Below are 144,179 nucleotides of genomic sequence, written 5' to 3' on the forward strand. Positions count from 1 at the left end.
ATTTGACCATATCACTTCCCTTCTCAATAAACTCCATTTTGAACAATCTGGTCTTTAACAACTTCATATTGATTCATTTCATATCTATGCTGCAAATACTTCTATATGTACTTATTATGTGCTCTCTCATCAGAATGGAAACTCCTTGCAAGGAAGGAATGCTTGGTTCTTGGCATATAGCAGGTGCACACAAATAATTCTTTCTTTCCTTCCTTCCTTCCTTCCTTCCTTCCTTCCTTCCTTCCTTCCTTCCTTCCTTCCTTCCTTCCTTCCTTCCTTCCTTCCTTTCTTTCTTTCTTTCTTTCTTTCTTTCTTTCTTTCTTTCTTTCTTTCTTTCTTTCTTTCTTTCTTTCTTTCTTTCTTTCTTTCTTTCTTTCTTTCTTTCTTTCTTTCTCCTATCATAATACCCAGCACAGAAAAGACGCTTAATAGCTGCTTTCTTATATATCTTTTTTTTTGGGGGGGGGAGTGGCAATTGGGGTTAAGTGACTTGCTCAGGGTCATATAGCTAGTAAGTCTGAGGCTGGATTTGAACTCAGATCCTCCTGACTCCGGGGTCAGTGCTCTATCCACTGCACCACGTAGCTGCACTAATAAGTGATTTTTTTCTTGCTTTATTGCTTCAATACTCATTCCACTTCATCTCTCTGAGGCATCTGATACTATTGATCACCTGTTCCTTCCTGAAAATTCTCTGCATTCTTCTGGTTCTCCCCTTCGTTATAAGTTTTCTCTCTTTTGATGGCTCCTCTTTCCCTTCCTATGCCCTAAATAGAAATTCATGGAAATCATGTCCTTGTCCCCCTTCTATATTCTCTCATTTGGTGATTCCATCTACTTGACATCTTCACCTTTTTCTTCTATGTGTTTGTTTGTTTTGTTGAGGCAATTGGGGTTAAGTGACTTGCCCAGGGTCACACAGCTAGTAGGTTTCAAGTATCTGATGCTGGATTTGAACTCAGGTCCTCCTGAATCCAGGGTCAGTGCTCTATCCACTGCGCCGTCTAGCTGCCCCTTTTTCTTCTATGTGAATGATTCCCACCTCTCCATTTTTAGTCCTGCCCTCACTCTAAATTCCAAACCCTCACTTCTAACTATCTTATCATATTCTGCTTTGTGTCATACTTATCTAGATTCCCCTAGTAGATTGTAAGGTCATTCATTGAGTGTAAAGAGAATGCTATTTTTCATCTTTATTTCCCTACCTCCTAGAACAGTATATTCCATATAAAAGGCAGTTAACAAATGTTGAATTTGTTGAATTTCAGTCATCCCAGGCTCCTTAATTTTCCTTAGGATCTACATTCATTTAGTCCATCAATCAACAAGCATTTATTAAGCATCCATTAAGAGTCAGGCACTGTCCTAGCTCTGGGGGTCCAAAGACAACAATAAAACACTGGTTGTTTTCAAGGAGTTCTGGTTCCATGAGGAGTCATTGCAAAGTAATTTCAAGACAATTACTTTGTTCCATGTTGTATCTTTGCTCTTTTCACCATCATTTGTGCTTTAAGCATGCTAGAAAGTGTTTAAAAGGCAATAGAGAAAAAAATGGCATGGGAATCAATTCCGAAAATGCTACCCATTACTACCACAGTGATTTGGGCCCTCATTACTTTTTTCTTTTTTTTTGTTGTTTTTTTGAAGATTTTGTTTTTAGATGGGGCAATGAGGGTTAAGTGACTTGCCCAGGGTCACACAGCTAGTAAGTGTCAAGTGTCTAAGGCTGGATTTGAACTCAGGTCCTCCTGAATTCAAGGCCGGTGCTTTATCCACTGCACCACCTAGCTGCCCCTGCCCTCATTACTTCTTACCTAGACTATTACAGTGGTTTCTTTACCAGTCTTCTTATTCCAGATTCTCTTCCTCTCCAAGCTATCTTACATATACTAAGCAGATTGATCTTCTTAATACATATCATATCATATCATATCATATCAGCCCTGTCAAAAACTTTTTTTATTTTAGTGAGGCAATTGGGGTTAAGTGACTTGCCCAGGGTCACACAGCTAGTTAAGTATTAAGTATCTGAGGCCAGATTTGAACTCAGGTACTCCTGACTCCAGGGCCGGTGCTCTATCCACTGCGCCATCTAGCTGCCCCCTGTCAAAAACTTTTAATGTCATGACTTTGTATTTCTTGCCTTCTCAAGGTGTGGGAGAGGAGTGGAAGGAGGGAAAGAATTTGCAACTGAAAATAAAAATTTTGTCTCAAGTCAAATTGCCCCCACTCTGTTTCAGGCCTTCATCACCTTTCTCAGACCATTGAAATATCCTTCTAACTGCCCTTCCTGTCTCAAACCTCTCTCTTCTTTGGTCAATTGGTTAGAGAGCTATCAAAGTGATTTTTCCAAAGTGCGGATCTGACCACATCATCCCACTACTCAATAAACTCCATTGGCTCCCTTATACCAATGGGATCAAATAGAAAGACCTTTTTTTCCTGGCATTTAAAGCTCTTCACAATCTTATTCCTTCCTACCTTTCTATACTGATTGAGCTATACTCCCCTCCACACATTCTAGAATATAGGTGTGTCGGCCTACTTGCACATAATTCATTCATTTCTTTGCCTTGGCATTGGCTGCTGCCCATGCCTAGAATGACTTTCCTCCTCAACTCAGCTTCTTGAAGTCTTTGGATTCTTTGTAAGTATTCTATTTCCTCTTCTGTTAATCTGGGCAATTTATATATATATATATATATATATATATATACATATACATACACACACACACACACATATATATATATGTGTATATGTATATGTATATATCCTCCATTTCACTTAGATTGTAGCTTTATTGGCATATAATTGTGCAAAATAGCTCCTAATAATTGCTTCAATTTCCTCTTCATTGATGGCCAATTTATCCTTTTCATTTTTGATACTGGTCATTCGGTTTTCATTTTTCTTTTCTTTTCTTTAAATCAAACTAACCAATGGTTTATTTATTTTATTTTCTTTAGTTTCACAAAACCAGCTCCTAGTTTCTTTGGCTTCTTTCAAGACTCAGGTCAGATTCTTCCTTGGAGTCCCTTTCCAGTCCCCCCATTTGCTACAAATTTTCCTCAAAGGTTAATTTCCATGAACTCTGCATGTATCTTGTCTATAGCTATTTATGTTGTTTTACCCAGTCGAATATTTGCTCCTTGAGTTCAAGAACTGTTTTTGCTTTTATTTTTTAATTTTTTTTATATACTCAGCACTTAAATTGCCTGGCACATAGTAAGCACTTAAATGTTTGTTCATGGATTGGATAAAATACATACTCCTTAGCTTGCCATTTAAGTCCCCTGCATGATGATCTGTCCTCTATCTTTTTAGACTTTTTCCACTATTCTTCACAAACTCAGTTCTTTGGCCAAACTGAACTATTTTCCACACTCTGACCAAGTCTTTGCTTTCACACCTTCTTGCTTTTGTTCACACAATTTCCCCTACCCCCACCCCCAAGCGCTTACCATTTATAAATCTGATTGCTAACCTGGCCTTTTAAAACCTAGATAAATCCATTCGGTATCTCCTCTATCCTCTACTGGTAATTTATGAAAGTATATAACCTCAGCTATAAATCAAGATGGTGGATTTTTAATATTTTTTTTAAAATATGAAAAATTCTAGACTGTTCACTATTCATAGCTCAAAAAAAAAACCCTCTGAGGATTTAGATTTCATGATTCTATTTATCCCACAAAGTGGCAGTTGATACAGTGAAATAAAGACTTGTTTAGGAATTGGGAGCTATTGCAATACTGGGTCTCCAACCAACTAACTGTGTAACCTTGAGCAACTTATTTTACTATTCTGTGCCTCTGATTCCTCACCTGTAGCATAAAGAGTCTGGACTAGATGATACGGTCTGTTACAACTCTTAAATTCTATAATTCTAAATAAAGCCTAAATGGAAAAAAAAAAGTTTGATTGCAATTTGGATTCAATTATGGAAAGAAGTGACCCATCCTCGCTAGGATTTTCCTGTGAGCTGCATCCAAGAGGACCTTAAGGGTCCTTGCAAATGATTTGCACATAATTTACATGGGCCCAAACATCTCTGTTTTGTTCTCAGACAATTTCCGAGTGGAAATAATTACTGCCCCTTGTTTCTTCTTGACCTTCTGCCTCTCGTTTTCTTCACACCTCCTCACCATCACTGACTCATGTGCCCCACATCAGAAGTATCCAGCAGAGATGGAGGAGACACATATAATTCAGGAAAGAAGAACTAGAGATGGTCACAGTAGTATAGGGCAGGGGGAGGGGGTAAAGGGATGGGGGATGGGGAGAAAAAACCACTGATGCTGGATTCAGTAGGATTCAAATGGCATGACTTTAAAGTCTGCCTCTGATGCTTACTACCATGGGGAAGTCATGACTTCCTTGGGCCTCAGTTTCTCTATCTGTCAAATTAAGGGTTTGGACTAGATGCACTCAGAGGTCCTCCAGCTCTCAATCTATGATAAACAGAGATCGTGCTTGGGCCATTGTTTTGCAGGACACCAATTCCAGTGAGAGAATACCACCCTGCAAGAACTGCTCATTAGAGGTGAAAAAGTATTCTTTGTTTTGGCTAAGTAGGACCAATGAAGCAACAAGTCAGGAGATAGACATTAGCCTCAGGAAGCCACAATTGCCAGGCCAGTGAGTAGAAAGAATACATCAGGAGCTGTGGAAGCCTCCTCTACTGGAGAGTACAACTTGTTTGGGTTCTTAGAGAAGCAGCAGTGGATCAAAGTGTGACATAATCTCCTTCTTGGAAGGGGCTGGCTGGACTGTGTGCCATTTTCGGAAAGTGAGGGTGACACATGAAAAATGACAGTGCTCGGAAAAAGTTATGTAAAAACCTCCTAAACCCCTTCTGTGAATTCTCTCCAAGGCAGAGTAAGAGGGTAGGAAAGCCCAGGCATTAGTCTGTGGGTTCTTGCTAATCCAGATGTGAAAAGAATCGTATCTATGCAGTGCTCCATAGCAACTTCATCTGATCCCTCTGGGACTGTACAATGCAATGCAATCTTAGATTCCATCTGTGGTTTAGGGGAAGAAAGTTACTCCTTGTACCAAGCCGAGAGACCAGGGAAGAACAATAATGCAGAGACTGTGAGATGTTGGCCGTAATGTAAGATACTGAAAAATCCTTACTAGGCAATTGAGAAAAAAATGCATGGAAAACAGTTCTCAATATGCTAGAGAAGTTGGATGGAAAAAAAAATCTCAGGAAAATGCTGGGAGTTTTGTAGGAGCATGAGAAAATAAAGACTTGGTTATATAGCTATCTTGAGAATAGTCATTGTAACTGCATTTAAGCCTTCCAAAATCAGATTATTATTTCATCACAAAATCATCAAAATTGCGGAGCTGGAAGAATAATGAGAGTCCTATCATCTAGTTTGCCCCTGAAGCTGAGGCCCAAAGAGGGAAACTAACATTCTAAAGGTCACATAGTCTTATTGTAGACCAGAAGTATCAAACTCACACCTGGGAATCTCCAGAGTGCATCCTGAACCAGATTAAAATGTGATTAGATGGGGCAGCTAGGTGGCACGGTGGATAAAGCACCAGCCCTGGATTCAGGAGAACCTGAGTTCAAATCTGGCCTCAGACACTTAACACTTACTAGCAGTGTGACCCTGGGCAAGTCACTTAACCCCAATTGCCTCACCAGAAAAAATGTGATTAGAAAATGTTTAACAAAATAAACATGCAATATAGATAATGTTAATTTGTGGTTTTCTAAGTCAATGTGCAGTCCACAGAGTCTCCTGCCTACTATTACAATGCTAAAATTGAATTAGTGAATGAATTAATCACTAAGAGTTAAAATGTATTCACAAAGAAAGAACAGCATAGTATATTGGAAAGAATGTGTGATATAGAGTCAGAGAACCTGATTTTTAAGTGCCAGATCTGTTACTATCTCTGTGACCTTGGGAAAGTCATCGTCATTTAAGCTTTCTGGGCTTCAGTTTTATGTATAAAATAAGGTGGTCAAACTAGATTTCCATTTCAACTCTAAATTTTATAACTCATGCCTATACTGATTTCTTTTTAAAAATAAGATCATTAAATCACTAGATCAAGAAAATTATATATGTATTATAAATACATGTATTTCATGTTATATATAATTTTCTTGATATATACTATGTAATCAATGTAGTATTAATTATAATAATTAAACTACACAATTATAAGTAATATAATATATCACATAATATAATAATGTATAATACAACATTGTATGTAACAAAAATACATTTCTTGATATATATGTCAGTTCTGCATATATGTAGAGGTAATTTTCTTGATCTACTGACTTAATATATATGCATACATGTGTATCTATATACACATAAACACACATATACATATATATGCATATACACACATATATATGAACACACATATCAATAAACATCTGTGTGTGTGTGTGTGTGTGTGTGTGTGTGTGTGTGTGTGTGTGTGTGTGTGTGTGTATACTGATAAGTAGTTAGGTGGCTCAGTGCATGGAGTGCTGGGCCTGGAGTAAGGAAGACCTGAGTTAAAATGTGATCTCAGGCACATATTAGCTCTGCAACCCTGGCCAAGTCACTTAACCCCTGTCTGACTTAGTTTCTCTATCTGTGAAATAGGGACAATAATACCTGCTTCTCATATAAAATTTGTAAAGCAGTTTGCAAGCCTTAAAACACTATAAATGCTCATTATTATTAATAAAATAATAGGATATTATGTTATGAAATGTGAATCCCTCTGTGACATTTCTAACAAATGAACAATAAGCATTTGTGTCTGCTCTTCTGGATTTTGTATTCTTAAGTTCCATGGCCACTTGTTTCTGTAGAATACTGTGTACTGAACAGCTACAGTTCAAAAGTGGTCAAGCTTAATATAGAGCATTTAGCTTACACAATAAAAGAATTCAGATGACACTGACCATTTTGAGTTAATCTTAGCCCTGCCAATTAATAATTTGATTATTATCATTAAATAAAATATTAATAACCTGAGTATAGGTGATAGAAAAGAAAATTAAGTGTAATTGCTCAAGTACCATAAGCAATTAATGAAAGACCAATTAAAGCATAAAAGAATCCAAACTAACTCTTATACCTTTACATAACGATTTAGTTGGTTCCACAATCACTGCTGAAGAAAATCGATCTGTTCCATTTTGCATCAATGTATTATCCTTTTTATAATTTCCTTTAGAAATGCTCTCAAGCTAATCTGGGTTGAATTTCACAGTAAACTTGATGCTTATTCAAGGCTACCTGTTCAAGTGGAAAAAAACCAAAACACCTCTATTTGGAATTAGGTACTCCAGTTTCAAATTCTGCCTGTGACATTACCTGCGTAAACCATAGGCAAGGCATTTTACCTCCATCAACCTGAGTTTACTCATTTATAAAATGGTATTAAAATAATTGTACCTTATTGTTGTTCAGTCATTCTCAGTCATGTATGACTCTTAACCCTATTTGTTGTTATTGTTGTTGTTGTTTTGTAAAGATACTGTAGTGGTTTGCCATTTCCTTCTCCACCTAATTTTACAGATGAGGAAACTGAGGCAAACAGGGCGAAGTGACTTGCCTAGGGTCACACAGCTAAATGTCTGAGGCCAGATTTGAACTCAGGAAGATTAGTCTTCCTGACTCTAGGTCTGACACTCTATCCACTGTGCCACCTAGCTGCCTTTCAGCTCCATTCACAAAATGGTAATAATCATACTTGTATGTTAAACTAGGGATATGATAGAGGAAATGCATTTTAATACTTGAAGCCTTATATAAATGAGTTAATTATAAGATAGGGCAGTTCCGTGGCACAGTGAATAGAGTACCAGGCCTAGAGTCATCATCTTCATGTGTTCAAATCTTCCCTCAGATACTTACTAGCTGTGTGATCCTGAGCAAGTCATTTTTTGGTTTGTTTGTTTTATTTCCTCTCAGCTCTGCTCACTTCACTATACATCGATGTTCATTAGTCTTTCAAGGTTTTTCGGGGATCATCTTGTTTGTCATTTCCTGTAGCACAAGACCATTTCACTATAATCATATAACACAGCTTTTTTCATCATTCCTCAATTGATGGACATTCCCTTGATTCTCAATTCTTAGCCTCCACCAAGAGTTGCTATAAATATTTTTTGTACAATTTTTCCCCCTTTTCTCTTTTTCATGATTATAATTATTAACTGTTTTCCTTCTATCCTATTCCCTTCCCCATGATATTTATTCTATTATCTATCTTCTTTCATCCTATCACTCTTCAAACAGAATTTGCTTCTGTCTGTCCCCTCCCCCATTCTGCCCTTCCTTCTTTTGCCCCCTCTCTCTTTATCCCCTTCCCCTCCTATTTTCTTGCAGGGTTAGAGAGATTACTCCACCCAATTGAGTGTGTACATTATTCCCTCCTTGAGCTAATTCTAATGAGATTGAGGTCTTTGAGCCAATTTAGATGAGTGTTAGGCTCATTTACTGCCCTGATTAAATAGATTACTCCACCCAGTTGGGTGTGTCTGTTAGTCCCTCCTCCAGGCAGCTCTGATGAGTTTAAGATCTTTGAGCCTTTTCTGATGAGTGTAAAATTCATTTACTGCCCTGCTCCTCTTCCATCTCTTCCCCCACTCCATAAGCCTTTTCCTGTTTCTTTCATGTAGGATTTCACCTCTGCCCTTCCCTCTCCCCCAGTGAATTCCCTTCACCCTTCAATTTAACCCTAAAGATGTTATCATCTAGCTAAGTGACACAGCGGACAAATCATCACCCCTGGACCCAGCCAAAATCTGGCCTCAGACACAAGACAGTCACCCACTGTATGACCCCAGGTATGTCCCCCAGCTCCAATTTTTTTATGGTTCTCTAGGGTCTTGTATTTGAGAGTCAAATTTGCCATTCAGTTCAGGTCTTTTCATCACAAATATCTGAAAGTCTTTTTCATTAAAGTCCCATTTTTTCCACTGAAAGATAATGCTGAGTTTTGCTGGGTAGGTGATTCTTGGTTGTAATCCCATTTCCTTTGCCCTTTGGAATATCATATTCCATGCCCTCCAGTCCTTTAATGTAGAAGCTGCTAGATCTTGTGCTATCCTGACTGGGGCTCCACAGTACTTGAATTCTTTCTTTTTGGCAGCTTGCAATATTTTCTCCTTGACCTGAGAGCTCTGGAATTTGGCTATAATATTCCTAGGAGTTTTCTTTTTGGGATCTCTTTACGGAGGTGATCGGTACATTCTTTCAATTTCTATTTTAGCTTCTTCTTCTAGAATTTCAGGGCAATTTTCCCTGAGAATATCTTGGAAGATGGTGTCTAAGCTCTTTCCTTGATCATGGTTTTCAGGTAGACCAATAATTTTCAAATTATCTCTCCTGGACCTATTTTCCAGGTCAGCAGTTTTTCCCAGAAGATATTTCACATTGCCCTCTATTTTTTTATTCATTTGGATTTGCTTCATTGTGTCTTGGTTTCTCATAAAGTCAGTGGCTTCCATTTGTTCAATCCTAATTCTTAGGCAATTATTTTCATCAGAGAGCTTTTGTACCTCCTTTTCCATTTGACTTTTCAAGCTGTTGACTTATTTCTCATGTCTTTCCTGCATCATCCTCATTTCTCTTTCCATTTTTTCCTCTACCTCTCTAACTTTATCTTCAAAGTCCTTTTTGAGCACCTCTATGGCCTGAGACCAATTCATATTTTTTTTGGAAGCTTTAGATATAGGGGTCCTGATGTTGACATCTTCCTCTGAGGGTGCCCCTTGGTCTTCCTTGTTACTGAAGAAACCTTTCTCTGTCAGCTCATCTTGCCTTTCTTTTACTTGACTTTTAGCTCCTTAAAGTAGGGCACTGTTTCCAGGCTGCAGTATCCCAAGCTTAAGAAGTCCCAGGTGGTATGATTTAAGGAGAATCAGGTTCTTCCCTTGCCCGACCTGTTTCCTGGTCCTAGATGACCCCAGACCAACTTGCCAATCAACCAGCTTTGTGTGTTGTGGTTGTTAGCTCCGACAAGCCTGTGCCCCTCCCTGACCTGGGCCACTGCTACTCAAGCTTACCTCCTGGTTCTTAGCAGGGGTGTAAAATCCAAGTTCTGCCTTAGCACCAGCATAGACCCCTGTAGTCTCCCTCCTGCCCAGGGCTCAGCCCACTCACCAGACTGTGAGCTTAGTTCCAGAGGACACTGGTGCTTCAGCTGATTCAGAGGATCTGGGGTCTGCTTCTTTGGTGAGGACTTCCTGAAACTGGATCTGCGTCAGGGTGACTGTGGGGTTGGGCCTGACTCCTGTATCAGCACAGCAGCTCCCTCCTTCTGACCTTCCAAGCCATTCTTGGTTAGAAGATGATTTCAGCACATTCTTCTGTGAGTTTTGCTGCTCCAGGCATTTTCCTATGGTGTTATTTGGATATTTTATGGAGCAATTGTGTCATGAGTTCAGGAGCTCACTCCTGGGCAAATCATTTTTACCTTGTTTGCCTCAGTTTCCAGATCTGTAAAATGGGCTGGAGAAGAAAATGGTAAATTTCTTCAGTATTTCTGCCAAGAAAATCCCAAAGTGGGTCATGAAGAGTCAGATGCAAATGAAAAGTGACTGAACAACAACAAAAAATTATATTATAGTGGGCACTTAAAAAATATCTGTCCAGTGGATGAATACTGTTGGTCATGACAGCTGGTGTGACAGAGTGTGGATAACTGAACATATTATGACCTGCTTTTTAAAAAAGAAATTCCAAATATATTCCCTACTGAAATATAGGAAGGATACCATGATCTGGAAGGAATGTAAGCTCTCAGAAGAACAGTGGTTTCCCTCGACCTTAATATTCTCACTACTTGGTTCTTTTTTACCCCCTTGTCTTCTCTTACCTTTCTCAATGATTTTAGATGGCCTGGGTTTGATTCTGCTGTTTCTGCTGGTAAAGAGGGTAGGAGATGAGACCATATGCACACAAACTCTTGGCCTCCAACCACTCTACATGTAGTTAATTAAGTACATGCTGCATTCATCTTCTATGAAAGACTAGCTCTTTGAGTTAAAGACAGGAATGTAGGGTCATAGGATGAACACTGACCTTGAAGTCAAGGAAAAAAAAAAACCTATTAATGCTCCACCATTTGCTACATGTAAGCTTGGGCAGATCACTTGAATTCTCTGAACCTTGGCTTCCAAACCGATAAAACGATGCTTGAACTAGCTACCAAACAAAGCTGTTGTGAGGAAAGTGCCTTAAAAACTATTAAGGGCCACAGAAATGTGAGCTCATTCTTACTGGAATGAAGACATATTTTGTGTTCTTTCTCAACATCCATCATTTTCAACAAACAATCAGAGGGACAATGTGCAATGGAAAAGTCTTCTATATACCTCAACTCATTAATGTCTAGAGGTTTAAGATGGGAGGCCATGGCTGATATTAGATTTGGAAGAAAGCAGCAACTAAACCAAAGAGTATACCATGGGTATTACAGCCTGTTCCAACTAGCAGGCATGTTGTCATGTCTGGACCATCTGTAGTCCATTGATGGCTCTCTGTGTGAGATCCAGGCCATAAGTAATGCAATAGTCTAGACAGGAGGTGACAAACATGTTGACCTTTTGGACAAGATTGATCTTTTTAAATTTTTTTTATTTTTTGCAAGAGGCATTTCTAGCTTTCAGTTCTAGATGGGAGTCCAGGGACAAAGAACTGGCCTCATAATTTCATCATCTGTGAATATAACCCGCTTTGTATGTCTACTCCACCCAAGCCAGGATGTTAAAGAGTATTATTAGCATCATGTGATTTTTGAGCTGGATGAGATTTTAGAAATCATCCAGCCCAGTGGCTTTATTTTACAGATGAGGAAAATGAGGCCCAGTGAGTTCAAAGGCATTGGTGAGCAGCAGTTGATATTCAATCGCTGATCTTTGGACTTCAAATACTGTTTTCTTTTCATTATGCCATGTAGCTCATTGGGTGGGGAGATGTATACCTTGAGAGTTATGGTGATGAATCATAGACTTAGACTCGAAAGGGAGCTCAGAAACCGTATAGTCCAACCTATTCATTTTTATTTTTTTTGCAGGGCTATGGGGGTTAAGTGACTTGCCCAGGGTCACACAGCTGGTAAGTGTCAAGTGTCTGAGGCCAGATTTGAACTCAGGTCCTCCTGAATCCAGGGCTGGTGCTTTATCCACTGTGCCACCTAGCTGCCCAAACTATTCATTTTTAAGATGAGAAAACCAAGGCCTAGGGAGGGTAAGTGAATTGCCCGAAGTTATAAGGGACTAAATGGTAGAGGTAGGATGTTCTCTTTCAGGTTTGTGCCCATAGGTGGGTCACAGGACCAAAAACCCAGAGCTGGAAAAAAACTTAGAGATCATTTGATCAAATACCTTCATTTTACAAATGAAGAAACAAAAGCCTATAAAAGTGAGGTGACTTGCTCAAGTTAGTAAGGGGCAGTGACAGAATTTGAATCTATATTCTCTCATTTCAAATTTAAATATTCTTTCCATGGATTTTTGTAGAAGGTATGATTACCAAGGGATATTTTAGGAAACCAAGTTCAATTTGACTCAATGAATATCCCCTTCCAGGAGGAAGAGATGATAACTCAAGATGCCAGAGAGATTCTGTTTCAGGCATTTTTTTCTCCCTGGGTGTACAAATTTATTAGAGCAGCTAGGTGGTGAGGTGTATAAAGGGCAGAGCCTGGACTCAGAAAGACTCATCTTCCTGAGTTCAAATCTGGCCATAGCCACTTATTAGCAATGTGACACTGAACAAGTCACTTAACCCTGTTTGCTTCAGTTTCCTCTTCTGTAAAATGAGCTGGAGAAAGAAATGTCAAACCACTCCAGTATCTTTCCCAAGAAAACCTCAAGAAGGGTCATAAAGAGTCGGATACAACTGAAAATGATTAAACAACAGAATAAATGATTTATTGGTATAAGGAACTCTTGCTGTAGAAGTTCCTTCTACCAGTGCATATTGGTGACTGTCTGTAACTTAGTCTTAGAGAGTTGACAGAGACACTGAGGGGTTAGATAACTTGCCCATAGTCACACTGTGAGTATATTTCAGAGGCATGTCTTAAAGCTAGGTCTCCTTGCTTCCAAGACTTGCCTTCTCAGATATTAAAATGATATGATCTAGCTTCTCTTTAGGTTTTAAAATAATTTTATGCATGTCAAAAGATGAATTTTTATCTTAGTTTAATCTGATGTGAGGCAGTCAGTGATTTTGTTCCCAAAAGGGAACAGGATCTGCTTAGTTTTAAGAGAAAATGGAGGACATTTAAGATAATCTTAGGCATAGGAGCAACAGGTAAACATCTTAACTCCATTCAAAGATAATACACAGGATCAAGTATCCCTGTTTGGTGGCTGCTAGAGGCAGGAGAGAAACTAAATTGAGTAACTGGTTTTAAGACACCTTTGAGGACACTAAATATAGCTTCAGGTTCAGCAGCATTTTTTTTTCTTCTGAATTTCCTTGTTGAGATTTTAAAAAATCTATAAAAGCACATAAAGAAGACATTATGTGTTTCCTTATACACTCAAGCCCAAAGCATTTGAAATGGTTTTTTTTTCATTTTGCATCAATTTGTCAATGTGCTGTTGACATGTTTCCTAAGTCACAACTTTCAAATCCAGAACTTATATGATATATGAAGCACATACATATATATATGCTACACCATTTTGAAACCAACCCCAATCATTTCTTTTTTTTCTTTCTTTTCTTTTAAGGTGCAAACATTGGTTTGTCTTTTGTTCTAGCATTGCTTAATAAGAACAAGAGGAAAAAAACCCAAGAAAAAACTCTTACAAATCAGGTATTTGGCTCTTTGGTTTCCATATCAGGGTTCAGTCTTCCTTGGCTGAGTTACAGAACTTGGGGGTTAGCATCACACTGTCATAGTCAAATTCTTTATCAAGTAAGAATATCTGAACTTCATCCACAGGTATCTCCTTCAAGTGCCTGAATTCGGGTTGTTCTTTTGACCAGGTCTTTGGTTTCAGGTGAGAATGATGCTCAAGAGAAGGAATACAGCCTGAAAGAGAGGAACATAAGTCCTCTTCTACCTTTCCTGGAAGCAGCAGCAGCAGCTCCGGGTTCAACTTATGGTCAGTTTCTTCATCCGTGTCAAAATCTTCCAAATCTAGGAAATTATCTACCTTCACCTTTTTTTTTCCTGATTTAGGTTACCTTGAATGGAAATTACAATTTTCTGGTCTTCATCGATGACAATTTCCTCTTCCTCTTGAGGTTGTGGTATAGGATGGAGAGAAAGGTACTCATTCCTGATATTCTGACCACAGGGAAACACTAGAGTGGGCAAAAATGTTTCCTGAAGCCTCTGTTTCAGGTGTTTGGCTCTTAGTTACCTCATGATATTTTGAAAGATGAGTGGAGGGCAAGATACATTTAACTAGCAGCTGGTGCCCAGACTGCTTGTAACAAAGGTAAGCTGCTCAGCAAAGACCACAGACCTTTCTTTAAGGGCAAAACCCATTTGTTAAGTCAGTGATTCAGAAAAAATCTAAAGATCTGTATATGTTGTTCTTTCACTTCTTAGCCTGAGAATCAGGACAAAAAGACACTTCTGTGATGTCTGGGCTTTAAGAAAGGGTTTAAAAATCATTTGTTCAGTGGTGGAGCCAAGATGGTGGAGGAAAGGCAGTAAGCTCTCAAACTCATGACACAATCGCTCCAAAAAACATCCAAATAATGCCAAAGGACAATGCCTGAAGCAGCAAAACCCACAGAAGAATGTGCTGAAATCATCTTCTAACCAAGAACAGCTTGAAAGATCAGAAGAAGGGAGCTGCTGTGCTGATACAGGAGTCTAGCCTGGGGGGCCTCCTTCTCTGGTGAGGCCTTCCTGGGACTGGATCTGTGTTGTGCTGGAGAAACTTACCCCCAAGCCTCTGAATCAGCTGCAGCACCAGTGTCGTCTGGAACTAAGCTCACAGTCTGGTGAGAGGGCTGAGTCCTTAGCAAAGGGGAGACTACAGGGGTCTACGCTGGTGCTGAGGCAGCCTAACACTTATCAGAATTGGCTCCAAGACCTCAATCTCAGCAGAATTGGCTCAAGGAGGGAATGACAGACACACTCAAGTGGGTGGAATAATCTCTCTAACCCTGCAGGAAAATAGGAGGGGAAGGGGATAAAGAGAGAGGGGCAAAAGAAGGAAGGGCAGATTGGGGGAGGGGACAGACAGAAGCAAATCCCTTTTGAAGAGGGATAGGATGAAAGAAGATGGATAATAGAATAAATATGATGGGGAAGGGAATAGGATGGAATGGAAACAGTTAACAATAGTAATCATGAAAAAGAGAAAAGGGGGAAATTGTACAAAAAAAATATTTATTGCAACTCTTTGTGGTGGCTAATAATTGAGAATCAAGGGAATGTCCATCAGTTGAGGAATGACTGAAGAAGCTGTGCTATATGATTGTGGTGGAATGGTACTGTGCTAAAGGAAATGACAAACAGGATAATCCCAGAAAAACCTGGAAAGACACATGAACATCGATGTATAGTGAAGTGAGCAGAGCTGGGAGGACATTGTGCATAGGGACAGCAGTATTGTTCAATGAGCAATTGTGAATGACTTAATTACTCTTAGCAATGCAATGATCCAAGACAATCTCAAGGGACTAATGATGAAGCTTACTATTCACCCCCAAAGAAAGAACTGATAAAAAGAGCACTTGTGGATTGTACATATATAGCTTGGTTGCTGTCTTGTGGAGGGGAGAGGAAAGGGAGGGAGGGAGAAAAATTTGGAACTCTAAATCTTATGAAAATGACTGTTGAAAACTTCCCTCATATGTAACTGGGAAAAAAAATAAAATGAATGTTTGTTCCAGAAAAAAAGAAAGAAGAGTGAAAGTGTTCAAAAATTCTTCATATGTCTGCTCGTTACAATTAATAAACCGATCTAGGGCTTGTTCAATTAATTGGTCTTCATCCACGATCCCCAATCTCAACAACCGAACAGATATATCTACTTGAGTAGCTTCTTCCTCTTTTTTGGTTCTTTTTGGTAGTTTCAGCCACTGTTTTTAGGCGCCCCCAACTCCTCTTGAGCAGAGAGAAGCCCAGGCTTCCTTCTCTCTGAGAGCAGGTAGAGGCCAGTGCTGCCAGTTAGAAATGACCCTCAAGTCATTTCTTAAAGGAAAAATGTTGTCATAGACTTTCACTTTTAATAAATGGTGATGAGAATTTTAAAGCCCACACAAAAGTTCTATTCACTGTGTCATGTCATGACTCTAGTTCTCAAGGACTGCACTCTGTTTGGTTCAGCCATGTTGAAAAGGCTACCTAGAGACAGACTTGAGTCTGATATCTCAAGACTGAGTATTGTAACGATTGGAATGACGCCACCTGCTGGAGACTTACTGTAGAAGAGTTCCGCCCATGAAGCGAAGGTCTTTGAGGGCAAGACCAGGAGTCTTTTCTTTGGCATCAGGAAGTGACGTTGGGTAGTGGGAGGAAGAAGGAAGAGACTAGCGCTCTGTCTGACTCTTTTTCCTGAGGACACTGGTGGAGAGCGGGGCTAGAAATGTGCTCTCCCTTTAATAGATAGATGAATGTAGGCCTTTCTCTCTCTCTTTACCAAATTCTTATTCTCCTTAATAAATACTAAAAGTCTAACTCTTGCTAAAGCTTATAATTTATTGGCGACCACTCATTAGATATTTTAGACAGTTTAGCTAGAATTTTAGCCCTTAACAGTATGCAGCAGACTGACCATTGCTCTATCAATCCTTTGCTCATTGCAAGCCATAAAACAGAAACATATACAAAATGACCCTCAGTCCTTCTGTGGCTGCCTTCTGCTGTCATAGAGAGAGTGGCTGAAAAGGGGCAAGTGTTACTAAGAATGACAGTTTTTATGTCATCTATGTACATTAACTTGTATTATTGGAGTCAGAAGACAATGGTTTAAATCTTGCCTTTGATGCTTCCTCTATTTGTGACCTTGGGGAAATCACTTAACATTTCTAGTATTCAACTTCTTCATTGTAAAATGAAGGGTTTGGTGTAGATCAGGGATTCTTAACCTGGGGTCTGTGAACTCAGTTTTAAAATTATTTTGATAACTGTATTTTCATATAATTGGTTTCTTTCATAATCCTATGTATTTTACTCTATGTATTTAAACATATTCTGAGAAGAAGTCTATAGGAGTCACCAGTCTGCCAAGGGGTCTGTGACAAATGGTGATGGTTTGATACATAGTGGAACATAGTAGAATCTTCTCAGAATAACTTGATACAAGAGAAGATCTTCTCAAGGGAAGTATGATTTTATATATATATATATATATATATATATTAAACAGTAGACAATATTATCTAGTGAATTACATCAAACCAAAGAGGAGAAAAGTAAGTTTTTCATATATATATATGTTTTTATATCAGTTTGAGCTGGCTCTCTCTGGTGTCCTAGAGAAAGTAGGTAAGAAGTTAACTCTATTCTCTACTGTGCTTGCTTAATATACTTAGTAATATTAATTTATCCTCCCCTGTCTAAAATCTCCACCCCATTGTTTTTTTTTTTTTCACTGAGGCAATTAGGGTTAAGTGACTTGCCCAGGGTCACACAGCTAGTAAGTGTTAAGTGTCTGAGGCCGGATTTGAACTCAGGTACTCCTGACTCCAGGGCCGGTGCTCTATCCGCTGCGCCATCTAGCTGCCCTCCACCCCATTTTTGATCATGTGTCGCATGAAGGTGTAAGTGTATGGAAAGGGTAACCTATCAAGGAGGATTTAGCTAGAACTCTTCCGGGAGGATTGTGAACCCATGCTGGCTCAAGGGAGGGACTAATTGTGGCAAGATATAGGATAAATATAAGGTGCTTGCTTTTAGCACTTGCATTCACTTACTGCTTTTGTTTCTGTGAGTGCCCATTCTCATGAGAATGCGATAAAGGCTTTTTGTTCTATGAAAACTGCCTCTGAAAGAACTTATTTTGAGGTGATCTGCACCTGTTTCTCACAGGTCCATGACAGAAAAAAGCTTTAGAATCACTAGACTAGATGACTTTTGAGGGCCTTGTCCATTGTAGCTTTTGACCCCATAATCCTTGGTACTCTAAGTGCAATATTTTTGTCCAGTTACAAAGGGGAGACTTACAATTGAAGAAAGTAAATAATATTAATATTGATTTTTCATAATATAAATGAAATCTTGAGATATAAAGACATTGTAGCTAAGTGGAAGAGAGGTTCACAGGTTCCCCTTATTAGAAAATAAATAACATTTATATATCATTGTAAGGTTCACAAAGAGCATTACATATATTTACTCATTTCTACCTTGCAACAACCCTGTGGATTAGGTGCTGTTACTAGGAAGGAAGGAAGGAATCAATCATTTGTTAATTGCTTATTCTATGCCAGGCACTGTGCTAAGCTCTGAGAGGGGAATAAAGGGAGCCACAAGATGGAGGCTTCATGAAAAACCCACCAATGGGAGAAAGAGACAGATGGGACAAATGGATATTTCATGTTGAGGATGCCACCAGGGTAGTTGTATGTTCTAGGGTGAGGAGACCCTAGGTACTGAGGGAAGTTTCAAGATGAGGACATGACTTAGAGGTACAGAAGCCAACAACAGGGCTAGGGGGGAGGGGAGAGGAATAAAGGCCCTTCTGGGCCTCTATTCAAAATGGAGGTTCCAGAAGGAAGTCACTAATGAATGAAGGGGGCAAATTTTACAGGCAAGGAAACTGAGAGTCAGAGAAATAAAGTTAATTGTTCACATTCACCAGTGCCAGTGGAGCTACCACTTAATGGTCTCAACCTAGTCCTTGAAGAAAAGGAAGTGGCATTAATGAAAATAAAGATGTTGGGAAGAGTATCTAGACAAGACAATTATAAAAAGAGAAGGCCCATGCTGCAAACAACACAATTTAAAAGGAATTGAAGGAGCCTATTGTTGAGAAATCTGAAAGGCTAGGATGATATGAAAATATTGGGAAAATTATGGGTGCTATTACAACTGAAAAAAGGCAATTGAGAGGACATCAATAAGTATTGACCCATATGCCTATTTTCTCCTCTCTACAAAATCTTTGAGAATGATCTACACAAGTATCTAGGGTATATTTTATAAATATAATAAAGGAACAGTCTTTGGCAACAATATTATCTAATAGATGGCTTCTTCATAGTGATCCAATTGACTGAAGGGTGGGGAGAATATAAGATGTGCTTATTGTTTATTGACTATAAAAAAGCACTTGTTTAGTAAGGGAAAAAATTTAGACTTATAGGTTGTAATCTGATGAGGTATCTCTCATGAATGTATTAAAATAATGAAAGGTTCCTCAATGTTTGTAACAACAGAGATACTTTTATTGAATATTGTGATTGTTAATTACAAGTATGGTATTAAGGATAGCAGCATATGCTTATCATTGTTATGGATTTTATCCAAGCGGAAGTGTGATTCCACATCGAATAAGGGTTCTTTACATTATTTGTGTGTATGTGTCATGCCTTTTTGGCTGTTTGGTGAAGCCTATTGACCCCTTCCCTGAATAATATTTTTAGATTCATAAAATAAATAAATATAATTAGAAAGAGAATTAATGATATTAAAGTATAGTTATCAAAAAATTTCTTTTTTTTTTTTTTTGGCTGGGGCAATGAGGATTAAGTGACTTGCCCAGGGTCACACAGCTAGTAAGTGTCAAGTGTCTGAGGCCAGATTTGAACTCAGGTCCTCCTGAATCCAGGACTGGTTCTTTATCCACTGCACCACCTAGCTGCCCCCAAAATATTTCTTTAAAAATGGAGTTTATGGACTCTAGGTTAAGAACTCTCATTGATCCTACTGGTGAAATTTTCCAGGGGCTCCTTTCCTCCCACCCAGAGGACATTAAACTTAAATGAAATTTTCATTGATGGAAATGAGCTTGGCCTAATAAATAAGAAAATATCTAAATGGATGAAGAATGTTTATTGTCTAGAATAAAATATGTAACTGAATAGAAAGAACACTGAACTGATCTATCATTACAATATGTCTTGAATAGATTCTTCAGATGGACAAAGAGTTGGCCCCAGATTTGAAAAGAGAAGTTCAGATTGTATTTGGGGAATTGTCCAGTATAATATTTCAAGTAGTAGCTCATTGGAATATACATTTGGGTAGGTTATATTGTATCTTGAGAGGTAGCATGGAATGGTGGATAGACAGCTATAATAATAATAATAATAATTATGATAATAATGATAGCAACAATAATGATAGGCCGCTAGATGGTGCAGTAGATAAAGTGCTGGGCATGGAGTCAAAAAGACCTGAGTTTAAATCCAGCCTTAGGCATTTACTAGTTGTGTGATCTTGGTCAAATCACTTAGCCTCTGTTTGTTTCAACTTCTTCAACTGTAAAATGGAGATGATAAAGAATCTACCTCACAGGATTATCGTGAGGATAAGATAATATTTGTAATGTGTTTAGCATAGTGCTTGATACATATTGGGTATTATATAAATACTAATACTATAATTATTGCTATTTTAATTGATGACCTCACACCTGAAACAAACAAAAAACTATCTTTTTTAGCATTAACATTCCTACAATGATGACATTTGATTGCAAAATATGGAATACCACAATCTTTAAAGAATCAAATTAAAGTTAAATGGAGAGGCATATTGTAGAGTGTAGCTTAGTGTTAATGCTGGAGTCCTAGTCAGGAATATCTGGGTTCTAATTCTGCCTCTGATATTTATTTGCTGTATGGCCATCAGTGAATCATTTGACTTCTCTGTGACTCAGTTTCCTCATGAAATGAGAATTAAAGTACTTTGCTTCATAGAGTTGCTGTGAGGCTTAAATGAGATAATATATCTAATATGCTTTGCAAACTTTAAAGTGCAATATATGTTTTTATTATTGTTGTTACTGTAAATGTTGCTATGGTGGGCATAAATAGGAAGTAGCACATTTCCTTCAACACTTTATGTTGAATAAATGGCATATGGGTACCCAGATGGCATAGTGGATAGAGCCTGGAGTCAGAAAGACATCTTTCTGGGTTCAAATCAGACACTTAGTAGCTGTGTGAGCCTGGGCAAGTCATATAACCCTGTTTGCCTCAGTGTCTTCATCTGTAAAATGAGCTGGAGAAGGACATGGCAAACTAGTCTAGTATCTTTGCCAAGAAACTCCCAAATGGTATCACAAAGAGTCAGATACGACTGAAACAACCAAATAACAAAATGGCATAAAGGGCATCATCCAAGAGATGTGTGTTTGGTCTGGTTATGTAGTGAAGGGTAGCCTTTATGCTTCACTGGTACCAATATGATGTTGTAAGTCCTAGTAGTTTGAAATTTTGCATTGGCATAAGGTATCATTGAATCAATTTGATTCTATTTCATTAAATCAGGCAAATATTTATTAAGCACCTACTATGTTCAGAGCACTGGGGATATAAAAATGAAAAATGACATATTCCTGGACCTCAAGGAGGTTTAATATAATAAGGGGGATAAAATGAGTAAAAAATATGTCCAATGCAAGATAAAATAAGAATCAGGACAGGGTTCTAGGAAGATTTAGGAAGGAGAGATTACTTTCACAGGGAAGGTTCCACTGGAGAAAGAAAGGAAGGAAGGAAGGGAGGAAGGAAGGAAGGAAGGAAGGAAGGAAGGAAGGAAGGAAGGAAGGAAGGAAGGAAGGAAGGAAGGAGGAATGAATCATCCATTTTTTGTTCAGAGACATCCAGGGAGGTGGAGAATGGGGGACGTGAAGGTTGGGGAGGGATCTCACAATTCCCTGTGATCACCAATTTTCCTTTTGGTTGACTTTCATTTTTCCATGAAAAATGTGCCCAGGGTCACACAGCTAGTAAGTGTTAAGTGTCTGAGGCTGGATTTGAACTCAGGTCTTCCTGAATCCAGGGCCAGTACTCTATCCACTGGGTCACCTAGCTGCCCCCCTAATTTGTGTATTTTCTAAAAGCACAGTGTCTAGAAGGAAAAATAGGAGGGTCTAGAACCTAGCAAAACTGAGTATAAGATCTGTGTGTGCTTCTTCATTTCTAGGTGACAGGGGTAGGATGGTTGAATGATGCTAACTACTCCTTCAGAATGATCCCTATAAAATGATTTCACAGAATTTTGGGGGTTTTTTGCAAGGAAAATCAGGGTTAAGTGACTTGCTCAGGGTCACACAGCTAGTAAGTGTCAAGTGTCTGAGGTCCTCCTGAATCCAGGGCCAGTGCTTTATCCACTGTGCCACCTAGTTGCCCCCTATTTCACAGAATTTTAAAAGTCAGCCTCTGGTAAAATGACACTTGGGATTTGGCTAAGGTCTAGTTTCTTAAAAAAAAGTAAAATAAAATCTGATAATAAGAAGCCAATGAGAACTGACCAGATATGGGGTCCTACTGTAAAATAAGGGCCTTGGGCTGGATGGCCTTAGAAGATCCTTCTAACTTTAATTCTATGACCTGATGATTATCCTATTCCTTTCCCCTTGGTAGAATGATGCTTATTTAAAGAAACAGAAACTTTCACCGAAATGGTTTGATACTGATATGAATACCCCCCTTCATCTTTAATGGTCTGATGGTGCATGTTTAATAGCTAATCAGAATATGACATTCAATAAATTAATTTGGAAGAGATTTGCACATGGACGGTCTATGGATCTGAGTCTTAGATTCACTAGGTGAGGTGTAATCTGCTCAGACATTTCAAGGGGAAAAAACCCAAACCCAACAGCTTATAAATGAAGTGTCCCAGATAGGAAACACCATGGTGACAGACAGATGGAGCTGATCACAGAACAGTAGTTTAATGAGGTGACAGCACATGATCTCCATGTTCTTTACTGCCACGTGAAGGGCTTGTCCCAAACATTTGTCCATGGTTATGCTTATAGCATAACTCGGTTCTGGCTCAGTGACAGCTCTGTCCTTGGCTTACAGTATTACCAGTGATCTTATGTGAAGCAGAGCTGTCCCGTGTCTGGGTTGGGGTTTTCCTGTAAATCTGGGTTATGTCTAAGCAATAATAGTTTTGCCTGACGGTGTTGGTACACTGGGAAATAGGTTTGATAACAATGCTTAGATAGATCTAAAGATAACTTTTTAGATATGGTTCCTAACCATTTTTGAACATGAACGTGATGTAAATTGGACACAGTAACCTGATTTTAAGAAAGTACTCATTGAGCCTAACAAGCATTTTGCAGTCATTGAAACAGCTCTGGTTGGAAATGGAGCTGAGAGTGGGGGTAGCTCTAAGATGGTGAGTAACAGGAAGTACTATGAACTTCCCTCCATTCCTAACTGCTCCAAAGAGATCAAGAGCAGGTTCTAGATCAAATCCTGGTTGGGAAGTCCAAGAAAAAAAGTCAGGAGTCTTTTTTTTTTTTTTTTTTGGTGAGGTAATTGGGGTTAAGTGACTTGCCCGGGGTCACACAGCTAGTAAGTTTTAATTGTCTGAGGCCAGATTTGAACTCAGGTACTCCTGAATCCAGGGCCAGTGCTTTATCCACTGCACCACCTAGCTGCCCCATGAGTCATTTTTTCCAGACTATGTTGGCATAGTGAGACAGTGAAATCTGCAGACACTGGGGTGGGGTTTGTCCAAAAGAGCCCTGCATGGAACATTTCAGCACAGGAAAAGTCTGTGTACCAGTCAGTCAATCACTAGATATTTTTTAAACACCTTCTTAACTATGCATGAAACATTATGCTCAAGCACTGGGATACAAAGAAAGGTAAAAGACATTCCCTGCCCTCCAGGAGCTCAAGTCTAAATGGGGAGACAACAAGCAAACAATTCTCTACCAATTATCTACATGGGGAATAAAGTGGCTATAAACAACAGAGAGAAGTCATTAGGATTAAGATGGATGAGGAAAGGATTCCAGTAGAAGGGGAATTTTTAACAGGGACTTTAACAGGGAAACCAGAAGGTGGAAAGAAGGAGAGAGAGAATTCCAGGAATGGAGGACAGGGTTGGGAGATGGAGTGTCTTGCTCAAGGAACAGCAAGAAGGCCAGTGTTTGAAGACTGGATTGAAGAATTAGTATAGACTGGAAAGTGGAGGTGGGTTATAAAGGGTTTTGAATGCTAAACAGAGGATTTTATATTTTATCTTGAAAGTAATAGGGGGCCACTGAAATTGAGTGTGTGTGTGTGCGTGTGTGTGTGCACATGCATGTGCACACATGGAAGTATGTATGTGTACATGTGTGAGACCCCTGGCTTCTTGCTCTGGCACTAGGAGCAAGAAAGTTCCCACATCTAACACTGGGAGACTAAACTATAGGGAGCAGTAATAGTTATCAGCTGGCAGTTCTGTCATTTACTCCCTAGCTCTAGGTCACAGGTCCAGGATAGACTGAGGAGGGAATCTACAACTAAGGATGACATTGTAAGGTGAGGAGTGGTGGCAGGTCCTTTCCCATGTACCAAGCAAAAAGCAAATTCAAAGGAAAGCAAGCAGCATCTATGTGGCTCTGACCCTAGGAATGGAGAGGGATCTCAGTTCTAGCTTCCAGGAGAATCTGATTCCTGTGGGGGAATAATTGGGGCAGGAATCCCAGACCAAAGGGAAGCTTATAGTTCTGGCACTGAACCAGCAGAACTTTCCAGCTGACTGATATTGGCTGAGTCGAGCAACAATATCTTGGGACTTTAAATGGGGCAAGCCCATAGGCGTATTGCTCAGATCCAAACCCAAGTAAGGAACTTAGAGAGCTCAAACTATGGTGCGCAGCAATTAAACTTTTCCTTGGGTCAGACCACACCGGGAGCCCTGAAAGCTTGCAGATCCCTCACACAAGCCATTCCTGAGATCCTGGAATTACACAACACTCAATATCCCAAGAAAGCAGCAGCAAGATTAGCCCATCCAGGACCTGCAGAAGTGTGCAGAGCCCTGTCTGAACAAGTTCATAGTCAGAAAGTATCCTGGGAAAATGAGAAAATAATAATAAAAAATGAATGCCATAACAAAAGCCATACTAAGAGACTCAGAAACATCTATGTTGCTTCAAATAAAAACATAGTTTGGGTACAAATTCAACTAGAATTCCTGGAAGAGATAAAACAAGAGTTTAAAAAAAAGGTTAAACTTGTTTTGTCAATGAGATGAGACTGCTAGAAGAAAAAATTGGAAAACATATGAGATATGGGAAAAATTGGAAATTAATTTTAGCAGGTTTAGCAGGAATTAGCAGGTTGTCACAAGGGTATGAAACCTTGCCCAAGCAACAAACTACCTGAAAATGAGAATACACTGAAAAGAAGTGAATGATTCCATAAGCCAATGAGAAATACTAAAACAAAGTCGAATGACCTAAAAAACTGAAGAAAATGCAAGGTAGCTCAGAGATACCTTACACTTTTTTTTTTTTTTTGGTGGTGGTGGGGGCAGATAGGGTCAATGTGAAAATTTGTTTTTCTTGACTGTGTAAGTTTGTAACAGGAGTTTTGTTTTTCTTAGCTTCTCAATTTGAGGAGGGGAGAAAGAGAAAGCACATTTTTGCTGATAGAAAAATATTAAAAAAGGGAAATTAACTCTAACCAACATCTTGTTGTTAGGTATAGGTTACCTAATAGAGTCAAGGTATTCCTCTATTTGTTTTAGATTTATTGGATTTTTGTTTGCTCGCCTGTTTTTGTATTCTTCTTTTTATTACCAGGATATTTACATGGAAAAATGTTTTCCAGTAAGTAGAGAGGATGCAAATATATATCTTACATTTGTTGCTTTGAAGAACCTACTTGATTTATTTGCCAATAATGAAACTTTTTACAGTCAGGGCTCAATTGAAGGGGAATGATATATTGTTCAAGAATTTCCCTCAAATTGATCAGGCCACTGAGATTTTATTTTTATTTGTTCTGACAAAAGTCACTATAATCCAATCTCCCTAAGCCTTCAGTTCAGCACTTGGGAAAGTAAGTCTCTCAACAAGGGTCTTTGATATTGCCCAGTCCCCTTACAGAGGTCTCAGAGGCACATTTATGAGCTAATGGGCTGAGTGGTCCTGACAGAGACCTATAGGATAAGCCAAGCTAAGTCTCAAGATTTCAAAATCTCTAAAAGGGCATCTTGCAACATCCTCATCCCGGTGCAAGTAAAGGAAGCAGTGCACTCGCCCTTCAATCTTTGTATCTCTAAGAAACGTAAGCTTATCTAAAAGATACCGGAAAAAACCCCAGAGTTTTCATTGGGATTTGGAAGTCTGCATTTTAGTCAACGTTGGGGGTACTGGAGTTTTTGGCAAGGAACTGTGTTGAATTCTTTCAGCCTGGTCGCCTGCTTTGTGTCATCAAGACAGAGTCCAAGAGTTCAGAAACACAAATAATGTTCTGTTTTTATTTTTTTCTTCCTCTTTATAGCACATTCTCTGCATCATGTCAGAAGGTGCTTGTTTACATAGTGATGTAAATTGCTATCAAATGAGGTAATGCACTGTAAAGTGTGGCAAATAAAAGTCAAAAAAATGTTTGCATTCCAGGGTGAAGTTTAGATGAGTCCAGACTTCAGGCAGCTCAAACAAAATATTTCCATTTTTATGGACCTTGGAAGTAGGGATGAATGAACTGGTTCCAGAATCAATTAATCCTTTAAAAAAACCACTCTTCAGATCAAATCAAATTGAACTTCACTCATAGTATAATCATTGAATATTAGAACTGGAAGGGAACTTGGAAATAATATATTCTCCCCATATTTGAATGAGAGATCCTTGAGAGTAGGGGCTGTTTTAATTAAAAAAAAATTATCTCCAGTGCTTATAGCACATAGTAAACACTTAATAAATGCCTTTATGTTAATTATTTTTCTCATCTAATACATCTAACCCTTTCATTTTTTCAGATGAAAGAATTGGGGCCCGGAGAGTAAAAATGTCTTTGGATCTGTCCAAGGCCTCACACTGAATATATTGGATATATTTTGTGACTTTAAAAAGTTCAAGAGACATAGTTTCTGGATAATTAATAATTTTATTAATTATGACTAGCCTATAATGAATAAAATGGTCATTTGACTCTCTTTCATAAACTAAAGTGAATCATGGAAGCTGATCACCCTTATATACCCTTGGAAAAACAGGTGTTTCTGATAGGTGGAAATAAACTCTTACTGGTTAACAATTAATGAGAGAAGGAATATTATGAGAAGTGGACCTATTCTAATGAGGAATTGGGAAATATAACTTTGATTATGTCACTCTTAGTCCTTTTTACCCAGATCACCCCCTAGCTTCAATCAATCTAGACAAAGTGATCTGGGGGTGGGGCACCCAATCCAAGCCTGTCTGAACAGAACACAAGGGGCCAGAATTAACCTAGATTTGATTCTCTTTGTAAAGTTTTCTAGTTGGGTGGGGTAAGAATTCCATCTATATAAGTAGATTTTGGAGCAAGGTCAGAAATCTCCTTGAGAGGCTAAACATTGAATGAAGAAATAGAAAGGAAAAATCTTCATCTCTATTAATAATTGGTTGTTAATGTGAGAGAAATAATCATTTCTCTCATTTTTCTTGATACCACATTACCTTTTCTGCTTTTCTTGGGGTTTGGAAATTTTATTTTTACATTTTCAAGCCCTGAACAAATCTGCCTTAGATTTTCATTTCCACCTTGGTTCCACATATCTCTGGCTAATGCCACCCGGATCAATGAGATCTTGCATCTTTCTATGGGCATACAGTTTGAATCATTGTCATTTGAATAGGTAATGATGATGTAGTGATTATATTCATGATGATGGTCTTCATATACAGAGCTAATGTTACTGACCCTCCATATATGCCTCAGAACATTTTCTAAGAGCAGAGACAGGCTTATATCCCTCTTATCTATATTGCTTATTGTGTCCCCCTTGTTAACAAAATGGTTCACAGAGTCATGCTAGCAGGAACTGAGTCTAATGGGGAAATACAACCCGAGATGATGGCTGCATTAGGGATATGCAATAACCTAGGGAGATAATGGATCATGGGGTTTCCAACCAGTCCTGATGGATGGGCTGTTCTGTTGTGTTAAAATTGTGCCTTGGTGCCCCCATCACATTATGGACCTTTCTTTCTAGTTGTTTGTTGAGAGCATTCCACATGACAGAAATAATTAGGAAGCAGCTCCAAGAAGCCTTCCAGCACCTCCTCCAGTCTCCTAATTATGTGTCATCTTCTCATTTGGGTATCATCCTTTCACTCATTCAGCATCCAGTACTCCTTGGTTCTTTCCGTCTTCTCTGAAAAAACAAAACAAAACAAAACAAAAAACCAACTGTCTCAGTACAGGATCTGATAAACTTATTCACATCAGCAATAGAGGAAAATGTTACTTCTCCCAAAGTCTCTTTTTGAATGAATATCTATATTTATATGTGTGTATGCATATACACACATATATACCCAGATAACTTTTATTTTTTACTTTTATTTTATTTTTATTTCTGAATATATCCCTTACCCTACCCAGTGAACCACTCTTTGTAACAAGGAATATAAAAAATAGACAAAGAGCAGTTTAATAAAACTAACCAATAAATCAAATGAATCTGACAATATAGACAATATTCCATACCCATAGTTCTTTGCCTCTGCAAAGAAAAGGAAGGGTATTTTTCAATTCTTCTTAACTCCTTTACCTATGACTGCATTTTGATTGGTGAGCTTTCACCTTGTTTAGTGCTAGTCTCCGGGGTACTTTCTGACCTTCTCATTGCTATGCTGCCTAGAGCTCCAGCTTCCTCATCCTCTTCTACTAGAAACTCTAGTGATATGTGTTGTCTTTCCATGTTAGAATGTAAGCTCCTTGGGTGCAAGTAGTGTCTTACTATCTTGTTTTTGTGTCCTCAACACTTAACATAGTGCTTGTAACATAGTAAGTTCTTAAAACAGTAAATGTTTTTCTTTCATTCATTCATTCATTTATTCATTCATTCATTCATTCTTTTCCAGGATGAAATTTCTTTGTCATTATAATTTCACAGCCTTCAGTGTTTATAAATTCTTTGTTTATAAATTCCATTTACATTGTTTTATTTGGATAATTTCATTAAGAAAAAACCCCAAACAATCCACAGGTCTTAAGCTAATGCAATGAAATGCTAATCATGAGATTTCAGATATTTGGTGGTGGTGGTAGGTCTTCTGGGTTCTCTTGATATCATACTATGTAGGTACGTGGTCACCAGCTCCCCTCTGCTTAAGGCCATCCCGGGAAAGAGGATTACTCAAAATCCCTTGGGTGAGACATTAAAGAGGTTTTTAAACCATGTAATGATGTCTGGAATGCTCCAGTTGAGACTAGATCGCTTTTTGGACACTAAGTTTATATGATTATATCTAAGTCATCCAAACCATGGGAAGATCCTTCTCTTTCTTCCTTAGGAAGTAAAGATAGTTCTTTCTCCCTCTTATTCTTCCTACTTTCCCCTCCTCTATTCCCTATTCTAGGAAACAGTGAATAAATTTGCCAGACATGATTTTCTGTGAACCAAGATTCCAGGTTTCTTGAGGGATATACAATTTATGACTGCCTGGGCAGGAGGATGTGGGGGTGTAGTTTGGGGCATCAGGTCAGGCCAGGATGTGTAACAAAAAAAAGAACATACAATGGATTTAGCAGCAATTCATTCAGTCTTCCTTCCATGAATAAAAGGATAGGCATTTTTGTCATTTCTAAACAGCGCGCGCGCGCGCGCACTGGTGGCACTTGGACTCAGAATTCCATTTGCTAAAGGGAACTCCTGGTGTGGAAACTTGCTCCCACATGCAGAATGGCTTGGAGCACTCACTGAGAAGTTGTGACTTACTTATGGTTACATGGCTAGCATGTGTCAGAAGAAGATGCTAACCCAAGTCTTCCTGACTTAGGGTTGACATTCTATCCACCAGGCTACATTGTCTCCATTGGGTGCTATTCTAAGTAATAGGCTTCTAGATTTCCTTGTCATTGATTATAAAATATAAAATATCTAGATTTTCTCACACATTTCACAGAGGAACATGATTACTAAGCCTATAATCATGCCTCTGTAGAGTTTCCCCTAATTTTTTTTTTAAAAAGAGTAGTTTAAGAGAAGTAGAAATAGGGGGTTAGATGTTATGGGCATAAAATCAGCCACTTGAGCTTTGAACTTACATCAGAAAGCTACTCCCTAGGGCAGGAGCTGTAACTGCTGCCTGAAATCTTGCTTCAACCTTCACGTTCTGTCCCTAGTAAAAATCACTATCATCTTATCACCCCCATATTTATCTGCCAATCTTTCCAGCAAATGATTTATTCTGACCTAGCATTACTATTATTACAACCAACAGCTTCACATTCTGGAAGAAAAAAAAGGGTAAAACTTTTGTAAAAACAGAGGTCCAGAGAAATTGAAGGAATTCCAGGTTCAGTTACTTGCATTTTCTTCAAGAACTGAAAGTAAGGAACCAGCAAAGGAGAGAAACCTGAAGAATTATAGTCAGGATTCCCTCTGTGGAGGACATCTGTACCAACTTCAAAAATGAGCCTACCCTGTGAATTATAGGTAGCTTCTTTATCTCCCCTAAGTAGATAGAACAGTAATAATAGAAGACTTCATTTACTCACATGAAATGAGATATGGAAAGAAGAGTTTTTGGCTGGCATTAGTAGAAAGAATAGCCTCTTTTGGGGGCTTGATTCCTCATATTTTCAGCTGCTGGGCTTGATATTTCTACCTGAAAATCTTCCCATCTCAGATTCAACATGCCCCAAATTAGACTTATTGTAGATCTATAGCTAGAAGGGACCTTTACAGCCACTGTTGAATATTAAAATATAGTTTTTACATCTGCCTGTCTCCTACAACAGATCAGAGAAATAATATTTAATCTCTCCTACAGAATTAATAAAACAGATCAGAGAAGTTATAATATCTCCTACAAAACCAGATCAGAGAACATACCTGTCCTTGTACGAAACAGTGTGGAGACCAATTTTTAATTGGGGAGTGCTAGCTAAGCGGCTCACCGCAATATTGGGGCAAGGAAGGAGATTGGCAGCCTTCCTCAAAACAGAACAAGATTTATTTTAACAAGAATGAACTTTAAAAAACACAAATAGGATCAGTAGGATCAAGGGAAAGGAAATAAAATGGGGAAAGGGGAAATTATAATACCTGAAAAAACACCCCAGGAATCAGCTGAAAATACGCAGCAGAATGCCTGTCGCTTTCCAGCTTCCACCTGGAATGCCCAATTCTCCTCCCCCAAACCTAGAAACATCCCCACACAGTCCCAGGCAATGGGATGGCCGCTCTGACAGTCACATGACTGCCCTCACTAGGCTTCCATTCATCATAATTTTGCCAGGCCCATGTAGGCTTCGGCGAGTGGTGATGACGTGAGGTGCCAGAGCCCTGGCAATGACTACCACCAGTGGGTAGAGCATCGTGTGGTTTGCTGAGCCCCAGGCCAGTGCGCGCCAAGGCATAAAAACCTCAAATAACAATTAATTCTTTACATCAGATCAGAGACAGACAGAAAAAAACATAATATCAATTTAATATTTTGTCCCAAGAAGAAGGATGTCCCTCCTAAGAGAGAAGGTCAAAGTTCCCCTTCTTTCTAAGACTTTTTAAGGTTTCTTGCTCACTGGTTACAGGGTGATGTCGGTTTTATTATCATGAAACAAATTAACCTAAAGCGAATACTGTAACAGACAGCTTAAAGACACAGGAAGGGTGTACTAAGGACAAGGATGTCTAGATATTTGCTCTATTTACTCTTTGGGGGAAAGAAGATAGTGAATGGGGACTCATTAGTCCCCCCCCCCCCCCCCGCCTTAGTTGAAGTTTAGTCAAGAGGGGCATTTTCCGGGCAGCTAGGTGGCGGAGTGGATAGAGCACTGACCCTGGAGTCAGGAGGACCTGAGTTCAAACGTGGCCTCAGACACTTGACACTTACTAGCTGTGTGACCCTGGGCAAGTCACTTAACCCTCATTGCCCTGCAAAAAAAAAGGGGGGGAGCATTTTGATTTGTTTACTCTCTTGGGGAGAGAAGTTAGTAAATAGGGACTTATCTGATAGCCGTCTGGGTTCAGCCTGAAGCTTTAGTGAAAGGGCATTTTCCAGGGTCTCATAAAATCCATTTGGATAGTAAGGTACCAGCGCAGCTAGGTGCCGCAGTGGATAAAGCACCAGCCCTGCATTCAGGAGTACCTGAGTTCAAATCCGGCTTCAGACACTTGACACTTACTAGCTGTGTGACCCTGGGCAAGTCAATTAACCCCCATAGCCCCACCAAAAAAAAAAATCATAGTTAGATAGTAAGGTACCTCCATCAAATCCAGGTGATCCATATATTCATATTAACACCATTTAATCAAACCCTTTGGTTTTACAGATGAGGAACTGAGATCTAGTTAAGTTTAAGTGACTTGCTAGAGGTCAGGTAGGCAGTAAGTGACAGAAGCAGGAGGCTCTGAATTCAGGTCCTCTGACTCCAGAGGTTGCACTCATTCCATCCTCCCCCTCCCCCCCCCCAAACCCACCTAGTTCCTCTTCTTCCTGACTCCCCATTTCTTTTCATTGTACCTCTATCCAACCAGGCTCCAATCTCAGAAGCATCTTTGATTTTTTTTTCATCTTCCTCACTCTCCATATTCACTTTGTCACAAAATGTAATTGATTCTCCCCCTGCAAAATCTCTCAAATTCACCTCCTTCTTTTCATTCCCACAGCCACAACCCCAGTTCAAGCATTTATCACCTCTCACCTGGATCACTACAATAGCCTACTAACTTATCTTCCTGACTTAAGTCTCTCCCTCTTTTAAACCATCTAACAAAGCTGCAAGATTAATTTCCTGATGACACAGGTCTGATCATACCACTCTTCTCAAAATCCTTGAAGGGATTATACTTATTGCTTATGGAATGAAATTCACCTGTCAAGTTCAAGGCTCCACATGATCTGCCCACAGCTTACCTTCCTAGCCATTGTATCATTACTCTTTTACAAGTTCCTTGTATTTCAGCTAAGCTGGACTGTTAGTTAATTGCTAAACACTCCTCTGAGTTTCTTTACTTCTCTGCCTTTGCTTATGTGATTCTCTTTGCCTGGAATATTATCATGCCTATCTCTGAATACTATGCTCGGAGGACAAGATCAAATGCCATCTTCTTCAGGCAGGAAGACAATTTAGGAGGCTATTGCAATAGTACATGTGAGAGGTGATAAGGACCTGAATTAGTGTAATGATGGTAGAAATAAAAAGAATTCTCAGGGCACTTGATTTACTGAATCAGCAAAGTTAATCAATACATTTTAGAAAGTATTTCAATAAATGCTAATACAAATACAAATATTTTCACCTAACCCTTAAACAGAAAATTCAACTATGGTATTCCACCATGACCTTTATCCTATACATTTTGATTAATTTAGATTTATAATATTATGTCCATATAATTAATTATAATTATATGCCAATCCCAATTGTTCTTTTTTCTCACCTCTTTGGACTCACTACTATAGATTCACATTTTTTGATTCTTCTAATTATTTTTGTTGTGCAGGCCATAATTATGCCATTTTTAACATTTAAATTCTTTCAAGATTGTGATTTTTCCTTGGACCAGCTTTGTGTGGTACCATACTATGTTGGATATCCACAGGGTATTGTTTCATTAGGTTTTAGTTCAATTTCTTTTGTCTTACAATATTCATTTAGAGATAATTGTAGTGACTTAGATGTCTTGGTAGCCATTTTCCCTTTCATTTTAATATCTTCCCTGTTGATTTATGTTTGTGCTCCTGGTTTTTCTCATAAAGTCACTAGCTTCCATTTGTTCAATCCTAATTCTTAGGCAATTATTTTCTTCTGAGAGCTTTTTTATCTCCTTTTCCATTTGGCTTTTCAAGCTGTTGACTTTTTTCTCATGACTCTCCTGCATTGCTCTCGTTTCTCTTTCCATTCTTTCCTCCACCTCTCTAAATCTTCCTTCTACTTCTATCTCTCTTACTTTCTCTTCAAAGTCCCTTTTGAAAGCTTCCATGGCCTAAGACCAATTCATATTTTTCTTAGAAGCTTTGGATGTAGGGGCCCTGAGGTTACTATCCTCTTGTGAGAGTGCACCTTGATCTTCCTTGCCGCTAAAGAAACTTTTGACAATTCTCAATTTTCTTTGCTTGCTCATCTTGCTGTCTTTTATTTGACTTTTAACTCCCTCTTACAGTGGGGCCCTACTTCCAAGCTACACTGTCCCAAGCTTCAGAGGGTCCCAGGTGTTTCAGTTTGAGGGAGGGCAGGGTTTTTTCTTGCCTGGCCTGTTCTCTGGTCCTAAGATAACCTCAAGCCAACTTGCTAATTAACCAGCCAGTAGAACTATGGTGCTGTGGTTCTTAGCATTGATGAGCCTGTGCCCCTCCCCCACCTGTGCCTCCTGCTGCTCAGGATTTCTTCCTGGTTCCCTGCTAGGGTGGAATACCTGAATTCCTCCTTAGGTGCTGAAGACATCCCTGTATTTCCCCCCTGCCAGCCAGCTTAGTTCCAGAAGATGCTGGTGCTATAGCTGATTTGGATGCTCAGGGGTAAGTTCCTGTTGCACAGCGTGTCTAGGGTCTGTGTCAGTGTGATATGGGGTTGGACTCTGCTTGCAGCCCAGTAAGGCCCCCTTTAATCTGGAAAATAATCTCTGACTGTCTTTTTGTTTGTTTTTTTGTTTTGTTTTTTTGTTTTTGAGAGGCAATTGGGGTTAAGTGACTTGCCCAGGGTCACACAGCTAGTAAGTGTCAAATGTCTGAGGCCGAATTTGAACTCAGGTACTCCTGACTCCAGGGCCGGTGCTCTATCCACTGCACCATCTAGCTGCCCCTCAGCCTATCTTTTTGTGTTTGTGTTCCAGGTTTTTAACTGAGTTTTTTTTTTCCTTCTGAGATTTTTGGTGTTTTAACCTTTCCCCCTCATATTCCTCTATTTATCATTTTTTTGACTCCTTTCCCTTTGATGACACATGCTCTAGAGGCTGTACCTTAAGGCTATCTTACCCTCTGCCACCCCTCAGTTCACTTTTTACTGGCCTCAGTCATTATTTTAAGTGACTTCTGTTGGAATTCAATTGGCCCTAATCAGGTGGCAGTGCTCTTTCCTTGTACAACTCCACACACATACACGCTGACACCATCATCTAGTTCCCTCTGTTCTTTAGTTCTCTGGGTAAGTGCTGTTATTCCAGACAAAGCATGTCCTGTCTTCCTAAATCTCTCCCTCTTCCAAAAGTGTGTAGGAAGAGCTAAGATCTGATGTTGAGACAGAATGAAGGAATGAAGCAAGAACATGATGTTTCAAAAGAGTCTTGCAGCAGCATCAGGGAAATTCCAAAGTGGACCTCAGAGCACAATCAGTGAGGTCGGTTGTGAACCTTGGGGAGTAGTGGGGATGCTTTTGAGTAGAGTCGATTAGGGATTTACATTCTCTGCTGTTAATTTATAAGCATGTTACCTTGTTAGGCATCTTGGTGTCTTGGCCTAAGGAGACAATTGTAATTCTTATTCCTCTGGTGCATAATTCCCTTTCTAGGGAAGTTTTTGAGAGTAAGGGAGGACTAGGAAAATGCTAGTCCTCCACATTATTGGACATATAACATCTATAATTGTATCCAATCCAATTTAGCAAGCATTGTTAAACAGCCTACTATATTCAAGGCACTGTGATGGTATTAGAAGTACAAAGAAGGGTCAGGGTGGCACAGTGGATTAAAAGCACCTGCCCTGGATTCAGGAGGACCTAAATTCAAATCCGGCCTCAGACACTTGACACTTACTAGCTGTGTGACTCTGGGCAAGTCACTTAACACTCATTGCCCCACAAAACATAACAAAACAAAACAAATTCAGAAGTACAAAGAAAAGGGGCAGCTAGATGGTGCAGTGGTTAAAGCACTGGCCCTGGATTCAGGAGTACCTGAGTTCAAATCTGGTCTCAGACACTTGACACTTACTAGCTGTGTGACTCTGGGCAAGTCACTTAACACTCATTGCCCCACAAAACATAACAAAACAAAACAAATTCAGAAGTACAAAGAAAAGGGGCAGCTAGATGGTGCAGTGGTTCAGGAGGACCTGAGTTCAAATCTGGCCTCAGACACTTGACACTTACTAGCTGTGTGACCCTAGGCAAGTCACTTAACCCCCATTGCCTGCCAAAAAAAAAAAAAAAAAGACGTACAAAGAAAAACATGTTGCTGCTCTGAAAAAATTTAGGATTTTCTTAGGGCAGGCAACATGTAAACAGCTAAGTATATATATGACTAAATAAAGAAGGAGAAAGCATGAACGATTTATGGAAATCAAGATAAGTTTTTTTAGGAGGTGGCCCTAGAGCTAAACCCTAAGAAGCCAGGATTCCCATGTCACTTACTTTGTACTTTCCTTATTATTCTAATCATGTTGCGTCTTGTTTTTTAACTACTTGTATACATGTATAATTTCCCCTATCAGATAATAAGCTGTTTGAGTGTGGCTACTGATTTATTTTTAAACTTAAGAAGGGTTTTAGAGTGGCAACAGATCATAGATCCATTAATAATCACAACTAACATTTATATAACAAATTTAAGGTTTATGAAAGACATTATCTCCTTGTATCCCCATAATAACCCAGTGACATAAATGCTATTGTTAACTACATTTTATAATTAAGGAAACTGAGGCTGAGAGGTTAAATTACTTGTCCAGAGTCACTCTATCTGTCTAGTTCTATCTTACATGCACTCTGTATTTAAGGCAAACAACCAAGTTTTGTCCTTTTGAAACATTCCTTCTGCTTTCATTCCCTTGTTCATATTGTTCTTTCCTCCCTGGTATGTCTTGCTCCTCTCTTTTCACCTCCTAAACATCCATACATACTTTAAAAGCCAATTCAGGGGGCAGCTAGGTGGTGCAGTGGATAAAGCACCGGCCCTGGATTCAGGAGTACCTGAGTTCAAATCCGGCCTCAGACACTTGACACTCACTAGCTGTGTGGCCTTGGGCAAGTCACTTGCCCCCCACTGTCCCACAAAAAACAACAACAACAAAACAAAAAACAATTCAAATATGAACACCTTTGTGAAGCCATTACTTATTTCCTATCAATAATGAGCTTCTTCCTCAGACCTTGAACTTTGTCTTCTGCCTTTCTCCTGTTCTTGAGAGGTAGCATGGAGAAGAAGGGCAGTGAGTTGTCACAGGGGAGCCAGGTGGTACAGTGCATAGAGTGCTGGGCCTGGAGTCAGGAAGATTCATCTTCCAGAATTCAAATATGGCCTCAGAAAAGCTATGTGATCCTGGACAAGTCTCTTAAGCCTATTTGCCTCACTTTTCTCATCTGTAAAATGAGCTGGAGAAGGAAATGACAAACCACTCTAGTATCTTTGCCAAGAAAACCCCAAATGGGGTCATGAAGAGTTAGCCATGACTGAAATGACTCAATAATAACAACAAAGCATGGAGAATTGGATGTTAGTCTGGCCTTGGACTCTGGAAGGAATTAGCAGGGAGGTTCGGCTATAGCTGCAAAGTTTAACATATGGAGGAAGTGAACCATTGTGGTCAGCATGTTTATTATCAATCAGTCAATCACTCAATCAATGAGGATTTATTAAGTACCTAATATGCTTCAAGCACTGTACTGTTTGATACATAAAGACAACATATGAAACAATCTCCATTTACAAGGATCTTACTCTGAGATGGCATTGTGTTGCTGGTTCAGGGTATGGCCATGACAAGTCTAAAGTCACCATTGGTTAAGGGGAGAGTTGGCAGGTACTGTAAGAAGCCTGTCTGTGATTGACCCTTCCTTGACTATGGGAATTGTTTCTGATTGTTGGCATTCCATATATACCACTGGTAGGTTAATTCTGGTAGCTCTGGTTGAGATGCAGTGACTACAAAATTAGTGGTTCACAGATGGACCTGTTAAGCTGATTGATTTGTCAGATATCTAAATTTGATTTATAAGTTTTTGTAACTTCTTCTATCTATTCACAGACTGTAATAGCCAGAAATGTGGGTGATAGGGAAATCAAACCTACTGTAAATCATGCTCAGTGGATATGGGATCCCTAAAGCATGTGAGTATTCTTTATGGTCATATGGATAATGGTGGGATACAAAGGATGTCCTCTTGAAATGGTACCTCCAGGTCTCAAATGAAGTTTCTGTGAGTACCTCCTTCTCTCTCTATTGTTCTTTTATGCGCTAAAAATGTGGGAGAAGCATATCTCTGACTGGAATTTGGAGTCAATGTGGTTTCTAAGAGGATAATAAATCCCTACATTAAGATTGGATGAGGGTGTATGCCCTGGGGAGTTCGATATAAATAGAAGGCACAAAAAATTTGCCAAATCTAATGGATTTTTCTCAGTCTTCATATGTTTTGATATTTATGTAGTCTTTGACATCATTACTATCTTCTCCCAGATAGTCTCTTGTTAGAAGTAATGAGAGGGAAAAAGCTATGGATCCAGACCATTGTTTTCAGGAATAATCAGGGTGCCTCACCCACGATTGGGAAGTGCCATTGTGGCATTGTTCTCTCTTGGTTTTTCTCTTACCTATTTGACCACTTCTCAGTCTCCCTTACTGGATTTTTACACAGATCACACCCACTAACTGTTGGTGTCTCCCAAGGTTCTGTTCTGGGCCTTCTGCTCTTTTCTCTTCACACTACCATGCTTGGAGATCTCATCAGTTTAAAAGGATTCAATTATGTAGCTGATTTCCAGACCTATATATCCAACCCTAATCTCTCTCCTGAGCTTCAGTCTTGCAGCACCTTTTGGATATCACAAACTGGTTGTCATGTAGACATCTTAAACTTGACATTTCTAAACCTCATTATCTTTTCTTCCTAAACCCACACCTCTTCAAAATTTCCCTATTGCTGTGGAGGCCAGCACCATTTTCCTAGTCACCTAGACTCAACAATCTCATTGTCATTCTCTATTCCTCTCTTGCACTCACTCGCTTCACATATCCAATCTGTTGTCAAGTCCTGTTGTTTCTTCCCTCACAACATCTCTTGTGTATATTCCCTTCTCTCTACTCACATGGCCACAATTTTCATACAGTCACTCATATCCTGATGCCTGGGAATATTGTCCTAGTTTGGTCTCTGGACCTTGTCTCCTCATATCTTTTACTTTGATGATAAAATATTTTCCCTTAAGCATAGGTCTAACTCTGCCATTTCCCTTCTCAATAAACTTTAGTAGAACCCTATTCCCCCCAGGATTAAATTAAAAAGTTGTCTAGGCCTTTCAGAACCTGAGCCTTTCCTGTCTTTCCAAACTTCTTACACATTACTTCTTTCCATGTACTTTACAATTCAGCGACACTGGAGTTCTTCATACTGGATGTCCCATAGTCATCCCTTTTCACTGGCTGTTCCCCATGCCTGGAATGCTCTCTCTTCTCATTTTCACCTCCTGCCTTCTCTGTCTTCCTTTAGGACTCAGTTTAAATCCTACCTTCTTAAATTCTACCTCCTGAAGCCTTTTCTCAGTCCCTTCCACAGACAGCATGTTGTGTCTAAGGTTGCCTTCCATTTATACTATAGTATCTTGTATGTACAATTTCCCCCCATAATGTATCTCAAGAATGTAACTTCCTAAAGGGCAGGGATCATATTTTGACTTTCATCTTATCCTTAGTTCTTAGTACATAGTAAGAACTTTTTTTTTAAAATGGGGCAATGAAGGTTAAGTGACTTGCCCAGGTTCACACAGCTAGTGTTGAGTGTCTGAGGCTGGATTTGAACCCAGGTCCTCCTGAATTCAGGGCCAGTGCTTTATCCATTGCACCACCTAGCTGCCCTCATAGTAAGTGCTTAATAAATGCTTGTTGACTGACTGTTCATCCAATTCTATATTTTACTTCCTTGTAGCTTAGTCAGAGAGGGCACATTGTTATCAAGATCAATTTTCTAGTTTTCATTCCTATATGAGCCAATTTGCTTCAGGGATAAAAATACCCCAAAACTCATTCCATTGTTAAAGATTTATATATCTCTAAGTTCAGATAGCTGTTTTTACCAGTTCACATTCTTAGTTGCCAGTGGTTCTGGGAAAGAAACTCCATATAGTATCATCACTATTGGAAGAGTAATTCAAAGGCATCAGTTACTGACAGTGGGTCATTGGTGCCCTATTCATATATATAAATCTACAATCATGGTTAATTTTTAATATAATTGAAATATTGATTACTTAAGACTGGAATAGTTATAAATTCTTCCTCCTTGCCCTAGAAAGAAATTTCAAAAAGGACCTTCTTATCCTTTATTTGCTCTAAAACTTCCCACAAAAACCCAGACTGCTAGGAAACAGGCAGTGTTAAGTAGTATAACAGAATCTAGATGGGCTGTCAGAGGACCTTGGGTTAAATTCTGACTCCATTTTGCAACCTGTATGACCTTGGGCAAGTAATTTAATCTCTTTAGCCCTTGCCTCAGTGGACAGCTAGGTGGTGCAGTGGATAGAGTGCTGGGCCTGGAGTCAGGAAGACCTGAGTTCAAATCTGGCCTCAGACACTAGCTATGTGACCCACCAAGTCCTTTAACCTTGTTTGCCTCAATTTCCTCATCTGTAAAAGTGAGCTGGAGAAGAAAATGGCAAACCACTTCAGTATCTTTGCCCCAAGAAAGTCCCAAATGTGATCAAGAAGAGTCAGGCATGACTCAAATGACTGAACAACAACAGGACTCTCCTCATCTGAAAAAACCAGGAGTTCTTAACCTGAAGTCCATGGAAAGAATCTATACATTTGTATAAGAAAAGATAACTACGTGTTTATTTTTATTAACTTTTGATTTCCTTTGTTAGCCTATGTATTTGATCTTAGGCTCTTAGAACATTATTTTGAGAAGGGGTTCATTGGCTTCAACAGATTGCTAAAGGAATCCTTGACAAAAAAAAAAAGAAAAGAAAAGAAAAGAAAGAAGAAAGGTTAAGAACTTCTGGACTAAATAACCTCTAATGCAGAGAGGTATCAAACAGTTCCAAATGCTGCCCAAACCAGATTAAAATCTAATTGGGAAATATTTAACAAAATAAAAAAGTAATAAAACATAGATAATATTACATTTTCAGACTGTCAATTTGTTGCCCCCAAGGATCCCTATGTATAGCATACTGTCCTCCATTTCTATTTGAATTTGATACCACTTTTCTAAGGTTCTTTCAATCTCATGAACAGTGGATTTCTTTTTAATTTTCCCTGCTCCCTTTCCTCAACTCACAAACTGTATGAGCTGCTTGGGTGGTATTTTGTCCTATGGCTCAAACCTTTCCCATGCTTGAATAAATGAAAATTAGCTCCTATGCTGCCAACTTAGCCATTTTCAGAGAAGTGTTAACTGACTGTAACAACAATGAATGTTTCTTCAAAGTACTCTGCATTTTTGTCACAGGTTTATCTTGGGGGGAAAACCATGTCTTACCTTCCCATTCTTTCAAAGGGCTTCTTGCTGGGTGGGGGTGATTTGTTATTTTTTCCTTGGGACTAGAAGAATGGGGAACTTGGGACTGCCCGAAGAATGGGGCTAAGTAATTTCCAAAAGCCAGAGAAGCAGATGTTAGCAGGGAGTTAAAACTGCTAAGAGGGTCCTAGACTACATTCATAAAAATATAGCATCCAGATTAAGGGAAGTAATAGTTCCACTGTGTCTTGCTCTGGTTAGATCACATCTGGAGTATTATTGTGTTTGGTGATGGGAACCACATTTTATGTTATTGGCAAGCTAGAGTGCCTTTAAAGAAGCGCAACCAGGATGGTGAAGGGTCTGGATACCATATCATATGAGGAACAGATGAAACAGCTGGAGATGTTTAGTGTGAATAAGAGAAAATAAAGGGGTAATAGGATGGCTGTCTTCAAGAAGAAAAAGGGTTGTCTGAAAACGGGAGAACACTTGTTTTTAATAAACGTTTCTCTAATGTAATTAAATTCTGTACTGCTGCCTATGTAGAATTGGGAGCAACAGGCTATGGGGAGAACTTGCTATCAGAGTTGTCTAACAATAGTATGAACTATACGGAGAAGTATCAAGTTTCCCATCATTGAAAGTATTCAAGTAGAGGCTGTGTAAACCATCTTTTGGGGTAAGACCAAAGTCATTGTTTTGTTAGATGGTAGATTGGACATGGGCAGCAAGGTAGTGCAGTCTGGAGAGAGCCAGGTGTGGAGTCGGAAAGACCTGAGTTCAAATACAGTCTCAGACACTTAATAGCTGTGCAACCACAGGCAAGTCACTTAACCCTTTGTGCCTCAGTTTCCTCATCTGTAAAATGAGCTGGAGAAGGAAACAGCAAATCACCCCAGTAACTTTGCCAAGGAAACCCCAAATAGAGTCATGGAGAGTCAGACATGACTGAAATGACTGAACAACAAAAGATTAGACACTGGGTATTGTCATTCTCTGAAGTGCAGATTCTTAGAGTGACCTTATAACTAAAGTCACACATCTAGAGATGGAAGGTTACTCAGATGTCATCTATTCCACTCCCCTCCATTTACAGCTGAGGATGCTAAAGCTCAAGAAGGTTAAATCCAGGAGTATGCCGAGAAATGCTTCATAACCGCTCTTTAGAATGTATGCGTGACACACTTTTAAGTTTAATCTGCTTTCTTAATATTTTCTCCATCACTTTTGTAAGTCTAGACAATCAGCAAAGCCATAAATCAAGCCCTGATTTCTGTGGTATATATACTCACACTGAAAATTTCACAATCCTACACAGCTGGCTCCAGCATACCCTTGCTCCGCACACAGTTGGCCACAGTCACTCAGATAGCATAGGAGGTAGGAACTGAAATCGGGACCAGTAACCCTTCTCTGTACCATGCTGCCTGTGCTTAGAGTTATTCAATTTAACTAATATTTATTCAGCACCTACTTTGTGCTAAGCCCTGAACTGGACTGGAGATGCAAAGATGTAGAAGACACAGGTCTTGCTCTTCTTGCAAGAATCACTCAGGAATGAGAGAGAGGGAGAACTACTATACAAATTACTATGATAAAAGGGGAAATGGGCAGTTAGGCAGCACAGTGGATAGAGTACCAGGCCTGGAGTCAGGAAGACCAGAATTAAAATCTGGCCTCAGACATTTACTACCTGTATGACCTTGGGCAAGTCACTTAACCCTGTTTGCCTCAGTTTCCTCATTTGTAAAATGAGCTAGAGAAGGAAATGGCAAGCCACTCCAGTATCTTTGCTAAAAAAACTCCAAATGGGGTCATAAAGAATTGGACATTACTGAAATGATTCAACAACAACAACAACAAAAAAGGGAAAATGAGATGAGTGAGATGAAGAACTCTGGGTGAAATAGTACAGGAGATTTAAAGGGAAAGTTTCAGATAAAAGGGAGTACATGAGCTGGACATTGAAGGAAGGATCTCCAATAAATGGAAATTGGGGTAGGGGAAGTATATTCTAAGCATGGAGAGAGACATGAGGAAAGACATGAAATTGGAAGAATGCAAGAAGAGAATAATGAACCCAGAGTAGTTGAGTTTGGCTGGGATGGAGAATAATGAGAAGAATGATTGGTTTTCTCCTCCAGGGTCAGTGTATGGTTACATAATTTCCTTCCTAACTCCGAGACTAGTTCTCTATCCATTACTCCAAGCTGCCTGGCAGATAGGTGCTTACTAAATGCTTTATTGAAAACAATATCAGATACTCAATGTTTCTTGAATTCCATCAAATTGATTGAATTGACTTCAGCTGTGGCTCATTGGGAAGGAAACTCCCGGAATCGGCAGCTACACCTCTCCTTTGTAATGTTGTTCTGGGGTACTCTTTGAATAGAGGAAGGGCTGGCTGCTTTGTCATTTGCCTCTTAGGATGGTGGAGGTAGCAGCTGAAGGCAGATTTGGGATCAAAGTGGGAAGCCAGATTTTTAAACCAACAGTGGATTATGCTGACAACCTCATTGAATCATATGCCAACTCAATGATTCATTGACCTGTTCAAACCCCAGGTCAGCTGTCAGTCAGTTAGCAAGCACGGTATTAAGTGCTTACTATATTCCAGGCACTGCGTTAAGTACTGGTTGTACAAGCAAAGGCAAAACCAGCTTCTGTCATCAAGGAGTTGGTGTTCTAATGATGCAGATATGCAAATAACTAGGTACAAAAGCCATGCGCTTTTGTAAATGGAAGGTAATCTCAGAGGGAAGGGGGGTGGTGGAGAGATGGAAGAAGCCTCTCCAAAAGGTGAGATTTGAGCTAAGTTGTGAACAATGTCTGGGAAGATAGTCCAGGCATGGGGAATAGCTATGGCAAAGTCAAGGAGTAGGCATATGGAATGTCACATGTGAGAAACAGCAAATAGATGAGTATCTCTAGATCACAGAGGATTTGGAGGGGAGTAAAGTATGAGGAAATTGGAAAGGTAGGAAGGGTCAGGTTGGGAAGAGCTTTAAAGGCCAAACACAGTCTTCTGCTCTAATGGTCCCCAGAACATTAGAGGCCAACCTAACTATGGGAAGCAACGGTATTAGCCCTTAATCAGAATGGAGCCTTGGGAGAGAGGAAATTACAGTGACATCTGAAGTATAAGGAAACCAGTGGCCCACACAATTTCTTTTAGTGTCTGAATTAAAGGGTGATATCAAGTCCAGCATATGGAGAAGGGAAATAGGAGGCCCTACAAAAAAACCCAAACCACAATTTTTTTGGAGGCTACACTAACATGTGGATTAGAGAATGTCAATGTGAACTGGAACAGACTCCAAGAATGACTGGGCACAGCTTTTACTTAAATTATTTTGCAATCAGCTGTTCTTTTTTTAAATAGCCAGAAGAAAGCAACCACCCCACTTCAGGTTTTCAAAGCACCAGGGAGATACTAGGGAGTTTACTATCCTTTTCTCCTATTCCTGTCAACTTCAAGTTTTCTGTTCATCTTCTTTTGCTTTGAGGACTCCCGTCATATTCTTCTTTCCCTTAAAGGCAAATAAAAAGAGTTTCATTCAATTAGAACAGAATTCTGCTCTGATACTGTTATCCAAGGATGGGGACAAAAATTTAGTTATAAATTTTTAAGATAGGAGAGAGAGAGACAGAGACATAGAGACAGAGAAAGATAGAGACAGAGACAGAGTGACAGAAACAGACAGGGATAGACAGACAGAGAGGAGAGAGAGACAGATAGAGGGAGACAGAGACACAGAATTGCAGCATATCTGAGGGATGTAAGCATACCCACATTAGAATGAGTGGGCTAGCTTTCTAGCAAGGTTTTTCTTAGATTTTAAAAACAAAATCTATATTGCTTTTACTCTTATTTCTGAAATATTTTGTGATTAGGTAGGCCATGAATAAAATGTTAAAGTAAAATGTTTAAGTTTGATTTTAGCACAAGACTAGGGCTTTTACAATGGGTGTATTTACTTTAAAAGGTATAATTACAAATATACACCCTTATTCCTCCTGACACATGAGAGGTATGATACCCTTCCTGCCTGCTCCACCTCAGTTTCCTGGGGAGGAGAAGGAGCTTAGGCTCATAGTTAAGTCTAGTTACCATAGAGCACAGTCCCAGTTTCAAGTCTAAAACCCCCTTCAGGCTGGAGTCCCAGGCACTGTGGCTTCCATGCCTGGATGTCTGGCACCACTGCCCCATATAATCCTGGCTTCAAAGTCACCATAGCTCAAACTCTTGGTCTCATGGGGTTCTCTGGGGATCATCTCTGCACCTGAAACTGAGGAGGACAAACAACACAGAATAGAAACAAACATTACACGATCCATTTCTTGGCACTGAGGTAAAAGAGAGGAAGCAGGGAAAGATTTTCCTTCCCATTCACAGGCTTAATTCATGTTGTCATTGTTGGGTGCAGTAGATAAGAGCTGGTGCAGAGAGCCTAGAAAATCTAGGCTTAAACTCTGCCTCTGATGCATAGAGGCTGCATGACCTTGACCAAGTCATAGCTTCTTAGCACCCTCAGGAAACTTGCTAGATTATAGAGCAGTTGTGGATCTATATCAATAGAGGAAATTTCCTCAACAGGAACTCTCTGTACAGGTGAAACAACAGTTCCCTCTTCCCTTCCCCAAATATCACAGAGAAAGAACTGAAAACACCCTCAAAGGCCACATGCTCTAAAACTTATCCTTTCCTTTAAAAACCCAATAATTAATTATTATTTTTTTTTTTGCGGGGCAATGGGGGTTAAGTGACTTGCCCAGGGTCACACAGCTAGTAAGTATCAAGTGTCTGAGGCTGGATTTGAACTCAGGTACTCCTGAATCCAGGGCCGGTGCTTTATCCACTGCGCCACCTAGCTGCCCCCTTAATTTTTAATTTATGGAATAAAACAAGCATTTCCATAACATAGTACAATAAAAAAGATGATTGCCCATGAAACTGCAAATTTATTATGCACAACTTGCTATTCTTTTCAAATATACAACAAAATTTCTTGTTTCCCCCCTTTTTTTTTCCTTCCCCCCACCCTAGAGAGGGCTACCATCGGATACAAATAGGCATATTCATGTAAAATTATTCTATACATATTTCTACTAATCAGTTCTTTTTCTTGATCCAGATAGCATCTTTCTTCATATGTCCTTTAGAGTTAAGTATTTATAATAGACAAAATAATTTATTCCCAGTCATTCTTAACACAATATTGCTGTTATTGTATACAAGGTTCTCTTGGTTCTGCTCCTTTTACTCTTCATTATTTCGTGCAAATCTTTTTATGTTTTTCTAAGATCAATGAGCTCATCATTTATTATAGCACAGTAGTATTCCATCACTATCATATACTATAACTTATTCAGCCATTTTCTAATTAATGGGCATCCTTGCAATTTCCAGTACTTTGCCACCATGATGAGAGCTGCTATAAACATTTTAGAACATAAAGGTTCTCTTCCCTTTTCCCTAATCATCTTTGGAAAAGACCAAGTAGTGGTATTGCTGAGTCAAAGGGTATAAGTAGGTTAATAACTCTTTGGGCACAATTCCACCAGTAATGAATTAGTCTTCCAATTTTTCCATATCCTTTTCTTTCACCAATGAGGGAACTGTTGATCATAGAAGTTAAGTGACTTGCCCAGGGCCACGCAGGTAGTAAACTTTAAAGTTGGGATTAGAATCTAGGTTCTCTAACTCCAGAGCTTCATTATCCAATGGTTGACCACTGTGGAATAAAGTTTTCTCAGCAATGGCAACTCATAAAGACCACATTGGTGGATGGGTCATGATCTGTGTGGGGGAAGGAGTAGCCACATGGATAGAATCTCAAATCCTTAATATGCTAAATCAGTAATTTCATATTTGAATATATTGATGGTTCTATTATCTCATAGATGGGGGTCCTTCCTTGAATAATGCAGATTACAATCCAGGTTATAGCCTTTCAAGACCTCCATGACTTCATAGAAAATCAGAATGGGAAGGGACCCCATCTAGTCCAACTATCTTACTTTCTAGACAGGGAAACTAAAGTCCAGAGACATGATTTAACCAAGGATACACAGCTGGTTAATATGTTTTCCTTTTCTCTTATCTCACCCCCAATTCCATTCCACACTACTCCATTCAATTAAATGAATAAATGTCATATATTAGGTGCCATGCTAGCTAGCAAAAATACAAAGATAAAAATGAACACTATCCTTTCCTTCAAGGAACTTAGAGTCAATAGAAATAGAATGAGTAAAAACAGTCAATAGGAACAGTTAGCAGAATCGTCAGTAGAAACAGAGATGAGTAAATTCATGATATATACCAAATAAATATGAAGTAATTTGGATGTGACAGGGAGAAGAGAAGTAATAGCTGGATAAATCAGGAAAGTCCTGTTGTGGGAGGTGGCCCTGGAGCTAGTCCTAGAAAGGAGTTAGAGTCTCCAAGAAGCAGACGTCAGGAGGAAGAGAGAGCATTCCAGGCAGAGGAGAAAGTCTCAGTAAAGACTCAGAGAGGAGATGGAATGTTTTGTACAAGGAACACCAAGAAGGTCAATTTGGTTGGAAGATAGAGGGGGTAAGGGTGAAAAATATATAATGGGCTTGGAAATAGAGGTTGGAGCCAGATTGTGAAGGACTTGAATTCCCAAAAGACACATTTCTATTTTTTTCCCAGAGGATATAGGGAGCCATTGAAGATTCTTGTGAACTATAATTAGGTTAATCTTGTTTCTGGAAAAGGGCATGGCATTATTCACTTAGCATCATTGTGTTATCCCACATCATTGTGTTATTCCATATTAAAATACCCTTCCTTGGCTATGACTCATCTGTCTGTATATGGTCTCTCCCGTTATTAGAGTTAAGCTTCTTGGAGTAGAGACTCTTGACCTTAGTAAAGTGTTTAGCATTTAATAATTATTTAATAAACGCTATTTCATTCATTCATTTATTCATTTAAAGTCTTTGAAATTCTGGCTAGAAAATGTATAATACTGACCTTAAAGTTAGTGTAATAATGCAGATACCAAATTGAGTGTATGGATGAACACAGTCCTCAACATAAAGCAGAGAAAGTTGTTTGTAGAGTCATGAACTCCCTTCTAATTCATAAAAAAATTCACATCTCTGAGAAGTCAAATAGGGTTCAAGATGCTAAGATAATCAATCATACACATATGAAGAGAGGGGAAAAGGCAAAGGGAAAAGATGCCTGCTATGTGCCAGGACCCCCGCTGATCTATTTACAAATATCTCATTTTCTCCTTACAACATCTCTGTGAGTTAGTTAGATGGTATTATTATCTCTATTTTACAGTTGAGGAAACTGAGGCAGAGATTAAATGACTTTACCCAGGTTCACAAAGTTAGTAAGTGTCTGAGGGCAAATTTGAACTCGGGTCTTCCTGATTCCAGGTCCAGCCCTCCATCCATGGTACTGTCAGTCACTTCATGAGTTTAAAATTTTGAAGGATTAAATCCGGCCTCAGGCAGTTGACACTCACTAGCTGTGTGACCCTGCACAAGTGACTTAACCCTCCATCCCCCATACACACACACACACACACACACAACAACAACAACAACTGAAGGATTGATGTAAGAATGTGCTAATGTTGAGATTGTACTTTATACTCTACATACTAACATCAGAAATTTTATCATCCAAGAACAGAGAGAAACTAAGTTGAATGGTGGAAAAACAGAAAAGTCTTTATATTAGAACACATAACTTTATGGATTTCAATTGCTGTTGAGGGCACCACCATCCTTTCAGTCCCAGGTTTACAACCTCAGTCATCTTCAGCTCCTTCCTCCCTCTCCATCCCACATCCAATCAGTTGCTGAATCACACCAGTTTTATTGCTATCACCTCTCTCATGACTGTCCCTTTCTCTCTGCTCATGTAGCCATCATCCTTGACACCTCTCACCTGCACCACTGCAATCGTCTCCTAATTGATCTCCCTGTCTCCCTTCTCTCCCTTCTCTGATCCATTCTCCGTATAGCAGCCAAAATAATTTCCCTAAAGCACAGCTCTGACCATGTCACCAGATGGCTTGGGAAATTCTAGTCACTCCTTATTACCTCTAGGATCAATCTGTCAAAAAGAATTTATTAATCCCTTACTAAGTGCCAGGCATAATGCTAAGTGCTGGCTATACAAATACACATTCCTCCATTTGACATTTAAAGCTCTTCTCAAATAAGCTTTTCTAGAATAATTGTAAGCTACTCTCCTTTAGGCCCTCTAGGGTTCAGCCAAACTGGCTTTCTTGCTATTCCCCACACATGATATTCCAGCTCACATCTGTACCATGGCAAAAAAAAAAAAATCCACGACAGCTGTTTTGTATTCTCATAAATAGGTAGAGGAGGATTCCTTTCATTCCATTAACACAAGATATCTGGCTCTATCCTCATAGAGTTTCTTGGAGGCCTCCTCATTCTTCATCACCACCCATAGTCTGCCAACCTTAGGGTTTCAGCTGGAATGACTGGGGTAGGATATATTACAAACATTGTTTTCCCACTATCTTTAGTATCACCATATATAGAGTTCTAGCCATTCTTAGTCGGAATTGCCCTTAGAACTCTTTTCAGCCATGGGTTGACACCTAAGGGGAAATATGGGTATCCAAAAATGTCTTAGTGCAGTTTTAAGTTATTAGAGCTGAGAACTTCACTAAGACTTTTGAGACACCCTGCATATCTCTCCTGTACCTTAGCAATTTTATACGGAGTTCTGGGATTTGTTAGTTTCATGATCAGGGATGAGACTGCTACTTTAAAAGCCAATCTCAGCTCCATAGAGCTTGAGATTGATTGCTGCTGAGACAAGTTATGATCCAGTGAGTACAAGATCTGATGAAGTAGGCCTTATCACATTCAAGCATAGGTCCTGGGTGACTCCAGCTTCAATTTCCCTGATCTCTCTCTTTGCATGTTATTTTTTGACAGTTCTCTTTTAAAAATCCCTCTAAAGCTGTGAGACATGGCAGGAACTATGAAAATGGAGGCGATATTGGAATTTAGGGAGTTTCAATTTAAGAAAGGCATCAAGGCATTATGGGTAGTGAGCACGGGGGTAAGGTATTGGCATAGTATTCAATACAGAGACAGGGCTAGGGAATGGACATGTGCTTCTATTGATAAAGTGAATTCTTGGAGGAGGAACAACCTCCTACCAACATAGGTTGGCACTTCTATAACTTATGGTCTTAGAGAGTTGCCTAGAACCCTAAGAGGCAGGATTTGAGATCAGGTGTCCTTGCTTCTGAGAACAGTTCACTGACTACCACGCCATGGTGCCTCTCATAATACAATGTCATGTACCCCATTTAAAACCCAACGAATAACTACTTGGTACTTATTTCTTGGCTTTATCTTCAAAGTCCTTTTTGCACACCTCTATGGCCTGAGACCAATTCATATTTTTTTGGGAAGCTTTGAATGTAGGAGCCCTGATGTTGCTATCTTCTTCTGATGGCGCACCTCAATTTTCCTTGTCACTAAAGAAACTTTCTATGGACCTCACCTTTCTCTGTCTGCTAATCTTACCTGTCTTTTACTTGACTTTTAGCTCCTTAAAGTGGGGTACTTTTTCCAGCCTGCACTGTCCCAAGCTTCATGGGATCCCAGGTTGTATGCTTTAAGGAGGGGCAGGTTCTTCACTTGCTTGGTCTATAGATAACCCCAGGCTAACTTGCTAATTAACCAGACAGAAAAACTTTATGTGCTGTGGTTGTTAGCTCAGACAAACCTGTGCCCCACCCCCACCTGGGACACTGCTACTCAAGCCTACTTCCTGGTTCCCAGCAGGGGTGAAAAACCCAAGTTCTGCCTCAGCACTAGCAGAGACCCCTGTAATCTCCCCCTGGACAACCGCTCAGCCCTCTCACCAGACCATGAGCTTAGTTCCAGATGACACTGGTGCTGCAGCTGATTCAGAGGCTCTGGGGGTCTCTTTCTCTAATGAGGCCTTCCTGGGACTGGATCTGTGTCAGGGTGACTGTGGGGTTGGACTCCACTACTGCCTCGGCACAGCAACTCCCTCCTGCCTACCTTCTAAGCTGTCTTTGGTTGGAAAATTATCTCAGCACATTCTTCTGTGGGTTTTGCTGCTCCAAGAATTGTTCTATGGTATTATTTGGAGGTTTTTTGGAGCAATCGTGTCATGAGTTTGAGAGCTCACTGCCTTTCCTCTGCCATCTTGGCTCTGCCCCGGAATTCTGTTGGTACTTATTTCTTGGTAGCTTGGCTTAGCATATGGAGGACCCAGCCTTACAGGACTGAGGTTCAAGTAAACCTACAATGCATATTGTCTGAGTGACTCTGGACAAGTCACAACATCTTGGAGTCCCAGGAAACTCTCTAAGACAGTAAATGGTAGGGGGCAGCTAGGTGGCGCAGTGGATAAAGCACCAGCCTTGGATTCAGGAATACCTTAGTTCAAATCTGGCCTCAGACACTTGACATTTACTAGCTGTGTGACCCTGGGCAAGTCACTTAACCCCCATTGCCCTGAAAAAAAAAACTCAGTTGACAGTAAATGGTAGAACAAAAGTTAATTTGCATGGATGGAGGGAGTTTCTTTATTGAGAAATCTTTGTAGGCAACTAAGTGGTTCAGTGGATGGAATGCTGGGCTTGGAGTCAACAAGACCTGAATTCACATCTGGTCTCAGACACTCAGTAGCTGTAGGATCCTGGGCAGGTCATTCAGCCTCTGTTTGCCTGTTTCCTCAATTGTAAGATGAGGATAATGACAGCACCTACCTCACAAGGTTGTTGTGAATATCAAATGAGATGATATTTCTAAAGTGCTTAGCACAGTGCCTGGCACACAGTAGGCATCATAATAAATACTCATTCCTTTCCCTTAAATACCAATGAAATGTCGGATCTGGTCCAAAAAAAAGTCAGATGTGTTTTTATTCTCATCATATTCTCTTCCCTTCTCCTTTCCCACTTCTATCACTCTGAATTTATTTTCATTGACTTCAGACCCCACGTGCTCTGTCTCTATCAGTTGAAGAATTTTCTAAAACTGATAAAATGAACAAGTCTGGACTGCAGAAGAAAAATGCATGAACCAAAGTCCTGCTCTAATGCTGAATCATGGGCTAGAGGTGACTAATTCTGGGTTATCAAAGGCATTGCCAGAGGAATGAGAGACCTAGCAGGTCCTGTCAAGTTATCAAGACTTCACATAAGGGCCAGGCGTGTTTGTGTCTGAGAATCTTTTCATTAATCGGATCCTGGATTTAGACCTAGCAAGGACCTTCAGAATCATCTAACCGATTCTCTCATTTTACAGATGAGAAAAAAAAAAACCCTGACATCCAGAGTTTAAGTAATTTTCTCCAGACCACAAGTCAATATGTATCAAAGATAGAATTCAAACTCAGGTCTTCTGATTCCTGGCTGTGCTTTTGCATTGCACTCACTTTGTTGTTTTCTAACTGCAGAGAGGCTTGGTTGAGTGATGTTTTTTTTCCCCATGGAAAGGCATACAAATTTTCTATTAAAATATAGTGTCAATTCCACCAGTGGAAGCACTCATGCCTATGTAATCATGGATCCTTAGTCTATTCATTAAGTTGGCCTTACGTCTGCTATATCATTTTACGTTGGGGCAGAATTGTGGTCAGGGAACCTATTGCCCCTGTGTACATAAGGTCAGACACCACAGGTATTACCTCCTCCCTTCCTTCTGGTAACTTTATCTCTTTTGCAATCTGTTGTTGTTCAGTCATTTCAAATGTATTCTACTCTTTGTGACTCCATTTGGGGTTTTCTTTTTTCTTTCTTTCTTTCTTTTTTTTTTTGCTGAGGCAATTGGGGTTAAGTGGCTTGTCCAAGGTCACACAACTAGTAAGTGTCAAGTTTCTGAGGCTGGATTTGAACTCAGGTCCTCCTAAATCCAGGGCCAGTGCTCTATCCACTGTGCCACCTAGCTGCCCCCATTTGGGGTTTTCTTGGCAAAGACACTGGAGTGGTTTTCCATTTACTTCTCCAGCTCATTTTACAAATGAGGAAACTGAGGCAAACAGGGTTAAGTGGCTTGCCCGGAGTAACATAGGTAGTCTGAGACCATAACTGAACTCAGAAAGATGTCTTCCTGACTCTAGGATCAGCAGTCTATCCACTGTGCCATCTGGCTGTTCCTTTTGCAATCTAGACATCCCTTGTTGGAAGTGAGCATCATCATTTTTAACATCTCACGAACTTGGAAGACAATTCCTGTGCTTGCACTGATTTAACCTACAAACAGCACGCCTTGTCTTGTCAAATCCTTTCTCTTGATCCAGGCTTAGAAGGCATCCTAACCATTTCCCCAGATGTGAACATTCTATTATTCTTTTTCCCAGCATTGAGAGGTCTAAAATCTTCTTGTCTCTTATTGCTCAATTTGGACGGCTGTGATTCATTCTGCCAGTCATACCTTTAGCACAGACTGTGCAATCAAATTCCCATAAATTATGGTAAAGGCATCCAATTCCTGATATCTTTCCTATCACCTTAAGCAAGGGAACAGATAACTAAACCACTTCTGTTTTTCTCAACTGTAGCCAGAACCTCTGCCAAAGGCTTACTTAAAGGCTACAATGAATACAATTCCTTTGTTTCAGCAACTTGCTCTTTCCTTAGGGGTTTTATTATATTTTCCACCTTTCTGGCAATGACTTTGGCTTCTAAATCCTCATTTTCCCATTAATGCCATAGCATTTCACAGGGAACACAGAGATCTTTACTCCCCTGCCTCTCATATCGTCTTGTATTATTAAGTTTTATTCATGCATTTTGTTTTTTACATCACCTTCATTTTCTGATATTCTCCCCCAACAAACCCTCCCTGATAACTAGGGAAAAATAGTTAAGTATAACTGACCACATCTGCCAGCATATATCACAGTCTGTATCTGTAGTCTTCTATCTAGAGGCAGGAAGTATTCTCACTTTCACTTCATCTATATTCCTCTCATTTGTTCTCCAGTTTGTGACATTTGTGGAACCTCATTCATCCTGTCACAATTGATTTCTCTTCGGTACAAAGCTTGGATCCTTTTGTTGCTGTTGTTGTTGTTGTTTTTTGGAGAGGGGGTTGTTTCTCTTTTGCTGCTGCCTTTATCTTTTTTCCTGTCTCATAGTGGTCAAGTTATTAAAAGGGGAGTTCAATTATTAGTATTTTTGGTCTCTTTTTCTTCAAGTTCAATAACTACAAGATGCAGTGGATAGAGGAAAGGGCCTAAAATCAGGAGATCAAATCCAGCCTCATTTACTAGCTGTGTGATGATTGGCAAGTCACTTATCCCTGTTTGCCTCAGTTTCCTCATCTGTGAAATGAGCTGGAGAAGGAAATGGAAAACCACTCTAGTATCTTTGCCAAGAAAACCCCAAATAGGGTCATGAGGAGTTGGACATGATGGAACAACCACATTTCTATTTGAATTTGACACCGCTAGTCTAGATGACCTTTAAGGTCCCTTCCAACTCCAGATCTTATAATGTTATGATTTATGTCTCTTCTTCACAAAATTTCCTACCCTTTTCAATGTTAATAGTTAGCCTGTAGGGCAGCTAGGTGGTGCAGTGGATAGAGCACTGGCCCTGGAGTCAAGAGGACCTGATTCAAATCTCACCTCAGATATTTACTAGCTGTGTGACTCTGGGCAAGTCACATAACCCCAATTGCCTTAAACATCCAGGGCCCTCTCCAGTCATCCTGATGTATATCTTACCATTGGATTCAGATGACTGGTAGAGAGAGTGAGGTTAGTGACCTTGCACAGCCCTCCCTCACTTAAATGCAATTCAGTGCAAGTCATGATATCACCCCAATGTCATGGTCCTCTTCAAGAACAAAGGACAAGCAACAAGATATTGGATGGTGATTACCTGACTGCTTTTCTGTTGCCTCCTATTCTTTTATCTGTCTATCATCTATCTATCTATCTATCTATCTATCTATCTATCTATCTATCTATCTATCTATCTATCTATCCATCCATCCATCCATCCACTTATTTATTTGCCTGCTAACTCATCCATTCATTCCTTCCTCCATCCATCCATCCATCCATCCATCCATCCATCCATCCATCCATCCATCCATCCATCCATCCATCCATCCATCCATTCATCCATCCATCCATCCATCCATCCATCTATTCATTCATTCATTTATATATATTTTTTCACAAGTCATGAGCATTTATTTTCTCTTTCCCCTGGGTCACTCTCTCCTTCCCCTTTCCTCCATTGTATTTGATTTTCTAATATAAGAGGTTCAGCATAGCATAGTGCAAAGTCCTGAACTTTAGGTCAGAAGGTCTGGGTTCATGTCCTGTTGCTTAGTAACTCTATGTCTGAGCAAATTACTAAATCTCTTAAATTTTCTCAATTGTAAACTAGGGAAGGAATGAAAAAGCATTTATTAAGAAATTGTGTGACAAATACTGTGCTAATTGCTGGGGAAACAAATATGAAGACAATCAGTTCCTACCCTCGAGGAGCTTACATTCTAATGAAGGAAGCAATATGGTGGCTGGTTGGTCGACTGTTGCCCTTCCTTCTAGAAGAGGACAAAAATGACATCACTATGTTGGAGTCAAGGTGCAATGTTTCCCACTGTGGTTGATCAGACCCATATGAGCTCAGAAGATTCTATCACTCGTGGAGCACAAATAGTCCGAATGAACATTTGGGGTGGAGATGTCTCTAAATCTGCACATCTCATGTTTCTTTTGAGCTACTGCAATCCTGTTTTGCTCATAGAACACCAGGCCTTCTTTGAGGCAGGTGCACCATAGTGGGAGGTCCTTTGCCAGTGTCTCCCATGTCTCACAATCCACTCCAAAGTTCTTCAGAGAGACCTCGAAGGTGTCTTTGCATCTCTTCTGAGCCCTGTGTGAGCACTTGTCTCATATGAGTTCTCTGTGGTCAGCCCATTGGAGTTATACTCTGCAGTAGAGTTTGAATGCTTGGCAGTTTAGCTCTAGAAAGGACCTCAGTGTCCAGTACCTTGTCTTTCTAGGTGATCTTCAGAATATTCCTAAGACAATTCAAAAACATTGTACTGAGAAGGTAAGTGATCTTAACCACAGCATTCAAAATTTTTCCATTTGTTGTAATTGATAGTTCCAAACATAGACGGCATGCTGCTGGCTGGTGGAGAATCTTTGATTTTTTGGCACTAATTGTTAGGCCAAATTAGCACAAGCAGCAGAGAATCAATCCATATTTTGTTGCATCTCAGCCTCAGAGGCTGCATTGATTGTACAATCATCTGTGAACAAAAAAGTCATGCAACAACTCTCCACTTTAGTCTTGGCGTATAGCCTTTTAAAGTTAAATAATTAAGCAACTGTGTGATAGCTAACCTTGATGCTATTTTTGTCCTTGTTGAAGGTATCTTACAACATTGCTGAAAACATGCTAAAAAGTGTGGGAGCAAGCACACAGCCTTACTTCACTCCATTGGTGACTTGGAAAGTTCAAGAGTGTTGTTCATTATTCAGAACCTGTGCAAGGATGCTGCCAAGAAATTGACATCCAATAATGATGAACTTCTCCAGGCAATCAACTGTGATATAATTATCCACAAGCCCTCATAACTGACAGTATCAAAGGCCTTGCTCAGATTGATGAATGCTGTGTACAGACCTCTGTTCTACTTTCAACATTTCTCCTGGAGTTGTTGGTAGCAAACACCATATTGACTGTCCCTCAGCCCTTTCAAAGCCACATGGACTCTCAGGTAGATAACTGTCTTCTAGTTGAAGGATCACTCTATTAAGGAGGATTCTAGCAAAAATCTTGCCAGCAATGACTGAAAGTGTTCAGCCTCTCTCTTCAGCATCATGTCCTTATCACTAATCAACGTGGCTCCATCGGCACTGAGTAATTGAGATGCATCATAGGTCTTTGGCCCATAAATAGCCTTCAAGGCACCATAAAAGTGCTTTGGATTGTCACTATCAGTGTAAAACTGAATTTCATCTGCCTTCTTACCAAGAAGCCAAGACTCCTACATCTCTCTACACTTTTTTGCACTTTTATTTTTTATTGAATTAAATGCTGCCTTCTTAGAAATGGATGAATGCTACTGGTATACCCTGTAGAGTTCTTGTTTTTTGTTTATCAGCTTTTGAACTTCCTGTTCATTTTCAGCAAACTTATCTTGATGTTTGTGAGTGTTCTGGTCCAAATGAGTAAATTCAGTGCTGTACACCAAAGCTCTAAAAGCTGCCCTCTCCTTTTCTGCTCTTCTGTTGCCAGTGGTTTGTTGGCTCAGCTTTCTCTCTAAATTAGCAACACATTTTGGAGAAGCACTCTAATCTGTCAAGTCTTCTGGTAGTCATATTGCCTTGGGGTGACGGCTTTGGTTGAATGTGAATATTTAGCTTGGAGAGAATAAGTCTATGATCTGTCCAGCACTCTGTGCCGCACCACTCTTGTCACTCTTCCATCCTGTCTCTCTCTTCTCCTTATAATCACATAGTCTATTAAATGCCAATGTTTGCTTCAAGGGTGTATCCATGAAGTGTTATTGTTAGTGGTTAGGCAGAAGTTAGTGTTGGTGATGAGAAGGTTAGGAGATGCACAAGTCTTCAGCATGAAGTGACTGTTGCTGTTGCTGTTTTGGACTCCAGTCCTTTCAAGAGCTCCCTGCCATTTCTGGTAATCTGTCCCTATCCTCAAATTAAAATCACCCATAATTATAAGCTTGTCCTCTTTCAGCACATTGATGAGGAAGGTCTCCAGGTCTTCATAAGATTTTTCTTGGACTTTATCAGAGTTTGCCAAGGTGGGAGCAAATGATGGTGGTTTGACATTTTCCTACAAGGGGCAATTGCATTATCATTGGATGCAGTGGATGACTTTGGCATCTTCAATGTCTGATCAAGCTCCAAGCCTTCACAGTACCTGCTTCAGCCACCTTCATGGTTTGAACAAATTGTTCTCATGTGTGCATTCCACCAGGAAAAATCTTCATTCACATGCTTGGGGTAGATACCCCCAACTCACCAAAGGGTTTGAGACCCCCTGGTTACCCTCAACCTGGTTTAACCCATCTGCCAAATTGGGTTATCAGCGTGTGCCTGACGTGCATCTTACAGCTCCTTGGAGCCATAGGTAAGAGTTGGGTGAATCAGGTGAACACCAAAGGTTGAAAACCACTTGAAAAAGGGTTTAGCAGCCCTCACAATAGAGGTGCCAGTCCTCTTGAACACACCCTACAACCCAGGAAGCAATATACAAAAAGAAATATAGTAGGGAAGGGATACTTTGGTTCAGAAAATTATGGGGATGGTTGAGGGTAGGCTTAAGGGAATAGATTGACACAATTCATCAAGGAAAAATGACAACAAATTTGATGATGATTTAAGAAATGCAGGGGGAAAAGGGAAAGAGATAATGAGGTCTCAGGACATAAATGCCTCTAGGACAAATTCCTTGTGTGAGTGCTGAGATTATCAGCAAGTAGTTTCTGGAGAGAGTGGCTGGAAATGAAGGAGAATACTAAAACTTACACTTCTCATTGTTGTTCATTTGTTTCAGTGGTGTCTGACTCTCTGTGACCCCATATGGGGTTTTCTTGGCAGAGATACTGGACGGGTTTGCCATTTCCTTCTCCAGCTTATTTTACAGATAAGGAAATCGAAACAAACAGGATTAAGTGACTTGCTCAGGATCACATAGCTAGTAAGTATCTGGAGGACAGATGAATTCAGGGAGATGAGTCTTGCTGACTCCAGGCCTGGCACTCTATCCACTGTCCTGACTGAATTTAGATTACAATTTTTTAAAGGTATCTCTAAGGTGCAATTTTGGGACTATTCCAATCCAAATGTCCACTGTTTATTTCATATTGTTGAGAAAGAAGAGGAAATTAAAAAAAAACTACAACCACAACCACAACCACCCTTTAAAAGTATAGGACAAAAATATATGCCTCTGTTCATGCCCATATAATCAGCCTTTTCATGACATGGAGGTGCCCATGGAGCTTATGCCAGTGAAGTGCAAGCTCTGGTGGATGCTAGAAATCTAGAAAGGCATTGAGAGTAGGAGCCCAGCCATGGACTCTGTGTGTTGTCCAAAGAACAGTATAGTTCAATTTGTACTTGCCATCAAAAGGTGGATCACTGGATAACAATTTGTTTTAGTCATTGGCTCACTCATTTATCAAAACAACAACAACAACAAGAAAACATTAAGCATTAAACAGTAAGAGTCTTATCTAGTTCCAGGAGGACCTAGATAGTTTGGAGAGGATATAGTCCTCCTTGCCCTCCTGAAACTGATGTTCTAGTAGTGGAATAAAGAGAAAATAACTCAAATAACTTTAATACTCAGTGTTCTATGATAAATATACTAGAGAAGTATAAGACAAAGTGTTACATGGAGGTCCAAGAAGGGAAGTCAGGGTGATCATAATAATAGCTAGCATTTATAAAGTGCTTACTATGTGCCAGACACTTTGCTAAGAACTTTACAATCATTTCATTTGATCCTCACAACAATGCTGGGAGGTAGGTGTTATTATTACCCCCAATTTACAGATGAGAAAACTGAGGCAAACAGAGATCAAATAACTTTGCCCAAGGGCCCACAGCTTGTAAGTGTTGGAGAATCGATTCTAACTCAGGTCATCTTGACATCCCATTGTACCACTTAGCTGCTTCCAGGATAGAGGAGAAAGCCACATGAAGATACCCTATGAAGAGATAAAAGGGTTCTGATTCACATTAGTAGATGTACCTCTCAGTTATGCAGTCATAGGTATTTTATGTTCCAAACACTGTGCTAAGTACTAGGAGTACAAACACAAGCAAGCAGGATAATCTGTGGCCTCAAGGAGATTATATTTTAATGAGAGCAGACAACATATAAAAGAGAGTTGTGGAGAGGAGGGAGTGGGGAAAATCTCTGTGGCAGCATGTTGTAGAGATGCCTTGGAAGTGATATAGAGGTCTGGTTCTGGACAAGATTTGGTGAAAACTCACTTGTTAGAGGCAGGGGAGCATGGGGAAGAATCCAAGGTTGCTGTGGAGTTGGGCAAGGGGAGGAAGATGAGAAGGATAGTCAGAGAGGAGGCAGCACAATAAAACAGATGCTGAAAAATTGTGTGTAAACCCACTTCCATACCTAATAAGGCAAAACTTCACATTTCCACATCACTTTCATTTCTGAATGAATTCTTCCTCCCTCTCCTACTTAGAAGGCGAGTCCTTGTAACAAGAATTAAAATGAATCCTTTGTATTCATTGTTTCTTATGGAACAATAACATTCCATTCCCTTAATTCCCTAATGTTTTATCCAGTTGAAATTTGGTTAAAATAAGCATTCAAGGCATCCTTTAAAGGGAAAAGAAATGACAAAAGGACAACTTATAGTTGAGATTCATTGAGAATGGAAGGGAAAGTGCCTCTCTAACTGGCCTGTATATGAATCTTGGGGCTTTCCATTTTAGAACCAGTTAGTAGAGTCACCTTCCTCTACTCTACCATTCCTCTTTCTTCCCTGTCAATCTAACAATCTGACTGTTCCTTTGAGAGATACTTCCTATCTGCCTGGTCTTTGAAGAACCAGGAGTCATGCAGGGCCCATGACCATCACCCTTATTTCTCAAACATGAGAGATAGGTCTGGGACCAGGTAAGTCAAGGGGATTACATTTTATGGGATCAGACAACCCACAATTCCTGGCACTCAGTGCAAGATAGATCTGACAACTGCTGACCTGTCATTCTAGTTGTTCTGCTATATCAACTGATGTATAATAACTTTTCCCACCATAATTTTCCCTAAGAGGAGAATTCTTCCTTACATAATCACCCATGTGATTTCCATACTCCATCAACTTTAGTAGCTTCCTATTACTGCTATGATCAATCACAAATGCCACTATTTGACTTTTAAACATCGAGGTAACCTGGCCCCAGCCTATCTTCTCAGGCTTTTTGGACATTACTCACCCTTCTGCCCTCTGACTTCCCCTCTGTCTTCTAAAACAGAATCAATCTCCCACCTCCATGTCTTTGCACTGCCTATCCACATGTCTGAAATGTAGACCTTCTTTACTTATGTCTCATAGAGTTCCTCTCTTCCTTGAAAACTTTGTCTCCAAACCATTTTCTACCCGAAACCGTTCCTGATCCCCAGACTACTTGTGCCCCCTCTCCCAAACTACCTTTTTATTTAACTACTTTCTATATTTTTATATTTAGTCATCTCTTTTTATTAGAATACAAGATCCTTGAGAGCAGAAATTGTTTCATTCTTTGTACTCATTCACCCAGTGCCCAGGACAGTGTCTAGCCTATAGTAGGTACTTAATAAATACTTCTTGTTTGATCATTGAATATGATGCCTCTTCAGATGAGATAATTGTGTATTCCAAAGAACCTATACTTTAGTATCACAAAATTTACTTTTAGAATTCCTTGTCTAGACTGCCTTCTACCTGTCATTAAGATTTTTAAGAATAACAAATTACTTACAAATCATTACTTTTTTGACTGTGAACTAAAACATCAAATAAAATGGATAGCAATAGAAGATTGCCCATGAAACTACAGTTCTCCATTATACAGGGTAGGCCCAAAGTCACAAAGTGATCTGATGTTTTAATAACTTTAAAAAATTATTATTTTTTATTTTTTGCCATTTATGAGATTTGATTTTTCATACATAATGTAAATTCATTTCCTATATATACTGTATATAATGCTATGGTATTGTAAATAAAAAACAAAAAATAAGGGAGTTATTAAATAAATATTCATGACTTTTGGCCCACCCTATATATAGCTGGCTTTTCTTTTCTTTTTTTTTTTTTTTGTGGAGCAATGAGGGTTAAGTGACTTGCCCTGGCTCACACAGTTAGTAGGTGTCAAATGTCTGAGGCCGGATTTGAACTCAGGTCCTCCTGAATCCAGGGCCAGTGGTCTATCCACTGCACCACCTAGCTGCCCCCTAGGCTTTTATTTTAAATTTATAATGAATTCAATGTGTAAGTTTCAAAGCTGTCCTGCTTTTCCACGATTCTTTCCAGTCTTCCTTCCAGTCTTTTCTGTGCAGTTAAAAAAATAAGGTGCTTGAATCTGTCATTAAGATTTAAAGGGCAAAGTCAAAGCACAAAAAGTCCAGCCTGCTGAGAAATCCAAATTTGTGTTCTAAAGAGGCTTATTAATTTGCTGTGTTTATGAACTGAGACCTAATCTATGTTCTGTAGCCCCTTATATTTTCTTCTCAAGTGAAGAAAAACACATGCCATTACTCTTGGATCACCTGAGGCATCACTAGAAGCTCAGATAATTACCTTTAATGGGGAGTATGTGGAATTCTCAGTAGCGAGTCTCCCACCTCTTAATGCAGGGCCAGGCAGGTTAACAAGGCGGGGTGACTTTTGGAGAAAGGAGGACATATAAGTCATTTTAATTGGAGGCTTCACCTTCATTTCCTGATCAGCTGCCAAGGAAATTTCTACAAGAGACTCAAGACAAATAGATGAGTTGAAGAATATTTTGAATCCCATGGAGAAGAGCTGGGTTATCCCATTAGCTATCTAAGGTGGGTGGTGGGGGTTAAAGATACGCTTTAAAAACAAAACCCCAAATCTCATGATTTTGTGTAGTATTATTTGTACTTTAATGAGGAGGATGGATTGGGTGCCTTATGAATCAGTGACAATCTTTTTCTCTGTAACCTGTGGTTCAGGGAACCCCTAAGGATTCTGGGCTCAACAAACTCTGTCTAATCCTAGAGTCCTGATCCCAATAGTGTCAGTTTCTCCTCTGTCATGTAATGTTACTCTAGTTAAAACTTTGAAATGAAACTAACGTACAGCTCCTTTTTAAGTTTCTCCAGAGGTGGCTAACAGGGTTTCCAACAACCACAGAGGTAATCAGTGTATAGAAAGGGGTGAAGGAAGAAGGGTTCTTACCTGGGAAGTCAGAAGTTCCAGTTGTTACTAAATAATTCACCACGTGACTTTGAAGAAATAATTTCACCTTTGTGGGATATAGTTGACTTCCACTGGCAAACTAGGGGATTTGACCAAAATTCTTTTCAGTTTTAAAATTCTTTGAGTCTGTCTGTAAGTTTTTTTTTGGGGGGTGGCAATGAGGATTAAGTGACTTGCCCAGGGTTACACAGCTAGTAAGTAAGTGTCAAGTGTCGGAGGTCGGATTTGAACTCAGGTACTCCTGAATCCAGGGCCAGTGCTTTATCCACTGCGCCACCTAGCTGCCCCCACCACTGCAACATCTCTTGAAAATGTCCCTTTCTCTCCTCTGCCACTGCCACCACTCTAATGTGGCTCTCACCCCTCACCCTTAGACTTAATGTTATAGCTTGCTGGTGGGTCTGCCTACCTCCTGTCTCTCCCCATTCCAAGCTACCCTCCACTGAAGCCACTAAAGGGATTTTGCTAAAATTCTGGTCTGACTGTGTAGCTCCCTATTCACTGCATCTTCCTATTGCCTGCAGGAGTAAATGCAAAATGCTATTTGGCATTCAATGCCTTTCATAACTTAACCCCCTCCTGCATTTCCAGTCTTCTTACAGGTTATTCTCTGACTCTTAGATCCAGTGATGCTGGTCTCTTGGCTGTTCCACAAGCAAGACTCTATATCTCTTAGCTTGGAGCTTTTTCTTTGGCTATTCCCCATGCCTCCTCTGCCCTGACTACTGACTCCCTAGCTTACTCTAAGTCCCAGCTGAAATCCCTTCTATTAATGGAAGCCTTTCCCAAATCCTTTTAATTCTAGTGCCTTCCCTCCATTAATCTGTATATAATTGCTTGTTATATGTGTATTTGTGTATCTTCATATCTATTAGATTGTAAGTTCACTGAGGCCAGAGACTGTCCTTTTGCCTCTCCTGGTTGTTTGTTTTAATCCTCAGAGCTTGGCACAATGTCTGGTGTTTAATAAATGATGATTGATTGATGTACTCTAACCACAGGTGTTTACTCTATGTATGCATTTTATGTGTAATTCCTATGAATGTTCACTGTCCCAACAGACGGTGTGTGTATTTGTGGGAGAGTGCACTCTACATTTATGGGGGGAAATATTCTAGTGCCTATTTTCTTGTTCTTTGAACTAATTGTGCCCTCCAACTGTTTAGAGAAAATGTAAACCCATCCGTAGGGTCTTATGAGCTCTGGTATTGAGCAGATGTGGATCTATAGAGTGCCTTCAATTCGTAGTTATTAGAGGTGGGAGTGGAGACTGCTCTCATGAAAAATGAGTAAGCTAGCCAGGTGACCCAAGACTAGGATAAATTCAAATGAAAAAAAAAAGGGAATATTTCCCCCCAGGATTGCATGATATGGTACAAATATGCAGACTTTCTAACATGCTACATTTTGAATTTCAGAGAACAATTTTGATTTCCAAATTAACTGTACCTTTTTCTTAACCAGAAAACTGAGCCAGCTGTGTTAAATTAGACATTGGATTACCATCCAATGAGGACATGGAAAAATAAATAAAAAGTAATACAAAGTAATTTTAAGAGGCAGAGAATGCTAACAATTACTGGAATCAGGAAAGATGAGGAGGAGGTGGCACCTAAGCTGTGAATTTAAGGAAGCTGGGAATTCTAAAGGTCAAAGGTAAGGAGGGAGTGCATTCCAGACATGGCAGACCACCAAAAAAAAAAGCCTACTTCTATGCCCTTTCAAGGCACAGAGAGATCAACATAAATGGAAAACTTGGCTATATTTTGAATTAATTACCATAGAGTAAATTATTTTATTGTTTGCAGAGATGAAAAGGTATATGAACACATAATAATGTGTAAGTTACTCTTCTGGCCTGTGCATAATTGTTAGAGATGTGGGTTTCCCTCCTTAATGCTTAAGGGGGAAACAGCTCACTATCCTGGGGAGATGAGAGAATTTTATCAAATACCAAAAATAACTTTCTGTGTGTTTTGCTATTGGGTTATGTGCCATTTGTTTTTCTGGCAAACGCAAAAGTGAGTGGCAAACCCGTTGACCTTGGGTAGACATGTGCAGGCTCCAATGTCCAAGTACTGGATCTGAGTTAAACATTTGTTACATGCTTGTGTTAGCACCAAATATTTAGTTTTCAATTTTTTCATCTTCTGGAATGTTGGAAATTGCATTTGGCATTTTCAGCTTTCCTGGGGTCTGAAACATAAACGGCTTCTTCCTCAAAATAGCATAGTTCTTCCTAATCAAGTTGGAATCTTCCAAGTCACATAGTCTCTCTATAGCCAGACCCTGTTTTTCTGGACTAGGGATATATTTGCGCAGGCCCAGAGATTGGAAGTAGACTATGATATTAATTTCCAGGCTTCATTCTTTGGCAGTAAGGCAAAGAGTAGTTTGAAGGTATGAGATCCTTTAGGGTCCTTTGGAAAGTCTACCAGGGACAGGGCAGAGGGTTGTTCTGGAGAGAGCATTGTTCTCTACTAGGATTTTCCCAAGACCCAATTTTAAGGATACTAAAAAAGTGGGAAGGTCTGGGGTGCTTTTCCACAAGATATGCATGTAAATTAGAATACATTAGAAATTGGGCTCATGATTTCATTGGTATAGGGAACTACCAGAGGGAACTCCTATTAATTCAAAGGTTGCCCCTTTCTCAGAATCATAGAGTTATAATGAATTGCCCAGGGTGCTGGCAAGTTAAGTGACTTGCCACACAGTCAGCATAGTCAATAGTCAGCAAATGTTTATTAAGTTCCTAATATGTGCTAGGCACTGTGCTAAGCACTGAGTATACAAGAAAGACAGTTCCTGCCTTCAAGGGGAAGAGAATGCATAAAAGGAAGAGAGGAGAGAGAATTGGCCTGGGGAGGTGGGCAGGAATAGTGGAGAAGTCAGAGACATCTCAAAGTAGTGCAGCCAGGTGAGAAATGAGGATATGTTTTGAGCTGAATTCCCTCCTTATATGGAAGTTTTGGAGGTCATGGCTCCATCCTCCAATCACAGGGACAAAGTGGTTTGAACCCAAGTCTTCACTTAAAAAGCAACACTCTATTAACAACTGTCACTCTGCCTTTCAGCATATTTGACATCATAGTACTTCATTCATTATAGCAGGGTAGTAACTTTCCTTTTCTAGGTTTTCTTCCTTCTCTTCACTTATTATATTGTTATTATTATTATTATTATTATTATTATTATTAAATTACCTCAAGTACCTCACTTAAGAGGACTATGACAGTCAGGCAAAGAAACAATGTCGGGGTGGCCAGGTGGCACAGTGGATAGAGCACCGGTCCTGGATTCAGGAGTACCTGATTTCAAATCCGGCCTCAGAAACTCAACACTTACCAGCTGTGTGACCCTGGGCAAGTCACTTAATCCCCATTGCCCTGCAGAAAAACAAAACAAAACCCTAAAAAATAACAACAACAAAAAAGAAACAATGTCACAATGAAACAATTTCTCTTCTTTTGTGTTTGTTTTATGTTTTTGTATTTGTAATAAAATTATCCATAATAACAAATGGATGACAAAGCATATATGAAGTGTGTGCTACATGCTAGGCACTGGGAATACAAACAGAAAAAAACTGGGTAGTCTCTTATCCCAAGGAGCTCACACAGGGACAGACCACAGGTAGATGAAAGTTCAGCTTTGGGATGAAATCCTAGGGCTTTGGAGATGAGGCAGATGACCCTATGCTAAATGCTTTACATACATTCTCTCATTTGATCCCACAACAGTTCTGTGAGGTAAGTGCTATTTTTATTTTCATTTTACAGTTTGAGGAAATTGAGACAGATAGAGGTCAAGTGACTTGCCTAGTAAATGTTTGAGGTTGGATTTGAACTCAGGTCCTTCTGACTCCAGGACCAGTGTTCTTTCTCCACTGTCCCACCAAAAGACCTCTGCCAGACTGCCTGTCATCCCTCAGTTTTGCATGTGATTGACCCATTTTTCTTTGATTTTCTTTTCCCCCCTACACATTATAGGTTGTTGTTGTTTGTCCTTCATTCTCAAAGAGGACCGTGTGTTCAGGGTGATGTCATGAATTGCACTGAATTGGATTTAAGTGAGAGAGGGCTGTGCACCAGTCTCTTTCAGAGCCATCTGGGTCCAGTGGCAAGATATACATCAGGATGATTGGAAATGGCCCTTGCTGTTGAAGGCAATTGGGGTTAAGTGACTCACGCAGCTAGTAAATGTCTGAGATAAGATTTGAACTCAGATCCTTCTGACTCCAGGGCCAAGTGCTTTATCTACTGTACTACCTAGCTGCCCCCATATTGTAGAATCATAGAGTTGGAAGGGACATAGAGGTCACTTATTTAAACCCTCTCATTTTATGGATGAGGATAATAGAAGTAGGTTAAGTATAGGGGTATGCTAGTAAATATTAATAATTGGCTTTTCAAAAATGCATGCCTGCTATATTTAAAAGTCTAATTTGCATTATTAACATTTTTCTTTGTCACTTTACTAAGTCTAGACAACAACAACAAAAAACAAATCAAACTCTGATTTGTGGTTTGGTGATTTTCAAGATGTAAATGTTTACACTGAAAATTTAACAATTGTCTCTGAGTCAGTTCTAGCTGGTTCCAACACACCCCAAGTTAAGTCACTTGCCCAAGGTCACATAGGTTATAAAAGGCAAAACTGAGATTTAAATCTAGATTCTCCATCTCCAAGTCCATATCTCCTTCCATGGACTCATGTAATCACAGGGGGAATTTGAGACAAGTATGAGATGTGACTAGAATGCAATGAGATCTGGTGCTCTAGCTTTTTACTTTGTTATTTTGACAAATGGCCAGTGGGAGATGAATGAAGGACATTCTCTTCCATGTTTCTATTTCACAGCCTGGAAGACAATTCCCTCCATACACATTTTAACAGTGTCTTCCTTACATAATCTACCTGGAACACTCAGCACCACCAATTAATGTGTACATTCCTGAGCCACTTTGTACATGAATCATCTCCTGAAGGCCTTTCACTGGTAGAGGACCCTTAAATGATGGGGTTTGCTCCTTGAGACTGGTGGGGGGCAGAAAAAGGTGGTTTAGTCCTTACTCCAACACTCTATAGACCTTTGGCCCCCAACAAATCTGAACTTTATTCATGTATCAAATGGGTACAATAATATTTAGAGAACTCACATCACAAGATTGTTGTAAAGAAAGTGCCTAGTAAGCCCCCAAACACTATGTAAATATAAATTATTATTATAGAAGGGCAGCTAGATGGAAGACATTTTTATGATTTCAAATCTGGCTTCAGACACCATATTGTGTGACCCTGGACAAGTCACTTAACCCAGTTTACCTCAATTTCCTCATCTGTAAAATGAGCTGGAGAAAGAAATGGCAAACCAGTATTTTGGTGAAGAAACCCCCAAATGGGGTCACACAGAGACAGACATGGTGGAAAAATGAATGAACAACAATTATTATAAAATACTCACTTCCAATCTAATCAGTACAATCCAATATAAAAGCATTTATCAAGTACTTACTATGTGTACTCTTCTGGCTTCTGGGGATAGATATAAAGAGAAATAGAAAAAAAATAACTATGGCCCTCAAGGAACTTACATTCTGTTTGAGGTATATAGCATATAAATACATGTTCATTAAAGTTTAGTTGCCTGGGTCTTTTCCTGCCATATTATTTTCTGATTGCTTTCTCTGCCTCTCATCTCTGTGCTTTATCTAGCAGGAGAATGAGAAGTAAATGGTGACCCTGTCAGTGTTTACTGGAGAATGGACTGTGGAATGAGTGGTAGATAAAACAGTGAACAGTCCTGCCCAGGGACTGTCTATTCAATGACTGTTTCCTCTTAAGTATTAAAGTGTCTTTTTCTTGGGAAAAGAGTCATAGAAAGCTGAAGGAGTTAGGTTTCTCTTCTGTATTCAAGTTGCTGAAATGTGTTTCTGTGGAAGGCAATTGTTTTTTTGTTTTTTGGCAGGGCAATGGGGGTTAAGTGCCCAGGGTCACACAGCTAGTAAGTGTCAAGTGTCTGAGGCCAGATTTGAACTCAGGTACTCCTGAATCCAGGGATGGCGCTTTATCCACTGGGGAAGGCAATTGTGTCCAGACATTGCTTTTCTTTTCCTGACTCGGCTCTTACTAGACTCACCCTTGTGTTTTGGACTTGGCTTCTCATGCCTGACATGTTTCACAGTCAACCAGTGAGTCTTTGGGTGGTATGGAGCACACCCCCAACCTCCTTGGCTCTTGGGGTGGTGAACCATGGTTTCTACCTCTATGAGTACCCAAGCACCACCTTGCTATTTTTTCATAAGACATTGTTTAAAAACAAATGTCAAAGTTTTGGGGTTTTAAGGCATGTTTATTTCATTCAAAACAGAACTGAATCCTTAATAGAGATAGAAAACTAATTAATTCTAGCAATAATACTACTAGATTTCTATTGGAAGAAATCGGAAATAGATATTTTAGATGGTGAACCTGGTTATTGAGGAACATATTTATATAGTATGTCTATATTGGACGAATGCTGCTCTGGATCATAGTATCATAGAATCAGGTCTGGAAGGGACCTTCCAGTTTGTTTTGTCCAACCTCCTAACATTTCAGATGAAGAAATTGATGCCCAGAGAGGGCAAGTGACTTGTCTGATAAGCCAGACTCTACAAATAGTAGAGTTAGGAATCTTACTCAAAGTCCTTTCTCAAAATCCAGTATTCATGGTTCTGTCTCCTGAATATGGTAGGAAAATATGTAGCTTATTGTATATATTATTAGGTATTTTACATTTTAAGTTGAAATATGAGGACAGTGAGAATCACATGGAAGTCAGTCAATTATTAAACATTTATTAAGTGCCTACTATGTGCCAGGAAGTGTGCTAAGTGCTGGGAATAAAAAAAAGAGGAAGTGACAGCAGAGTGTGTACCAGAGGAGACAGTGCCCGGCAAGAGATGGAGCAAGCGACTGGGAGACACGGTTTTGTTACCAACTAGCAATGTCACCATAGGTAAGTCACATATACTTCACCATGTGTAAACTGAGTCTCAATATACTTCTGTGCATCCTAAGATGTTGGTGGTAATTGAATGAAATAATCAGTGTGAAAGCACTTTTGAAAGCAACAGGCATTATATAAATGTTAATGATGATCACAATAGTGGTGATTGGACTTGAAGGCAGGAAGGGAAAAAGGGAGAAGAGTGAATGAAGCAACAGATACTTTCAAGGGCATATTGATGAATGTGGCATGTATGTAACTTATCATTGCTCATTCCTGTTTGTCTGTGTGTCTATCATCTATCTCTCTTTTTTCCTCTTTTTCTTTCTCTTCCCTTCATTTCTTTCTTTTTTCTCCTTCCTTCCTTCCTTCCTTCCTTCCTTCCTTCCTTCCTTCCTTCCTTCCTTCCTTCCTTCCTTCCTTCCTTCCATCCTTCCTTCTCTCCTTTGGACTCTAATTGAGCACAGCATTATAATAGGATAATTCTTTCCATTGGACCAGGGAAATTTGTCATTTTGTTTGTTGCCAGTTCAATCTTGCCCCCAATAAAATGCTTTTTAAAGATAATATTTTATTTGTTCTCTAATTACATGTAAAAATAATTTTTAACATCCATTTTTAAAAATTTTGAGTTCCAAATTATCTTCCTCCCTCTTCTCCCTTATTCCTCCCTGAGATGTTAAGCAATCTGATATAGGTTATCCATACACACATATGTAATCATGAAAAACATATTTCCATATTAGTCATTTTGTGGAAGAAAATTCAGACAAAAAAAAACCCACAAAGAAAGTAAAAAATAGCATGCTTCAGTTTGCATTCAGACTCCATCAGCTCTTTCTCTGGAGGTGGATGGCATTTTTCATCATGAGCCCTTTGGGGTTGTCTTAGATCATTGTGTTGCTGAGAAGAGATAAGTCATTCACACTTGATCATTATGCGATATTTCTGTACAATGTTCTACTGGTTTTGTTCACTTCATCTGGAAGGTAAGAAGGTCCCAGGAGAGGGACATCATGGTACCTGGACCCTGGGCTATGGTGAGGGAGTGAAGCAGCTGGGGTACTGACAGTGGGTTGGGTGGGACCTATGCTCCTGGGAAGAGCCCTTGTGTCTCTTGGGCTATGAGTATCTTGACCTCGACCAATAATAGCAGTTATGAAAATGCTCTTTTCTCCTCTCCCCTAATACCCATAGTCAGATATTCTCTCCCAGACTTGTCTTCGCTTTCCTTGCAGGAACACTGACCCACAGAGAAAGAAGCAGCACTCTATTCCCACCCCTGAAAGCAGGGGTACCTCCTCAAACCTTGGTTACTCTGCCTTACTTATGGCTCATCTCTAATCATCCCAAGTGGCGTCACCAAGATGGATTATCATTCAAACTGCTGCTAGTGACTCAGAGGCCAGCCACTGGATTTAGAGGTTCAAGAGATCATCTAGTCTCATCAATTCTCCTCCTATTTAGATGAAGAAACTAAGGCTCAAAGAAGGAAAATTACTTTTCTAAAGTCACAAAGCTAGTTAATAGCAGAGTTGGGAGTCAAACTCAGATTTCCTCCAAAGTTAGTATTTTTTCTAACATACCAACCCTAGGCTTGAAATCAGAAGACCTGGGCTTAAATCTTGACGCTTCCACATATTAATTGTGTCATTTAATCTACTTAAGCCTCAGTTTCCTCATCTGTAAATTATCTCCTTCATGATGTTGTTTTGAGGATACAATAAGACATGAGTCCCCAACCTTTTTACCCCTGGCTTTCAATTAAACTTTAACATAATGTCTATTTAGCCTGAAAGGAAATAAATTCTAGAGTTTACAACATACATGCATTTAAGAAATAAAGAGATTAATTAATGTCAGTAGGGTACTATTGTAATTTACCAAAAATTCCCCCTTGACAGGCTTTTCATATTCCCTCAAGCTAGATACCCTTGAAATAAAGTTTGTAAAGTGTTCTAAAATAGTGAAGTATTGTGTGAATAAAACATTATTAAAACAAAATGTGTTTAAATTTATTTTAAAAACAAAGAAGCCATATTACACTTTTCTTTTGATGGAATTTTGTACTATCAAAAATAAAGCAATGAGTGGCTTCATGATATAGGGAAAAGATCATAGAGTTTGGTGTTGAATGGCTTTTACTGAAATCCTGTCTTACCCATTACTATATTGGCAAGTTATTCAACCTCCCCAGATTGCAGTTTCTTTATGTGGGGACTAGGTGATTTCTATGATTCCTTCTAGCTTTAAGACTAAGATTTCATGATTCCACTGACTGCCAGCCCTAAAATATTGGTCCTCTCCTAGAAGATTTTTCAAACCAATTCTAATTGGAGACTAATAGTTAAATGATCTTCTGGGAATAGAGGGAAGATGTCCAGTCATCTTTCCCTGGGGTATTCTTTCCCCAAGGCCCACTGGAGTGGATGGTGGCCCTATCATAGTAGCAGTAGGAATATGTTCTTTATAGATTTTATAGGACCAGACAGACCCATAGAGGAATTACATGGTGAAGCAACAGAAAGAATGTCATTAGAGAAATGAATGATGGGGGCGGGGATCAGAAGGTCAAGTGGTGAGAGTGAGGGATAACTTATGGATACCCACATGCTCCATTGGTATCCACACAATGTCAGGAGAATGAGAGGAAGGCCTTTAGTAATTTGGATAAACTCTCTTTGGAAATTGCCCTGGAGTGTGAGGACAGGACTTGCACAGGGTGTGCAGGTATGTCTGTGCTCTGATTTGCATCACTGGAGGGTATAGCCATATTGATGAGATCACAGATCCACTGGAGAGCTGCATCCAGAGGACTGTTCTCTTTAGGTCTCTAAAATGAGGTCTGAAGACCTCAGAGGGGCAGTGTTAAATTTATTTTCTTTTTACTTAGAGGAGTTCATAACTGAAAAAAATAGAGTCCATTGACCCAGATATCCCAGCTAGAACTATGGATCATCTGAAGCTCCTGACCAACCCCTGCCCTCAACCACTTTCTCTCTGGAATCGGCTATGACTTTTTGAAGAGCTCCTTTTTGTCTTCATGCTGTTGACTAAACTCAACTTTCTATAGTTTGAGGAGTGAAGGGAGATAAATAGGAGATAGCAACACAAATATTAACTATGTTGCTTCCCCAAGGCCTCTTCTGCCCTTATGGGCAGCCTGAGAGATTCTTGCTCTAGGCTTGCATCTGGGCTAATAGCGTCTCCACCCCTGCCCAGGAAGATCATTGTGGGCAGAGGTACCCTGCAAAAGGTCATGTAAGGATAGTGCATGTGTCCTTACAAGCTCTTTCTCCACCTCTGTCATTTCCCACTCCTCCTTTCAAGATAATTGGACTCATTAATTCATAATGTTCACTAAAAGCATTCTCATACCTAGCCATCAAAAAGCAAGTTAGCTTCCTTATGTCAACAGGTTTTAATACATTTCTTTTCAAAATATAGAAGGCCCAGTAAGTCATGTTATTTTTTTATTTGTTTAACTAGCAAATGGTAAATCTTCACCCACTACAAAGAATAGGGGAACTTGTCTCTCTGCCACTGTTTGGTTAAGAAGTCCTGACAGTGTAAACATTTACCAGGTAGAGTTAATAATCCTGAAAACTCACTTAAAAAAAAAAAGGAAAAGAAATCTATTTTCTATAGCTTTTCACAGGGATCCAAAGTGAGAAGCCCATCGGTCAACCATTCAAGTAAGGGAGAGAGTACCAACTCTTGCTAGAGTTTCTAAAAACCTTAACTGTTAAATAAATGCAGTTAAATTTTCAGTGCAAGGCATAGAGAATTCTTCACAGTGCTCCTGCATCCCATAAACTCTTGAGTCTGAAGCACTACAGCAGCTAATAAAAAAATAAAATAAAATGGTATTAAAATGTTAATGACTCGCCAGTATTTCCATTTATATATACATATGACAGTTTCTGAGCCCACTGAATTGTAGAGAATGGCTTAAACATCACCACAGTTGGAACAAAGTCATACTAAATGCCGAGTATTTCAAATTCAGAAGAAGTGTCTTCATTTTAACTTACATTTAAATGAGGATCACAGCAGATGGAAAGATTGCATGTGATGTCAAGAGATGAGAAATCCAAATCAGGGAGTGCCTAGTAAGAGGAGGAGAGGTAGCAAGCCGCCAGATCATTTTTTGTCTTATCTACCCAACAGGGATAAATACTAGCATGGGTGAAGTATTTTGACCACCTGGGAAGAGAGGGACTATAGAAAACCCAAGGTGTCTTTGAAATCATTACTAATGTTTATGCAGTTTAAATTGGGGTGAGGGAGCCCAGAGAATCTTAAATTAGGTACATTCTTTCATTTGATTATTTATCTAAGTTATCTACCTAATAAAAAATAAAATAAAATGGTATTAAAATGTTAATAGCTTGCCAATATATCCATTTATATACTCACAAGACAGTTTCTATCTATTTATTTCGGTGGGCACAGATAAAGTGGAATAAGAAAATCATGTGGCTAATGTGAAAAATGTGCAATTTTAATCTTTAGGTTTATGGTTAAAACCTCATTTTGTTTTATTTGTTGGGCTCAGTTTTCCTCCTTGCTCAGTTTGGGTTCTATGGGATAACCAAACAAGGTTTTAGCTGGGGCTGAACTCATAAATACCAGCATCCAGACTGAATACCTAAATCTCTCCTATTTTCTATTTTTATTGATTATTATTTAGAAAATGATGGAGAAAGCTCGTTTCTTTTGTACCTATCATGGTTTTAAATGAATTTGTTTTGGATAGATAGAGAATAAGATTAGGAAGGGATGGGAATCAGGAGACACAGACTAGAGTTTCAACACAGTCTCTAGCTAGCTAGCTAGGTGATGTTGGATAAGTCACTAGACTTCTCAATGTTTCAATTTCTCTTTCTGTAGGGTAGGGATAGGGTCAGCAAGGTGGCACAGTGGATAGAGCACCTGGAGTAAAGAAGACCGTCATTGTGAGTTCCAATCTGACCTCAGGCACTTACTAACTGTGTGACCCTGGGCAAGTCACTTAACCTTGTCTGCCTCAGTTCCTCATCTATAAAATGATCTGGAGAAGGAAATGGCAAACCACTCCCATATCTTGACTAAAAAAAAAAACCCCAAATGAGGTCATGAAGAGTTGGACACAACTGAAAAATGACCAAACAATAACAAGGAGGTGGGGATAACAGCATCTGACCTTCTTCCCTCCCATGAGTGTTGTGAGGATATAATGGATTAATAGGTTATGAAGCTGCTTTAAAAAATACAAAGTACTATAAAGAGTAAGAATGCCCTTTGATGTGACCACACCACCTAGGACTTTGGGACCTCCATGCTGCAGACCCTAGCCATCTTTCTGCAATGCCGTAGAAGGACTACCAGTAATAACAGTGATGGTAGGGGTTAGGGGTCTAGAATGACAGGCCAATCACAGCTGCTGACTCCTGGGACAGCTGATTGATGCAATTGCAGAGTAACTCAAGGGTGTGTATGGAATTATATGTGTATCTGACCTAATGTCTCCCGGGGCAGGGGCAACTCTGACAAAGCCTTTGGATTTATTAGCATAATATGATCCATTCTGTCTAACTCTTTCTCTCTCTTTACCTAAATCTCTCCATTATTAATAAAAATAACAATAATAGCTCACATTTTTTATCACTTTAAGGCTTTTGAAAATTAAGTTTTATTTTTTCAATGATTAAGCATTTATTCTTTTTTCCCTCTGACCTCCTCCTCCCCATTTGGGGGTGTGGGGAACAAAGTTCTTGGTAAATAAGCACTGTCAAACAAAACAAATTCTTATATTTCTATGCTCCAATATGTTTGTCTCATTCTGCGTATTAGCCCATCACCTTTCTTCCAGGAGGTGGGTAGCATTAAAAATATGAGCCAATAATTTGAGGTGAGTTTTAAACCCAGGAAGGTATCCTGACTCCAAGTTTTATCTTCCTCTTCTTATATGATAAAATATTTTCTTAGAGATTCATTACCACACACATTTTTCTCATAAATGAAGGAATGAGCAGGAAAAACAGTCTAGAGAATGTCATCAGAGAAATATGAGAGAGAGAGAAAGAGAGAGAGAGATGGACCATTTGCATATTGAGTGTTATGGATAACTGCTCCATTTGTTTCCATATAACATCAACAGAATTAAAGGAAGGCCCTCAACACATTGAGGAGAATTTACAGAATGGCATGAATGAGAGTCAAATAAGGTGGGTGACCACAGATGGCTGTAAAGGAATGGGAAGGGTCACAATCTTCCTTGTTGGAGGGGATAAAGTACACACATCCAAGAGATTGCAGATCCATTGGTCTTAAAATATGAAAGTTAAGTGAAACCCTGGTTGTCAGTGCCACACTTCAGTCACCCAGGCAGGTTCAATCCCCAGGGATAAGGAGAATCAGCATTTTAATATCTTTTCCAAATGGCAATTTTTGAATGCAATTCAAGGTACATAAAACTGCCCCCAAACTTCTTGGAGAAAAGAAATCACACGGCTAAGCCTACTTTCTGACAGCATGAGAAATAGGTGTAGCTATTTACCTTACCCATAAAGACCTCCTCCCCCAGCTCAACTCTCTTCATTTCAAGGCAACCACTTTTTTTCCCCAGTGATTCTGAAGATGCCTGAATTTGCACATTGCATTAAAAAGGCAAGATGTTCAAGTGTGGTGTGGGAAATAAAATGTTAATTTATCCAAATCACTGAAATTTTATTCAACCAATATTCAGAGAATCACATAACTATAACATGGTTTTATATCAATCTCTCTTACCACAACTTGGCTTAAAATAAGAAGAGCTAGGGAGAGAAAAATTCAGTGAGAGCCATAAAAGGAGAGATGGTAACCAAACATTAGGCCTGGCCTTCTTTAAGCTTTGAGTTTTTTTTTTCTTCCCAAATTAACCCACATCTTGTGGCTCTGACACAAGACTTTTCCCTTTCCCATTGTCAAGCATCTATGTATTTATCTAGCAAACTGTTCCTAATCCTTTAGATTAGGGAATACTTCTCCCATAAATGGCCTTCTTCTTCCTTTTTTATATTTTTCCCCAATTACATGTAAAACAATTAAAAATTTTTATTTTAAAAAATTTTGAGTTCCAAATTCTTCCTTTCCCACCCTCCCCTCACTGTATTTTTGATTAGGCAAGCAATTTGATATAGTCTATACATGTGTAGTCATGCATAACACATTTTCATATTAGGTGTGTTGTAAAAGAAAACACAGACCAAAAAAAAAGCCAACCAAACAGACAATAAAAATAAAGAAAGCTTTGAAAATTATGCTTCAATCTGTATTCAGACTCCACCAGTTCTTTTTTTGGAAGATGGCATTTTTCATCATAAGTTCTTTGGAATTGTCTTAGATCATTTTATTGTTGAGAATATCTAAGTCATTTACAGTTGATCAACACACAATATTGCAGTTACTGTGTATGATGATCTGCTGGTTCTGCTGACTTTATTTTGCATCTCTTTATGTAAGTCTTTCCAGGGTTTTCTGAGAGCAATCTGTTCAACATTTCTTCCTTAGCACAATAGTATTCAATCACCACCTCATAGTACAACTTGTTCAACTATTCCCCAAATGATGGACACCTCCTCAATTTCCAATTCCTTGCCACTACAAAAAAAGCTGCTATAAATATTTTTGTACATATAAGTCCTTTCAGACTTCATTAAAATTTTCCCATTCTGTTACATTTTGAGTACACACACACTTATCAGATTGTGGGATATGCTTGATGTTTACTTAGGTTTTCTAACTTTCTGAGCTCTATTGGAAACTTGTAGAATGTCAGAGAAAATCTGAAAAACCATACCCAGTTTTTTTTTTAATCCTTCCCCAAAACAAAAGCTTCCTGAGCACCATGCTCAGCTTCTCCCAGGTTTGGCACAACTGTTTTGGGGGTGATAGCTGTTCACACTATGACCCAAGTCCTCATTAGATGTGTCATTACCATTACATATCAGAGACATAGAAATCTTTTTTGGGGGGTGGGGTGGGGCAATAAGGGTTAAATGACTTGCCCAGGGTCACACAGCTAGTAAGTGTCATGGGTCTGAGGTCAGATTTGAATTTAGGTCCTCCTGAATCCAGGGCTGGTGCTTTATCCACTGCGCCACCTAGCTGCCTCTGAGACATAGAAATCTAATAGCAAAATCATTTAATTAAGACATGAAACAAGAGAGGAAATAAATCAAGGAGTGAAACATGTTCTCAATCTATACCCAAAGGGATGAAAATCTATTATCTCAAGGTTATTTATAATCTAATTCCACTTTCATCTCCCTAACTTCCTAGTATAATGAGGGGGCATAGTCATTTTTCACTAATAGTCTGAGAAGTTAGAAATTTAATGTTGGCGTCCTGTCCTGCAATAACTTCCAACAGAATAATGAACCATTCACAGCTTTTTGCCTCTGATCCCCATTCATTCATTCATTCATTCATTTTCTTTTTGGCTCGGTAAAAGAGGCCTTTATTTGCCTCATTTCTTACCTAGCCTTAATCACTGAATGGGCGTTGCCTCAGGCCAATTGAGACCTGTGAAAGGCCAAGGTCTCCCATCGTATCTGGGGTCATTTCCAGTTGTCCTGATGTATATCTTGCCACTGAACCTAATTGGATATGGAGGAAAGAGTGAGGCTGGTGATTTTGCACAGCCCTTGCCTCACTTAAATTCAATTCACTATAATTCATGATATCAACCCAACGTCATGGTTCTCTTCGAGAACGAAGGACAATAAGCAAAAACATCAATTTATCATCATGGTTCTAACAGGATGCCAGGATTCACGATGCCATAATCTTTGACCTACATCGTGTTCCTCCCCTCCCCTCGTTTCTTCCATGCCCACCCCCTCCCCTCTAGTCAAAGTTGGGGAATAAAACTGTTGGTTACAAATAACCATTGTCAAACAAGATTCCCATATGGTCCATGCCCCCAAATGTCTGTCTCATTCTGCAAATTAGTCCATCATCTCTGTCAAGAGGTGGGTGACAATAAAAATTATGAAACATTTCATGAATTTGCATGCCACTTTTACAGAGGGGTGCAATGGAAGCTCAGAGTAGTTGTCAGTTCATGGGTTGTTTTTAAAAAATCTTTTTGGGGGGGTTCTGAGTGTCCTAGACTGGGGAGGCATCTGATGTTGCTTCATCTTTGGCACATGATTTTTGTTTTGGAGATGTAGAGCTAAAAGAGATCTAGTTAGGTCTCTCCTTTTACAGAAGAAGAAACTGAAGTCCAGTTAGTTTATGTGAATAGCACTAAGTGTCACAGGTAGGTCCTGTCAGAGGTAGGATTTGGGCACAAGTTCTTGGATTCTACAGCCACTGCTCTTTCCCAACATAATAACTGTTTGTAGAGATAGAATTCTAATCCAATAAATATTCATTAATCCCTTACTACGTGCCAGGCATGATGTTAAGTGCTGGGGATACAGTTACTAAAAAGACAGTCCCTGTCCTCAAGAAGCTCATACTCTAATGAGGGATGGGGAGGAGGGAGACAATGCACAAAGAGGCAAGAGAGGAAGGGTGCAGAAGACCAGGGGTTACCCAGTGTGGGAGCACATTGTTCTGTGGAGTTGAAACCAGGCAGAGCAGCACATGTAGAGTGGAATGGTTCCAGAGAGTCTAGTTTCTGTCCTCTATAAAGGAAGGCATTGGGAAGAGTTTAATACTCCTCCAGTCAGAGGGAGGGGAGGCTGAGGGAGGTAGTGTGAGTCAAGGCTTCAGTGAGTAGCATAGTAAGCCGCTAGGTGGCGCCATAGTGCTCAGAGTGCCAGGCCTGTAGTCAGGAAAACTCATTTTCCTGAGTTCAAATTTGGTCTGACACTTACTAGTTGTGTGACCCCAGGCAAGTCACTTCACCTTGTCTGCCTTAGTTTCTTCATCTGTAAGATGAACTGGAGGGGGCAGCTAGGTGGCGAACTGGATAAAGCACTGGCCCTGGATTCAGGAGGACCTGAGTTCAAATCCAGTCTCAGACATTTGACATGTACTAGATGTGTGACCCTGGGTAAGTCACTTAATCCTCATTGCCCCCCCCCCAAAAGAACTGGAGAAGGAAATGCAAAACCACTCCATTATCTCTGCCAAGAAATAATGAAGAGCCTAATGCTTGGACAAATACTTGGACAGGACTGAAGAACAACAACAGATGAGATTAGAGGTGATGAGTTTACCCTGGGAGGAGCATCTTGTTCCTTGGAATGGAAAGCATCACAAAAGATGTGATGGAGCAGCAGATGCAGAGTGGAAAACATCACAAAATAATTTTTAGGGGGGTGGGAGGGATGGTTATTGTCTTTTGCATAATTGCTTGCTTATCTGATGTTTTATGGCCCTAAACTTTAATTTTTTGTTAGCCTGTGTTTTCTTTCTTTTGTAACAAAGAGAAATTACTGAATGGCCTGTCTGTCAGAGCAAGAGAAGAGGGTAAACAATGCCTGCTTCTGTTGTCACTCAGTGCTTGTTTTAAGATTGGCTTCTGCTGGAAAAAATCTCTGTAGATGGAGAGAGGAGTTTTGCATCCTGGTCTTCTCGGTTTCCCCCAAAGTTCTTTCTTGCGTTTTCGGCATGAAGATGTCATTGTATTTTTTAATATACCTTATTCTATTAGGCTGCAAATTGCACTGTCACACTGAATTTATTTGCAATGCCCTCATTAAATACATTGTGTGGTAATTGGGAGAAAAAAATCCTGGTACACAAATAAACTGTGATATTTTATGAATAATCATAATACTATAAATAATATTGGCTGCCAGAAGTGAGAAGTCTGCCTACTCGCAAATAAAAAATCAATTGACTTTTTGGCAAGGGAGGGAATTTGCTCTATGGTCAGAGGGTGGGGGAGGGGAACAGAATGAATGGCTACAGGTTCTATTTTTTTTCTACATTTAAGTGTTTTCAAACCTGTGATATATCATTCAGATTAAAAAAAAAGATTTTGATGGGTTTTGTTTTCATACTATTGTCATTTTTCTTTTATGCCCTCACCTCCATTGAACAAAGGAAAACAGTTAACAAAACTGGTATAGCAACAGAATCTGATCACATATGCAATATCTCCCACCTGTAGGTCCCCACCCCCCCACCTCTTTATGGAGTGGAAGGAGGTTTGTTTCATCAAATCATCTCCAGGACAGAGATTAGTTACTGCAATCCGCCTGAGTGTAGCTGCCTTTTAGTGCTGTTTTTGCTTACATTACTGTGGTCATGGTGCGTATTGTTCTCCTGGTTCCGCTCATTTCACTCTCTGACAGTTCATACGAGTCTTCCCACATGCCTCTGATTTCATGAGCAGAGCGAAATTTTCTAAAAAAACAATCATATTTTCCAAATATGAATTGCTCGAACTCAACTTTAAAAAGAGGGGCACTGGAGGCAGCTAGGTGGCGCAGTGGATAAAGCACCAGCCCTGGATTCAGGAGTACCTGAGTTCAAATACGGCCTCAGACACTTGACACTTACTAGCTGTGTGACCCTGGGCAAGTCACTTAACCCCAATTGCCCTGCAAAAAAAAGAAAAAAAAAGAGGAGCACTGGATTTTCCAAATTAGATTGGAGGAGCTATACCAATCTCGGTATAGCTTGGCTTGGATTCAGATGTTTGCCGTATGGAGAGGTGTGGGGGAGGAGAGGGCCAGGATATGAACTTGAACAAAATAGGTGAAGACTTCAGACCCAATCACTTACCATCCCAGAGTCACCCATAATAGGGATGGGGATGGGGCACTAAATTGTCAATTGCATCAGCTGCCAATGGGGCCTCAAAGTGAGAGAAATAAGTAGCAGTAGAATGGAGTGGAAATTGATCCCAATTTGGAATCACAGGATCTTGACTAAAATTCGGTCTTTGCCTCCATACTCCCCATAAAAAACTTAGGCAAGTTTCTTAAACTCATTGGGGCTCTGTATCTGGAAGTTGGATTAAATCACCTCAAAAGCCTGTTTTATTGGGGCAGCTAGGTGGCGCAGTGGATAGAGCACCAGCCCTGGAGTCAGGAGTACCTGAGTTCAAATCTGGCCTCAGACACTTAACACTTACTAGCTGTGTGACCCTGGGCAAGTCACTTAACCCCAATTGCCACACTAAAAAAAAAAAAAAAGCCTGTTTTATTTCTAAATCTCTCAACCAATGCCATGTAGGAGATTTATAATTCATTCCACTGGGTGGCGCAGTGGATAGAGCCCACTGGGCCTAGAATCAAAAAGACTCATCTTTGTGAGTTCCAATCTGGCCTCAGACACTTACTAGCTCTGGGCAAGGCATTTGAGCCTGTCTGACTCAGTTTCCTCCTCTGTAAAATGAGCTAGAGAAGGAAATGGCAAACCACACCAGTATCTTCACCAAGAAAACCCCAAATGGGGTAAAAAAGAGTCTGACACAACTGAAATGACTCAACAACCTCTAATTCTAAATTCAGTGATATAAAATGTGACATCTGCTATTTACTACTGTCAGTCTATGGAAATGAAACTTGAGTTCTGGGCAGAGCTGACAAGTGAGTTAGGAAATCAACTAAATCCAGATCTATATCCAGCAATTGGACTTGCAGGGCAATTATACAGGTCAACTCTGGCTGTTCGAAGCACTGACATTTACCAGTTCTATATTTCCCACCCACTATTTTCACTAAAGAAATCTGATTCTTACATGAATAGTTTACAATTCTGTCTTAGTTGAGTCTGAATTTTGCCTTCATGAGCCTTTTAATTAGAAGTCTATTTATTCGAGGCAGCTAGGTGGCATAGTGGATAAAGCACCAGCCCTGGATTCAGGAGGACCTGAGTTCAAATTTGACCTCAGACATTTGACACTTACTAGCTGTGTGACCCTGGGCAAGTCACTTAACTCACATTGGCCTGCAAACAAAACAAAATAAAACAAAAAACAACCCCCCCCCAAACCCAAACAGGATACTTATTTTGCATTTTCCCTCTTGAAGACCGCATCAACTTCATTCCACAAATTTTAATGTTTTTCATTGTTCTAATTTTCTATTTTTAAAAAATTCAATTTTATTTTATTTTCAGCCCCAAATTCTCTCCCCTTCTCTTTTTTCCCACCCATTGAGGGGACAAGAAAAATAAAAAGCATTACAAATGAGTATAGATATGCAAAACAAGTTTCCATATTAGTAATGTCCCATTCCTCTATCCCATTACCCCTGCAAAAATAAAAACAAAATTATAAGAAAGAAAAAGAAGAAAATATACTTTATTCTGCAATAGGAATCCATCAACTTTCCTTCTGGAGTTGGATAGCATCATGAGTCTTTCTGAATTGTGATGGGTCATTATGTTGAACAGAATTACCAAGGCTTTCAGAGTCTATTATGTTAATAATATTGCTGATAGAATGATCCAAGAAAATTTGGAAGAACTTATGATGAAAAAATGATATCTCCCTCTGGAGAAAGAACTGATAGAGTCTGAATGCAGATTGAAGCATACTTTTAAAAAACTTTATTTTCTTGTGTGCATTTGCTTTTGTTTGTTTTCTTTCTCAACATGGCTAATATGGAAATATCTTTTGTATTACTTCACATATTTAATCTGTATAAAAGTGCTTACTTTCTCAAGGAAAGGGAAAGGGAGGGATTGACGGTAAAAAGAATTTGTAACTCAAAATAAAAAAAATGAATGTTAAAATTGTTTTTTTACATGTAATTGGAAAACATTTTTTGAAAAATTAATAATATTGCTATTATTTTATAAACTTTTCTCCTGGCTTTGCTCACTTTACCCTTGCATCTGTTCATAAAAATCCATGTTTTTCTGAAACCATCCCCATTATCATTTCTTATAACACAATAGTATTCCATCATATTCATTGTTCATAACTTATTTAATGAATTTATTGTTTCTATGATTTGTTCTATGATCTACTGATTATTTAGGATTAAGTTATCTATAATTAATTTTAATACTTTCTTTAACAGTTCTTTACTGAATATAATTTTTATTACATTATGATCAGCAAAGAGGTATTTAATTTTTCTGCATTTTGGGAGTTTTTTATGCCCTAATACATATTAGGATAATGTTTGTAAAGACATAGCACCTTTACATATGCTCAAAAATGTGACCCTTCAATAATCACCAGAGAGATCATATCTAACTCTGAAAAAATTCTATTTAGGCCCATAGCTTCTTTCTTGTTTATTGAATTGGGGGGGGGTAGATTTGTCTGTGTCTAAAAGGGAGCATATTGAGTTCAACAACTACTATATAGTTTTGCTATATAGTTCTCCAGTAATCTGTATAGCTTTTCCTTAAGTATTTAGATATAAAACCATTGGTTGTACAGTATATATGTGAAATAGTGATATTAATGGTCTATGTTACCTTTTAGTATAATGTCATTCCCTCATTTATCTCTTTTAATCAAGTCTATTTTTTTTTCTGTTGACTTGTCTTGATTTGCTACCTCTAGTTTAACTCCATGTTTATCCTTGTATTTCAAGTATGTTTCTTAAAAATAACACATTGTTGGAGTCTTCTTTCTAATCCACTCTGGTAATCCCTTCTGTATAATGTGTGAGTGCAGTCATAGAGTTGAACAGACAGCAATGAGGAGTAGATATGTTTGTGTTTGTATGTGAGGTCTGAACCTATGATTTCATTGGTATAAGGTACTCCCAATGAGGAAACTCCCTCTATTGATGCAGATATACAGTTGTAATTTATAGTCATAGACAATTACCTGGGGGACAATATATATCAGAGATGGGACTTGAACTGAGGTCTAGCTAACTCTGAAGCCAATTTTCTGTTATGCCATTTGGTCTTTAAAATAATGTCATTATGGATGATGATATTTACTTACTCTTTTAAAGTTACAAAGTACTTCACATCTTTTGTCTTGTGGATCCTTACAACACTTGATTTTATTTGTTTGTTTGTTTGTTTTGCAGGGCAATGGGGGTTGAGTGACTTGCCGAGGGTCACACAGCTAGTGTCAAGTGTCTGCGGCCAGATTTGAACTAAGGTCCTGCTGAATCCAAGGCCAGTGCTTTATCCACTGCGCCACCTAGCTGCCCCCCTTGGATCTTCACAACACTTTAAAAAGACTACCACAGGTAATTTTGTAGTCATCTTATGGATATGGACACTGATGCTCAGGTTAATGTGACTCGTCATGGTAATGAAATTAGCATTAAAGGTGAAATAAAAATCTAGGTTTTTCTTAGCTCTGAATTTCTGTTTTTTTCTGGGAGGACATTTGTAAAGGATAGGTTTAGGCTGATTTCTAGAAAATCTGTGCCAAAATATCCCTTTGTCAAGAGGTTCTAAAATTAGGGTTGATTTCTTCAATAGGTAGTCCCTACATCTGGCCTAAGACCTTTGCAGTTAAGAAAATGTTTCCTTGTTGCCCTGGATCCCTTCTTTAAACATTAAGTCAAATCAGGAACTACTCAGGAAGTGCTAGTCCTAAGTAGAGATAGGACAAAGTAGGGGACAGCCAGTGGTGAAAAAGATCCCTCCCTTTCTCCAATATTCTCCTCTACCCCCAGTGCTGATGCTTGAAGTTCCATCAATGGCTTAATTCCTTTCTTTTAAGTAAAACATGATGGCATTACTATTTCCTGATGAGAAGGAACATTATTCTTTGAACACATAAGTATAAATTAGTTCATAAAGTTCTTTCCAATCCCTTAGCTGACCGAGAGTAAATTTTGCTCAGAGGGCTCCTAGGAATCTCCTATCAGCTTAAGGTAGAGAGGCAAAGTGGAAGCCTTAAAACATCAGATATTTGGGATGGACAAAGACAAGTGTGGAGGGGGAAAGGTGGAAAAAGAAGGGAATTAGGGAAGAATTGAAGACAAATTTAACTCCCTTACAATTAAAATCACACTATTGTTATTATTATTACTATTATTATTTTGCATTGTTGTTAACTTCCCAATATTATCCTTTCTTATAACCAAGCAAAATGAACTAATATACCTATAATGTTTGACAAGGAGTGACTCAATCCACATTTGTATCCCACCACCTCTCTTCCAAGAGCAGTGAGATATGTTAGTTCTTTGGAGTTGATATTGGTCAGTTTATTGACCTGAATTTCTTATGGAATTTAGTATTCTTTTCCTTTATATTATTTTGAAGGTTTTGTGTATTGGTCTTTAAATTCTGTTTACTTTACTCTATCCAGTCATAACTTCCCTTGGTTTCTCTGAGTTCCTCATATTTGTAGTTTCATATGGTACAATAATATCCCATTATAGTCACATATCTCAATTTGTTTTGCCATTCCTCAATTGATAGGTGTCTCCTTTGTTTCCAGGTTTTGTTTCTATAAAAAAGTGATTATGTTCATATTTTTACATACAGGGATTTTTTTTTCCCTCTCTGTGACTTCCTTAGGATATATGCCCAGGCATGGTATGGTTGGGTCAAGAATCTGATTGGTCTGGCAACTTTTCTTGCATAATTCATATTGTTTTCTGGAGTAGTTGTTTGAAATTTACAGCTCTACCAATAATGTATCAGTGTGACTTTCTACAATTGCTGCAAAATTAACTATTCTTATCTTTTATCACCTTACCAATGTTCTGAATGTGAGATTAAATCTCAGAGATGTCTTAATTTGAATTTACCTCATTATTTTCCTCCCTTACCACCTTGTTAATAGCAATATATCCAGGATCTCAACTGCCATATAGTTTTCAGGGAGAATGGGGTGAAGTAATTGGCAAATACATTCAGTCCTGTTATGGTAGAGAGAAAGGAGGGAGCTCTATTCTATTGTTTAATTGCCTAACTCCTACTCCTTTGATGAGAGGAAAGAAAGCTGAGGGCCCAAGAGAATTAATGTATTTAATTCAGTCAGTGAATGGAACTCAAATTAGAGCTTGAGCAACACAGGCTCTATTTATACCTCACTCCCAGAGAAGAAGGAACATGTGCAAATGCATAACAGCTGCTAGGCCATTTTTATTTTGTTTTGACTTTCAGGGTGTTTTGACTTGTCTGCTTAATCGGCTATACTGTGGTGTTTGAAAAATTAAAATTTCGCAGGGTCCTTGCTATTTTTCCTGTTCATATATCACAAGCAATAATTAAGTCTTACAATGTTTCTTAAAGGTTGGTAGGAGTGTGGATTCTCTATATTCCTAATTCTTATTTTTAAAAAATTATTGAGGTTTTTTGTTTTACATAGCTTTTATTTCCAGATATATCTTTACCTTCCCAGAGGCAGCAAGGTGGTTTAGTGGATAGAGGCCTGGGCCTAGAATCAGGAAGACATGAGTTCATATTCATCCTCAATCATTAAACATTTATTAAGCACCTACTATGTACCACTGTGCTAAGTGCTGGGGATACAAAAAAGGCAAAAGACAGTCCCTACCCTCAAAGAGCTTACAACTTAATGGTGAGACAATGTGCAATCAAATATATATGAAGAAAGCTATATAGAAGAGAATTAGGAAACAATTAAAAGAAGGAAAGTACTGGAATTGAGAAACGTCAGGAAAAGTTCCCTGTAGGAAGTGGGATTTTAGTTGAGACTTAAAGGAAGCCAGGGTGGTCAGTTGTTGGGGGGCAGGAGGAAGAGCCTTCCAGGCATGAGGGATAGCCAGAGAGAATGCTGGGATCTGAGACACAGAGGGTCTTGTTCTAGGAACTGCCGTGAAGTCAGTGTCACTAAATCAAAGAGCACATATTGGGAAAGAGAGGCAGTGTGAGAAACAATTATTAATAATTGATATCTTGGGGGACCCAGTATTTTCCCTTTCTTTCTTTCTTTCTTCTTTTTTTTTTAAGCGAGGCAATTGGGGTTAAGTGACTTGCCCAGGGTCACACAGCTAGTAAGTGTTAAGTGTCTGAGGTCAGATTTGAACTCAGGTCCTCCTGACTCCAGGGCCAGTGCTCTGTCCACTGCGCCACCTAGCTGCCCCTTCCCTTTCTTTCTTAATCCTTATAATACCCCTTTTCCCCCAACTCCAAAGGCAAGTTCTTCGTGCAAGTAAGATTCATCTGGGTCAAAGGAGTCATGGGTGGAGATGGATCTATTTGTCTTGAAGGACTTTACTGATGAGATTTGGCAGGTACCAGAGTCACGTATCTCCAGACTTCATTTTAATATAACCCACCTCCAAATCATGTCAACTGATTTGATTGCTATGTGATGGACCTTCTACAGTTAGAAGGGCATATAAACTGTGATCCCATTGCCATAAGGGGTCTTTGGTCTGAGAGAGATGGCCAATAGACCACCCTTTTATTAATAACCTGCTGGCCTATTAATAAAATGACTAAGTTACCCAGAAACCATCTCTCATATTTTTAACCGTCACAGTAGGAGGGGGGCTAGGTTATAAAGGGCTTTGAATGCCAAATAGAGCATTTTGTATCTGCTCCTGGAGAGCTGTTGTGAGGATCAAATGAGGTAATATTTGTAAAGCACTTAGCACAGTGTCTGGCATGTAGTAGTGCTATCTAAATACTTATTGCCTTCAGTGAGTAGTTAGGTGAGGAGAAATCAACTTCCATAGCCCACCGATGGGAATGGCAGTTGGGGAGAATGAGCGCAGAGACAGTGCTAAAATGGAAAGAAATCAGAACACAGTCACTCTCCAAAAAGGGATGTCTGTCTTACTTTGAAAAGCAGTGTAGACTAGCAGTTAGAGAGCTTTCTGAGTAGTCGGGAAGACTGGGATTCAAATCCTGTCTTTTCCATACTTTTGATGTATTTTCACATTCCGATTCCTTTAATACATTTTAGGCCTTAGGAACAAATTGTCACAAATGGGGACAGTTATTCAAATGGGATCTATTTTCTGAGTTTACTTTTTCCTTTGGAGTGTTTTTCTATCAACTGTGACATCTGATCTACCAAATCACTTGGAAAGGATTGAACAATCATGAGATAAAGTTACATGATCATAAATTGAGAAAGTGCCTCAAGGTCATCTTGTCTGACCCCTTATTTTATAGATCAGGGAAATTAGTTCTATCCAAGTAGCAAAGGCATATTTTAAATAATTCAGTCTTCCTTTCCTCTACTATGCTTTTTTTTTGAGACCAAGTCTTTCTAGCTCCTTAGCTCTGGATCTCCTCATTATGTGATTTTTGTATCATAAAATTGTAGCTATATAAAGGTCAACTAGGTGGTACAGTGGATAGAGCATCAGCCCTGGAGTCAGGAGGACCTGAGTTCAATCTGACACTTACTAGCTGTGTGACCCTGGGCAAGTCATTTAACCCTTACTGCATCAAAAAAATAAATGATTCTTTGTTTTTTGTGGGTTGGTTTTTTTTTTGGTGGGACAATTGGGGTTAAGTGACTTGCCCAGGGTCACACAGCTAGTAAGTGTTAAGTGTCGGAGGTTGGATTTGAACTCAGGTACTCCTGACTCCAGGGCCGGTGCTCTATACACTGCGCCACCTAGCCGCCCCAAAAATAAATGATTCTTTTAGCAATAAAAAAGGACATCAGAGATAACCTAGTCACCATCCTCATTTTACAGATGAAGACTCTAATGCTAAGAGAAGTTAATTGATTTGCTAAAGGTCACACAGGGACTCAAGTGGCAGAGACAGCAAGGACTAGAAAGGAGACTTTTAACTCTCCAGTGCAGGATACCGTTTCCACTATGGTGAATTACTACCCCTGGATTAACGACATCACACTTCATGATGAAGCAAAGGATAAACCTGAGCTGAGCTGTCTTTCTTTTTTTTTTCCTATTGGCCCACCAACTCTCTCTGCCTCCACTGGTTGGGTATAGAGCAGTAATTAAACATTTTGGTTTAATGATCCTTTTCTGCCAGCTAAATGTGGAATCATCAGGAGCATTAAAAAAAAATCACACCTCAAACCTCCTCCCTTCTGGCTTCTTGGTTGGATGTAAATGTTGGGATTCAGGGTAAACCAATGAAATTATATCAACAAAAAGGAGTTGAATAAACAGAAGAGGTGAGGAATATGAAATAAAACATTTCCTACCTAAAGTCCTTCTAAGAGACACAAAGATTGACTGGAGAAACCAAGCCTTCTCAAGAATGATCTGCTTAGTTATAAAAGAAAAAATGAAGACTTACTGTAAATATAGGACGTTTGCCTCACTGCATACATTTGTGACTAGATGCTCAAACTTACAAATACATACATAATACATTTGCTGTTGTTGTTATTCACTTGTCTCTGTTTGTGACTCCATTTAGAGTTTTCTTGGCAAAGATTCTGGAGTGATTTACCATTTCCTTCTTCAGTTCCTTTTATACACAAGGAAACTGAGGCAAACAGGCTTAAGTGACTTGCCCAAGGTCACACAGCTAGTAAGTGTCTGAGGCTGTATTTGAACTCAGGTCTTCCTGACTCTAGGCCTGGCACTCTATCCACTGATTCACCTAGCTGCCCCACATAAGACATACATACACTATATATGTATATACATATAATTTTTACTAATCTTTTGTTTTTCCATTTTCTTTATTTCCAGATACATACCTCTCTGTATCCTTACCTAGAGAATTATTCCTTGCAGTAAAGAATAAAAAAGGTAAAGGAGATAAAAGAAGCAGTTTAGTAAAACTAATCAATACTCTAACAACACAAGCATATGCAATTTTATATACCTAAAGCTCCTCACCTCTGCAAAAGAAAAAGGGCCATGCATTTTTTCAATTTTTCTCTGGGGCCAAACTTGGCCATTACAAATACACAGCATTCAGTTTTGCTTCTTGTAGTTCTTTCCCTTTAGATTCTTGTAATCATTTTGTTTATTGTTTTGCTGGTTCTGCTTACTTCACTTTGCAATAGCTCATATAAGTATTCCCATGCTTCTTTGTATTCTTAGTGTTCATCATTTCTTAAGGCATAGTAATATTCCATTACATTCATAGGCTGTGATTTGTTTATCCATTCTCCAAATGATGCGCATCTTTTTTATTCCCAGCCTTTTGCAACTGCTAAAAAATGCTGCTATGAATATTTTGGTGCATGTGGGGACCTTCTTACTTTTGACCTCCTTAGGATATATGCCTAGGAGAGGGATGTAGGAGGGGAGAGGGGTCAGAGGAGGACATTTTAATTGCCATCTTAACAAAATTCCAAATTGCTTTCAAGAATGGTTGGGCCAATGTACCATTCTACCAACAGGGCATTAATATGATTATCTTCTCTTAGTCCCTGATTCCATTAACTACTCCTATCTTTTGTCATCCTGGCCAATATACTGGGTATGAGGTGAAACTTCGGGGTTGTTTTGATTTTCATTTCTCCTATTATAACCTCACTATAAGTTTTATCAGCTCAATAGCCCGTTTGACTACCTAGGTGGTAAGGCAAATGAAGCATCCTTTACTATCTTCCTAGTATAGACAAATGGATGACTGGCAGTTTCCAAGGTTAGTATATGTAATTTTTCAGAGGGTGATGTTATTCTCTGAATACTGCTTTATTTTTGCTTATACGAGGTAGCACTATACGCTCTTGTAGTTAAGTACCAAAAAATATGCAAGTCACAAAATATGTTTTAACGAATTTATCCTTATTTACCCTTCCCTTAATTATGTTCCCTAAATATATGCATATGTTCATGTGTATAAACACATACCCATACATACATTTACATATACACATGCATACACATATAGAAATCATCCATCTATAGGTATCTCTTGATACATGCATATGTATTCATATATTATATCTTTAATAATTTGTTTATTATATTAAATTTTAATATTATATATGTGTTATATATACATGCATGTACACATAAAGAGATAGTAAAGGAGAGTTATATAGCTCTACACAATATAGAAAAAACAGAAATCTTTTCTACTGACCCACCATGAATATTTATTGTTATTGGGCAAAAAGACTTCATGTCAAATTGCTCTGGTGAATTTGATTCTCTTTCAGTTCTAGCCCTAGTCCTCCATTATTCCACGTCATGATCAGAAGAAGAAAAGGCTTCTCCACTCATTTCTCTCCCTATAAAAATGGAGATTGGGATAAGCCAAATTTTCTTCTTCCATACTTGACTTCTAGGGAGATTCAGTAATAACTGCATGAGGGCTCATGGTTGAATTAATCTCATCTTTCTCTTGGTAATAGCTCTGTTTGGCCTACCAGACCAGAACACTTCTGACCATTCTGTAGCATTCTTATAGTCATCCTGCTAAGTCATGGATCCTAGCCCAGCACAGGATTTAGAGTCAAAAAGGAAATAGAGAATCCTGGTCACAAAGTGGGATAATATACAGGGCTAGAACTGAAAAAGAATCAACTTGAGGCCAGAGCAAGGATTCAAACTGAGGTCCTCTGATTCTCCCTTTATCCACTGGTTGCTATTTAAAGTACTACGTCAGTGGGACAGCTAGGTGGCAGCTAGATAGGCGCAGTGTATAAAGCACTGGCCCTGGATTCAGGAGGATCTGAGTTCAAATCCAGCCTCAGAAACTTGACACTTACTAGCTGTGTGACCCTGGGCAAGTCACTTAACCCCCATTGCCCCACAAGAAAAGAAAACAAAACAAACAAAAAAAGTATTATGTTAAAATACCAAAAAAAAAAAATCCACAAGATTAAGATTGACCTTTTAAGATGATTTAGCCTCTAGCCTATTTTAAGGAGATTATTCCACTGAACCGGAGTCCTTCTGACTTTTTCCAAGGGCCAATCTTCTAATTACTTCAAAAATCGTTTGCTGATATTGCTCTTCTCTGCTCTTGTTTTAAATTTCTTTCAGCACCAGCATCACAGAAGCTCAGAGGTAGAAGGCAGTGTGGTATAGTAGGAAGTGTGTTGAATTTGGAATTAGAGGAGCTGAGCTCAAATGATACCACTAACCAACTGCATGACTTTGGGAAAGTCACTTCCTCCCTCTTGGCCTCCATTTTCTCTTCCATATCATGTGGGGGTTAAACGAAATGGCCTCTGAAGTCCTTTTCAGTCTAAATCCATGATCCTAAGATTCAACAAAGGAACCTCTGTGACCATCTAGTTAAATCCATATCTGTAAAGTACTTCCCTCTACAATATCCCAAGGGATCCTCTAGTCTTTGATTAAAGACCCACCAATGAGGGGAAGCCCAGTGTCTCCTAAGGCAGCCCAATCCATTTCTGAATAGCTATAATTGTTAGAGAGGTTTTCCTTATATCAAAACTAAATTTGCTTCTGCAACTTCCATCTAGTTATGCCCTCTGGAACCAGACAGAAAAAATTTAATTTCTTTTCCTTATGATGGCCCTTTAAGTACCAAGCCAGCTATCTATCATGTCACCTTTTTTTCCAGGCTCCCCAGTCCCTTCAATCTATTCTTTTTTTTTTTTTTTTTTAGTGAGGCAATTGGGTTAAGTGACTTGCCCAGAGTCACACAGCTAGTAAGTGTTAAGTGTCTGAGGCCGGATTTGAACTCAGGTACTCCTGACTCCAGGGCTGGTGCTTTATCCACTGCACAACCTAGCTGGCCTCAATCTATTCTTGTATCTCATGAACTCAAGACCCTCCTCTAGCCTAGTTGCCTCTCCCTGCACATTATCTGTCTTATAAGTATCTTTTCTAAAAGACGATGCTCAGAACTGAATGCTGTGCCCCAGACGCCTCAGTTTCTTCATCTGAAAAATAGGGATAGTAATAATATCTACTTTCTAGGATTTTGTAGTGAGGATCAAATGAGAGTATAATTATAAAGCACTTAGCACCATTTCTGATACATAGTAATCACTTTAGGAATATTATTACCGTGATGATGATGATCATCATTACATGTAGTCTCATCAGGGCAAAATACAGTGAGACTCAATTGTACATGTATAACCCATATCTGATTGTTTAAAGACTTAGGGAGAGAGGAGGGGAGGGAAGGAAGGAGGGATAAAAATTGGAACCCCAAACTATAAATAAAAATGCTTTTTATTTAAAAAATACAATGAGACTCATCTTCATATTCCTAAATGAATACTTAATTTAATTTAATTTAATTGCTTCTCAATGAAGTCAAAGATTGTATTTGCTTTCTAGGCTTTTGGATCTCACTGTTGACTCATATTAAGCTTGCAGTACACTCCGATCCCTACTTCTTTTCAGATAGGTTAATCTGTCTACTTTCTTCTCCATCTTGCTTTTGTGAAGATGATGTTTTGAAACTGAGTGCAAGACTTTATATTTTTTCACATTGGATTTCATCTTCTTAGATCTGACCTAATGTTTTAGTCTCTCAATATTTTTTTGGAATCCTGACTCCTGCCATCCAGTTGTTGGCTGACTCTCCCCCTTAGCCTTGAGACATCTGAATATTTGTTGAGGATTCCATCTCTTCTCTTACCTAAGCCATGGATTAAAATGTAAAAAAAAACCCAAAACCCCAAACTAACTAAGAACACAGAGTCAAACAGAGTGATAGCCCTCTGAAGATCTCATCTGACATTGAAGTGGAACCATTAATAACTAATCTTAGGGCCTGACTATTCAGCTTGTCTCCAATCCTCCTGATTGTACTATCATCTGGGCTGTATTTCACCATCTTCTCTTAAGCATAGTGTGAGAGACTATGGATGGATGCTAGTGGATGAGAGACAAAGTAAGTTTGGGAACACAGAATAAGGTGTAGTATTAGAGTTGGTGATGAAAGCAGACCTAGAGAGTGAAAGATGGGTATTTTGGAACTAGAGCACACATAAGCACCTGCTGGAATTCAGGATAAGGCAGTTAGTTGAAATCAGGCAAAGTTAAGGACCATGAAGCAAATCCTTTTTTTTTTTTAAACAACAAACATTTATTTTATTTTTTCCGAATTACATGTAAGGGTAGTTTTCAACATTCATTTTCATAAGATTTAGAGTTCCAAATTTTTCTCCCTCCCTCCCTCCCTCCCTTTCCTCCCCCCTCCACAAGATTGCAACCAGGTTATATATGTACAATCCACAAGCGTTCTTTTTATCAGTTCTTTCTATGGGGGTAGATAGTAAGCTTCCTCATTAGTTCCTTGGGTTTGTCTTGGATCATTGCATTGCTGAGAGTAGTTAAGTCATTCACAATTGCTCATTGAACAATACTGCTGTCACTATGGACAATGTCCTCCCAGCTCTACTCACTTCACTATACATAGATGTTCATTAGTCTTTCAAGGTTTTTCTGGGATCATCCTGTTTGTCATTTCCTATAGCACAAGACCTTTACACCACAATCGTATAGTATAGCTTCTTCCATCATAACTCAATTGATGGACATTCCCTTGATTCTCAATTCTTAGCCTCCACCAAGAGTTGCTATAAATATTTTTTGTACAATTTTCCCCCTTTTCTCTTTTTCATGATGACTATTGTTAACTGTTTCTCTTCCATCCTATTCCCTTCCCCATGATATTTATTCTATTATCCATCTTCGTTCATCCTATCACTCTTCAAAAGGGATTTGCTTCTGTCTGTCCCCTCCCCCACTCTGCCCTTCCTTCTTTTGCCCCTCTCTCTTTATCCACTTCCCCTCCTATTTTCCTGCAGGGTTAGAGAGGTTACTCCACCCAATTGAGTGTGTACATTTTTCCCTCTTTGAGCCAATTCTGATGAGTGTTAGGCTCATTTACTGCCCAGATTAAATAGATTACTCCACCCAGTTGTGTGTGTGTGTGTGTGTGTGTGTGTGTGTGTGTTAGTCCCTCCTTGAGCCAACTCTGATGAGTTTAAGGTCTTTGAGCCTTTTCTGATGAGTATAAAATTCACTTACTGCCCTGATCCTCTCCCATCTCTTCCCCCACTCCATAAGCCTTTTCCTGTTTCTTTCATGTAGGATTTCACCTCTGCCCTTCTCCCTCCCCCAGTGCATCCCCCTAACCCCTCAATTTAACCCTAAGGATATCATCATGGGGCATCTAGGTGACACAGTGGACAAAGCATCCACCCTGTACCCAGGGGGATCCCAGCCCAAACCCAGCCTCAGACACAAGGTAGTCACCCACTCTACAACCCCAGGCATGTCCCACAACTCCAATTTTTTATAGCTCTCTAGGGTCTTGTATTTGAAAGTCAAATTTGCCATTCAGTTCAGGTCTTTTCATCACAAATACCTGAAAGTCCTCTTTTTCATTAAAGTCCCATTTTTTCCTCTGAAATATTATTCTGAGTTTTGCTGGGTAGGTGATTTTTGGTTGTAATCCCAATTCCTTTGTCCTCTGGAATATCATATTCCATGCCCTCCAGTCCTTTAATGTAGAAGCTGCTAGATCTTGTGCTATCCTGACTGGGGCTCCACAGTACTTGAATTCTTTCTTTTTGGCAGCTTGCAATATTTTCTCCTTGACCTGAGAGCTCTGGAATTTGGCTATAATATTCCTAGGAGTTTTCCTTTTGGGATCTCTTTCTTGAGGTGATCGGTGGATTCTTTCAATTTCTATTTTAGCTTCTTCTTCTAGAATTTCAGGGCAATTTTCCCTGAGAATATCTTGGAAGATGGTGTCTAAGCTCTTTCCTTGATCATGGTTTTCAAGTAGACCAATAATTTTCAAATGATCTCTCCTGGACCTATTTTCCAGGTCAGCAGTTTTTCCAGAAGATATTTCACATTGCCCTCTATTTTTTATTCATTTGGATTTGCTTTATTGTGTCTTGGTTTCTCATAAAGTCACTGGCTTCCATTTGTTCAATCCAAGGACACAAATCCTAATGGGTAGAAATCTATAGGAACTGGAAAGCAGGGTCGGTTAGAGATGGTTTTTCTAGGTAACAGATCCAGACTCTCAGCATCTAGTGAGCCTTGATGAAGCTGCTTTATCCCTAGGTGCAGAAACTTTTTACATGATTCCTCCTACAGCAAGAACTAATCCCAGGGCATAAATTTCATGACAGCAGCTTGATGTAGCAAGTAGGCCTTGGAATAGAATGACTGCAAGGCTCACCATACCATACCTCACTGCATTTTTAATTCCATGAACCTGCTGAGATTTGATTACCTGTACTTCAATTCCTTTCCTTTTCATTCATCTTGGTTTAGTTCAGTTCAATTCAACTTGGTATTGGGCATATAAACCCAAAACCTGGCACAATCTTTCCCCACAAAGTTTATATTCTACTACATTAAAAGTAAAGTAGGGGGCAGCTAAGTGGTGCAGTGGATAAAGCAACTGCCCTGGATTCAGGAGGACCTGAGTTCAAATCCAGCCTCAGACACTTGACACTTACTAGCTGTGTGACCTTGGGCAAGTCACTTAACCCTCATTGCCCTGCAAAAACAAAACAAAAAAAGTAAAGTAAATACTATCTATCTATCTATACACACATATACATATATACACACATATACATATATGTATACAAACATATAATTGTTGCTGTTTAGTCAGTTAGTTGCATCTAACTCTTTGTGACCCTATTTGAGGTTTTCTTGGCAAAGATACTGCAGTAGTTTTCCATTTCCTTCTCTAGCTCCTTTCGTAGTTGAGGAAACTGACACAAATAGGATTAAGTGACCTGTCCAGGGTTTCACAAGTTATAAATGTCTGAGGCTGGATTTGAGCTAAGGTCCTCCTGACTCCAGGGAAGGCACTCTATCTATGTGTATGCCATCTAGACACACATGTGTATGTTTGTATGTGTGTATATATACACATTTATAGTAGTATGTATATATGTATATACGTGTGTGTATGTGTGAATTAGGGAAGAGGTATCAATAACAATTAGAGGAATCAGAAAAGGGTTCTTGCAGGAGGTTGCATTTGAACTGAACCTTGAAGGGAACTTAATCAGTGAAATTGAACCTCCCCCCCCCCCCCACCTCCCCACCGTGCAGGGATGCTAAGAGGTAGAAGTGAGGAGGAAGAACATATCAGACATAAGAAACTACCTGTACAAAAACATAGGTATATGAGGTTAGATGCCACATTTGGGGAAAAAGCTAAAAACAACAACAACACTAATAATAGTAACCAGCATTATAAAGCCCTGTTAAGGTTTGCATAGTGCTCTATTTATGTTATTTCATTTGATCCTCAACAACCCTGGGATGTAGGTGCTCTTGTATTTTCATTTTACAGATGAAGAAACTGAGGCTAAAAGAGATTAAATAACTTGCCTTCATTCACACAACTTGGAAGTGACTGAGGCAGAATTTGAACTCAGGTCTTCATTTTACTCCATCTAGTGCTCTACCAACTACATCACCTAGCTGTCTCAAATAGGCTACTTTGACTGAATGTTGAATGTGGGAGGAAAATCATGTATAAAGATAAGTTGGAATCAGGTTGTAAAGGTCTTTAACTGCCCAAGGAATTTCTACTTCATCATTAGAAGTGTAATGATTGGAATGATGCCACCTGCTGGAAAGCTCCACCATGAGGAGAATGCCTCTGAGGGCAAGGCCATGCGGCTTTTCCTTGGCATCAGGAAGTGATGTCTACTCATGGGTACTGTCTATCAAGGCTACCAGCCAATCAATTTGAGGAGCCTCCCATTTCTGGGAGGAACACACGAAGGAGGAAGCAGGCACTGAGGGAGGAGTTCGTGCTCTTTGGGTTCCTGACTTCACTGTGGTGGAGGAGAGAGACTCCAGAGGACTTCACAGGAAAATTGAAGAAAGATAGGATTGCCAGGCTGTAGGAATTCTGTTCTCAATCTTTTTCTTTCTAGCTTTAATAAACCCTTAAAAACCTAAACTCGTTTTATCAGTGATTTTAGTCAGTTTCCCCTAAAACTGGGGGAACAGATCAGAACCCACATTTAGAATTTTAAATTACACAGTTGTGATAGGGAAGATTAAGATTAAAAAAAAAAAAAAACAACCTCCAGACACAGCCAGAAAATAATTCCTGGAGCAGCAGAATTCACAAAGAGACAGCTTGGAAGTTTGGCAGAAGGGGAAGCTAGGCTGGGAGTGGAGTCTAGCCCTAAGATCACAGGTTGTGCTGGAGAAACTTACCCCCAAGCCTCTGAATCAGCTGCAGTGCTGGTGTCTTCTGGAACTAAGCTCATGGTCTAGTGATAGGGCTGAATAGCTGGCTGGGGGGAGTCTACAAAGGTGTGTGCAGGAGCTAAGGGGGGATTTGGATGTCCTATCCCAGCAGGGAACCGGAAAGAAACCTTGACTGTTGTTGGTCCAGGTTGGGGAGGGGTGCAGACTCATCAGAGCTAGCAACTGTCTGGTTTTGCTGTCTGGTTGATTGGCAAGTTATCCTGGGGTTATCTTCAGACCAAAGAAAGGGCCAGGTGAGTGAAGCAACTGCCCCTCATTAAATCATAACACCTGGGACCCCCTGAAGCTTGGGACAGTATATTCTGGAAGCAGGACCCCACATTAAGAAGGAGTTAAAAGTCAAGTGAAAGATGGGCAGGATGAGCAGACAGAGAAAATTGGAAACAATAGAAAGCTTCTTTAGTGACAAGGAAGATCAAGGTGCACCCTCAGAAGGGGATAGCAACATAAGGGCCCCTACATCTAAAGCTTCCAAGAAAAATATGAATTGGACTCAGGCCATAGAGGCTCTCAGAAAGGACTTTGAAGATAAAGTCAGAGAGGTAGGGGGAAAAATGAAAAGAGAAATGACTGTGATGCAGGAAAGACATGAAAAAAGAGTCAACAGCTTGAAAAGCCAATTGGAAAAGCTCTCTGATGAAAATAATTGCCTAAGAATTAGGATTGAGCAAATGGAAGCTAGTGACTTTATGAGAAACCAAGACACAATAAAGCAAATCCAAATGAATAAAGAAATAGAGGGCAATGAGAAGTTATAGGGAGATGAGGATTGGATGATGAGGAGGAGGAGGATCAATTGAGGATAATGGTGAGGATTGATGGATGATTATTGATTGATTGATTGATTGATTGATGATGACTTTGCTGGGCTATTGTGAAGAAAATTCTTTGTCAGGTATAAGGTACTATATAAATGTTATCCATTACTGTTGTTACAATTATCAACCTCATGGGTTTATTGTAAGGAAATCTCTCTTTAAAGTACTATATAAATGTGGTTTACTATAAAAATGATAATCAGGATGCTATCAGAAAGAGCTGGAAGATCTGCATGAGCTGATGCAAAGTGAAATGTACTGTTACAAAATAACAGCAATGTTGTGAAATGATCTGCTGTGAATGACTTGGTTATTTTCAGCAATTCAATGATCCAAGACAACTCTGAAGGTCTTATGAAAAATGCAGTCCATCTACACAGAGAGAACTGATGGTATCTGAATACAGATTGAAGCATAATTTTTTGTTAGTTCCTTTATCTAAAGTTTTGTTTTTGTCTGTTTTCTTTCACAAACTGGCTAATGTGGAAATGTTTTGCATGTCTGTTCATGTATAACTTATATTGAATTGCTTGCATTCTTGGGGGGTGGGGAGGGAGGGAGGAAAAGAATTTGGAACACAAAGTTTTTTAAAAATTGATGTCAAAATTTGTATTTTACATGTAATTTGGGGAAATAAAATTCCAAATATAAACAAAAAAAGTCATACAGTGTCTGGGGCAGGATTTGAACTTGGGTCTTCCTGATTCCAAGTCCAAGACTCTTTCCTACCCTACCACTTAACTGCCTTTGATGTGTGCTTGTTTCCAACAAAATAATATAAGCAACTTGAAAATGAGGCATAATGCTGGAACATAGTTTGCTGATTGAGACTGATGCCTAACAGAATTTCACAGTTTCATATATAATCTTTTTTTTTCATTCTTCTTTGTATATAGAAATGTTTATGTTGATGGTTAAATTCATAACAAAAAATGTGTTTTAAGGGAAAAAAAGAAGTGATAGGGAACCATTGAAGCTTCTTCACCTGGGAGTGGACATGGTTGGAGCACATGTGTTCCTTAGCCAGGGAGTGGACATGGTAAGAGCACATGTGATCCTTAGCCAGCAAAAAAAAAAAAAAAACGCAGCTAGAGGAGAGAATATCCTGTAAATTCTCAGTTGTGTTCTTTGTTATTCACTGTGCACTTTGCAATTACAAAACCATTACTCTATGTTCCCAAGGGCATTTCTAGTGGGTGATAGAACATTCCCATCTATTTTAAATGAGTTGTATCAGATTAAAAGATCCTGAGGCTGAAAAACCCTCACAAGTAATAAAAAGCCAAATGCCATTCAATACCACATCAACACAAAAGGAATTGTTGTCCTTCCATTTAATAATGGCCACTCATGCAGATCAGAAAGGAGGTAGGCAAAGAGGGCTGGGTGGCTTGCTAGTTAGAGGAAATGGGGATTTGTTCACCAGTGGGTTGTAGGGTGTTTTACTGAAGATTTTGATGTTCTCAGATAAGAAGTTTACCTCTGATTGGTCGAGTTACTAATTTACTTAGAGACAGTGCTGTATAGTGGAAAGAATGCTAGACAGAGAGTTAAGAGACTGAGTTCAAAGTCCAGTTCTTCCATTTCTCATTTGTATGACTTTCGGTAATTTAACTACTCTGAATTCACTTTTCTTGTCTTTAAATTTCCCCACCTCATAGGGTTGTGGTAAATAATACTTCAATGCTTCAGTGAATCTGTGATCTCATCAAAATAATTACTCCCATCAATACTCCTTCCTTCTCTCCTTCCCTCTCTCTCCCTCTCTCTTTCTTTCTCTCTCTCTCTCTTTGAGTATTTAAAAAAATATTCCATGGGTCCCAGTTTAGTGCTTGGCTTGTCCATCTGTTTTTCATGACACTAGCTGATTGTTATGAGGAATTTGTTTTGTAAGCTTACAAATGCTATACATACACATTTAATGTTATTTTTTTTTTCAATAGCTAACCTTTCTTTCCCTAAGATGTCTTCTTTATAGGGAAACTCAAATAAGACGAAATCAACCCGGCTGTCTTCTTTTCTTTATTTCTCTAGGTGATTGAATCCTATTGATAAAGTAACAACAACAACAACAACAACAACAACAACAATCTTACATGGCAATTCTCTTGTTTCAGTACAAGAAGTCATTTTATCCACCTGCAAAATTGTCCACAAAGCATTAAATACAAGGTGTCCCAAAAGTTTTAGTGCAAGTGATGTATGAGCTCTGTGTTGAAAAATTAGAGACTTTCTATAGTGCAGAGGAAGGAGTGTATTCCAGGCATATAGAATGGACTCCAAAAGCATAGAGATAGGAAATTTAGTGTCCTGGGTGAGCAACAAAGAGAAATTCAGTCTGCCTAGATCACCATAATGCATGAGACTGGAAAGACAGGTTGAGGTCAGGTTGTGAAAGTTTAAAAAAGTAAATAAAGGAATTTATTTTTTATGTTAGAGGCAATAGGAAGTCACTGGGCTTATTGAGTAGGGGAATAATATGGACAATTCTGGACTTAAGGAAAATCACTCTGGCAGTAATCAAAGGATGGAAATCTCAGCCACAAAATAGCTTTTGGATCTTTGGCAAATCACACAACCACATGTAGCCTGTTTCCTCATCTGTAAAAAAAAATGTGGATAGCACTCACTTCTCATGGCTATTTCAAAGATCAAATGAGATATGGCATATGCAAAATACTTTACAACCTTAAAGTTCTTTGTAAATGTGGTGGTAATTATTGCAGTTGTTATTCACTTTTTAGTACCTTAGGCAACCCTTTAAGACAACAAATTGCAGAGAAAGTGTTGCTCTTCATTGGCAGAGAGAGCTCATCCCCAAGATCTCCTTATGCTAATAAAATCATCTCAAATAAATATCACGAATTATATAAATAAATGACAAAATAAATAACAACTGATAAATGGTGATTTAAAGTTTGCAAAGTATTTTACATACATTTATCTCTGAGCTATCTGAGATGACCAGCAGACCCTTGAAGGTGAGAGCACTAGTCAAAAGGTACTAAATCCTCATCCTGTAGATAGTGTGATGAAATAATGAGATTTAGCAGATACTCAAAGACCCACCTGGAGATTAATCTAGACTGATTGAATCAAGTGAGAGTGATTAGCTGCTGATTAGCCTACTTCAAGTTAACTGGATTGTAATCACACCTTGAGAACACCTTCAGAACCAATGGATTTGGATGATGCCAACCAATCAGCTTGAAGCAGTGTGTAAGGACCGCCTCTGTTCCAGACCTATAAAAAGCTTCCACAATCAGTTTGCTGGAGAGAGTTTGTGATTGAAGCAGGCTTGTGGCAGAGGACTTGAAGAACCAGACCAGGCTGGAACTCTAGGCTAGGTAGGACTTTCTTTTCTTAACTTTTTGAACTCCATGGGAATATCTGTATGCTTTAATAAATGTTTAATGCCCAAGGACTGGTGCTAATGCTTCTAATTTAAGGTGACCACAATTTAGATTTTAAACATCACAATAGGAATCTCTACCCTTGTACTGGTGATATATAATGGTTGTCCAAAATGTTTCCCCCTCCTCTTCCACTTCATCTCTGCCTAGAACCCTTCCCCACTTTTTCTTCCCCATCTATCACAGCTTCCTCCCTTTCAAGTTCCTATTTGACTTCCCTCTTGCCTTCCATTGTACTTTTTGGAACCACCATTCTATTAATAATCTTAGATCTTTTATTTTCTAACTCCTACTACTTGTTTACATTCAGAGAAACTTGGTTACCTCAAGAAAACACTAAACTCTTGGCTCCCCTTCTTAATACTGGATATATTTCTCATTTCCCAAAACACAGTGGGCCAGGAAAAAGGAAAAGTATATGTAGTCCTTGCTCTGCATTGCCATTTTCAGACCTTACCTTTGCCACCATCACTTCCCAATCTTTTCTACTTTGAAGTTTCTTATATCTATAACTATTTATATATCTGTCCATATCATCTATCTATATCTATCTATCTCCATGTGTGTATGTAGGTATGTATCATCCATTCATCATTCATCCATTATCTATCTATCTATCTATCTATCTATCTATCTATCTATCTATCTATCTATCTATCTATCTATCCCTTAATGGATTGAGCATTACTCAAATTGGTCCCCTGGTGGTTTAGATCTGTTGTTGGGATGAAATGGAACAGATATATGCTTATTCAACAATTAACTAAAGGAAGTTTACTTAGTTATTAGTTAGAAAGAATACTCAACAAGGTTTGAGCACTCTCCTTCAGTAGAGGTGTTCTACTCTTCCTTGCCTCCATATTGAAAGGTCAGTAGGTTAGAGTATAGAAGTGACTGGTTGTTTTTCTTTAAGCCTTGGGACATCTGCTATATTTTTTTCCTATTTTCTTAAAGAATTCAGTACTTAGCTCCAAGTCTTTTGGGAAATTATAATCCCTACCTTAGACTTTGTAATTTCAATGGACATTCTTACATCCCTTCAAACATCCTAGACTTTTCATTAGTTTTCTCAATTGCTATGACCTATATCTCCAGCCTTACCAGGCAGTGAAAAAAAATGGTTATATTCTTTTATCTCATTGGCATTAATCAGCCTTTTACTTTCATGATTGAGAACTATGAAATTCTATCATGATTATAACTTCCTATCCTTCCATTGTTTTCTGTGATTTATACTTTATAATCCTATTTTCCATCATTATCATGGTTCTAGGCACTGTACCCATCAATGATTTCTCAGACCAACAATCCTGCTCTGTTTGTACTTTTGTCCCTTCCCAATCTTGCCCCAAGAGTGAATTAATACAACTATATATTCTTCTCAAATATTAAACCTTGTGACACTTTATTTGATCACCATTTATGCTTTCCCAAATTCCAATCTTGGTTTACTCTCACAATTTGTTTTATCTGCTCTTATTCACATACCACTAAAAGATGCAAGAGGAAGTCAACAACCCTACATACTAGGTCTACTACAAATCTGTTTTCTGCTCTCAATTGGATCCTCACTGATGCTTGTAAATCCTTTAATTTTTTTTCTTAATTGATTATCATGTTCCTTCCACTGATTTTCCCCAAACTTTCTTATTTTTCCTCATCTCCTCCAGTATCCTCTCCCATTCATCCTTTATTGAAATGGAGAGGCCATAGCTATGAGTTACTTCTACTTCCCTATTCTACACTTTAAAACCCTTCAATACCACCCCCAATTCTCTCCTCATCTTCTCTATTTCCTGATAAAGAAGTGGATCTCCTCTTCTCCAAGATTTACTCATCTACTTGTACCCATTATCCCAACCCCTTCCATGTTATCTCAGTTTCCCATTTCATTCATCCCGTTGCTTTTGTTCATCTTTAGCCTCACTACTTATCTACTGGCTCCTTTCCCACTACCTACAAAAATGCACAGTTCCCCTCATTCTTTTTTTTTTTTTTAGTTTATGTTACCATATCTTTTTTCCTTTCCCAGCCAAACCCCTAGAAAAACAATCTATATTCATTAACTTCTCTTCCTCACCTTCTATTTACTTTTCAATCTTTTCCCAAGTTAACTTCTGACCTCATTACTCAAGGAAAACTACTCTATCCAATGCTTAATCTTTTAATTTTTGAAATTAAATGACCTTTTCTCATCCCTCATCTTTCTTGATTTTTCTGCAGCATTTGACACTATTGACCATTTCCTCTTCCAGGGTATCTTAGGCTTTCAATATTTTTATGATATTTCTTTCTTCTAATTTTCATTTTCCCAATGTATCTTTTTTCTAACTTCATGTCTCACTCTCTAATTGTGATTTTCCTTCAAAGGTATATACTAGATGTTCTCATTTTTTTTTCTCTGCACTCTTCATCCTGGTGATCTCATCATCTCCCATGGTGATTATCCAATTATCACCTCTATGTTGGTGATTCCCACAACTATATATCCAATCCTAATCTCTCTCTTAAACTCTACTCTCAATTATCAACTGCTTGTTGGATATCTTCAATTGGAAGTTCTATCTCAAGGTTAACATATTCAGAATTTATTCATTAGCCTTCCCTCTCAGATCACTCATTCTCAAAACTTCTCTAGATTTCCTGAAGGTACCACCATCATTCTAGTCACCCAGATATTTAAGAAGCAATTTCAGGCCAGGAGTCATTATAGTTTCCCCTATCATGGACATATCATACAAGCCTAGGATTATGTCCAGCACTTGAATCCAAGATGGTAAAACACTCTGTGGGCTAAACACTACATGTAGTTGGGTTGAGTTAAAGCCAAGTCGCCTTTGTACATACTTCTTGGTTTACAATCCATATTTAGTTTCAGTTCCTCCCCTCTCCATTCCTGAAATGGCTGGTTCCTCAATTCTAACAGATATCCAAATTTGCATGAAGCAGACTCCAGGCATTGAATATTATCTCAGTTTTCAGGATAATCCTGAGTCTAGAGGTGCCGTATCACAAGATAACATGTCACAAGCCCACCCCTATCTCTGTGTAGTCTTAGATAAAGCCCATACAGGCAAAATGGCAGCAAACTTGCTCCATTTGTAAGGCCATGGGAATCCTTTGAATCCAGTATTTTTGGTGGCAGTGGTGGGATTCCTGGATACTAGTCAACTCAGTTGGTATCAGAAGTAGGACTATGGGTTGTCCCTCTAGACATAATATTCAAGACATCTTCAACTCTTATTCCTTATCCCTTACATCCAATCATTTGCCAAGGTTTGTTGATTCTTCTTCCCCCCACATCCATCTCCTTCTCTCCATTCAAATAGCCACTACCTACGTAAGGCTCTTATTTCCACTTATCTGTACTATTGTAACAATCTTTTAAGTAGTCTCCCAGCATTTGGTTTCTCTTTTCTTCAATTTATCCTTTGAAAAATTGGCAAAATAATAATCCCAAAACACAAATCCAACCAGGTCATTCCTCTGCTGAAGAAATTCAGATTTGTATTTAACATCCTTCAGAGTCTGGCTCCAGCCTATTTTCCCATGCTAATTAAGTATTAGTTCTTCTTTATATAGTTCATATTTCAGTTGAAGTGGCTGATTTGCTATTCCTCAAACTTGACATTGTCTCCCACCTCACTACACTAAGAATGGACTTCCTCCTTCCTACACTTAGAATCTTTAACTTCCTTGAAGATCTTGCATATGTGCAACCTCTTTTCGGTAGCCTTTCCTAATGACCTTAGTTTTTTATACTATCCCTTCCATTCTCAAATTATTGTGCATTTCCTTCTTGTGAACCTCTTGTCTTCTCTTGGTAGGCTATAAGTTCTGTAAGAGAAAATTATTTTTTTATTTTGTCTTTTTATCTTTAGTGTCAACACTGTGCCTTATAAATGGTAGGTACTTTCTATATGGTTTTTATTTGCTATCATGAAGCTATCATAAATTCAGTAATATCTTAAAATTAATTCATATTGTATAATTGCAGTAGCAGAGAGGTAGAGTGGTGCAAAGGTTAGTGAGACAGCTTTGGAATCCGGAAACTCGAGTTCAAGTCCTGTCTCTGACATATGTGAGCTGAGCGAATGTGGGGAAGTCTCTGTGCCTCCAGTCAACTTACTAAAACAAATTGCCCCTTTGCCCTAGTGGAGAGTTTTCTTACACTGAAGAAATCATAGATCTAGAGTCCAAAATCAAAGGTACATCTCCTATACTATTATTTGCCAAATAGCAATACCATTACATATGAAACTATTTATTCAGCCTACGGACAATAGGTTTATTTATTATACTGAATCATGCTGCATACTTTGTTAGCTTTATACAGATTCAAATGGCAATACTCAGTGCCTATGTGAATGTGTAGTCCCTTTGCAAAAATCCTTCAGCTCTCCAAGGGTCCAAGGCCCACAGAATGGGATCTACTGAGTAAGCTTAAATGTGCAGGAGTAAAGATGCTTCTAGGCCACACCATTGTACAATACGATAGCATATTTGCTCAGGTGAGTACCAAAGGTTTGGATAGGTACTATAGTCACTTACAAATGACTTTAATAGGGCATGAAGTAGTGACGGGTTTCTGTCTTAGTGTGATAGTAATTTGATAGAGAGCACTAACAAAGTGGCTGATTTTAACCAGTAAATACCATGGGATAATTCAGTGAAGGAACTGTGCCTAGAATGTTAGAGCTAAAAGGGACTTTGGAGGTAATAATACTCATTTTCATTGCATACTAAACCAGAGAGGAATAGATACAGCTATTATTTCTGGAAATGCTACAAATTTATTTACTCTATATTCATCTCTAAGTGGTAATTATATGATTATAGAATGCTTGCTAATGAAAAATATGGTGAGTCAGCTCATTTTCCTGTAGTTTGTAATTTGAAATACTACTGTTTAGGACCTGTAACTTCAGCAAACCATTGTTGTTATTGGGAGTGGAACCAGGATCTTCTGTTTGTAGACAGGAACCCACATGGAATGGCATTTGTGTTAGTCCAAAAATTATTCTGACATCACCACACTGCCTCTCTGATGTTGTGATTAACACAATAGAAATTAGTTTTGAGATATTACTGAATTTTGATAGCTTTGTGTCCAATCCAACGATAAAAAGCATGTAGAAAACACATCATTTTTAGCTGACATCGGGTTAATGCCACAATTCATCCTTGGGTTTAGGACTAACTACAGAACTGGACCTGCCAATTGGAAGACTTCAGAGAAGAGTGAATGACTAAAGGAAAGGGGATCTGTCTTGAAACCTTTTTATGAAGTCTAGGTGCATCATCTTGCAATGTCTTATTATGTTTTTTTTGTGGGGCAATAAGGGTTAAATGACTTGCCCAGGGTCACACAGCTAGTACATGTCAAGTGTCTGAGGCTGGATTTGAACTCAGGTCCTCCTGAATCCAGGGCTGGTGCTTTATCCACTATGCCACCTAGCTGCCCCGCAATGTCTTATTAAGACCCCATTCACATCCTTTCCATGCCTTTGTGACATCCTGCACTTACTTGTATACTAGAAAAGGAATTTCCAATAACCTCTCCATCCCCACGTTTCCATTAAAATAAAAATCCCCAAGCCGTGAAATGGAAACTGAGCCTACATTGTCATTAAAGTCTCCAAAGAAAATGTGATCTGAGGTTTTATCAACTAGGGTTTTACCAGACTGTGTGACTTGAGAGGAAATTTCTCTAACAACCTGAGTTTAAACATTAGGGATTGTGAACAAGAATCCTCCTTGGCTCCATGCTGCTACTTCAGAATTGCCATGAAACCATACAGGAAAAAAAAAACGAATCCCTCTTCTCTATCCTCTCCACTGTACCCATCCCTCCTTATGCCCCTCCAAGATTCAATAAGATCAGGAGTCTGGACAGTTTCATAAGACTTAGCTATTTTAAATTGCCTATGGAAACAGACCAGCAGTGAAGGCTTCAAGTGCCATGTACTCTTTGAAGGAAATACCCTTCAGTCTGAAATCTCTGTATTTTTAATTACCAGACACACCTACTAGGCTGGAACGACAGAAGCAGAATGGTCAGAGGAGCTGTGGGCATCCTAAGATCATGCTTGTATGCTCAGAAAAGGCTCTAGCAGCACGGCTTTGGCTTTCTAAAGTCCATCCTTTTTTAGTGAAATCAAGCAAGTCGGGAACTCTCCAAACAGCTTAGAGGAGGAAACAAAGAATCTTGGGGAATTATCCATAGGCACAGTGTCAGGTTCTATTAGAAGGCTGGGGGTAAATCAGTCAGTTCTTGATATGTTGGAAGCCCCATTGCGATCACAATTGCATTTGAGGAAGTTTGAAGAAACAGATTTTAGTAAGTTTGGGGGTTGTTCATTAATTTCAATTATATTCAACTCTTCATGATCCCATTTGGGGTTTTCTTGGCAAAGATACTGGAGCGGTTTGCCATTTTCTTCTGCAGATCATTTTACAAAGGAAAATGAGGCAAACAGGGGTGAGTGACTTGTCCACAGTCACACAGCTAGTAAGTGTCTAAGGCCAGATTTGAACTCAGAAAGATAAATCTTGCTGACTCCAGACCCTGAACTCTATCCCCTGTGCCACTTAGCTGGGGGGTAGTAAGTCTAAAAGTAAGGATAAATTCAGGGAGGGGAAGAGGGATGTGATTAATTTCAATTCATCAAGCATTTAGTAAGCTCTTATGTGGTAACTAGCCAAGCATTGGGGAGTAAAAGGGGAAAAAGGAAAAGAATCTTTGCCCTCAAGAAATTTATATTCTTCTGGGACAAAAAACAAAAGCAAAACCAAAACAAAACAAAAAACCCTGGACATAGATAAGTCAGGAGTAGGGGAGCAGGAGAAGACTCTTGTAAGAGAGAACACTTGAGCAGAGCTTTGAAGGGTGTTAAGGGCTCTAAGAGGTAGAGGAAAAGGAGGCAAAGCATTCTGGGGAGGTAGAAAGGAATCAATAATACTAACAGCTGACATTTTCTTTTTTTGGTGAGTCAATTGGGGTTAAGTGACTTGCCCAGGGTCACACAGAACAGCTGACATTTGTAGAGCATTCTAAGTTTTGTGAACTACCTAAAATACGTCATCTTATTTAAGCCCCACAAGCCTGATAGGTAGATACTGCAGAAATTTCTTTTGGGGGGCTATGGAATGCACAGCCCTGTGAATCTCATCCATATCTACTGTCTCTTCCTCTAAATTCGTACAAATAAGCAGGCCTCCCTGATTCTTTTTTTTTTTTTTTTTTGCGAGGCAATGAGGGTTAAGTGACTTGACCAGGGTCACACAGCTAGAAAGTGTCAAGTGTCTGAGACTGGATTTGAACTCAGGTCCTCCTGAATCCAGGGCCAGTCCTTCATCCACTGAGCCACCTAGCGGCCTGGGCCTCCCTCATTCTTAAAAAGCACTTAATTGATCCTGCCATGCTCTCAAGCCATTCCTCTAACTCCAAGGAATATGGGCATAGGGCCTGGACCTATGACGTAATTGGTACAGGGATCTTCTGGATGAGGAAACTCTCTTTACCAATGCATGTTGGTACCTTCTTTGTGATTTATAGTCTAAGAGAGTGGGCTAGAAAATTAAGGTTAAATGACTTGCCCTGGGTCATAGCCAAACTCCAAAGAAAAGCTATTTATAGCTTTCCTTTCCTGGAATTCACTTTAGAGTTGGGAGACCCCTGAGGTCAAATCTCATCTCTGACACCTCTAAACTGTGTAATTCCAAACAAGTTACTGAATATCTTTGTGCCTCAGTTTTCCCATATGTAAAATAGAAAAAAATAATACTTATACTAAGATTCAGCATGGCACAGTGACGCTCCTACATCTTTACCCCACAGTCATTTCTGACTTCTAATCTCTCCACTCAACTGAAACTATTCTCTCCAAGGTTACCAATGATCTGTCAATTTCCCAATCAAAGTGCTTTTTTCAGGTTTTATTCTTCTTTACCTTTCTGAATTATATGATACTATTCACTCTAGTATATTCTCCCCTCCTTTGTTTTTTGTGATACTGCTCTCTCTTCCTACCTCTCTGGCCACTCCTCAGGCTCCTTTGCTAAATCTTCATCCATTTCCCACTCTTGATTTGTGGGTATACTTAAAGGTTCTGTCTTGGACACTTTTTATATCTCATTCTGCTCTCTCTATCTCCATTACCTCATGAGTTATCATGGGTCCAATGATCATCTCTGTGCAAATAACCCTTTAATGTGTGTCTACAAATCATGCCTATGGGATATTGAGTTAGAAATGCCCAAGAGGCAGATAATGACACAGTACTAGAGCTCAGGAGAGAGCCTGGGATTAGAGTCCATATTTCCAACTGGATATACCATGGGGATCTCAAAATGAACATGCCTCCAACAGAACTGATTATTTTTCTCCTCAAAGAGTAGGTTTGGTTTCTTTCTTAATTATCCATTTATGTTGAGGACACTACAATCCTTCTGGTCACCCAAGTTTACAATGTCAGAGTCATCACTGACTCTTCACTCTCTGTCACCCCTCATATCAAATCAGTTATCAAGTCTTGCTGATTTTATCTCCAGGACATATTCTGCATCAAATCTCTTCCCTTCACTCAGTTGACCACCATTTTCTTTCAGGATACCATAATCCCCTGCCTGGACTATTTAAATTAGCTTTTAAATTGATCTCTTTGCTTTATCTTTCCCCTCTCCAATCCATCTTTCATACCAGTGATGCCAATCACATATAGAAAGTAGGGCTACTAAACCGTTCATAAATATGTCCATGGGCTGGATGTTGACTTAGAAAATTACAAATTAGCATTATCTATGTTTTATTGTACTTTTATTTATTATGTTAAATATTTCCCAATTATATTAAAATCTGATTTGGGCTACACGTGGTATTATTGTAGGCTGCAAGTTTAAGACCTCTGCTTTACGCGATGGATGTTCCCCAAACACAGGAATGATTATGGTACTTCCACCATGAAGAAGTTCCAGTAGTTTTCTACTGCCACAGTGCCTCTCATTGCAAGCAATATTATACCAATTTTGCAAATGAGGAAATTGAGACACAGAAGTGAAGTGACTTGTCCATAGTCATCTAGTTTGTACATATAGAAGATGATATTTGAATTCAGGTATTTCCCAACTTTAAATCTAGTGTTTTCCCCACTATACTTCAATTAATTCAAGTAATCATTTGAAAAAACAAAAACTCTGACTCAGCACATTAAAAAATTGCTTTTCATACTCTTCCTCCCACCTGACAAAGTTTACATATTTATATAGAGAGGTATATAGGGCATGTGCAGTTAGTGATTTGGGATGTTGTTCTCCAAATGCCAATAGGTAACTTATTGGCAATCTACCTGAACGTGAGCTTAGTTTCACTAAATTGGGATATGAGCTCCATTGAATTGGAAAATCTCTGCTAGTAATAGCTGGTATTTATATGGTGCTTTAAAGTTTGCAAAACACATTACAGGGGCAGCTAGATGGTGCAGTGGATAGAGCACCAGCCCTGGAGCCAGGAGTACCTGAGTTCAAATCCAGCCTCAGACACTTAACACTTACTAGCTGTGTGACCCTAGGCAAGTCACTTAACCCCAATTGCCTCACTAAAAAAAACAAAACAAACAAACAAAAAAAAAACAACACATTAAAAATATTATTTTATTTGACCCTCACAATAACCTTGATATAAGCACTATGACTATCTATTACTAGATGAGTAAACTGAGGGACAGGGAGGTTAAATGGCTTGTCACACCAAAGTCATGCAGCAAGGGAGTGTCCTGAGGCAGAATTCCAACTCAGATCTTCTTGAGTCCAAGTCCCATGCTCTATCCACTATGCCGCCTACCTACCAGGTAGACCAGTTGACTGATCCACTATCAGAGAATGAAGGATGAAAAAGAGGAAATTATGAACTGATTATCAGGCTAATTGCTTTTTTTTTTCCCATTTTTTTTTTTGGCATGGCAATTGGGGTTAAATTACTTGCCCAGGGTCACACAGCTAGTAAGTGTCATGTGTCTGAGGCTGGATTTGAACTTAGGTCCTCCTGAATCCAGGGCTGGTGCTCTATCCACTGTGCCACCTAGCTGCCCCGCAGGCTAATTGTTTTTAATGAACAAGTCTGTTTAAATTATAGAATCTCAGAACTTTGGAACCAGAAGGGACCTCAGAGGTTATTTTGTTCAACCTGAACCTGAGAAGGAATCTTCGCTATAATAGCTTTGACAAGTGGGCTTCTTGCCTTTGCTTAACAACCGCCTTTACGTAGAGATGCTTCCACCCCGGAGGCTACCTATTTTGCTTTTAAATAGTCATAATAGTAATAATTCCAAAACTTTAATGGTTAAAAATTTTTCCTTCCATCAAGCCCAAATCTACCCCTGCAACACAACTGACTGCTTTTAGTTCTGAGGGCTGGAGTCAAGCACAGGTCTCTTTTCCATGAGATAGACCTTCAGATACTTGATGGCAGTTTTCTTGTCTAGTCTTCTTTTCTCTGGGATAAACAGCTTGATTTTCTTTAAAAAGGTTCTTACATGGTATTGTCTCCAATCTCCTCAAAACCCTGGTTGTTCTCCTCTTGGTCCACACCAGTTTGTCAACATCCTCCCTAAAATGTGGAGTCCACAGGTGGGTACGATATTCCAGATGTTGTCTAACCAGGGCAGATGTACAACTGAACTATCACCTCTGTCATTCTGGACACTGTGCCCCTCTTAATGCCCTTTGAGATCTTACTTGACTCCTAAATAATTCAACTGGGCTCCCTTACAATCCATGCCCATATTGTAGCATTTGCCCATGATCATGGGCTGATGGTGACATGAACTTAGCTGGAATCTCTATGTCCTTTTCTTTCTAGGAGGAAAAATATGGGACATGGGAGGGGTGATTAAGGCGAAAGAGAGGAGTGCTTCTCTTTAAATTATATTAAATTCTATAGCAGACAGCATTTCCATTTTGTACTTACTGGATCTTCATTGAGAAGCATATGTAGATGGCACAGTAGGTGGAGTATTAGATTTAGAGACAGGAAGATCTGAGTTCAAATCTTTTCTTAGGCAATTAATAGCTTTATAGGCAAGTCTCTTAAGCTTTCTCAGTTTATTTCTCAAATGTAAAAGGACTCAATGACTTCTAAGGTCTCTTCCAACTCTAAATCAATGATTCTATGAATTACTTTGTGTGATGAAGAAGAAAAAACACTGAATCTGGAGTAAAAAAATATAGGTACAAACCCTGACTCTGCCACCTCCTGTTTGTGTGACTTTTGTTGTTGTTTAGTCATTTTTTAATTGTGTTTGAATCTTCATGACCCCATTTATGGTTTTCTTGGCAAAGATACTGGAGTGGTTTGCTATTTCCTTCTCCAGCTCATTTGACAGATGAGAAAACTGAGGCAAACAGGGTATAGTGACTTGCCCAGGGTCATACAACTAGGAAGTGTCTGAGGCTAGATTTGAACTTATGAAGATGTATCTTCCTGACTCCTGACTCAGTACTCTACCTACTGTACCACCTAGCTACCCAGTGTAACTTTGGACAAATAATTTAATATATCCTCATCTGGAAAATGTCCTGTAGAGTTTCTTCTATCACTAAATCTATGATTCTGTCTTCTTAACAACCTGACTGACCTCATATCTTCCTTTTCCTGCAACTCCCATCTTCTTAGCCCTTAAATATGGTGGTGGGGAAATGAAAGAGGACTGAAGAAAAGGTGGGTCATTATGATCTTTAATCAGATGCCTTGGGGCTTTTGAAAGCTCTGTTCCACACCTCATCCTTGACAAGTTCTTCTTGTCTTCCTGAAGAGGAGGAGGGACCATTTACACTCTCTTTTAACTGAGATAGTATAAAAGACTCTTCTTTTCTTTCTCAGGGAAAAAAAAAAGATTGATACAGGCAAGAGCAAGCGCCATGCCCTAATCCATTAGCAGACCACTATCCAGAGGGATGGCTTCACCATCTGAACTACATTGATTTTCTTGAGATTATTACCAGCCAATAATAGTTATGAAATGCCCTCTAGTACTTGGAGAACAGAGGTCAAGAGATGCTGTTTTCTTCCCTTGCCTTTTAATGACTATACTTTATGAGTCATTCCATGTTCTTGGATGAAATGAAAAAAATTATATAAATGAGATTAAATATATATATATTATACATATACATAAAAGATTTCTTTTTGGAATATTCTCCTGTTATAAGGCTTTATTGTTCATATAATGAGTACTCCCCTGCGATAAACACGCTGGTTTAATAGTCTCTTTATAACTGTTGCTGGGGGGGGAGGTGGTGGGGGGTGTGAGAGGAGAGATGGGGGAGGAGAGAAAAGACTATGTAAGAAATACTGACCTGGGAGGGCCTTAGGGATCCAGTCTGGAACACTATGTGCTGCTTGGATTGTCTTGCCCTATGTGTCATTGTCTTTAGGTAAGAAGTACAAAATGATGAATATTTTGTCATTTTAGAAAACTTAGTAAGAAATAAACACCCCCCAAATGCGCGCACGCGCACACACACACACAAGTTGGAAATATAATAATACACCCCAGAGAATAAGGGAATTGGGAAGAATACATTATCCTTTTCAAAACAACATTTTAGAGAAACACAAAGTTAGTTATGTGATTGCATTATGCCTGTTACCTTTGGATTTTTAAAGAAGTTGGACATTTTCATGCGGTTTTTTTCCTCTCTAAAATATGATTTTGCATCCTTTAAAGAGGATCCAGTTTATGTTAGCTTTGATTCAAGAAAATTCAATTGAGTTAAACAATATTTGATCAATGTCTACTATGTTCACTCCACTGTGTTTGGTGTTAGTGAAAGACAGAAAGATACCCAGCTTGTTCCCTCAAGGAGCTTTTATTCTATTGGGGTAGGCATTCTTAACCAGAAGTCCAGGGTTATGTTATATACACACACATACACACATTATGTATATGTATATGTATATGCATATGTATATGTGTATATGTATACATATGTATGTGTATGTGTGTGTATATGTATGAATGTGTGTGTGTATATATATGTATATATATGTGTATATATATACATATATATATATATACATATATATATATATATATATATATATATATATATATATATATATATACTGTGTTTCAGTATAAGAGGTTTCGTTTCAATCTTATATCTTTTATGTGTTTATAAACATTATTCTGAAAGGGAATCCATAGGCTTCCCCAGACTACTGAATGAAACCATAAGACAGAAAAAGTTAAGAAGACCCATGTGCTGGAGAAATACAACATTGCATATAAAAATAAATATGAGAGAGTTTAAAGATAAAAAGAATCGAGGGGATTAGGGAAGGCTTGTTGGAGGACACAGCACCTGAGCAGAGCTTTGAAAGAGTAGGAGGATTCTGAGAGATGGAGTTAAGGGAGGAATGTATTGTAGGTATGGAGAAGCCATTGCCAATGCAGACGGGGGAGAGCTGGATTATGGAGTCAGGGGAGCAGTTCATAAGTAAGAGTCAGTAAACCATGACCTGGGGGCCAAATCCTACTGCTTGTTTTTGTGCAGTCTCGTGAGCTAGGAATGGTTTTTATAGTTTTGAGTAAAGTCATATTTTATTTAAAAATATAAAACTATTCTTGGCCCTACAAAAACAGGCTAAGGGCTGGATTTGGCTCACTGGCTGTAGTTTGCTGACCCTTGATCTGGTAAAATGTAGCTGGAATGTAGAGTATATGGAAGGTAATAAGGTGAGATAACACTTACAGGGTCAATTGGAGCCAGATAGAGGATGGCTTTCTTCATCACAATGAAAGGAGTACAGGTGCTCTGAACAGGTTGTACTGAAGCCCAAGGGACCAAGGAAAGTTGGTCTGGTTTGTTGTTCAGCCATTCAGTTGTGTCCAACTCTTTGTGATCCCAAGATCATAGCCCATTAATGCTTGCCCACAGGGTTTTCCTGGCTGAGATACTGGAGTGGTTTGCTATTTCCTTTTCCAGCTCATTTTACAGAAGAGGAAACTGAGAAAAAACAGAGTTTAGTGACTTTCTCAGGGTCTCACAGCTAGTAAGTGTCTGAGGCTGGATTTGAATTCAGTAATATGAATCTTCCTAACTCCAGGTTATGGACTGTATCCACTGTGCCACCTAATTGCCTCTTCTATGCTATTGCTAACTAAATCTCTTGTTGTTGAGTGTAGAATGATCCACAAGTGCTTAACAAAACTCCTCCCAGTGCTTTCCTTTACAGTGGGCTGGGATCTGGACTTTCCAAACTCTTCACTTCCCATCTTCACTTCTGCTTGGTTTGAACTCTACTGAATATGATGCTTCTGTACTGGGGTATGTCTCAGTGGCCCTCCCACTTTCTAGTTTCCTCTTGTGTTGTCTTCCCTCATTAGACTGTAATCTCCTAGAGGGCAGAGACTGTCTTCCTTTTTCTTATTTGTAACCCCAGTACTTAGCACAGTGCCTAGAATCTATTAATTACTTAACAAGTGTTTATATTAATTATTATATTAATTTCATTCCAATTTTGAACTTGAACTCACAGGGTACCAACCTAAGTCAGTTTCTAATAGGTAGAAAGAAAATGAATTTTTAATTTTAAAAAATTGTTTTTGACATGTTGAGTTTGAGATGGGACATCCAATTGGAAATATTTAATATGCAGTTGGTGATATGGAACTAAAGCCCCAAAAAGAGACCAAGGCTGGATTTATGTATCTGGGAGTCATTTGCATATTGAAGATAATTAAACGTATAGAAGCTGTGAGATCAGTAAAGAGAGAACATAGAGAGAGGAGTAGAGATGGTAGGATACAGATGATGAGCCAGCAAGGAAGACTGAGAAGGAATGGTCAGATAGATAAAAGAAGCATCAAGCTATAGTGGCTACACACACACATACACACACACACACACACACACACACACACACACACACCATAGAGGAGATAGTGGTAGATGGGGTCTATTTTCTCAGTAATGTATAAGGAGAGGTTCTTAGCTGAGAGGGTAGAGGGAAGCAGTGGTGTGGAAGCCTTGAGGAGAGGAGAGGTTTGGAATAGCCACTGTGGGGAGTGAAATAGAGAATAAATTAGGGAGGAGTAAAAGTGAAGACTAAAGAAGTGAATAGCTGGTTGAGAAGATGATGTCTGAGAAAAGGATTTATATTTCTGTACCATGTCTTTAAATCTAAAAATAACAGGGCATGGATGGAATGCACCTAATAAGGGCTGTTAAAATATATTTTCTGAGAGCATTGCAAATCTAATCAAAGGGCTTTAAAATGAAAAGGAGGAGGGAGAAAATTTGTTTCTGTGTATCCAGCAAGCTGGATATAGCATAGAGAATAACTATAATGCTATAATACCAGTAAAAATGCCCACAAATTCATAGCCAAAAAAATCCAAGAAATTCACGACTTCGGATATGTCTAAAACAAATGTACAATGATGAGTTATATGCAAGATGTACTATATATCCTCATGCAAAGAAGGCACATTTGAACTCATAAAATTATAATAGGAACTTAGTGGAATGAAACCCATGACCACATGTGGTAAAGGCTTGGATGACTCTGGGTGCGGTGGCCAGCCCTGACTCACACTTTAAAGCAGAAGCTTCATGGTTCAGCCACTATTGCCACTGTTGCCAACGTGGAACTTGGAAGATCCTCCACAAGGCACCTTCACTCAGTCCCTGAATTTTATCTGCCTATTGGCTTGAACTACAAAAGACATATGCTGGAGGGTAGGAAAAGCTATGAGGTTCATTCATTCATTTATTTATTTAAAATTTTTCCTGAGCTTCAACTGCCTGCAGGCCTTCGTCTTTGATGGATGGAATAAGTGGTTAATGTGGCAGAAACAGAAGTGATACTGTTATTGAAGCATACTTTTCATTGTTGTTGTTTAGTTTCAGTTGTGTGACTCTTCATGACCCCATTTGGGGTTTTCTTGGCAAAGATACTGGAGTGGTTTGCCATTTCCCTCTCCAGCTCATTTGATAGATGAGGAAGCCAAGACAAACAGGGTTAGTGGCTTGCCCAGAGTCACACAACTAGTGTCTGAGGTCAGATTTGAACCCAGGAACAGACTCGATACTCTCTCCACTGTGCCATCTAGTTGCCCACCTAAACAGAAGAGGGAAATAGACGAAGAATTCAGGAAACAGAGCACAAGCATGGAATGGATGGATGTTGTAGTTACAAAAAACTTCAATTATCTGAAATCTGCTGGAGAGCTCTCTCTTTCTATATTCCTCTCTCTCTCTGTCTCTTTCTCTAAGTAAAAAAAGCTAATAATTTCTCTTGCTTTAATGATAAATTCATCCTTCAAATGGTGGAGGATGCAATGAGAAGAAATGCTATTCTGGGTCTGATTCATACCAACAAAGAAAAACTGGTTGTTGAAGTAGAGAAGATGGGAAACTTGGGGGGGGTAACCATTCCATCTTTGAATTTGACATAGGAAATAGAGTGAATATCAAGGGGAGGGAATAGGATGGAGGGTAATACAGTTAGCAATAGTAACTGAAAGAAATGATGAGCAGGATGTTATCAGAAGGACATATGAAAAATATTCATCAACAGAGAAAGAACTGATGGTATCTGAATACAGATTGTAGTATAATTTTATTTGTTAGTTCCTCTTTCTAAAGTTATTTTGTCTGTTTTCTTTCACAACCTGACTAATGTGAAGATGTTTTACAAGACTGCATACGTATGACTTATATTGAATTGCTTGATTTCTTAGGTAGGGTTGAGGAGGGAGGGAGGAAGAAAATTTGGAACACAAAGTTTTTAAAAATCAATGTGAAAAATTGTTTTTTTTTACATGTAACTTGGGGAAAATTCAAAATAAAAAATAAATTGAAGAAAAACAGAATTTGACATAGAAAAAGAAGAGGAATAAAATGGAAATAGGGATATACTCAGATTATTAGAACAACATATTTCAAAAAGTTCAGAGAAAGAACAGGTAATTTTATAGAAAAGACAACTAAGTTTGGAAAAGACAAGTTGACTCTAAAATCAGGTAGTAAGAGCAGGAGGCAGAATTTGAAACCCAGTATTCTGTTTTTTTTTTTTTAATACAGTATCCTGATTATGAATCCAGGACACTTTATACTATACTATGCTGCCTCCATGATGAAAAAATGGGGAGTTGTCTAAAGAGATTAAGCTAGCGGCACAGGGAACTCAGTAACAAACTTGGACATTGGTCATATTTAAAGAAAGGGTAGGTATTGAATATGCATTTAAAAACATGGCATGGTCTTATAAGAAGAACATCAGAAGTGTAAAAGTCAGAATGAGAAGAATGAAGTTGTTGAGAAAGACTAAGGATAACAAAGAATTTTGCAATTGCTTTTTTGCACTGTTTGGGAAAAGGGGGCATCAAAAAGGGCAGTTAGGTGGTACAGTGGATAAAGCACTGGGCTTAGAATCAGGATGACTCATCTTCCTGAATTCAAATCTGTTCTTAGACACCAGCAATGTGACTCTGGGTAAGACACTTTACCCTGTTTGCTTCAGTTCATCTATAAAATGAGCTGGAGGAGGAAATGATAAACCAGTCCAGTATCTTTACCAAGAAAATCTCAAAAATGGGGTCACAAAGGGTAAGGATTGGAATGATTCAACAACAAGAGATAGATGATGGGGTAGATGATGATAATAGATAATGTGAAACAGACATAATTCAGCTCTTATTTTGTATTAGTTTTCTCTGTTGGTAAGCTTGACTTTGATTACCGGCAAATTTTTGGAATAAATTATTAATGAGATAGTGAATGTGTAGAAAAGGAAGTGGTGATTACAAAGAACCAAATGACTCCATCACGAACTGGTCATATCATTCAAATTTCATTTCCTTTTTTGACAAGTTACTAAATTGCTAGAACTGGTTAACGTGGATATAATTTATTTCTATTTTTAGGCAAGTGTTTTACAAAGTCTCCCATGCTATTCTTTTAGACAAGGAGGAGAGATGTAACAGCCAACTGTATAGGTATGTGGATCATTGTAGGACACAAAGAGGGAGATACCAATAGTTCAATATCAACTTATAAAGTTATGGAGACCACCCTATTCATTTTTGTTGTTGTTTTTTGTTTTTGTTTTGATTTTGTTTTTTTTTTGTTTTTTTGGTGGGGCAATGGGGGTTAAGTGACTTACCCAGGGTCACACAGTTAGTAAGTGTCAAGTGTTTGAGGCTGGATTTGAACTCAGGTACTCTTGAATCCAGGGCCGGTGCTTTATCCACTGCACCACCTAGCTGCCCCTGGGACTACTCTATTCTTAACCCTCTTCAGTGTGGCTTCCAACCTCATCATTCAAGTGAAATTGTACTCTCCAAAATTACCACTAATTTTTCAGATTACAAATTTAATGGTCTTTTCTCAATCCTTCTTGACCTCTCTGTTGCCTTGACACTGTTGATCACCATTGTAAGAATTAATTTGGGGGACCCCACCTTTGGCTAAAATTAAGATGACCACTGCCACGCTCTCCCCTGCCAGGCCCCTTCAGCCGCCCATGCCTTCTGGCTTGGTCATGGCTCCGGGACTGGCCCAGGTTCCTGGGGGATGGGCCACCCCTCCCCTGGTGCGACTGCTCTCCCCAAAACCGGGGAGGACTGTCCTCAGTGCACCCAGACTGCATCATGCCACCTGGCTCAGGGACTATCGCTCTCAAGAGGAGAAAGCCTTTGGCATGCCCGCCTGGCTCCCTCCACCCCAGGCATTCAAGCCCTGCAGAGAGGCCCTAAGCACTGGCTCGCTCCACCAGGCTAGGGTGTGCAGAGAATCCCTGTGCCCCAGTCGGCCTTGGGTGTGGCCCCTAGAGGTGCCAATGAATTAGCTTGGGGTGTGTGGGTGGTCGGCCTGAGGTTTCTGAGAGAGAAGGGTTTTTTTAAGATGCCGGGGTAGTGAATAAAAAGGATGACCAAGAAAGGAGATGGGTGGAGAGAAGGAGCGCAGGAGATGTGGCAGAGATAACAGAGGAGAGAGGAATGATAGATGAGAGGAGAGTGACAGAGGAAGGAGACCGAGAAAGGAGAGGTAGAGGAGACAACAGAGAAGGGGAGACAAAGAGGGTAGACAAGAGGGGAGGGGAGCTACTGAGCAACGGAGATGGAAGGAGGAGAGGAGACAAGAGGAAGTGCAGGCAGTGGTGGTGGCAGTGGCCAGCCACATCCAAGAGGCGAGAGATGCGCAGAGAGAGTCTGGTGGGCGGATTTTACCGGTCATATATCCTGTTTTTCTTTGTCCTTATTTCTAAATTTAGTCTTATCAATAAACCCTGGTTTTTGCTCTTATTGAAAGGAGGCTTTTTAATCTTGTTTCTTGTTAGTCTGGGAGAAGCAGTTGCGGAGGGGGCAGGCCCTTACAGATTGGCCCACATGGGTCTTAAAAAACCTGGGGGATCTTTTAAAACTCCCCTTACAGGGGCAGCTAGGTGGCGCAGTGGATAGAGCACCGGCCCTGGAGTCAGGAGTACCTGAGTTCAAATCCGGCCTCAGACAATACTTACTAGCTGTGTGACCCTGGGCAAGTCACTTAACCCCAATTGCCTCACTAAAAAAAAACTCCCCTTACAGATAGGAAGCTCCAGCCAGAGTTTACAGATTGGTGAGGCAGCTATAGCCAGTTACAGATTAGAAAGCCAGCTAAAAGCTTATACCATCTTTTCCTTTATACTCTCTTCTCTCTAGGTTTTCATCCTGCTGCTATCACCTGGTTCTCTTCTTACTTCTCTGACACTTCCTTCTTTGGTGGTTCTTCACTCAAGTGACACTTACTAACCATGGGTGTCCACCAAAGCTCTTTCCTGGATTTTCATTTATTCTCCCTTTACACTTTTATACTCATCAGTAACCATGGATTCAATCAACATCTCTGCGTAGGTGATTCTCAGATCTATTTCTCTAGCCCTAACCTTTCTCCTAACTTCCAGTCTTGCATCTTCAACTGTTTATTAGTCATTTCACCTCAACTGAATGTACTATAAACTCAACATGTTCAAAACCAAACTCATTATCTTTCCTCCCAAACTCTCTCTTTTTCCTAACTTCTTATTACTGTTGAGGGCACCACCATCCTCCCAGTCATCCAGGCTCACAACTTAGCTGTATCATCCTTGAATCTTCACTCTTTCTCAACTCCTCCTGCCCCCTAATCTAATTAGTTGCTAAGTCCTGTCATTTCTACATTTCTATCTTCATAATAGATCTTCTAAACTTCTTACTCTTCTAACACCCTGCTACCACCCTGGAAAAGCTCTTCACACCTTGACTACTTTGTGGATCTCCCTACCACAATGTTCTCTCTACACTTAAGCCCTGTCAAACTGATCTTCCTAAAGTGTATGATCTACCATGTCACCCTATCCTCCCCTGTTCAATAAACTATCACCTCCGGGATCAAATATAAAATCTTCTGTTTGGCTTTTAAAGCTCTCTATCAACTGGCACCTTCCTACCTTTATAATATTTTTACAATTTACTCCCAAGGTGCTCATCTCTTGACTTTGGGCATTTTCAATGTCTCTCTTCCATGTCTGGAATGCTCTCCTACCTAATCTCTACCTCCCAGATCCCCTGACTTCTATTAGATCCAGCTAAAATTTGATTTCCTATAAAAAGCCTTTCCCTATCTTCTTTAATCTTGGTGCCTTCCCCTGAGATGATTTGCAATTCATAATATATATATGTATGTATATATGTATATATATATATATGATCTTGTTTGTGCACAGTTGTTTATATGTTGTCTCACATTAGACTGTGAACCCCTCAGTACTAGGGATTGTTCTTTTATTCCCACCACCACCACCACCTCCCTGCTTTCCTATGTATTCCCAGCACTTAGCCCAATGCCTGGCATGTAATAGGTACTTAAAAATATTTGTTTCCCTGACTTGACTTGAGTGTCAAAGGAACCTGTACATGGTCTTGGGCTTTTTCACATTTTTATCAGTGACTTGGATAACAGCATAGAATGTCATGCTTTTATAATAACAGTAAACTAGGAAAGACAGCTAAAATTTGGGATGACAGAGTCAGGATCAAAATACATCTCTCTCTCTCTCTCTCTGGGCTATAATATTGCACCAAATCAAATAAGATGAAAATTTATACTTATACTTCAATTAAAAAAAAACAACAACCCTCAAAACAACAAATACAAGGTGGGAGAGGTGTGCTTATGTCCTGAAAAGATCTGGTGCTTTTAGTACAAGCTCAAGGAGTCAAATGAGTCATAGGAAAGGCAAAAAAAAAAAAATGCTACTGGGTTCTTTGCTCACAGGACGAGTAACATAATGACCGAAACAAGGAAGAGGCCAGTCTCACTGCACTTTGCTCTCATTAGACAACATCTGGAGTAATTGTTTATTGGGTTCAGTTTTTGGTCTTAGGTAGGAAGGAAAGAAATTAGCTTTTATTAAGCACCTACTATGTGTCAGGCACTGTGCAAAGTACTTTACAAAGGTAATCTCATTTGATCCTCACAAAAACCCTGGGAGGGAGGTGCTATTATTTATCCCCATTTCAGAGTTGGAGAAACTGAGGCAAACAGAGGTTAAGTGATTTGCCCAGGGTCACCCAGCTAGTTCAGTGTCTGAAGGAAATTGGAACTCAGGTATTCTGATTTCAACACATTGAACTGTCTAGCTGCTAGTTTCCTCAGTTTCCATATCTGGGAAATGGGGATAGTAATAGCACCTACCTCTCAGGGTTGTTGTGAGGATCAAATGAGGTAATACATATAAAGTGCTTAACACATTGCCTGACACATAGAATATAAGTGATAAGTTGCAGGAGCTAGGGGGCATCCTGAAGAGATCAACCAGGATGCCTCAGGGCATGAGTATTTAGAGGATCCATTGAAAGAACTAGAGATACTTAGTTTGGAGAAGAAATAATTAAGCTTGGCCATGAGAGCTATCTCAAGTATGAGAAGTGGAAGTGGGAGGGGGCAGCTAGATGGTGCAGTGGTTAAAGCGTTGGCCCTGGATTCAGGAGTACCTGAGTTCAAATCCAGCCTCAGACACTTAACACTTACTAGCTGTGTGACCCTGGGCAAGTCACTTAACCCCCATTGCCCCGCAAAAAAAAAAAAAAAAAAAAGTGGAAGTGGGAATCAATTTGTTCTGTTTAGTCCCAGAGGGCAGAACCAAGGAAAAATGGATAGAGGTTACAGAGAGGCCAATTTAGGCTGGATGCAAACAAAACCTCCTAGCAAGGTTAGTTAATGGGATGGGCTCCCTTAGGAGGAAGGGGATTCCTCCTCGCTCAAGATCTCTGAACAAAGGCTAGAAGATGACTTGTGGAAATGCTTTCGTGTTTAGGGATAAGTTTGTACAGGTTCTGTACAACACTCAGATTCTATATTCCTGTGAAGAGGTTGAAGGTGTAAGGAAAACCAAATGTTTCTTAGAGTCAGGATTTCACCTCTGGTCTTGGCATGGTCACTTACTGGTTGGCTGACTTTGGTCAAGTCACTTAATCTCTATGGGCTTCAGTTTCTTCTCCTATATGCTGTGGATAACAGCACTGCCTATCTCGCTGGGTTGTTGTGAGGCTCAGATGAGATATTGTAGGTGAATCTCACGTTCCACAGGAAGTCTTTCTTGATCCTTCCAGTTGTTAGTGCCTGTGGTGGTACAGTGGATAGAGCACAGATGTTTAGTCAAATATTTGAGTTCATCTGACTTCAATTTATTTGCTTTTAGCCTCAGGTTTCTCATCTGTAAAATGGGGATAATAATAATACCTACCTCCAGGGATGTTGTGAGGATCAAATGAAATTATATTTGTAAAGTGCTTAGCACAATGCCTGGCACATAGGAGGGACAATATAACCCTCCCTTCCTTTTTTCCTTCCTTCTTTCCTTCCTTTCTCTCTCCCTCTCTCACTTTTTTCTTCCTCCACCACTCAGATTACCTTTCATCTACTCTGTATATATCTTACATGTACCTAGTTATTTAAACAATGTCTCCCTGGTTAGAATGTTTGCAACTTGGAGGTAAGGACTGTTTTTGCCTTTCATGGTATCCCTGGCCATTAGAACAGTGCTTGACACATAGTATATACTTAACAAATGTTTGTTAAATGACTAACTATAATGTGTATACATGTGAGCTTTACATCTGTCATCAGAGGACCTGTCTCCCTAACTTCAGAGAGGCTCGTTACCAGAAAGTCAACAACTAAGTGACAATTCTTTTCCCCTCCTTGCTTCAGTAGTTCATTCCACCATCTTCTAAGGGGTGGGAGAATAATTATGTAATTTGTAAAGGCAGTATCCAGGCCAATCAAATCACAGATCCTTGAACATTAAAGTAAATATCTGTGGGAGGAAAAATAAATAAGTAAATAACCAACAAACTCTTTTTTAGGGGTGGGTGGGAAAGAGATCCTCTTTGGTATCCATAGTGCTGTCTTACAATGCTCCTCCCTCTCAACCCTCCTGTCCTTTGATGGAATATTCCATGGCAGCATCTTTTATGGCGCATGCTTATAATAGTGGAATGAGGGTCAGTGGAATTCACTGGCATATCTCCCATAACTTCCTGACTATGACATTAGAGATGGGTAACAAATCAGACACATACTATATTCTCATTCTCATAAAACTCATAATCTTCTCCTGCATCAATCTACCCTTATTTGGAGGTGACAGAAGACCTATGTATCACCTCAGATCATTAGGGAAATGATAAAAGCCTAGTGGAAGGTGGGTATACCAAGTCCAGAGGCTTACCTCTCTGAGAACGATTGACACCTTTCATTCACCTTCTGTCATGTAAATACTATCACACTTGGGATTCGATGACTGAGACCTGGTTATATCCTTCCTCCCTCTAGTGATGCAGTTTCATCCAATTAGGATGATATTATTGCTAAAAAATGTCTTTGCATTTGGGGAAGAGGATTAAGGTCCTTACTGAATCCACAGAATATGCTTTCTTCCCATGTGACAATTTTACTATAAAAAATGTTAGCATAACTAGCAGCAGAGACACCCAATTTATTTCAACTTTATATAGCACTAAAAATAATGCCTCATTTTCCTTTGGCCCCAGTTACTTATGGAACGAAGCTTTTTATCACTCCCAGACTCACATCAACAACTGTTTCTTTCTTAATAAACTGTCTATTTCGACACAGCATTGTGTAATATAGTCATGCACCATTCCGGGACCATTGCCTTGCTAGGAAAGGTAATGAAGCAAATATTCTGTTAATTTTAATGGGACTTTGTACGGCCAAACTGAGTTCCTGTAATAGTGGCCCATTATAAAGTACCCAAGAAAGGCTAGTGAATCAGATTACCAGCCTGACTCGACATTCCGCAGACTGTAATTTTGCATGTTTCAAGCTTTAGAACGAAGCGTCCTCAAGTCGTTCCATTTTTAACTTGTTGGATCACATTCCATCTTGAGATCACACTGAAGGATGGGAAAAAAAAATCTTTGCAAATTTGTTGGTTTAGCTGCTTCACATTCCACTGCTTTACAATGAAAGTATATCATTTATTCTTCTTGGCTGTACAGTCCAATATGGTATACTTAAATAGAGCCCTGAGGACCCTGCTGATTGGTGTTATTGGGTGACTTATTGACAGCCTGTCTGCAAAAGACCCTAGCTCTATTTGACACCGTTGCAATAATTTCCAACTCTGGTGTTTGGATTAGAATGGCTCATTAGGAAATAGGAGTCTTGAAAACAGTGAAAAGGATGGTATGACACCTTGGGCCAAGAGACCTGAGGCTTTTTTGATTATATAGTTGGAAAATTGCCCTACAGCACTAAACAACATTAGAATACTCTTTCCAGCTCTTTGCTCTCTAGCCCCACATTTTACAAAGTTTCTAAGTGCAGCTTCATAGCAGCAAGTTAAGGATGGCCTGTGGAAAAGGGGAGGAGCGGACATCTATGTCACCGCCTTATTTAATAGACCTCAGTGGCTCCTAATTAGGTCCAGGATCAAATGTAAAATCCTCTGACTTTTCAAACCCTCCATAACCTATTCCCTTCCTCCCTTAGCATTCTTCTTATAACCTTCTCCACAAATATATTTTGTGATACAGAAACAGTGACCTCTCTGTTATTGCTTATATATAACATGGCATCTCTAGACTCTAGACATTTTCACTGATGTTTTCTCCCTTCCCTCTCCCCACCCCCATGCCTGGAATTCTTTTCCTTCTCATCTCTGTCTCCTAGCTTCTCTAACTTTCTTTAGTTCCCAGCTAGTATTTTTTCTTTTGTAAGAAATCTTTCCAATCCCGTTGAGTGTTCATGTCTTGTCTCCAATTTACCCTGAACATAGCATGCTTGTAAGTAGAGTCTCCCCATTAGACTGTGAATGCCTTAAAAACAGAGACTTTTGGGGCAGCTAGGTGGCACAGTGGTTAAAGCGCTGGCCCTGGAATGGAGGACCTGAGTTCAAATCTGGCCTCAGACACTTGACACTTACTAGCTGTGTGACCCTGGGAAAGTCATTTAACCCTCATTGCCCTGCCCCCCTCAAAACAAAACAAAACAAAAAACAGAGACTTTCTTTTGGGGACACTTCTTTGTGTTCCTAGAGCTTAGGTTAGTTCCAGGCACACAGTAGGTACTTAATAAATGCTTGTTGAGTTGAATTGACCCCTAAGAAAGGCAAGGTCAAAAAGACCCTTTTTGTAGTAGAATTGCTGTGATTTACTTTTCTCCTGGCCCTTCTTGCCTCCTCTCTTTCTTTCCCAAAGCACAACAGAAGTATTCTGGGTCTGCATTCAGTACCCCCAATTAATGAACTAATTACTTCATCTGTAAAGGAATTTCATAGGGGACTATCTATATTTCAAGTGTGAACTTGTCTCAGACCAAGTGTGAACTTGCATGTAAGCCATTGGCTTGCCCTAGAGTCTAGTTTAGAAATGCTCTGAGCCTCTGGAATTTGAATAGGAAGCTGGCCTCAGCCAAGAAGGGACCTCTCTCAGAGGTAATAAATCCTTTACAAAACCTCACACTAGACCTACAATCCTTGAGAGAATCCAGGAACTTCTTGAATCTCTCTTCCAACAATAATAACCAAGGAAACTAGGTGACACAATGGCCCTGGAATCAGGAGGAACTGAGTTCAAATATCACCTCAGAGACTTACTTATCTGTGTGACCCTGGGCAAGTCACTTAATCCCAATCTCCTTAAACATCCGGGGCCATCTCCAATTGTATATCTGGGCATTGGACCCAGATGGCCTTGGGGGAGAGAGTAAAGTTGGTGACCTTGCTGTCATCTCTCACTTAAATGCAATTTACTGCAAGTCATGATGTCACCTCCTGATGTCACGGTCCTCTTTAAATAAACAAACAAACAACTAAATAGATCTTCTTTGAGAATGAAGAAGAAACAACAACCACAACAGCAACAACAGCCAGCAACAGATTCAGAGTTATTATTTCATTTGATCCTTATAATACCCCTGTAAGGTTCTATTATCTCAATTTTGTAGATCAGGAAACTGAGGCTGAGAAGGCTAAGTGGCTTATCTAGCTAGTAAATAACTGAAGTGGGATTCCAATTCAGGTTTTCTTGAGTCCAGGTACAGGAGTCTACCTTTTCACTGTTCTCCCTGAAGATCTTGTCATATTTTAAAAGGGGCTTATAGCATCCTTCCAAGACTATGGCTGGTTTCTCTACCTCACAGGTGAGGTTGACAGGAGGAGAAGTCTTTCATAGAGATAAAGTTTATCATGTAAATTAACACTGGGAGAAACAACCTATGACTTAAATTCAACCATAAAATGACCCCCAGAACTTAGTCTGAGAACAGCTTTTAAAGGAAGGTATCCCTGGAGAAGAGAACTCTAGCTTGAGAGTCTCAAGGGGGAAGCCAGAAAAGACTGAAGTACCATTTTATACCTGTGTAACCTTGGAGAAGTCACATAATTTTCCCAGGTCTCAGTTTACTTATCTGTAAAATGAGAGGGTTGCTGTAGATGGCCTCTGAGATCCCTTACAGCTGTAAATCAATGACACTAAATTTAGCTACTAAAATCAATTTGCTTCAGGTAATCCCTGTCCTTGGGGATAGAAAGAAGGGGGAGGGCAAAAGACACAGCCTCCAGACAAAGATGAAGCTTTCAAAGTCGTGGGTTGATCCCTTGCACCATGAATATGGATGTTGTTCTTGTTCAGTAGTTTTCAGTTGTGTCTGACCTCTTCACAGCCCAATCTAGGCTTGTCTTGGCAGAGATACTGGAGCGGTTTCCTATCTCCTTCTCCCATTCATTTTACAGATGAGGACACTGAAGCAAGCAAGGTTAAGAAACTTAACTGGGGGTCACCCCGCTAGTAAGTGTCTGAGGCTGGATTTGAACTCAGGAAGATGAGTCTTCCTGATTCCAGGTGTGGCACTCTGCACTATTGTGCCACCTAGCTGCCCCATGGATAAGGAGAGAGGGCATGTAAGCAACCTGAGGCCAAATAATTCTTTATCTGGTACCTCTTCTAGCCCTGCTTCAGTCTCTAGCAGCTATCCACAGAGCCTCCTAGCACAGGGCACTGTGCAGTAAAAAGGTCATCTCCTAATTAACTAATTAGAATGACTTGTCCAAGGTGATAGAGTCAGCAGGAGATGAACCCTCTGAATCCCTGACCCACCAAACCTTAGGTCGAACTGCCCTGTTGCTTTCCATCTCGTAGGTCATGTTTACACTTTGGCTTCCATCCAGTGTTTGGAAATCTCTGACTCCCATAAAGAACTTTACTTTAAAAAATATACTCTTAGTATGTTGTCTGAAAAAGGCAACCCAGATAGCAAGGAATTGGAAGTTGAGGGGGTGCCCATCAATTGGGGAATGGCTGGACAAGTTGTGGTATATGAATACAATGGAATACTATTGTGCTGTAAGAAATGATGAGCAGGAGGAGTTCAGAGAAACCTGGAGGGTCTTACGTGAGCTGATGATGAGTGAGATGAGCAGAACCAGAAAAACATTGTACACAGTATCATCAACATTGAGTGTTGACCTACTGTGATGGACTATATTCTTCTCACCAATGCAATGGTACAGAAGAGTTCCAGGGAACTTGTGGTGGAAGAGGATCTCCAAATCCAAGGAAAAAAAAAAAAAGAACTGCGGAGTATAGATGCTGATTGAACCATACTATTTCTTTGGTTTTGGGTGCTGTTGGTTGTTTTTTTTTTCTATTTTGAGGTTTTGCATTACTGCTCTGATTTTTTCTCTTATAACAGGATTAATGCAGAAATAGGATTAATGTTATTATGTGTATATATGTGTGTGTATATATATATATGTATATGTATATAGATATATAGATATAACCTATATCAGATTACCTGCTGTCTAGGGGAGGGGGGAGGGAGGGGAGGGAGGGAGAAACATCTGAAATTGTAAAGCTTGTATAAACAAAAGTTGAGAACTATCTTTACATATAACGGAAAAAATAAAATACCTTATATGTTTAAAAAAAAAAAAGGCAACCCAGGCTTTGGTTGCTTTTTAATCCAAAGAAGACACCTGAGATCTTCCAAATAGCATCCAACACCAAAGTAAAATAAGATAAATATGTTAAGTAAGGAAAATAAGCCTAGCCCTGGACGGGTCTGGAAGGAGAGGAGTTTGGGAATTGGAACTCAGGGAAAACCCAGGCAGCATTGGTTTACCTCAGAAGGCAGGCAGGAATTTGTCGTGTGGTCTGCGGGGCCTGCTGTCCTTTTTTGCCTACTTGGAGGTGAGAGAAAGTTCAGCAGTAGAATGTTGTCTCTGTAGTCTTTATGCAGGCACCATTGTGCAAATCTTTATTATTCAAGTCCACAAATAAAATAAGAATTAATTAAGCCAGTGAATAAGCAATCTGGATGTGGCATCAGTTAGACCTGAGTTCAAATCCCACCTCAGATACTTAATAGCTATGTGACTCTGGGAGAGTTATATAAACCTTCTCTGTCTGTTTTTCTCATCTGTATATAAGAAAAAATAATGACATTTACCTCCCAGGGTTGTTGCAAGGATAAAATCAGATAATATTTGTAGTGTTTTGCAAATTTCAAGGTACTACATAGATGCTAGCTAGTATTGCTATAGTTATTGTTATGATCTGTTAACTGACATTTAATAAACAGCAGGTATTCTGCTAAGTGCTGAGGATATAAAAACAAGCAAAAATTGTCCTGTCTTTTAAGAAGTTCACATTCTCCGGGCAGCTAGGTGGCACAGTGGATAGAGCACCAGCCCTGGAGTCAAGAGGACCTGAGTTCAAATCTGGTCTCAGACACTTGACACTTACTAGCTGTGTGACTCTAGGCAAGTCACTTAACCCCAATTGCCTCACAAAAAAAGAAGGGGGAGATGACATGTTTCTAAATAGCTCCTATCTACTAGATACATACAGAGTAGATGGAAGCTAACTGTTGGGGGATGGTGTTGCAACTAGGTGGTGCAGTGGATAGAGTACTGGGCCTAGAGTCAGGAAGACCTGAGTTCAAATATGACCTCAGGACACTCACTTGCTGTGTGACCCTAGGTAAGTCACTTCACCCTGTTTGCCTCAGTTTCCTCATCTATAAAATGAGCTGGAGAAGGAAATTGCAAGCCATTCTAGTATCTCTGCCAAGAAAACCCCAAATGGGGTCACAAAGAGTTGGGCATGACTGAACAACAACAATAACATTAGAGGGAAAGCCACTGACATCCCTTTGGGACTTGGAAAAGCTTGCAGTTAGGGTGTTAACATTTAAACTGAGTTTTGAAGGAAAACAGGAAATCTAAGGAGTGGAGGTGAGGAGAGAGAGCATGCCAGCCATGGGGAACAGGAAATGCAAAGGCACAGTGGTGGGAAATGAATCATTGAGTGCAAGTAGGAGAGTACAGCTGGAACACAGAATTTCTGGAGGGGAATTGTTGTTGTTTGTCCTTCATTCTCAAAGAGGTGATGTCATGATTTGCAGTGAAATGGATTTAAGTGAAAGAGGGCTGTGCAAAGTCATCAACCTCACTCTCTCCTCCAAAGCCATCTGGGTCCAATGGCAAGATATGCATCAGAATGCCTGGAGCTGGCCCTGGATGTTTGAGACAATCAAGATTAAGTGACTTTCCCAGGGTCACACAGCTAATAAGTGTCTGAGGTGAAATTTGCTTTACTGGGGTCTTGTTCTGGCCACCATCACTCCCTACTTTGTGCTATATTTATCATGAAGTAAAGTATAAGAAGAGTGAGAAGGTAGGGAAAGGGATTGGTGGTGAAGAGTTTTAAGTGTCAAAGAATTTTAAATTAAGCTTTTTCAATATGTCAGGTGCTGTACTAAAACATTAAGGACAGAACTAAGACAATCCCTGCTCTCAAAGATGTAAGGGGCTAAAATTCTAGCAAGGCTGTCTAAAATATCTAATGTGTGGTTGCCAATAAATTATAAGCTTTAGCAAGAGTTAGACTTTTAAGCATTTATTAAGGAGAATAAGAATTTGGTGAAAAGAAAGAGAAAAGCCTAGATTCATCTATCTATTAAAGGGAGAGCGCATTTCTAGCTCCCTTCTCCACCCGAGTCCTGAGGAAAGAGAGTGAGAGAGCCAGCCTTGCCTCCTCTTCCTCCCACAAGCAAACATCACTTCCTGACACCAAAGAGCTGGATGTCTTGCCCTCAGACGCCTTCTCCTCATGGCAGAGCTTTGCTACAGTAAGTCTCCAGCAGGTGGCGTCATTCCAATTGTTACAAAGAGCTCTTCACCACCAATCCCTTTCTCTACATTCTCACTCTTCTTATACTTTACTCCCCTCCAAGGGGCAGCTAGGTGGCACAGTGGATAGAGCACCAGCCCTGTAATCAGGAGGGTCTGAGTTCAACTTGACCCTCCTACATGGGCACGATTAACCTCAGGTCATTTTCAGGATGACACACAGATGCAATTTTTTGTTTATACAACACACAGCTTTCTGGTCCCTTTTTCACATGTAATTTAAATTCTTTTCTTAATTACATGTAAGTAAAATTTTTTAAACTTTAAAAAAATTAAGTTTCATGATCTCTCTCTACCTTGAGAAGATAAGTAATTTGATATAGATTATACATGTGAAATCATGTAAAACATTTTCATATTAGCCACGTTGCAAAAGAGTATGCAGACCAAAAAACCCAAGAATAATAAATTTTTAAAAATATGCTTCAATCTGCATTCAGACTCCATCAGTTCTTTCTCTGGAGGTGGATAGCATTTTTCATCATGAGTCCTTCGGGACTATCTTAGATCATTGTATTGCTAAGAATAGCTAAGTCAGTCACAGCTGATCATTGTACAATATTGCTATTACTGTGTACAAAGTTCTCCTAGTTCTGCTCATTTCATCTTCTTTTGACCAACTATATTAAAATTAAAGATGGGGTAGAGATTGGACCTATGATTTTAATTAGTATAGGGAATTCTGGGATAAAGAGACTCTCATTAACAATGTTCATCAGTACCTTCTCTATAACTTACATTACTGAGAAGATAATGACTTGCCCAGGGTCACACCACCTGTACAAGCCAGAGGTGGGACTTAACCCTTACCTTCAAGACTAGCTCTCTATTCACTATAACACACTTTTTCTTTTCCTTCTTCTCTTTCTTCTTCATCTTCTTCTTCATCTTCATCTTCTTCTCCTCCATCTTCATCATTATCATCTTCTTCTTCTTCTCCTCCTCCTCCTCCTTCTCCTCCCTCTTATTCATTCATTCCATTTGCTTCATACATTTAATCCACATTCTTATCCTTCAACAGTCTTTAAGATTCTAACCAACTTGACTGTTTTTCTTTCTTTAAAAAATGTAACAAGTACTTTGGATTTCCAGCAAATTTAAATCCAAGAATGTCTTTGGAAACATTATTTTGTACATTTTAAGAACATAATACCCAGCACTTATATAATGTGCTTGGAGGTCTGCAAAGAACTTCACATACATTATCTTCTTTAAGCCCCACAACAATCCTCCAAGGTAGGTGGGACAGGGATGATTATCCATATTATACAGAAGCACAGAAAATTTACTGAGGTAACTGCAGGTCAGAGAGACTAAGTGACTCACCCACAGTCATACAGTTAGGAGGTGTCAGAGGTAGAATTTATTCCCAGGTCTTCCTGATTGTGGTGTATTGGATAGAACACTGGGATTGAAACTCAGATCTTGCCTCAGTTTCCTCATCTGTAAAATGAAAATAATTATAGTATCTATCTCCCGGTGTTGTTATAAGGCCGAAATGAAATAGCATCTGTAGAGAATGTTACATAAATAAATGCTAGCTAGAATGTTTGTGATCTAGTACTCCTCTTTCCCTTGCTCCTGTTACTACATGAGAATGAGAAGGAATGAAAGGGATTATCATTTTGGGGACGGGAGAACCAATGCTTTGTATTGTGTGACTTAAGAGCCTATGAAAGAATGAGAAAATGAGCTCTTAGGTCTTCTCAATCTAGCGAACTGGAGTCACAAGATGGGAGGTGTGGAAACCAAAAAACAAAGAAAGCCAACTCCCCAGCAACACAGAGGGTTTCCAGGGAAGGTCGTAAAGCACAGTCGCACTAAGCAGTATGGCCGTGGAGTGACTTAAGGACAGCCTCCCTGCAGAGAGCCTTACTTACTGCAGTCAGGTCAGGCCTGTACCTGTCTTACCTCAGTACCTAAGCTTAACACAAAACACGCTCGGTGCACACACAGCCTGTCTAAGGAATAATAAACATACTGAGCTGTTCTAAAGTGGTTTACTTCTAACATTGGCTCCCCATGGAGCCTTTGTCAGAGGGACAAGTAGCAAGGATCGAAAGACCACAGGACATTTTGGATACTTCTCATGCCATTGTAGTGAGTGGGTCGGGGGCACTTTCAGAAAATGTGCTTTTCCATTAAAAAGGATAGTGGCCTAATGATGGGGGTCTCACCACCCAGACTGGAAGTAGCACAGGGCAGTTGGAACTTTGCTCTAGGTACCAGCGTGAGGAAGGAAAGGAGGGAGGGATGCTCTTTTATTCAGGGAAGGCCATTCTTCCTTCTTCCCCAAGGTCACCACCATCCCTTTATCTTTTTTGAAGGCTGCAGCTCAATCTCTGTAGGCCTCTGTGGTAAATAGAATCTCTGCATGCCTCTATATGTCCTTCCCCATCATGAATTTTCTTTTGCTTTCTCCCTGCCTTGTCCAGGGCTAAATTTGCACCCCAGGTACTGTCTTGCCTGCTTCTGGCCTACTCACTATGAACAATTTTATCCACTTTCCTTGGACTCTTCCTCTCATGTGGTTTCCCTAAAAGCTCCCGGCCCTCCGCGTTGTCACATCTTTGGCAGCTAATGATTCTGTAGCAAATGTCAGTGCAGAAAACAAGCTTACCTTTGTCTCAGCCAGTCATAGGCTGATAAGCTACAGTGGAGAATCCCTAATAGCACTGGCAACAAAACATGACAAGGTGCATATTACCGGAGACAATTACACACATCTCAGGGGCATTCATTAGACTCTCGGCTGCCTTTAATGACCCAAAAATTCACTTGCCCTTTTCCTTCCCACTGTAATCTCAAAGTAATGAAAATATTGAAGCATGTTATTGTAACTATAAAATTGCCATAGAAAGTCCCTTTTCTTTTCTTTAATAAAGGTTGATATATCTTTCCACTTGGAAAATGGTTCATTATGTTTCTCTTCAAAGGAAGTATAAAATTGAGGTAATAGAAATGGTCTGGCTGGTCTTGCCATGGGAGCTTAGCACCAACCTGTAGAGAATGTCCAGATTTTTAATATCTATTCTGGAGTTTGGGGCTATTTCTAGAAAGCTTTTCTTCATTGGGCTCAGCCATTATGGCTGTTGACATTAGTGACCTGGGGCGGGGGGGGGGGGGGTATAATGTGGCGAAGTAGGAAGCAATCTGGATTTGGGGGCAGAGGAGCTGAGTTTGAATCCTGGCTTTGTTACTTATGACACTGACAAGTCACCTGACCTCTCTGAATTGCAGTTTCCACATCTGTAGAATCCGAGGCCGGACCTTCTAAGGTCCTTTGTAGCTCTAATTAGAAGCAACTAGGTAGTGCTAGAGAAGCTAAATGTGTGTGTCCAAATGCTTTGCACATATATATTGGAAGGGGAGTATCTCAGACACAGCAGGTGATTTTGATCCCATGGCAAAGTCTAAAGGAAATTATTTTGGATTACTTAATTTATATTAGTCTTTTCTCTGCCCTTCTCTGTCACTCTCTTTTCCTTGAATGATTCAAAGTTGACTATAAAGCAGCTAGCTGGCACAGTTGACAGTGGGAAGGGCCTGAAATCAGGAAGACTCATCTTCCTGAATTCCAATCTGGCCTCAGACACTTACTAGCTGTGTGACCCTGGTTAAGTCACTTAACCCTGTTTGCCTCAGTTTCCTCATCTGTAAAATGAGCTGGAGTTTGAAATGGCAATCCGCTCCAGTACCTCTGCCAAGAAAACCCCAGATGGGTCACAAAGAGTTGTGCGTGACTGAAAAACTACTGACAACAAAAAGAAGTAAGATAAAAACATATTTTTATCTGTGTTGCATTGTGCTCATTTTTGCATCTGGTATGGGTGGAGTTCCCTGGGAGTGGAGAAAGTAATATATCTACCTCTTTGATTTGAGCAGTAATGCTGTCTGATGATGGATTTAAGGTGATTCAGGGCTCCAATTACAAGCAAGGAAGTCATTACCATTTCCCATGACCCAACAAATCATAAAGTCTGAAGACTGAAAGGCACCCTGTTCATTGCCATTCAGCAACCTGAGGTGGAAAAGGATGAGTTATCTGCACATGACAACATCTTAATAGGCTAGCCATCGTCAAAGCCTAAAAATCATGGGCTGGCACCAGAGGAGAACGGAACAATGGCTGTAGATTTTGAATAATCACCTTTACCCTGGGTGCTTTCCTGTGTACTGCTATGCACCTAGAAGTGAGCACTACTGGACTTGTTGAAGATAAATGCCCACATCATATTTTGACATTATGCTATGAGAGCTGACCGAAGGTCCCGATTGGTGATTCCCGGGCCCTTCTGCCAACTTCCTGGGGGTGCTTGCTTATTTTCTTTGATGGTGAGCAGAGACCCTCACTGCTTAAAGCCATGGACAGACATCTTCATGCTTCATGACAACAGCCTGCAAACTTTTTGGATAAGGTACCCAAGTAAAAAAAAAAGTGTGCACTCCCCAATTATGTATATTTACTTGTTTATAAATTATATGCATAAACTATTGTATGCATAATTTTGTACATTATAAAATTTATACCGCAATAGAGTTTTAAAAGGTTAAGATAAAGATAAGATGGTTTGATTCTAGACTTAATAAGGAGCCACTGGAGTTTATTGAGTATGAAAGTGACACGGTCATGTCTATAAGAAAATGACTTTGGCAGCTATCGGGAAGATGGATTAAAGAGGGAAGGTGCTTGAGGAAGGGAGACCAATTAGGAGGTGACTGAAAAAAAGTCAAGTGATTGATAAATCCCTAATCTAGGAAGAGAACTGAGAGAGAGAGAGAGAGAGAGGTCATGACAATCCAGAGAGAAGAAAATATCTAGGAAGGGAGGGTGGTCATCAGTGTATAATGCTTCAGAAAGGTTAAGAAGGATGAAGATTGAAAAAAGCCTATGAGACTTGGCAATTTGGAAATGACTGATAACTTTGAAGGTAGCATTTTCAATTGAGTGAGAAGTTAAGGATAATGAAGAGGATGAGTACAAGAGAGACTGGAAGGATTGTGATTTCCTCTGTATAGTTTTTCAGAAAAGGGCTAAGTTTTGGAGAGAAGGTAATGTAATTGCAATTCAGCCATGTCTGATCATCTTGTACTGCTCTCTTTTCTCCCCAACAGTGAAAAGTATGTATGTGAGTGGGATCAGAGAATGGGAGAGAAGAGGAAGCTTACTCACTGGTCACTGCCAGGAGTTTTACACTTAAAGAATCTAGGGAACAGGGTATGGGAATGCTGGAGTCTGGGTACATATGTGGAAATTTGCCCCTTGTGCTTGCTTCAGGTTCTTGGGTCATGTTAGGTTATAAATAACCCAGGGCACCTGTATCATGGTAGCCATGGAAAGCCAGGTATAGGAAGGGGTAGAGTAGGGGACTAATGAAGTAATGGTGGTGGACAAGCCCAATTTTGCCTATGAGGAAGAGGGTAGGATGTGATACTTATCTTCTCACCCTCTGATTGGTTTATCACTTTCCTCTTGAGGTTAACCCCTTGGGTTCATTCCACAGCATTCCTCTCCACCACCTTTTAGGGACTATTATATATGTTAATATGGATATGTGAATACAATATTATATGTACACAATATGTATATGTCCATATATACATGCATATAGTATATATGTATGTGTGTCTTTATGATGAATATGATCATGTATGTAAAATGGTTTGAACCCTTACTCATAAAGGTGCATCATAAATTCAAAATATTGTTTTAATCTTTTAATTGAAAAAGACACCATCAAGGGCACATATCACTGCAAGAAGAGGTAGGCTTATAAACTGCTGGTAAGATGGCAAAACGAATGTTTTTGTCTGGGCAAACATCTTCCTTTACTACTATCTCAAAGACTTTAAAGACTTATTGCAACAAGAATGGAATTGTGCCAAATGAAGCAAAAGATCAATTGGAAGAGGATAAGGAAGAGATTACTACAAGGTAATCAAGAGAAAAAGCTAAGGGAAGCACTATTGGCTCCTCATTCCACCTGGCTCCTGCCCCTGATATAGGCTCTGCCCTGAGGCCTGCGATTGCCTCTATAATTGGCGTACCCATTACAGGCCTAGTACTCAGGGCTGAGAGGTCCTCACTAACTACACCTACCATAGTCTGTGTGGTTGCTATTGCCTCTCTGCTTGCCAGGTTGTTCTCCTGACCTCATATCAAGTGCTGAGGACTCTCTGCTGAGGTTCCATGCTGAAGGCCAAGGGCTCTGAGGGGCCACAGATAGCTCTGTGCTCATTATACCTTTTGTAGGCCCTGTTCTAAGGTCCAAGAGCTCTGAACTGAAGGCTGAGGACTCTGTCCTGAGGGCCTGGGGCTCCACATGCTTGTGACTTCTTCTTCCTTGCCACCCTCACTCTGGATTTCTGCAATGAGGGGTCCATGTAACAGTGGTTCCAAAAGCTTCAGTTTGGAATGAAAAACTTTTGGGTCTGACTTTCACCAGCCACCTCTAAAGGAGTTAGCCCCGAGCAGTGATTTATCAGAGCCATTCAATCCTCAATAATGAAAAGTTCAGAAGTTAAAACTCTGAGGGATAGTAGAGAGACTGGGTATGAAATAAACAAGCAAAGGGAAACTTCCAATACAATGTAGAAATACTCAGGACAAAGAGAATCCCAGGATTATATAAAAACAAAAACAGAAGAAAAGGATAGTTACATATAAATTACAAGATAAATCCGGACTAGTTGGATTTATTAAGTGCCTCCTATGTGATGAGTACCATGCTCAACACAGGGGAAGAAAAGAAAGGCAAAAGATAGTCCCTGCCCTCAAGAAGCTTAACAGTCAAGCTTGTATAAACAAAAGTTGAGAACTACCTTTACATGTAATGGAAAAAAATAAATAAATAAAATACAAAAAAAGAAGCAGAAGAAAAAGAAGCAGAAGAAAAAGAAGCAGAAGAAGAAGAAGCAGAAGAAGCAGAAGCAGAAGAAGCAGAAGAAGCAGAAGAAGCAGAAGAAGCAGAAGAAGCAGAAGCAGAAGAAGAAGCAGCAGCAGCAGAAGAAGAAGCAGCAGCAGAAGAAGAAGCAGCAGCAGCAGAAGAAGAAGCAGAAGAAGCAGCAGCAGAAGAAGAAGCAGCAGCAGAAGAAGCAGCAGCAGAAGAAGAAGCAGCAGCTTAACAGTCTCATGGGAGTTGATTCAAGACAGCTGAAAAGCAAAGGGTAGTGGGAAGGTACCTGGCACAGGCCCATGATGGAAAAGTTATGTTAAAATTGATTACATGAAATATTTTGCAGATGATATGATGTTATACTTAGAAAATCCTAGAGAATCAACTAAAAACCTACTTGAAATTATTAACAACTTTAGCAAAGTTGCAAGATACAAAATAACCCCACATGAATCATCAGCATTTCTATATATTATCAACAGAGTCCAGCAGCAAGAAGTTGAAAGAGAAATTCCATTTAAAATAAATGGAAATGGGGGCAGCTAGGTAGATAAAGAACGGGCCCTGGATTCAGGAGGACCTGAGTTCAAATCTGGCCTCAGAAACTTGACACTTACTAGCTGTGTGACCCTGGGCAAGTCACTTAACCCTCATTGCCCCACAAAAAACAAAAAACAAAAACAAAACAAAATAAAATAACTAGGAATAATATAAAATACTTAGGAGTCTATCTGCCAAGATAAACCCAAGAGCTATATGAACACTACTATAAAACACTTTCACACAAATAAAACACATCTAAAGAATTGGAAAAATATTAATTGCTCATGGGTAGGCTGAGCCAATATAATAAAAATGATAATCCTACCTAAATCTATTTATTTAATGCATACCAAAATATCAAAATTATTTTATAAAGTTAGAAAAAATCATAACAAAATTCATCTAGAAGAACAAAAAGTCAGGGATTTTAAGGGAATCTATGAAAAAATACAAAAGAAGGTGGTCCAGCAGTATCAAATCTCAAATTGTATTATGAAGAGGTAATTATCAAAACAATCTGCTACGTGCTAAAAAAATAAAGTGGTATATCAGTAGAATAGAATAGGCATGAATTATACTATAATAAATGACTGTAGTAATTTAGTATATGATAAACCCCAAAATCCAAGCTTTTGGAACAAACTCATTTGACAAAAACTGCTAGGAAAACTGGAAAACAGTATGGCAGAAAGTAGGTATAGACCAACATCTCACAATGTATGCTAAAATAAGGTCAAAATGGGCACATGATTTATATATACAAAGGATAATACCAAAAGCAAAATAAAAGAGCATGGAATAGTTCATCTGTCAAATTTATGGACAGGGGAAGATTTTAAGACCAAAGAATATAGAGAGAGCAAAACAAAATGTAAAATAGACAATTCTGATTATATAAAATTAAAAATATTGCCAAAGTTATAAGAAAAGCAGAAAACTGGGAAAGAATTATTGTAATAAGTACCACTGATAGAGGCCTCATTTCTCAAATACATAGAAAACTGAGTCAAATTTATAAAAATACAAGTCTTTCCCCAATTGACAAGATATGAACGGCAAGTTTTCAGACAAAGAAATCAAGCTATCTATAGTCATATGAAAAATGCTCTAAATCTTATTGATCAGAGAAATGCAAATTAAAACAGCTCTGATGTACCATCTCATACCTATCAGAGTGGCAAATATAATAATAAAAAAGTAAAATGTTAGATGTTAGAGGGGATATGGGAAAAATGGGATGCTAATCCACTGTTGTTGGAGTCGTGAACTGATTCAACCATTCTGGAAACCAATTTGGAACTGTGTCCAAAGGACTATAAAATTGTAATATAGCAATACCACTCCTAGGTTTATATTCCAAAGACATCCCCAAAAAGAGAAAAGGACCTCTTTGTACAAAAATATTTCTAGCACTTCTTTTTTGTGGTGGCTAAGAATTGGAAAACAAAGGAATGTCCATCCATTGGGGAATGGCTAAACAAGCTGTGGTATATGATTGGGATGGAATATTACTGTGCTATAAGAAATGACAAGCAGGATTTCAGAAAGGCCTGGAAAGACATATGAATTGAGGAATGGTAAAGTGAGAAGAACCAGGAAAACATTGTACACAGGGACAGCAATATTATTTGATGAAGAACTTTGAATGACTTAACTATTCTCAGCAATACAATGATCTAAGGCAATCCCAAAGGACTAATGATGAAGCATACTATCCACCTCCAAAGAAAGGACTGATATTGATTGAACACAGATTAAGCATGCTGTTTTTCACTTTATTTATTTTTTCCTTTTGTTTGAGTTTTCTTATACGAAATAACTAATATAGTAATGTTTAACATGATTGTACATATATAACCAATATCTGAATGCTTGCCACCTGGGGGAGAGGTGAAGGGAAGGAAAGAAGGATAGAATTTGGAACTCAAAACTTTAAATAAAAATGTTTATCAAAATCAAAAATTTTTTAAAAGAATTGAAAAAATATATGAAACGGAAAAGAATTCTGAGCTACACAGTTACTTAGCAAATAAAAAATGATTTCATAGTAATGGTCCCCAGGTTACCACTGTCAGGTCAACTCTCAGTAATTAGTGACAAAGGAACAATTTACAATGCTTATTTTTATAAGAGGAAAAAGGAATAAAAAATAGGAAACGTGTTCTGAACATAATTCAATTGGACAAAACAGGTCAAGTGTTCGCCTCCCTCAGACTTTCTTAACCCAAATTTGTACTGTTGGCAACATCTAGCTGTCAAAGGAAGATTACCCCAGAAATCCTTGCCCTACAGGTGATGCCTTTTATAATCAGACAGCTCACTTTAAAGGGCAACTTGTGGTTTGCAGTTAGCAATCACCCCCATCTTCCAACTGCCAAAATAACTCAACTTAAACTCTAGCTCAAGAAAAA

At 39.3% G+C, this 144,179-nt stretch overlaps 1 protein-coding gene across 1 annotated transcript; it reads right to left on the reverse strand.

Moving 5' to 3' along the window:
* Positions 1 to 13,846: 13,846 nt before the first annotated feature.
* Positions 13,847 to 61,415, reverse strand: LOC122751164 (intraflagellar transport-associated protein-like). The gene is given in 6 exon segments (XM_043998119.1): positions 13,847 to 14,173; positions 14,176 to 14,316; positions 14,318 to 14,393; positions 15,877 to 16,026; positions 58,559 to 58,677; positions 61,275 to 61,415. Coding segments are annotated over 6 exon segments (954 nt in total).
* Between the last annotated feature and the right edge of the window lie 82,764 nt (positions 61,416 to 144,179).

The sequence above is a fragment of the Dromiciops gliroides genome, chromosome 1, assembly GCF_019393635.1.
Source record: "Dromiciops gliroides isolate mDroGli1 chromosome 1, mDroGli1.pri, whole genome shotgun sequence".
Taxonomy (NCBI): Eukaryota; Metazoa; Chordata; class Mammalia; order Microbiotheria; family Microbiotheriidae; genus Dromiciops; species Dromiciops gliroides.